Genomic DNA, 144,179 nt, shown 5'->3' on the forward strand with positions numbered 1-144,179 from the left:
AAAAACTGCAAAAGGTATAGAAGAAAATACATAGCATCAAACAAATTACTGATTACAACACTAAACTACAGAGATAAGTGCAGAGGCAATGTAAAGCACTAGAATTACAAATTGCAAGTTTACATCTATAAAGTCACACCTTCAAAATCATCAAAAGAGAAGAAAAATTCAAAGCCTATATGTGCAACGAGTGAGCCAACTTGAAAAGCTCACAACAACTAGTACTGACCAGAAGAATATACTCACTCACAAGGAGGAGTATAGCAGAAAATCAATCAGCCACATAAACCAGATTATGTAAGGCTATATTGACTCATGAAAAGAGAAAATAATGAAAAAATATTAGGGCCTATGCTTACGATGTGGGGACTGATCCATGAATCCAAACCACACCTGGTATACACCAGCAGAAATGTTTTGACACAACAAAATCAATAAGTTCATGAGCATACATCAATAACTTCAATTATATATAAAGAATAATTAGAGGAAGCATCTAGTCTCAATCAATAGTTGCGTACTTTCCTTGAGTACACACACACAGTCTCGATAACTATTGGTACCCAAAACAGAGTTAGGCATGAGCTTGCACACAACTCCATTTCCAGTGAGATACAATAATGCAGTGCTCAGAATAAATACAGGTAATCAGAGAAATTAATAAATCAGAATGATGACATAATTGAGTAGCATGAGGACTAAAATCAGTGTGTGAAATCATCTTGTTATACAGTCCATTCACAATTTATGGAGATAAAAAAATTCATCGAAATGTGTGACAGCTAACCTAACAGCACCTAATTTTATCAGATTCTGCTAATTATTTAGAACATAGTTCACAGAAAATACTCCTGAACTTTTTAAGTTTTAAAATTTCTGTGTTGAACATAACATATCATCAGTCGTAGAACATCAACATTCCACAGCATTACACCCAAGTCAAACAAAATTTAAAGTTACGTAATTTATTGGGAAGTTAATCCCCCTGCTTAAAAAAAAAACATATTTTTTTGTGGAATAACACTGTCTATAGGACTGACTTCTTTTTTAAGCAAATAGTTCCTTGAAATTTATATAAATACAAGAATTTTGGATATAGGGTAATTTGTTAGCTAACAATATACAAACTTCAGTCACAAGACTGATGTAGCTGACAGATGTTTGAGTACATTACCCATCATCTATGATCTCTTGAAAATAGACTGGACCAACAAGGGTGTGACCATACAGGACTGTGGGAGTGGATCCACACACATCTTTCAGTTTCCTCCCTAGATTTCTCATCTCACTGTAAAGGATGATCCAGCATCAGGAGATTTTACTTTATTATATCAGCTTTCAAACAGTAACCTTTCAAACAGTAACTTCATTTTCCCATTGCGGCCAAGCCACGGCCGTCAGTGTTAGCTTTCTGTAAATTCTTTTGTCCCACGATTTAGCAACAGCAAGTCAGCACCGAGGAAGGGCACCTTGGCCACATGCCTCCCTCACGTGCTGATGAGGTAATGCCACCCCAGGCATCACTTAGAGGGTGACACTCTGGAAAATTCATGCCACCAGCATGGTTTTCTCAATCCTGACCAATCAGGGCAGAGGAAGCCACATGGTGTGTTGAATATACCCGGCCGCCCGTTGCAGGGCCCACTCTCGTCTTCTCACTCTCTTGGATGTGCGACCTGTAGCAGTGAACATCTCCCACTTCTCCCGGTGCTGTGGCACTGGGGACTTAGTTTTTCACAGCCGGCATGCCACTCAGACTGGCCTGATTGGTAGACGCCAACTTTCGTTAGCTTCGCGAACTATGTTTCGCCAAACTCTACGCTCTAGCTCACGCTGATCTCCTTAGGCCTATGTGACCCCTTTTCAATGTGCTTTCAACAATAAATGGCCTTTATCTAAAAATTATCCTATTCATTCCATAACGCCCACCACCTGCCCATATGCCCATCATTTACAACACCCTCCAGTGGATAGGTAGCTTCCTGTCTAGCTTTCACATCAAATCCTGAAACTAAGTATGCACATCACACGGCATATGTTTTGCATATCTATATTTAAAAAATAAGTATTCAGGGTTTATGTCAGAATGGATTAAAAAGTGTTCACACATATGGTACATTAATAAACAGAGCTAAATACAATGAAGAAATGAACTAGTAAGGTAATATACATATATATACTAAAGATATCTCAAAGTAACATTAACTTGCAATTAGCAGATTTCTAATTATGTACATAAGCAAGACAAGTTGAACTGCACTGACACGGCATCCGACAGATTCCTACAAAATGAGGTATGTATCATAGTCCACAATGCACTGACATAAGAATTCAGTATTTAACATATACATGTGTTTGACTTGCACATATGAAATTTCAAGACACTATTCCTAGTATTTAAGGCAAACATGAATAAAATGAGTCTTCACTCAAATTACCAGAACACCCATGAATTTACCCAAAAGAGTTCCTGCAGAGTACACAAGAATAACAATAACATTAACACTAATAGCAATCTAAATTAAGAAATATATTACTAGATATTTAATGGCATTGTCACATTTCCAAATTTTAAAAGTCTCTACCCATTCAATCACATGGCATATATGTATCAAAATCTACTGCACACATCTATTACATAACAGAATTATATAGCTGAATGAATCTGCAAATATAGTGTGGTGTAGACTTAAACTCAGTCAATAGACAAGACAGAACTTTTAAAAATCACATCATCTTACATACTACATTCCTGACAAAGGACAAAGAAAAAAAATTAGACACTTATAGATCATGTCTACAGGTTTTCAGTTCAGTGATATTGTGTAATCCAAACAATGTCTTAGGTTTAGGACACACAAGTCTGCATGCATTAGGATGCAGATTTTCAAGCATTTCAAATGATAATACATGAATACTGAAGAATTTCATTATCTCAGATGTCAACACTTTAGATTTCTCTTTGACTTTCACCAACACAAGATGTCCTACTTCAAGCTTAGAAAATCTGCCTTTACCATCATGTCTCTGCTTTCTCCTATCCCCCTGCTTTTATCATCTCCCTGACACATTCTTTTCACTCTTGCAGTGATAGAATGTTCAAACAGTATTGAAAACACCACCATACAAAGATGCAGTACAATTTCTAGAATTAATTTCAAGTGCAATCTGGTGAAATCCAAAGGTCAAGTCTAAGTTACTCATGAATTTTACATAATCAAATTTGTGTAACACCTCGTCCGTGTTCTCAGAATGGTCATTTCCTCTGGTGAGAAACTTATTAAGATGTCTAGAGTCCAAAACAATTCTCACTCCACCATTTCTCCTACTTTCCACAACCAAAGGACTATTGAGGACTATTGTAAGTGTGGAGGATTACCAGATTGGTTGCACCAATAATCACACCCATTTAACAATAGTTCATTTATTAACCTTAACACATACAAGGATCACAAAGAACTGAACTGAACATGGCAGAACAACCAAAGATAATGCTTAGAGTCCAAAGATGAATGCATACCGATGTTGGTGTTCATTTCATTGGCGCAACATAAGTATTCCTACTTCTCTCAACTACTCCCCACAGTTCCATTTTCTGGATTTCTTTCTCCACATCTATCCTTTTTGAAAATGGTATACTATACCACTCACTTGACCTCTTAGCAATAAATAATCCTGAGTTAATAATGAGCATCAAAACAGATACAGGGATTAGTGAACACAGGGTTCTTGTAGCGAGATTGAATATTGTAACCCCCAAATCCTCCAAAAATAAATGAAAAATATACCTATTCAAAAAACAGATAAAAATTCACTTGACACCTTCCTGAGAGACAATCCCCAGTCCTTCCAAGTTAATGATATAACTGTAGACCAGATGTGGCCTGAATTCAGAGAAATAGTATCAGCAACAATTGAGAGATACCAAATAAATTAACAAATGATGGAGCTGATCCTCCTTGGTACACAAAATGGGTCAGAACACTGTTGCAGAAACAATGGAACAAACATGCCAAATTCAAACAGATGCAAAATCCCCAAGATTGGTGGTCTCTTACAGAAACTCAAAATTTAGTGTGGACTTCAATGCAAGATGCTTATAACAGTTTCCACAATGAAACTTTGCCTCAAAATCTGGCAGAGAATCCAAAGAGATTCTGGTCTTATGTGAAGTATGGTAGTGATACAAAACAATAAATGCTTCTCTGCACAATAGCAATAGAGATACTACTGAAGACAGTGCTGCCAAAGCAGAGTTAGTAAACACAGCCTTCCAAAATGCCTTCACAAAAGAAGGTAAAGTAAATATCCCAGAATTCAAATCAAGAACCGCTGCCAACATGAGTAATGTAGAAGTAAATATCCTCAAAGTAGTGAAGCAACGTAAATCAGTTAATAAAAGCAAGTCTTCTGGTCCAGACTGTATACCAATTAGGTTCCTTTCAGAGTATGCTGATGCAATAGCTCCATTCTCAACAATCATATACAATCATTCACACGACGAAAGATCTGTGCCCAAGTTGACTGGAAAGTTGCACAGGTCACACCAATATTCAAGAAAGGTAGTAGGAGTAATCCACTTAATTACAGGCCTATATCGTTTACGTAGGTATGCAGCAGGATTTTGGAACATATATTGTGTTCGAACATTATGAATTACCTCGAAGAAAACGGTCTATTGATACACAATCAGCATGGATTTAGAAAACATCGTTCTGGTGAAACACAACCAGCTCTTTATTCGCATGAAGTGTTGAGTGCTATTGACAAGGGATTACAGAACAATTCCATACTTCTGGAGTTCCAGAAGGCTTTTGACACTGTACCACACAAGTGGCTCTTAGTGAAATTGCGTGCTTATGGAATATTATCTCAGATATGTGACTGGACTTGTGCTTTCCTGTCAGAGAGATCACTGTTCGTAGTAATTGACAGAAAGTCATTGAGTAAAACAGAAGTGATTCCTGGTCTTCCCCAAGGTTGTGTTATAAGCCCTTTGCTGTTCCTTATCTATATAAACGATTTGGGAGACAATCTGAACAGCCATCTTAGGTTGTTTGCAGATGACGCTGTCGTTTATCAACTAATAAAGTCACCATAAGATCAAAACAAATTGCAAAATGATTTAGAATAGATGTCTGAATGGTCCAAAAATTGGCTGTTGACCCTAAATAACGAAAAGTGTGAGGTCATGCACATGAGTGCTAAAAGGAATCCGTTAAAATTTGGTTAACAATAAATCAGTCAAATATAAAGGCCATAAATTCACTAAATACTCAGGAATTATAATTATGAACAACTTAATTGAAAGGAGCACTTAGAAAATTTGCAGGGAAGGCTAACCAAAGACTGTGTTTTATTGGCAGTACACTTAGAAAATGTAACTGATCTACTAACAAGGGAACCTCCCCATCGCACCCCCCTCAGATTTAGTTATAAGTTGGCACAGTGGATAGGCCTTGAAAAACTGAACACAGATCAATCGAGAAAACAGGAAGAAGTTGTGTGGAACTATGAAAAAAATAAACAAAATATACAAACTGAGTAGTCCATGTGCAAGATAGGAACATCAAGGATGGTGTGAGCGCGGGAGTGCCATGGTCTCATGGTTAGCACAAGCAGCTGCGGAATGAGAGGTCCTTGGTTCAAATCTTCCCTCAAGTGGAAAGTTTATTTTTTTATTTTCGCAAAGTTATGATCTGGCCGTTCATTCATTGACGTCTCTGTTCACTGCAATAAGTTTAGTGTCTGTGTTTTGCGACCGCATCACAAAACCGTGCGATTTGTAGGCGAAAGGATGTGCCTCTCCAGTGGGAATCGAAAACATTTGATCGCAAGGTCATAGGTCAACCGATTCCTCCACAGGAAAACGCGTCTGATATATTCTATAAGACACTGGTGATGGCATGTGCGTCACATGACAGGAATATTTTGCCAACCCACCCAACTTGTACACTTGGCAAATGGGTAAAATGATTCTTCTACCTAGCCCGATTTAGGTTTTCTTGTGGATGTGATAATCACCCCCCAAAAAAGTGATGGAAAATATAAGAGTTTGTCACATAAACTGCAACAAATGAATGCAACAGTTTCACAGTCACACAGTTTTCCCTGTGCTCTGTCAAAACATATGTTTTTAACGTTTTCAAATTTTTGCGTGTGTAGACCGTCGTGTGTTTCGATGTTTGTTTAGGTGTAGTTTCCCCATACTACGGCGCAGTTACCTTGCATCGGATGGACGGACGGACAGATAATAATTATCTGAAAATAAAAAATTTAATTTATCACCCGAGGGAAGACTTGAACCTAGGACCTCTCGTTCCATAGCTGCTCACGCTGACCACGGGACCATGGCGCTCTTGAGCTATTACTATCCTTCAGGTTGCCTGTCTTGGGCATAATCCACTCTCTTTGTATATTTTGCTTGTTGTTTTCTTAGTTCCACACAACTTCTTCCTATTTTCTCGATTGATCTGTGTTCAGTTTATCAAGCCCTATCCATTGTGCCAACTTATAACTAAATCTGAGGGGCGTGCGATGGGGAGGTTACCTTGTAAGGAGACTGCCTATACTATGCTTGCTGTCCTCTTTCAGAATACTGCTATGCAGTGTGGGATCCTTACCAGATAGGCCTGTTGGAGTACATCAAAAAAGTTCAAAGAAGTGCAGCATGTTTTGTATTATCACGAAATATGGGAGAGAGTGTCACTGAAATGATACAGGATTTGGGCTGGACGTCATTAAAGGGAAGGTGGTTTTTGTTGTGATGGAATCTTTTCATGGAATTCCAATTGCCAACTTTCTCCTCTGATTGTGAAAATATTTTGTTGGCACTGTCCTACATAGGGAGAAATGATCGTCATGAGAAAACAAAGGGAAATCAGAGCTCGTATGGAAAGATATAGGTGTTCATTCCTTCCGCATGCTATACAAGATTGGAATAACAGAGAATTGTGAAGGTGGTGTTATGAACCCTCTGCCAGGCACTTGGATGTGATTTGCAGAGCATCCATGTAGGTGTAGATGTAGATGTAGATCTAACTAGTAAATAAAAACTAAATTAAGAGCAGCTATCTGATTCATGAAGCTGAAAATCTAAAATCAGGTCATTGTGGTTGGTTTGGACTAAATAAATTTGAAGATTGTTGTTGCAGAATTTTTTTACATAAAAATATTTTCCACTGACTTTCTCAAATTTTAGTATATCATACAGTATTTTGATTTTCCATGATGCTGAGTCGCAGATAGGCACAACAAAAACACTGTCACAAATAAAGCTTTTGACCTGTAAGGCCTTCACCAAAAATAGACAAAGCACACACACACACACACACACACACACACACACACACACACAACTGCAACTCTCACACACAACTGCAGTCTCATGCAACTGCAGCCACACTGCGAGCAGCAGCACCAGTGTATAATGGGAGCAGCAATTTGGTGGGGGTAAGGAGGAGGCTGGGGCGGGGAGGGATAGTAGGGTAGGGATGACGAACAGTGCAGTGCTGCTGGGGATCATGGAGGGACGAGGTGGAGAGAGGGTAGGGCAGCTATGTGCAGTTGGAAAGTTAGATAGAGGGCAGGGAGAGATGGCGATGAGGAGGGAGGGGGGTTGCAGGAAAGGAGAGAAGTAAAGAGATTGGGTGCATAGGTGGAATGAGGGCTTTGTAGTGCAGGAATGGGAACAGGGAGACTGGATGGGTGAGGACAAAGGTTAACAAAGTTTGAGGCCAGGAGGGTTACGGGAACGTAGGATATATTGCAGGGAAAGTTCCCACCTGAAAAATTCAGAAAAACTGGGGTTAGTGGGAAGGATCCATATGGCACAGGTTGTCGAGCATTCATTGAAATGAAGGACTTCATGTTTGACAGTGTGCTCATCAACTGGGTAGTCCACTTGTTTCTTGGCCACTGTTTGTTGGTGGCCTTTCATGCAGACAGACTACTTGTTGGTTGTCATGCCCACATAGAATGCAGAACAGTGGTTGCAACTTAGCTCGTAGATCAGATGACTGGTTACACAGTTAGCAGCCCTGTCTTTGATTGGATGGGCGATGTTTGTGACCGGACTGGAGTAGGTAATAGTGGGAGGATGTATGGGACAGGTCTCATATCTAGGTCTGCTACAGGGGAATGAGCCATGAGATAAGGGGTTGGGAGCAGGGGATGTGTAAGGATGGACAAGTATATTGTGTAGGTTTCATGGATGGTGGAATAGCACTGCAGGAGGGGTGGGAAGAATAGTGGACGGGACATTTCACATTTCAGGGCACAATGAGAGGTAGTCAAAACCCAGTTGGAGGATGTAGACCAACCCCTCCAGATGTGAGCTGCAGAAATATAAAAAAAACAATGAGGTTGGTGAGAAAAAGTTCATAATCTGTGCAAGAAAATGACCCATATTCTGAGCTAGCAGTACAGTCCCACAGTGGGACATTTGCCTACAATTAGAAATCGAATAAGCAGTTGACTGTGTTTTGATGCAGTTGTGCTGTTTAATGCTTTGAGTGTTTCATTACTGTAGGGTTACACAAGTGTGTGGCATCAGAGTGATTTAATGGAAGTTTATTTTATTATTCTTTAATGATACAGTGATTTAGTCTGTTTAATACAAGCTTATTTTATCATTGTGTAATTAAACTAAGATTAAACTATGAGTCTACTCATACATGTTTCCATTGTTGACACAAAAATAGCTGTTCTTTACATGTGTACGAAATATGTCACAAACCTGGTTGTGTTATAAAAAATGGTGTGGTCACTTAGGGTTAGTTGCCAGTTTCACTATGTTATTTTGAAAAATTTAATTTACTTATTTCTTTCAAAACATAAAAACCGTTTGTAAAAAATTAATATTACACTTTACTTACTAAGCCACTTGTACAAAAAATGGTTTCCACTCAAAACATTATTAGATGTTTTTGTGAGGTTTTTGGGGGTGGGGTTGTGACAAATTAAAACTTCACACCCAAATCTGTAGAATGATACAGAACCTACTTATTAATGTGAGCTATAAAAATTATCAATCAAACTGGAACACTAGTAAGTGAAACTTAGCTTGTGAAATGTGTTGCTGTATACTTCCCACAGCTAGAAATTTAATTCCTGTACATCACCAAAAGCAGAAGCCAGTGTTATATTGCGAATTCTTATGTATTGTACCAATAAAAGTGTTACACATAATCAGCACAGAAACCAGTAAATTTCTACTGTTTGCAGAACTGCTCAAAATTAGACAGCTGTATACCTTGTAATTTTATGTTTTGGCCATGGTCGAAGTGACTTGGAACGATCATTAGGAAAAGCTATTAGAGAGTCTTCAAGTCTACCATTGGTGTATTCAGTAGTTAGTATTACTTTCTGTTTATAGCAACGTTTTGAATGCTTTAAAGGCACCAATAACTCCAAGTTAGTATTTCCTTCATCTGAACTGCTTGCGTAGCTGTCATATAATTCTTCACATTCATTTTGAAGTGATTTTTGTAGCAGGGTCTCAACTACAATTTTTGCTTCTTCTTGGGGAAATCTTGATGTTCCTGGTGGAACCTTTTGCCACAGTACAGGTGTTACTAGAGCTGCTCGTGGCTTTTCGATTCCAGAAGAGAATGTAATCCTTTCATTTACAACTCCTATTTCATTTGTTATAATTGGTGTAATCCCTGAAATAAAAAAAATGCAAAAACATGTTACCAACATACTGAAAACAATACTTGTAACTGCAAGTAATTTTGAAATCATGTCAAAATTATTATATAATTGCTACAGTTTGAAGGAGATAGGCTGCATAAGGGAATCAACTGTGGGAACTCGGGTACAGATGGCTGTAGAATATGGAATACACAATCTGTACATTGAGTAACACAATTTTTACTGAAGATGATTACATGAGACATATGCACATGAACACAGCACAGTGCTGCTTACTAGAGAGAGAGAGAGAGAGAGAGAGAGAGAGAGAGTGAGTGAGATAGAGGGAGAGAGAGAGAGAGAGAGAGAGAGAGAGAGAGAGAGAGAGAGAGAGAGAGAGACAGAGACAGAGACAGAATCCAAAAAGTAATTCAAAGTAATTCTTGCTGGTCAGTAATGATGTTGTGGTAGATATCCATAAACAATAACAACAATTATTTCACAGATGGGAACCAAATATCAGTAGCCAGAGCCTTAAGTTGTTCATTATGTTCACTGGTAACATTTCTCTTGCCTGATGAAGCTACATCTGTAGAAAAACATGCCTCATGCTCTGTCACCAACTGATCAAAAAGTGTAATAACACTTTGTTTCCTAAACCATGAAAACAAGTTATCAGGCACCTACTGTCAATAAAGAGGAAGAAAGGCAATGTGAGGCAAAGATAGAACTGAAGCTGCATGTTGGATCACTTGGGCAAGATTCAGTATCAAGGATGCTTATAAAATCTGAACTGGATCCATCACTCAACTGCCTAACTCACACCCAGATATAACTGGAAACATCAGCTCACTAATACATAAAGGGTGTTTCAAAAAGAATATACATATTACAGAATATTATGTTGTGAAAACTATTGATCGCCATGCCACAGCTTGGTTATTTGAGGAACAAGTGCATTATCTAGTTTTATTCATTCTTGCTAGATGTCAGTTGTCTTCAGTTTGTCATGTTGCAAAATGACTACTCCACAACAGAAATCATTTTGTGTTCTCAAGTTTGTGAGGTGTAGTTCTATGATTATAATGCAGAGACTTTCTATATTGAGCTCCCAAACTGTCTCTTCAAATGGATGGAACAGTCACAGATGGTACTGACAGTTTGTAGAAATAGGATGTGTGTGTAAAGGAAAAAGTCCTGCCCACATTCACATTTCCAATGAAAATATCACACAAATTCATCCTGCTTTCCAGTGTAAACCTAGAAAATCAACCCGTTATGCCAGTCAGGAGTTAGAACTGCCTGTTTTGAGATATTGGTTGGTTATGAAGCCATACAAGCTATAACTGTTACAGGTTCTACTACATGAAAACAATACAAATGTGTGGCATTTTATGACAAGCTTCAGAATGCTAACTGACAATGGTAACAACTTCATACCACTCATCATCATGTTCAGTGATGAAGTGACTTTGCACCATAGTCAGTGTTCAAATTTGGGGCCTACGGAATGCAAAGGTGCATACTGAACATGTACAAGATTCAGCCAAAATCAGGTTGTTTTGTGGAATATCTCGCTCTTGTTTATAGCTCCTTCTTCTTTGATAGAAACAAGTTTAACCATCAGCAGTATTTTGCTATGTAACAAAACTGCTTCCTTCTGAGACTGAGTGAGGACAACTTTGTTTTTTAATGAGATGGGCATCTCTCACCAGAGTCACTAAGTGTGTGAATACATGAATGAAACTCTAACAGTCAGCTGGACTGGTCATGAAACAGCCAGAAATTTAGCACTTCTCAGCTGGCCTCCATGTTCACCAGGACTTGAAGCCCTATGGTTTCTTCCTGTGGAGTTTCATTAAGGAGGAGCATTTTACATTAGAGACTCTCCACATTCAGGAAGACCTCTGGGGTTTTATGAAGATCATTTAAAAGCATTAATTCACAATTATCCACATCACTGTACTCGAGGATGTGAAAATGTGATTATTCCACCACCATGCAATGGGGAAGGTTTAAAAATCAGTGTATGCGTATCACATTATCTAAACTAAAATTACAAAAATCATCTGATGGCCACATGTACATCTCCACTTGCTAATCATCAATTGGCTCATGAACAACACTGATCATTCTATCCTGTATCATTACTGGAGACTAGAAATGGTGTCTTTATGCTAACACAAGGAAAAGAATGGAATGGTTGAGCCCAAACAAAGCAGAAACTTCCTGTACAACTGTGTGCATCCTCAAAAAATAATGTTATGCATTTGGTGGAACAGCAATGGTGTGGTGTACTATGGATTGCTTCCCCAAGGTGTAACGATCATCACTGACATTTATTGCCAACAACTGAGACTTCTTGCATATGCAGTCCACAACCAAAGATCAGGAAGAATGCATGAAGTGATGTTTCTCCATAATAATGTCCACCCTCATTGAGCTAGACTGACAAACACCATACAGGAGTTGGGTTGGGAAGTCTTTCAGTTCCCACCTTATTCCCTGGATCTTGCACACTCAGAGTGTCACCATTTCTGCTCTTTATTGAACCACCTTCAAGGAACTTCGTTTCTGGATGAAAATGTGCCAGCCAATCATAGCTTGACAATCTATTTACCTAAAAACCATGATTTCTACAGTAGGAGAATTGAAAAATTACCCCAGCACTGGCAGACTGTTCTAAATAGTAAGGAAGAATATATTAATGATGAATAAAGTCTCTGTGAAGTGTATCTGTTGGGTTTATTAAACTTATGGGAAAATGCTATGAATCTATTCACCACCCAAATACAAAATATTTGGTCCAGAAACTTTCCAAAAATAAAATTTATTTAAGATGCAATGTGATGTTTGGGAAAGTGTACCATGTAGAGCATGACATAACACTTCACACAATATGTTCTAGAATTTTCTTTACAGTTCTCAAACTGTCATTCCCTGTGTTTCTCACCCTTCTGGATGACATGTAGTTTCTGGTCATACTGTATGTCTTGTACATTAGTTCTGGCAGCTCAGATGAGTTTTGTTAGTGTTCCCTTAGCTGACCTCATTTCAAGACCTTTATCAGATATGTTCTGGCAGTCTTTATTTTGAATTTTTTCATTGAAAGAGAAATTCCTTTATTGCAACTCTTGAAAACCAGGTCTGCATTTACAACAGTCACATCTACCACACTCGTAAAAAAGCACCAGTACTACTCTTTACCACAAACTGCAATTATAAGTTTCTCTAGTAGCCAATTGTGATTGACACCTCCCGTGAAATTCTCATATGTGTTCAATGTGTATTGTTTTGGAACACTTAGCTTTCTTTCTGGGATGAATACCAACATAAGACTTTGATGGTAAGGAGCACGATGTGAAAAATCAGTTGTTAGATAAACACACTTGTTATCATTCCATTTTGTGACCAAAATGTCCTTCACACAAGCAAATCCCTAACTCAAAACACACCTTCCTTTATTTCTCATTATATTATTTGGTGATACTGGACACTTCCTTGTTCTGTTTTCTCTTACAGTTCAGCTTGCATGGAATCCTAGTTCTTCAGTTGGATGAGAAGGTCATGACTAGTAAAGTTACTGTCAAAAACTATTACGTAATTGTTTGGCTCACAAATAATTGGCAACACTTTCAAAAATACTTTGAAACCCAGTGGTTGATCCTCACTGTCATCCTCCTGGTCCTTCCCACAATATAGTAGAAATGTGTAACAGTAGCCTTCAGTACAACTTAAGGCCCACAGTTATACTCAAAGGGTATGGGCTTGAGTCTGATAAACTGGTGTATAGGGTGATGTCCATAGTATCTCACAATCATTTAATCAAATGCTAGATTTTTCTGAACGACTTTTGTACCAGAGCCTCTTGTAATTAGCCTCTGATAGTGGATTTATTTTGAAAGATTTGACACTTTTATCTTGATTGACAATTTTATCTTGATTGACAATTTTATCGTCATTTAAATGTAATACAGATTTCAGTTCAAGACACCTTTTATGGCTCTTTGAATCTTTCACTACTTGAACATCAAGATCATCATCTTCAAACTAATAATCTCTTTCACTGCACAATTTATGATAGCCAGTAAAATCAAGAATCCAATAAACTCATAAATTTCATCAGGGTACAACTAAAGAATGTATTTTATTTTTACACTCCCTGGCTTACTTTCAGTTTCCTGTACAATAATGCTTGCAACTTCTTCTGAAAAGAGTTCTTCAAAAATATGTATGGGAGTGAGTTCATGCAACTTTTATTTTGATTCATCGGACTGACATGAAAATTTCTATCCTAAGTCAGGAAATGAAGATTTTGGAACCTGATCACCCCATTTTACTTCCTTTTTTATGAGCTTTTTTGGTGCAAATATTAGAAAAACCTTCATTGACTCCCTCTCATATAAAATTCCTGTAGCACCTGCAATGTTGCTTACATAGGCACTACCTAACACGTCATCCTTAGCATTTTCTTGAACTGTCTGCTCATCTGCACCTGTAGGTAGAGCTACCATATCTGCTTCTATTTATTCAGGTAATAGATATTCTACTGCCTCTTCAACAGTTTCAAAAATCTGGCAAGCCATGACAAAGAAATGTGAAAAGATGGAAAAACATATCAAAAAGCATGGAAGTGCCCGGTAACCTCAAATAGAGACTGCAGGTTTTCATGCGCAGGAACAAAAAATCTAATGAAATGTTTTGCCCTCCATTTGTGCCAAGCACTACTGCAGTACAATGTTACAAAGCAGCCAGAAAATGTAGGTAGTCTTAGATACAGACACACTAATAAAAACAGAAATAACCAGCAGGCTCTGCAAAAAAACTGTAGTAAAGAGATAACACCAGTACCCATTGTTGGAGAAAACGTCACTTTACTGCAATAGAAGTCCACTGCTGGTTTGAAGTAGCATACATTGTAACAATAACAGAAAAAACTTGACTTTTCTCAATCAAGAGTAGGCACTAATTGGTTAAGCTTTTTCAGTTTCTCCCATTTAAATTTATTATTTGGATATTCCTTTTAGCTAGGCTGATTCCTAGAGTAACATTATTTTGGCTATGGAGCAAGGTAATTAAAATTTACAGTTAATTAAATTTGCCATTATTGTCTGATATATTAGAAACACTGTTATCTAAATAGCCATAATTCCATATGATGGCGTACATCAGGCAAAAGCAAGCAGTATGAATTTTCCAGTAACACATTTCAAATTATCTAAAACTAATTATCTTCCAAAATAATTAAACTTGGGGTTCAGAACCAAATTATGTCAATAGTTCCAATTGTAGCCACTATTTTATGGCATCAGGGATAACAGCCTAAAACTACTAAAGTCCAATCTCCAAAACTGTAGGCAAGTTGTGTGTATTGCCACAGAAAAGTCTACCGAGAAACAAACTAAGGTGGGAACTCTGCAGGGATCTATGTTGGGACCATTTTTGTTTTTGATAATGATCAATGATCTACCCTCCTTTATAAGTTCCAATACAGTGCTATTTGCAGATGACACTACCTTCCTAAAGTATAACAATGATCTAAATGAGTTAAAATATTTATCTAAAAACAAAGATGATTTGACTTACCAAATGAAAGTGCTGGCAGGTCGACAGACACACAAACAACCACAAACATACACACAAAATTCAAGCTTTCGCAACAAACTGTTGCCTCATCAGGAAAGAGGGAAGGGAGGGAAAGACGAAAGGAAGTGGGTTTTAAGGGAGAGGGTAAGGAGTCATTCCAATCCCGGGAGCGGAAAGACTTGCCTTAGGGGTAAAAAAGGACGGGTATACACTCGCACACACACACACACACACACACATATCCATCCACACATATCCATCCACACATATCCCTCTATTATAACCATATCATTGAGTTAAAATATTTGTTGACAGTACACTTGCCCAAGCTTCATATTGTTTCAGGTCAAATGGATTTGTCCTGATTGAGAACAAAACACAAAAAATGGTATTTAGTCTGAAGGACAAAAGTCCTTTTAATGATCCCTGTTACACAAAGTTCTTGGTGTTATATTTAGATGACAAATTGTTCTGGGAGCAACACATAAAATACATTAGCATTAAATTATCCAGAATAATTTACTTATTAAGACATCTTATGAGATGTGTAAAAGCAGCTTACGTTAAAACATCTTATCATGCATTTTATAAAAGTATTACATCATATGGACATATTCTCTGAGGAAAAAATCGTTCAAATGGCTCTGAGCACTATGGGACCTAATTTCTGAGGTCATCAGTCCCCTAGAACTTAGAACTACTTAAACCTAACTAACCTAAGGACATCACACATGTCCATGCCCGAGGCAGGATTCGAACCTGCGATCGTAGCAGTCATACGGTTCCAGACTGTAGTGCCTAGAACCGCTCAGCCACTCCGGCCGGCTGTCTAGGGAAACTCAGCCCATGTTCAAAACATATTACTTCTGCAGAAGAAAGCAATCAGAGTCATTACATGTTCTCTGCATAAAGCACATTGTGAGCCATTATTCTCTGAATGTAAAATAATGACTGTCATAAATCTGTATATATGCTAAGTGTTAACGTTCACAAAAAAGAATATACACAATGTAAAATGTAGAAATAATATTCATGGTCACAACACAATAAAAAATACCTCCATACATATATCATACTATAGATTATCAAAGTCAATCAATAGGTATGAGCTAGGGGGCAATAAACTATTTACTTAGCTTCTACAGATGGAATCATAAGCTAACAACTCACATGGGCATACAGTTATATTTGCTAATGTAGGAAATTTGCAAGCAGGAAGCCCACAAGTAAGATCAATGTCAGGCGCACACTCAGTGCTGGCTCACGTGTCAAACATGCACATTTTGTATGTGAAAATAAATGCATTGACAGCCAGAAGGCTCATTAATATCAACATTAAAGGAATTTTGAGTGATCACAGTATGCCATTTTAAATGGATTGTTTTGTGATTAGAAAAATTGTGGAATGTTGTTGTCATCAAAACTACACATTGTTGCACGCAGTGATGCTCATTATGAACTGAATTAAATGACCTATCAAAGTGGGAGCCTTTTCAATAAATTAATACAGGACTGTGCTAAGTGCAAATTGAAAACATTGTTGTGTAAATGTGGACTATGTATTGTGCCACATTTGAATAATTAACTTTGACACTGGACTGCTGATTGGTAATTGTAGGTCCTGCTCCAGTTCAGTGTTCAAATAAATTTTTGTGATCAACAAACTGGTCACCTTGTTAATATTGCAAACTTCACAAGAAATATATGGAAGCTTGTTAATGCAGTGTAAATGGTGGTGCTGTGTACATTTTTAGAGGAAAAGACTTTGTGGTGATTGAGAACAGTGCTTCTGAGGAGAGACTATGAAAACCAAGTCATTGAAACTGCTGTGGAAAGTGTGGTTGTATTGTGACCCACCTAGCACTCTTCAACATATATTAATGACACATGTTGTAACAACGACGACTATGTACTATTGTACATATAAGTAATTCTTTTCATCGGATTTTATGATAAACTTGTGTAATTGATGTTCTGATTTCATTTCTTTTTGTTTCATGCCATTATGTTAAGAAAACTGTAAATAAGTTTCAATGTGAATATTAATGTTTATATCAAATGTCAAGAAATATTGTAATAGAATTGAAATGTAACAAATTTTGAAACTGTTGTAAGATGTTTAAAATTGTAACTGTGCATCTGGTCTATACATAGGCAATGTGTTAGGATATGTATAATGCAAAACCTCGGGTGAATACCTGGTCTGTCAGGGAGCGGTAAAAGGTGGATGGCAGGTGATCACGGGAAAATGTGTGGGGGCACTGTACGGCACAACGGGCACAGTAGTAGTTGGAATTTGGCACTGGTTTGAGCAACACCTTCTGGAGCAAGGAGGCTCTCCTGGGAGACATAGCTTCACTGAGCCTCGGGTATGCCATTCCAATGCCCACACAGCATGACGAAATTCCATAGCCACTAAATGGAAAAGTATTAAGACGCTAAGTAGAATTAAAGTGCCGATACATCAAGAGCCATAGCTGTGATTATATGTGTGCTCTGTGCCTCACCATGTTGCCACCTGCCAACCACCGCATCGATAATAGCAGGTTGAAACCTTTAGTACTGTATTCATATGGATCAGAGAGTGAACTGTGTTTGTTTTGTGCAATAACAACCTAAATTTTACCAGAACTTTTCCATCATTTAAATATCCTCACAACTAACCTAGACAGGGTCCTTTCCAAACGTTGTGCAATCCGAGTGTCCCAAAATGAAAATTGAAAATTGTGTTAATAATAATTATTTGCAGAACTAGTTATATTAGAATGGTGTTTAAAGAAATGTTGTGTTGATGAACCAGTAAATGAATAGTGAAAGTCTAACGAAGTCGAAAGATAACTTTAGTATTGATATAATAATGAAGTTTATTATTTTTAGACAGATTTAAAGGCATTTAAATGAGCAGTAAATAAAATGAAAAGAGTAGTAACTTATATACTGGAAATCTTGAATGAATAATAAATTCAGCAATCTTTTTTTTTTTTTTTTAATATAGCAATCATAACAGTTTCAGGGTCCCCCCCCTCTTCAATCATTTGAATACTGAAGTGTTCTAAATTGGTTTGACCAGCAAAAGTTAAAGTCAATATAAAAGTCAAAATTTATCAGTGTTTTATCTTTAACAAAATTGACATTTTGTGTGCGTGGCATGAAAGTACAATTTCTAGGGTAACCTATGCCCGACTTTAATCAGATTAATAGACAGTATAAAGTTTTTTAGTAAATGTTATAGTGTAGTGTTATGTATTCATGATTTTCCGTATCAGTACAGAACATGAAACTATCAGTTCAATAGAATTTCTGGTTCTAAAATTCTACTATATTATGCAGTGTTACAACTTGTTTTGCATTAATATATACCAACTTGTACAGGAAGAAACTCAGTTAATGCCTAATTAGGCTGGTGACCATATTATTGTCACATTGGTAATGTCTTCTGGTTTGCTTTTGGTCCATCCTGACGTGTGATTGCATTTCGAACTTACTTGACATATCATTGTTATTACAGAGTGGATGTAAGTCTGATTTGCCACCATTGAGGTACACGTGGTCGATATCTATGCAAAAATCCTTTCTTATAATGTGAATCCTGCTCACATATCATAGCACAGGCTTTAACGAGTACTGTATCAGGGATTACAATGTGACCTGAGGTTCTGCAATGTCCAAAAAAGACATCAATTCAAAAGAATAACTTCACCAAAAGACTGCCCAAGACTGTACTATTGACCATTAAAGCACAAATAATTGTACTGTACAACAATGACTGAAAATGGACTGTGCCATCAGCCAAACTTGTAATTAATTATTTAACTAAGACTGACTGATATAATTACTGAATGATAATATATGCTCACCAGCTTATGCATGAGCAAAAGTCATGGAACCATATACATTAGTAATTATTTAAAAATATTATTATAAGTAAAACACACACACACACACACACACACACACACACACACACACACACACACACACACACACTCAAACGCAAATGCAACTCGTACAAACATGCCTGCAGTCTCAGGCAACTGAGGCCACACTGCAAGCAGCAGCACCAGTGCATGATGGGAGTGGCAACTGGGTGGGGGTAAGGAGGAAGCTGGGGTCAGGAGGGGGGGAGGGATAGTAGGGTAAGGGTGGCACACAGTGAAGTGCTACAGGTTAGACGGAGGACAGGTGAGAGGTGGATGGCGTGGGGTGGACGAGGGGGAGGGGGGGGGGGCAGGGGGCAGAAAAGGAGACAAGTAAAAAGACTGGGTACATTTGTGGTATGAGGACTGTGTAGTGCTGGAATGGGAACAGGGAAGGGGATGGATAGTTGAGGATAATTACTAATGAAGGTTAAGGCCAGGAGTGTTATTGGAACATAGGATATACTGCAGGGAGAGTTCCAATCTGCACAGTTCAGAAAAGCTGTCATGTTTGAGAGTGTGCTCAGCAATAGGGTGGTCCACTTGTTTCTTGCTACAGTTCGTCGGTGGCCATTCATGCGGACAGACAGAGCTAGAAGCTGTTGAAGTGGAGGCACTGCTGGTGGTTAGTAGGTTTGATATGTTGGGTTGAGTAGGACCAGGTGAAGCAAGTGGGGGAGAACTTGTTCAGATTATAGAGGAATGTGGATAGTGTGTGTCATGAAGCAAGATGGGATTTTGCTTCCCCTTTGGCATCTGCCTCCTTAAATTTGTTTTTTACCACCAGATCTAATTTTGGGCTTAGTTTTATGTACATAATTGATTTTCTAATTTACTTTAACTATTCCTAGTTAGTATCTTTTGTTATAAGGTGAAACCAGTAATTGTTTCATAACCTAATTTCTATTGTTGACTTAAAACAAATATAAATTCTGTACTAATTACAAACATTTGGAAGGTAAAACATTGGCATTCTTTAAGTATTTATCAGGCTCTATTCGAAAACATGTTAGGAAAGCCAGTCCTTAATTAATTCCAAAGTAATTACCAATTTTATCAAAAGTATTGTCTGCATAACTATATCTATTAATTTCACGATTTAAACAAATATTATGGCTTAACCCTTGTAGCAGAAGAAATTGTTAGAAAGACAGAATTTTTCTATATATGCAGTTAATTGAATGATATAGTTTCAATTGTAGTTTCTGTAAATTAAACATTGAACAATGTATAGTTTCAATGTTTATTATTGTGATGATATACAGGGTGCAGCAGAACTGACTAAGTAGTTTTAAGGAGCAATAAAAAGTAAATATGGATTTATAGAGAAAAAATGTTTTTATTTTCTAAATTAGTACATATACCATTTTAAATTCATTTAGATTTGAAAACAATGTCCTCAAGATGGCGGCTGTTAGCAGCAATACATTGTTGTAGATGATCCCCGAAGTATGGCATTTACTTCATCAATAATCCACTCCTTTACCTCTGGTAGTGTGTGAGGGTGGCTTTTGAAAACCTTTTCCTTTAGATATGCCCAATGAAAGTAGTCACAAATGCTCAAATCTGGTGACCACGCAGGCCACCCGACATCACCCCTCAAAGAGACGAGGCATCACGGAAACATTTCTCTCAGAACATCAAGTGACATTCAAGCTGTGTGAGCAGTAGCTCCATCCTGTTGGAACCAGAAGTCCCCCAGTCCATGATCTTCAACAATCTCATCCAGTCTTGGTTGCAGAAAATTTTGCAACATTGAAAGATAACATGTGGGATTCACTGTCACCATCACTCCTTGCTCAAAAATGCAAGGGCCTACCACGCAAAATTGTGATATGCAACACCATACAATCACTTTAGTAGAATGTTGCAGTCTTTTATGAATAATTCAGGGGTTATTTTCAGAACAGTAGTGAAAGTTTTGCTTACCCAAACTCCCACTAAGATGAAAATGTGCCTCATCATCACTACTGAAGAAAGCTGCATTCAGAGGGATCTGAGCAAGCACAGATTTTGATGATTGGCATAGTCTGCTTGGCGTAATTCTTGAGAAATCATTATTTTGAAACAGTGGAACTTCAAATCACATTGCAGAATCCTTCTCAAACTGTGGCCTGAAATCCCCAATGCAACAGCATGTCTTCAATCAGAACATTGCAGCGATTGTTGAACTGCTGTTCTCACCTGCTGCACATTTTCTGGTGTTTTGATGGATCTGCATCAGCCATGAGTATCTATTATTCATGTGCTACCAGTTTCCTCCAACTGCTGACCCAGGACTGAATTGTGTTTACATTAGGAATGGCATTGTTGCATGGAATGTTAAACTGTCATTGAAAAGTTCATTGTGTAGCAATCACAGATCTGTTGTTTTCATAATAAGTGCAAATGTCAAAACCACGATGTGCACCAGTCCAGACCGTGTTGGCTACTGAAATGGGGTCAATGACTGAACAAAGGCAGACCATGTGCAACTGCCTACCCCCACCACAGCACCAATGCTAATCAACAGAATCTGCTTAGTCAGTTCTGCTGCACCCTGTATAAGAGCCTGGTTTTTGGTCCTGAGACAATCAGTCCAAGGCCAAGTTTCAGAAGAGGAAACCCCTATTGGTAGGGTCAACAACAATGCATCAACTTAAAACAATGACAGTGTCTGTTCAATACATACTGTATTATTGTGTAAGAACTGTTAACAGTGTCATTATGTTTTTACTCCTCATAGATGTTCAATGGTAAATTATTGCAGCAGTATGCTGAAGTTTGCCTGAAAACTATTAATGTGCACTGGGCATATTAACTGTGTATATTTGGTTGGGGGGGGGGGGGGGGGGGGAGGGTTGTGAACAGTGAAAGTAAAGAACTGTGAAATGCAACTGTGCACCTGTCAGCTACATTAGCATTAGGTACAGTAGTCAGTGTCAAAATTCCACCCCCCTCCTCCCCCCCCCCCTCCTCCCCCCCCCCCCCCCCCCCCCCCGTTTTTCAGCCAGTATCACAACACAGAAACAAAGAAATCAAGCAGGTGAACACGACATATGGTGCCCTTGTGGGTGAGGACTATTGTAATTGGTCACAATAAACTAGGATTCGTGAACTTTGAACTGTGAACTCAAGAGCGGTTGTACAATCAACAAAGGAGGTGCAACAGCCAATCCTCTCTTGGGTTTCATGGCCACAGTAGGACAGCAGCCAATCAGCAAGCAGGTTCTATGTAATATCCCACTGAGTACAGGAGAAAATTACAACTTGCAACACCCGTGCAGATGGCAAATCAAGATGACAGCCACAGCAGCAGCAGCTACAGCAAAAGACTGAATAAGAATAAGGTAATTTCATAGCAAAAGAAATTTTATACTAAGTGATGCATAATGAGTGGCCTTAACAAACAAGACAGAGTGCTGGAGGAGAATGGACAACAGGGAATTGATATGAAAACTCAAAACAAAGCTGTAGAGGTTAAGATTTTGACTGAACAGAAAGACCTAATTGGGACTGGTTCTGTACATGATAGTGGCTATAAATCAGACATTAATATAACTTTGAATGATGGGGATGAAAGTCCTATTGTAGATGAAATGAAGTGTATGGTGAAGTGAGCGAAATGAATGAAAACAGTACTGAAGTGGGTGAAATCGTTAAGGTTAAGGGGGAGGAATTTAGTATCAAAAGTCAGCAAGGGTAACAGTTTATGTCAGGTGGAAAATTGGAAGCAAGGTTAAGAAAAATTATCAGTAGCATGTGCATGAAAGTAAAAAGGAAAGTAAGGTAGTTAGCTCTAGTCTTTCAGAAATAAATAAGAAGGTTGACGCAGCGGGGAAAGATTTTGATGAAAAGATAAAGTAATACAGAATAATAATGAGAAATTAGTATTAATTAATAGTAAATGTGTAGAAGAGAGAAACAAGCTTTGTGATGATTATAGTAGGAGGGTGGAGATTCCTGAAAAACAGTGAAAAGGTGACGTCAAAGCAGCCAGGAAATATTGTGCTGAAAACAGGGTTAACTTGGGAACCAAATTGATCAGATTAAAAATGATTTAGAAACAGATGTAGGAACCAAGTGTGCTGTAGTGGTAGAGGTAAAAGTAAATAAATTGGTAAAAGTAAATAAAAATGAAAATTCAAAATTGGCTGAAATGGAGAAAAAGGTGGAAGAGTTACAAAATCTAAAGTATAGAGTATGTAGTGACCCAAACAGTCCTTCATTTCTTAGTTGTAAGAAATTTAATAATTTTGAACCATATGAGGAACTGCATCCACTGGATTTCATTAGGGACTTTAATGATTTGCCTGAAACATGGAATGACAAAACGAAAATGTCATTTGTAAGAGGTTTTTTGAAAGGGGATGCTTATGGATGGGCAGCTCAGATAACTGTAGCTGTACTTCAAGGCAAAGCTTCGAGAAAGGAGTTTTAGATGAATATTGGTCCAAAGAGAAACAGCAGAGAATTTTGAGTGACTTTTGGGGAAGGGAGATATTTGACTCTAGGAAGGGTACTGTCAAACGTTTCTGTCAGCTTTGGATAAACAAACTAAAATATTTGGACAAATAGCTACGTAGTGAATCAATAATTATGAGTTAAGAAACTAAGTTGCCTCAGAAAGTTAGAGAATTGCTTGTACTTGCCCCTAGGGGCAATATTAGTGATTTCTTGAATTATGTTGACAAAGTGCAGGGGGTGAAGCCACCAGTGGAAGATCATAGGAGGAATTTTGATGAGAATAATCAACCAGGGAGATAATTCCAGGTAAATAGGATGAGCAGGCCTAATTACAGTAGAAATTCAAGGAATGGAAATGGTATGAGAAATTCAAGTAACAGAAATGGAAGAGATGATTTTAATTATGGATCAAACCATTTAAACTAGATAATGCTCCAGTTTTGGCTCACACAAGAGCAGGTAGTGATGAAGAGCCCCTTGTATATAAATGTGCTGTAATCACAGGTAAGGGTAGTGTAAATGATAGTACCTAGTAAGATGAGTGTAATTTCTAATTTTAGTGAGATGTTGAATGATAGTGTGAGTAGCAATGTTTATCCCATAAAAGGAGAGGAGGAAATTACTGTAATGTGCATTGAACCAGAAGTAAGACCTACTAGCAAGTAGGGGATTCAACATTGTGTGTTGGATTCATCATGTGGTGATATTGCTTACCCCAACTGTCTCATTTTTGTGTTTCCTGAGACAGTCAAACTCTTCTCCTATAATATCTGCAGTTTATAAGTGAATCAGAAGCATTCTATCTTTGACTTTCATGAGATTTTGTACTACAGAACACTTTAGTATAGGAATATTTTAGAAAAGTTTCCTCCAGTGATTCTGTGTGTATGTATATATTATGTTATGTTAGTGATAAGTAATGAAGTGATAAGAGGTTGGAAGAAAGTAAATTGGTCCCATGGTTAAAGAATTTCTGTCAATGAGGTAAGGTAAGGTAAACAGAAAATGAAAGGTGTCAGCATTATGTTGAGGAGAAGGTGCAGATTACCTGAAAACTATACTTAACATCTGAAGTAATCAGCTCATTGGCGCAGCAGCAGAGGAATTTGCAGTAAAAACCATCTTTGATATTAAGATATTAATATTAATTGTGATATAATAGAAGTGTTCATGTTCAATGCAGTCAGTATATTGAGATAACTATCAACCCATAAAAGCGTGTCATGGAACAGCCTTTTCCAACTTTAAGGAATTACAACTTTAAACATAGTTGCCTGAAGTAATGTATGTGGAAAGAGTAAGCAAGATTTGTATGTACATCACATTTCAGGTTAGAATATTAAGCAATTTGATGGAATAGGGTGAAATAGTAGTTTTTCTAAGTGATAATTTTGTCTGATCAGTAATGAGAGTTCAGTTTACCTTAGCATAAGTTATTGTGGATTGTTTTTCAGTAGAATCAATTTTTCATCAGATAAGCAGAGCAGGTGTTTTCTTATTAGTTAATGAAGTAATAATGAAATAATAAAATAATGAATAAGATTAGGAACTTAATGGTTAGAGAGCCTGTATCTGCAGTAGCGATATTTTTTGAGAATGTACTCCACTAGCTAACAAGATGAGAAATGTAAGTAAAATAATGGAGCTGACAGACATGATTAATGTAAAAGATAACTGCACACAAACAGATGTGTTGTAACTGTATTGAGGGTCTAAATTTTGAACTAGCTATCATTGGGTACTGTGTATATTGTGCAATTCATGACACTACATCTGGGAATGAGAGCTTAACAGAAAGAATAACTTTTTAGTGAGGTAAGAGTCATACAATGCTCCATTATCATATCCATAGGTTATCTGAAAACTTCTGTGTTCTGAGGAATTATGAACTTAAAGCGGTAATACTAGAGTGAAGAAGGCTAATTTTGCTGATTAACTGATAACTGTGGTACTAGACTGATTATTCCTGACAGGTTAACTAAATGGTAACATTTTGCTATTTTGTGAGTATTTAATTTTCTGGTTGAATGAGAGTAGTGCTCAGAGTTGAGTAGAGAAGTGAGGGCAATGATTTGGTACAACTTCCATCCCCTTAATTTTGATTTAAGTAGCTACTAAGTTATGTTGTGATGGTGCATCTATTCTTCTTTCATAACATAATGATTAGTAAATCTATGCTACTGCACATCTTGAGTTTTTGCATTTCTGCAAGTGGGAAAGAAACAAAAGTCTTTCATGTTTAAGCAGTTTCAGACAGTTATCACTTACAGTAATGTTTTGTAGTGTAATGTGTACTTGATTTTCAAATTTTTACTAGTAGCCACCTTTGTACTATAGACAATTTTAGCGCTAATTATTGTGATGTTATGAGAATTGTGTAATGTATCTATTTATGAAATAATGACCATTAATTGCCATTAATGTTAAACATTTCTTTTCCTTTTCTTTATAAGTAAAAGTGAGTCTACCAAGGTTGGGTATTTTGCCTAATTTTAGCATGTACTGTAGCGGAGGAGAACCACCTCCAGTTGAACTGACAGCAGTGTATTTCCTTACTAACTGTCACTTGGACCTGTTGTAGGTGAGGACAACTTGTTGAGAAAATGTGAAAAAGCTCATTAAAAGCATGAAAGTGCTTGTAAAAAATACTAAACATTGATTAAGTGATATTTTCTGTCTAAAAAGTGAACTGTAATGCACAGTGTAATTTAACTTTTTCCAACCCATGAGGATTTATTTCTTTTAGTGATACAGGACTTTTATAAAGTGATATATATCTTAGAATGTAATCCTTGTTTACCCAAAAAGGACATCACTTATGCTGAAGATGTCAAAATTTTATTAAAAGTATAGCTCGTAGATATTTTGTGCAGTTGTACAAAACACTATATGTAAATATATGGGGATTTCCATATGGCCAGTTCATATAAGTATAAATTTAAAAAAACATATGTAATGCACTTTTTATAAGATTTCTTACGTAATTTTTTTTATGCATGAATTTTTAACCCTTTGTCTGGGGTCACTTGCACTCATTGAATTATCCAGTTAGCTATTTGCAAAATTTATCTGGTCAATCCAAAAAGGGGGTGATGTGACGAAGCAAGCTGAGATATTTTTATTTCATCTCTTGTTTTGCCATCTGCCTCCTTAAATTCGTTTTCTCACTTTTAACTAATTACCATTAACATACATTAGTATAATCTGTATTTTCATAAAAGAGAAAGGTTGGCCCTCAGTCTTAAATAATATAACACCAAATATAATTTTGTGCTTAGTTTTATGTATGTAATTGATTTCGTAATTTATTTCGACTGTTCCTGGTATGTATCTTTTGTTATAGGGTGAAATCAGTATTTGTTTCGTAACTTAAATTCTATTGTTGAGTTAAAACAAATATAAATTCTGTACTAATTATAAATATTTGGAAGATGAAGTACTAGTAGTCTTAAAGTATCTATCTGGTTCTATTTAAAAACATGTTCGCAAAGCCAGCCAGCTCTTAATCAATTCCAAAGTAAGTACCAGTTTTATCAAAAGTATTGTTTGTATAACTACAGCTGTTGGTTTCATAATTTAAACAAATAATACGACTTAACCCTTGCAGTGGAAGAAACTGTTAAAAAGATGGAATTTTTCTATATATGCAGTTAATTGAGTGAGTTAAGTTTCAATTGTAATTTCTGCAAATTAAACATCAAACAATGTGTAATTTCAGTGCCTTTTATTGTGATGATACATAAGGCCCAATTTTTGGTCCCGGGACTGTCAGTCCACAGCCAAGATTCAGACGAGTAGCCCGTATTGGTTAGAGCAGCAAAAAGGAATCAACTTAACTGTGAAATAAGTGTAACACAAATAGGCCATGTGTTAAAACAATAACAGTATACTGTATTATTCTGTAAGAACTGTGAACTGTGTTGTTATGTTTTTACTGCTCACAGATGTTCAATGGCAAACTATTGTAGTAGTATGCTGATGTAAGCCTGCAAACTATTAATCAAGCTTATTGAAAGTTAAACAATAGTGCACTGGCCATATTAACTGTGTATATTGGGGGTAGTGAACAGTGAAAGTAAAGAACTGTGAAACCCAACTGTGCACCTGTCAGCAATATTACTTACAGTAGTCAGTATTGAGATTACACTCCCCCATTTTTAATCCAGTATCACAATGCAGCACATTGACACCTAGGACCATCAAATGAAGAAATATAGCAGGCAAACATCACAGGTGTCCTCATCCTCAATCCAGATTGAAAAGACATCGTCAGTGAATCTGAACCAGGTGAAGGATTTATTATTCTGGGTGACTAGGAAGGATTCCTCTAGTTGGCATAGGATGGTGCTATGCACATGACCATAGCCATACCCCAGATTTATATGTAGGTAATACCTTCAAAGGTTAAGTAAGGATGAGGACATAGCCAGTCATGGTGATTAGTAAGGAGGTTGTCGGTTTGAAATCCATCGGGCATTGGGAAAGGTAGTGACGGGCAGGGCACCATGTGGTAAAGGGATAGGAACTGTGGAGAGCCAGTGGAGGAAATGGTTGGTATCTTTTGTATAGGAAGGTAGGTTCCAGGTAATATGTTGAAGGTGTTGGTTTACAAGAGCTGAGCTTCTCTCAGTGTGGGCACAGTAACCAGCCACAATGGGGTGTCCTGGGTGGTTGGATTTATGGACTTGCATATAGAAGGTAGGAGTGCAGGGAATGGTAGGAGTGAGCAGAGAGATGAACTCCGGGGTGAGGATCTACGAAGGGCCTATGGAATTTGAGATCATGCTGGATTTCTGGAAAGGGTTCACTGTGGCAAGGTTTGTAGCTGGAAGTATCTGACAGCTGGCAGAGTCCTTCTACCAGGTAACCCTTCTGGTTCAAAACATCTGTGGTCAAGCCTTTGTCCACAGGTGAGACTATGAGGTTGGGATCAGTTTTTAGATGGTGGACTGTGGCGTTTTCTGCAGATGTAAGGTTAGTTTGCATGTTGAGGGACTTGAGGAATGATGAAGAGGCAAGGTTTGAGGTTAAGAAATACTGGAAAGTTAACAGTGGGTGATATGGGGGATTGGGGGTGGATCACAGTTGTATGGAGGAGCAAACTAAGTTAGGTAGGGTTCAACATTGATCTTCAGTTGAGTCTGATTAGTAGGGTTGGTTTGGATGGAGGAGTGAACTGAGCTAGGTAGGGTTCAACATTCGTCTTTGGTTGAGTCCAATTGGTAGTGTAGGTGGTGAAAAAGCTACCTCTCATCGTGATGTGAATGAGAAATGTCCTGCTCATTATCCTTCCCACTTCTCCCACAGTGCTATTCCACCATCCACCAGACCTACACAATATGTTCATCCATCAGCACACAACACCTGCTCACAGCCCCTTACCTCATGGCTCATACCTCTGTAACAGACCTAGATGCGAGACCTGTCCATTACTTCCTCCCACCATCACCTACTCCAGTCCGGTCACAAACATCACCTGCCCAACCAAAGGCAGGGCTGCTAACTGTGTAACCAGTCATCTGATCTACAAGCTAAGATGCAACCATTGTTCTGCATTCTGTGTGCGAAACTGTGGCCAAGAAACAAGTGGACCACCCTGTTGCTGAGCATGCTGCCAAACATGACGTTCTTCATTTCAATAAATGCTTCACAGCCTTTGACACATAGGTCTTTACCAACTAACCCAGCTTTTCTGAATTTCGCAGGTGGGAACTTTCCCTGCAATATATCCTACATTCCCGTAACCCTCCTGGCCTCAAACTTTGTTAAGTCATTGTCCTCACCCGTTCAGCCCCTTCCCTGTTCCCATTCCAGCACTACACAACCCTCATTCCACCATCACACCATGTGCTTTTTTTTCCCCTCCTACCCGCTGTTCCCCACATCTTGTCTGCACTCCACCTAACCTGCAGCACTTCACCATTTCACTGTCTGCCACCCCTGCCCTACTATCCCCACCCCCCTTCCCAGCCTCCTCTTCACCCTTATCCAGTTGCTACTCGCAGTGTGGCCTCAGTTGCCTTAGACTACAGTCATATGTGTGTGTGTGTTGCATTTGCGTGAAGGTGTGTGTGCATATGTGTCATCTATTTTTGACAAAGGCCTTACTGGCCAAAAACTTTATTTGTGACAATCTTTTTCCTGTGCCTATCTGCAGCTCAGCATCTCCACTACATGGTGATTAGCAACTTTCTTTTTCATAATACTGTTAAATTCCATACTGGATTTTCCATTTTATGTAATTATTCAGACCTTCCAGTGATCTATTTACATCTCGGCGTGTCGGGTATCCTGCCTGATATCAGTGTCATTCTTGCATGATATTTCAACAATGTGACTAATTATCTTCATCATGTACAACCTGAGAAGAGTATGCCTGAATAGTGCTGATATCTGTCAGGATATCCAACACCTCAAGATGTCATATTTTCAGCTGAAAATGATACAATACAAAACCAGAGAACATGTGTTTAGGCAGTATCAGTTAAGTGCACACGTAGAAGCTACATTAAAAGTGCCATGCTAATGTCATAAATCACAGTTAACTATTGCTCTAATGTTAAATTTAAAATTATGGTAAACCAATACTGATTTGTTACCAGCAACAAATAATGTGATATAGATGCAGCAGTGTCATTCACAATAATGTGACTGTCATCAGATTTTGGGAACTAATATCTACATTTAATCAAAATTCTACACCAGATTTTGTGATCATTAAACTCAATATGATTTCACAAAACAGCAAAAATTAATTTAGACAATGCCAAAACTGCAAGAGCCGAGATGACATAACATATTTACTGTGCATATAAAATATACTTGCTTTTCTTTAATTGTAATAAATCACTTCACTTTGCATGTATTTTGGAGTCACTAATGACATCCACTGCATTCCTTTCCCAAATAACTGCATAATTCAGTTAATACAGTAGTATGAAATAATGATTTCAGTTACTTATTAGTGTTTCTCTTTTCGTGAAGTGGCCAAGTTTTAGTTGTAATGTAAATTGCTTTCAAGTTTTTTTACATCAAATAATACATCCGTTGAAAACATTTCACTTGGTCATAATGATGATAAGACCCAACTGTTGCTTGATGACTTGGAAAAAACCATTAACACAGTTTACCAGAAAGAATTATAATGTTTGAAAACACTGAATCTACGATACTGGAAAGCATATGACAATAATACATTGCTAAATGATACAGTCCTATTTTGTGATGAACTGCGGATGACATGATGCATGCAATTCATGGCATCAATAACGGGCAACAAGCTATTCCTTTAGCAGCGAGGAATTTCATGTTAACTTCGACCACACAGTACACTTGTTCCAATAATCAGTTTCACTAATTCTTCCTGATTAACCTTGCACTGTGACCCATATAAATTCCTGTTCATCAATTTACAATGCCTTGTCACACTTTGAATACACACTGAGAATGCAACTTAACTGTGCATGCTAGCACAGCCACTTTACGTCCGTTCTTGACAACTGTAAGCTTGCAACTCTTTTTAATCTCACTCTGTGAATGCTCACATCTCAACAATATTAGTGACATGCTCTTAGCAGTGTCTTTGGATTCTGCATAATGAAAGTCCCTGATATAGCCAGCAGACCCACCACACTCCCTTACAGTTTTGGTTTTAAACAGTTTCTCATAAACAAACTTTACACACTTTCAATTAATGATTATTGGCAATAAAACACATACATTTATAATCATAAAATAATACTGAGTCTGTGAAATTTAATGAAATTATAAATATGAGGTACTATGTTGCAGTAGTGGCAACGGCCTTGCCGCAGTGGATACACCAGTTCCCGTCAGATCACCGAAGTTAAGCGCTGTTGGGCGTGGCCAGCATTTGGATGGGTGACCATCCGGGCCGCCATGTGCTGTTGCTATTTTTCGGGGTGCACTCAGCCTCGTGATGCCAATTGAGGAGCTACTCGACCGAATAGTAGCGGCTCCGCTCACAGAAAACGATCTTAACGACCAGGAGAGCGGTGTGCTGGCCACATGCCCCTCCTATCTGCATGCTCTGCTGAGGATGATACGGTGGTCGGATGGACCCGATGGGCCACTTGTGGCCTGAAGACAGAGTGAGAGAGAGTGATGTTGCAGTAGTACAGTATGAGTGGACTGCAGAAAATACAGCTGTAAAAAGTAATAGCCAGTTGTCTACAAATTAATAAATAGAGAAGATTCAATGAAATAATTTTATTATTTGGTATTTAACAGAACTGTAACTTGACAAACCTAGAAATGGTATATTTCATTGCATGGACCAAAGTGTGGAAAAAAGACAATGAATGCTAATTTCAAGACAATTAGCTAAATAAAAAGTACTATTTTAGTAAAGTGAACATCCTCTTCAATAATACTTCCTTCAGAATAATGATGAGAGTGAGAAATAAAAGTAAGGACACAGAATATTGTTGGAATGATATGAGAAGACAAAATGTAAAGGGCTTATACAAGGTCACAGATTAGGTTTTATTGGTAAATTCAGGAACACCAAGCAGAAGAATGAGCAGTTAAAAAATAATAACAAGCAGCAAAAACCTGAAAATCCATATTTGGTTATTGAAGTTTCTAACATAGCAGAATGGGATAGTATTAAACAAAGAGTATATGGGAAATGGGAATACGGATAACTGTATATGCAACAAACTGTTCCCATTAATGTCTACACATACATATATTTCAGCACAAAGAAAGATACACGCGTACACTGTACAAGGTACAAAGTCTGACTGGAACATTAACATGGCAGCTGGTCAGAGCAGTTAGAGATCAAAGATCATGCTTTACTGATGTGACCTATCGATGCCACACAACCCCCCCCCCCCCCCCCCCCCCACAGTACAGAGTACGGCTTGTGAGGTGAGGCTAGAGGGGAAGTCGTGTGGGCATCAGCGTCGGTGTGACTAGTGTGAGGTGGCAGGTGCACAACTGGAAGCTCCATCTCAGTCAGGGAAGCGTGTGAAGGTGCAGTGATGAGCTGCAGTGCAGGTCCACATTGTAATCATACAGCCAGCGGGGGAAAATGATGTGTAGGCCGGCCCGGAAGTAGAGGTGTGTGGAGGGGTGCGGCGTGCGAGCGTCCCTGCCCCTAATGCAGATCGAGTCACCCAAGGGCATGAACGCATGAACTCTTGATGGATCACATTCTCGGGGGGAGGGACAGGCTATGCACTATCTTGACATCTAGTTCCTCACTGAGTGTCGAGTCTGCAGCGTCTGTAAGGAGCACGAGCACACAGTCATCGAAAGCAACAATCGACATGTTGTGGACGCAGTTAGGTGGTACATAGCAGCACAAGTTGAAGGTCAGTCTCCAGTAGATGAAACATCATCAAAATCTGCGCATGGGTTTGATGACGACATGCTTGCGAAACCCGCAAACTGCAGTGATGAATCATTAGGAGGAGAAGACCCTACCATGAGATGAGCTAACTCATTATCAGGCTCAGCAATGAAATATTAGTCTGGGTGGTCCAACTGGGACAGCAGAGGGGCGTCAGAGTCCATGAAAGCAGTCTTGAGCCTGTGTAGCGAAATGGTCTGTGGGTGATCTTTAACCACAATGTCGAACTTCGTCTCCCCCCTCTGGAGATCTTCCAAGGGGCTGAGGTATGGGGGTTGCAGGGGTTTTCTAACAAAATCGTCCCTGAGCATAACATGAGAGCATGTGTTGAGTGCGGCTGATACGTAAGTGTCAGGTGGGGAATGACTGACAGACAGGTGTAGCGGTGTATGTCTAAAGTGGGTGCGCATTCTACTAATAAAGTCTGGGGAGGTGGGGAAATCTTTGCGTGCTTGTGGCAGGATAAGTTCACCAGGTATAACTGGGTTCTCACTGAAAACAAATTCGGAGATGATTCCCTGTAAGTCAGGTGTAAAAGTTGAACAGGGACTGAGTAACACCTAAGGAAGCGCCTCAAACCAGAGGCAGTCATGGTGAGTGAGGGCTGTTTTAAGGGTACAGTGCCATCATTCCACCAACCTGTGGTAGGCTGTTGTACAAATTTTTTTAATACCGCAAAGGTTACATAGAATGGTGAGAAGTGCAGACTCCAGCTATAGACCCTGGTCAGTGGAGATGGTGGACAGGCAACCGAACCTTGCGATCCATGATGAGACGAATCCCATGGGGATGGTTTCTGCTGTCGTGTTGGGTAAAGGAACAGCTTCCACCCAATGAGCCATGTGGTCGATTGTGGAGAGGATATATCTGTGGCCCTCTGATGGTGGCAGAGGGCCGATAAGGTCGATATGTACGTGACAAAAACGTCCTTGCAGAATGTCAAACTTGCCAAGGGGGTGGGGGGAGGAGGGGGGGGAGGTGTTGTGGCCGATTTTGTTGCATTGGCAGGAAATGCAGCTGTATGCCCAGGTTTATCCAAACAAAATGCTCAGTGAGGAGGTATGTGGTGGTGCGAACATCAGGGTAGGCGACATTATGCAAGGCGTCGAAGGCTTGTCGGCACAACGTGAGAGGGGGCAACAGCAGCAGAATGCCAGTAGAAGAGTTGCACCACACTTCATCCAAAACGCCGGGGAACTTGGCTTTGGTAAACACAAGTGATGTCTGAGGATCCATAATGAGAGCTTGAGATTCCTCATCAGAGGCCTCGAGAGCAGCGAGGTCGGATGAATCGATGATGTGTGAGACAGTACTGACCTGCAAAAAGAAATCAGTGGGGATGTTTTCTGTGCCTTTGATGTAGCGTACATACATAGTAAATTGAGAAACCAGGTTGAAGTAGCGGAAACACCAAGGGGGTGGGTCCTCAGGAGGGTTCCAGAAGGCATCCACTAGTGGTTTGTGGTCAGTAAGGATTAAGAAGGAATGGCCCTTGATGTCAGGGGGATAGTGTTTGATAGCTTCATAGACCACCAGAAGTTCTCTATCAAAAGCGGAATATATCTTTTGTACTGTAGACAGTTTTTTAGAGAAGAAATGAAGGAGTGAAACTGTGTCGCCTTTGCATTGCTGTAATACTGCACTGACCGCAATGTCGCTGGCATCCATAGTGATGAACAACTCAGCAGATAGATCAGGGTGGGCGAGTACGATGGCGTGCGCTAACACTGTCTTTAGAGCCCTGAAGGCTTCTAGCATAGGTTCAGTCGAACAGACTGGCTTAAGGCCTGAAGTCTGTTTGCCGGACAGTGAGTCCGTCATTGGGGCCTGCACGGTGATGGCAGAAAGTAGATGTTGGCAGTAGCAATTTATAGTACCCAGGAAATGTCAGAGTTCTTTACACGTAGCCAGGGGTGACAATGATGCGATAGACTGCACGCGGGATTTGGGAGGCTGTACTCCGTCTGCGGAGTTGGTGTAACCCAGAAATGTCACAGAAGACTGGCACAATTGAAATTTATCTTTGTTGACTTTTACACCATTGGAGTTCAAGTTCTGGAAGACTTGGGATAAATGATCTTCGTGGTCCTCAGTCGACTTTTTGAAAATGAGGATGTCATACAGGTATGCAAAGCAGAACTCGAACTGGCGTAAGATTGAGTCAATGAAACATTGCCACGTTTGTGCCTCATTCTTTATACCAAATGGCATAAAGTTGTATTGGAACAAACTGAGTGGCGTGATGATAGCAGTCTTTGAAATGTCTTCCAGCACTATGGGAATCTGGTGATAAGCACGTTTACAGTCAGTCACACTGAAGATTGTGGTGCCCAATAACATATGGGTGAAATCGTTTATGTCCAGCACTGGGTAATTGTCCATGACGGTATGAGCATTTAAGCATCTGTAATCACCACACATTCGAAAAGAACTGTAGTGTTTGGTGATGTGAAGCAGTAAAGACCAATTGCTGTCTGATGGCTGTAGAATGCCTGCCTCCAGAAGTTTGTTAAATTGCTACCAGCCCGTGCGCAACTTAATTAGGTTGAGGCATCTAACCTTGTGCCTAATAGGAGGGCTGACAGTGGTAATTATCTTGTGTGTCATTCCGTTAGAGATGGAAGAAACTGAGAACTGCACACAAGGTGAATATGTTCTAAGACTCTACAATGAATTGATGTCAAGGATACTGAACAATAGTTTTGTGGATAATTTCCACTATCCTCTCATATACAGATGTGACCTGTATCTGTTTTCAAGCGCTGGGCATGATTTTTTTTTTTTTTTTTTTTTTTTTTTTTTTTTTTTTTTTTTTTTTTTTTTTTTTTTTTTTTTTTTGTCTGAGGGATCTACAGTAGATTATAGTTAGAAGAGGGCCTAACTCAGCCACATATGCAGTATAGAATCTGACAGAGATTCCATCAGCCCTGGAGCTTTGTTCAGTTTTAACAATGTCAGTTGTTTCCCAACACCACTGACACTGATACTGATTTCATTCATCTTTTGAGTGGTATGAGCATTAAATTGGGGAAATTCTCCTGGGTTTTCCTTGTTAAAGGAACATTTGAAAATGCATTTGAGCTTTTGCTTTGTTACCTTCAATTTCAGTTCCTGTCTCATTCACTTGGGATTGGGCACTAACTTTGGTGCCACTAGCAGCCTTTAAATATGACAAGAATTTCTTTCTCTTGAAAGCCAAATGTGTTTCATTCAGTATCTCTCTATCTGCAGCCCTACACTTTGTTTTACACCTGTTCTGCAGAAATCTATGTCTTTAGAAGTTTCTTTATAGTGGCTGTATACCATGCAGTTTCTGCATCATTATGAACTGTTCTACTGGGTATATACCTATCCAGTACATGGTTAACTATTATTTTAAACTTGAGCCATAGTTCCTCTAAATGCTCCTGCCCTGTCCTAAACATTTCAAGTTTCTCACTGAGATATAACACTATGACTTTTATCTACTTCAGTATCTTTGTTTGTTTTAGTTGTCTTTTGTACTTTAATAATCATTGTTGACACAACCGCATCATGGTCACTGATGCCAGATTTGATGTGGACATCCTCAAATAGGTAGGTTTATTTTTTCCATTAGATTCAATATATTTCCATCATGAGTGGGGTTACTAATTATCTGTTCTAGGAAATTTTGAGAGAAGGCATTTAGTAATGTTTCATGAGATGTCTTCCCATACCCACCACTAACAAAACTCTAATTTTCCCAATTAACTACTGGATTATTAAAGTCTGCACTGACAATTGCAAATATGATTGGGGAACCTACATAAAAGTGATCTGAGGTTTTCTCTGAAGTATTTGGTTACCTCAGGAGATAATTCTGGTGGGGATAGAAGGATCCAATTACCATTTTATATTAGTGAATTTGAGTTTCCTGTCTACTGCAACAAATACAACTAGCTCCCTTCTAATTACCCTATCCCCTTGATATACACTTAAATTTTCCATAGAAATCTCACTGCTATCATTATCAGGTTTAAAAGGTCAGTTTAACCCAAGAGACAGTCTAGTAGCGACTGTGTAATTCCTGTGCATAGGGGGCAGACTCACTGCAGACTCAAATTTGTAAAACGTTTCTTATCAGCGTTTATGTGAGTAAATCCATTTTAGGTACTTCAAGATGCAGAATGGTAAGCATATTAAGAACAAATGTTGCATCACTTATTGTTATTGCACTTTATAGCATCTGGCTCATGGCACAGTGTGTTGCTTATTGGCAATTGGTATGTACCACTTCAGCAGGGTCTAGTTGTATGCCTGTCCAAGCAGCTAGCTGTGGTGCATTGCTTCAGCTCCATAGGCAGCTGTTACGAATGATGTTCATGACTAGTATGCAAAAATATACCATTTTATTATGCAGCATCAACAACTACATTGATTCTTGGTATGTGCAGGAGGCATACTTGCAATTCCTGTTAAGATATTCAATCAATATTTAGTACTTTCAACACTGAAAATTGATAGTCTCAGTTGCTTCATAGGCCAAATGCACAAAATCACTTATGGACATTCAGAGTTGTAGTATGGAACTAATAAATAAAAAAATTATTTCACGCTGGCCTGATTGCAAAATTATGGATGGTAGTCTGGAATAAGTATTGCTTGGACTCTAATAAGATTTCCTCATAACTGTAATTTTATTCGCAATGCTGAGAAGGGTCAAATATTTCATGCATGGCTTGGATATTCGCTTATCTTCTTCATAGTAGGTGAATCACAAAGATACACACAGTAGCAGCTTGCTCATTATGTGGACGTCCATTAATAACATATATCTCAACAACAGATGAGAGGCTCCAAGCCAATTGCAGGATTGGCAGTCGGGTTTCTTAGTAGGGTGGACAAAATTATGTTTAGTTAAAAAGTAAATTGAATGTGGTATTAGTTCCTGGAAATTAAATGGTGAAATCAAATTATTTGTAGAACAACCCAAAATCTTTTCAAACAGCAATGGTTAATGGACACTATTATGCAAAACGATTATAAGAAATTCTCAAAAGAGCACTGAACATTCCAGGAAATGAGCCACGAATAATTTGTTCAGATAAACAGTGGTACAAGGTATTAATTTGATGCATGTGTATCAAATATTACTATAAATTTGTGATTGGCTCATCATTAAATTTTCACATTTTACTGTTTCCTTTCTGTTATTTTCAAAGTAGGACATTACAATGTAACTGTAATGGGATCAAAATCATTTTCTTCCTATTGAGTGATAATATTTGGAATGGACTTACAGTTTGTTTACTTCTACATCTACATCTAGATATATACCCAAGCGGTGTGTGGAGGAGGGCACAATTTGCACCAAAGTCATATCCCCCCCCTCTGTTCCATTTGTGAATGAATCGCGCAGGGGAAAAACGACTGTCTGAATGCCTCAGTACGAGCTCTAATTTCCCTTATCTTTGAATGGTGATCATTGCGCAATTTTAAAGTTGGTGATAATAGTATATGCTCTACATCCTCAGTGAAGATTGGATTTCGGAATTTAGTGAGCAGCCCCTTCCATTTAGCACACCGTCTATCTGCAAGTGTGTCCCACTTCGAACTTTTTATGAGATTTGTAACACTCTCACAATGGCTAAATGTACCAGTCATGAACCTTGCTGCTCTTCTTTAGACCTTCTCAATCTCTTGAATCAGACCCAACCCATTGTCCCATACAGATGAACAATACTCTAAGACTGGACAAACTAACATATCATAAGCTATTTCGTTTGTTGAAGGACTGCATCACTTCAGGATTCTACCAATGAACTGCGATCATAGTTGCATATGTGTGAGTTTAGGGTGTGGTCAAACAAGGACACATGCCATCCATTGTTCTGGGACTGACTATGTTCTGTGCAATATTTACACATTTCACGATGGCTGCCATGTGATGGAGAAGGGGATACCCATCCAATATAAATTTGTGTGCAGTGTGACACATCTGCACGGTGACCCTCAAGATATTTATTGGTATCCTCACCTTATAACTAGGTTTCTGTGTCCTAACAGAATACCATTATGGTGTTCTCTAGGTAATCCATGGGTACACAGCATGAATACATGTTTCTTGTAATATTACTCGTTATACTGTACAACATCTCTCAGCACTGAAGAAAATAAACTTATCATGGCTGACTCCATAGTTCCAAAACAGGTTCCTATTATTGCAAAGACATGGATTATTGAATGCGGAAAATTTGATCAAGAGTAATTCATTGCGAAATGACTTGTCCAAGGAGTGTAAAGTATTTGGCAATTATGTCACCTACTTCTGAACTGGTCTCCCAAATAATTTGAACAAATGCAATTACTTTACACAGTATTAGCTGTTTCAGTGATTGTGGTTCAATTAATTGTAAGTCTTTCTAGCTGACATTGCTATTAAGACGTGGCTCTCTGTTTATTCAATTAATGAAACACACCAATTCAACAATCTTAGCTTCTCGATGTTCTGGTGTTTCCAGTAGGTCACTGCTTAGAAGAGTAGTAGACTGACTTAAAATGAACAGCCAACTATGCAGTGATACAGTGTGAAGGCTGCTACATATCAGCAGAAACAAAATGTGAAAGCTCAGCACCCTGTCTTCCTGTATCAGTCTTATTCAACTAGCTCATTACAATAAATTCATTGTGTATCACTGAAAATTGCATTTCTACTGGAAAGTAATTCATATCCTTTGCACGTACACAAACACTTAAGTTAGGCTCATACAGAACAAAAGTGTTTGTGTGTAATTAATTACTGATAAGCATATGGGAGGCACTCCATAATATTTGAGCAATTAATCTGTTTTGCTTATATTCATCAAATCTGTCTAATATCTGTCTGTCACAAAACTGTATTGTGTTGAATTTAGTCATTTAGACCAAACAGAAAAAAAGACAAAAAATGTGTAAAAACCTACCTTCCTTAGTACAGACCTTTGCTACTTACAATCTAGGTCATTCATACCTTAACAGTTACTATCCATTTGATTCGATAGCTAATTTTCTCATAGGTCTAATAGCATCTTCACAGTTTTTCCTTGACTACTTGGCTCAAACTGCCAGAATATTAACAGATTCTACTGTTCAGTAGATCATCACTGTACTCATTTTCTCCTTTGAAACAATACAGTTCATTTTCCACTGCTCCAATTACTAATTGTTAAAGCTACAATATATTCCACAGTATAGTGCACTTACATGTGACAAAAGTGTTGCAAGTATCTCCTTTTATAATTTTGAAAAGCCTGGTACATTTCTATTGCAATTAAATCTGTCTGTTTGATACATGTTTATGTACACAATCAAAATAACAAAGAACACTGATACTCCAGACTTCATCATAACTTTTCATAAATTATTCCTCACATATTTATACTCTACTATAAATGTGACAGTGTATTTTCTTTTCTGCTTGCAGAACAAATTTAGTCCTATGACCTTATTTGGCATAGGGATGCCTATTTCTTAAGATGTAGTGAGGACATTTCTTTATTTTTTAGCAGCAACACCTTTGCTTGGAGCAGGGCTAGGTGATACAGCTGGTGGTTGGACAGCTGGGCGACAGTATGGCTCAAGCTGGTCAAAATGTACTATCACTGTATGATCAGACAACTGAATCTCTATGTTTACGGGTAATGTCACCCTAAAACGAGGGTAAGGGCCTTCACACTGAGAAGAGAACATCTTCATTCTTCCCTTGCTTACTACTGGATTTCGAAACAGCACAAGTTCACTGGTTTTATACTGCAGAAGTGTAGCCCCTTCATTACTTCATAGCAACTGTGTTTGAATATCTTTGGCATTATACTGCTTAACCTGTTTCCAAACTGATTAAAGATGGCAGACCAATCCTTTTGCTCCAGTCATATTCACTCCAGGTGGGAGTTCAATGAATCAAACAGGGAGTTCATAGGCCTTCCATAGACTGCCTTGTAGGGCATGTACCCAGTTGATTCCTGTATATTACCATCACTCACTGAAGCAATGTAAGAGGCATATTCATCCAGTCCATGCAAGTCTTTCTCATGTAATAAGACAGCATCTGAATAATTCTCTTATGGACGTGTTTGAGGCAGCCATTAGTCTGCAGATGAAAGGGTGTTGTGTACCAGCTCATGATACTTGACAGTTTACATACCTATGGAAATAGTGTGGACGTGAAGTTGGAACCTTGGTCAGTTAATACAGCATAAGGGCTTCAAAATGGAAGAACCAAATGATTGATGAAGGTGCAAGTGACTGTTTCAGTGGTCATATCTGTGAGTAGGACTACAATTCAGTACCGAGAAAAATGATCAAGAACAGGCAAGGTACCCTTATCATTTCATTATGTACTTTGTGGAAAGAGACCAACAATGTCTAAATGAGAGTTTGAAATGGTTTTGTAGCTTCTGTGAGGGTCTGTAAAAGGATTTTGTTTCTTGGAGGGGGCACTCTCTGTGCACAAGGTAAACAGTTTCTTTCCCTACGTCTGTTTGTCTGACTTTCCACCAAGAGTGAGATGCTATGATTGATTGATGATTCATTTGATTTGATTTATTTCGTGTTGCATAGGTCCAACTGTGTTGGGTTCACAAGGACATGGAACAAGTCAGTTTTTTACAAATACAATATGATAATCTTATAGCATATACAGACATTTGAGTACATAATTATATAAAAATTTATACAGTAAAATCTTTGAGCAGCAATACAGTAAAAAGAGAATACATATTTTCTTAGACTCATTAAAGCACTACAGAAAACAGATACAGAGCACACACAGATACAGAGCTCAAGTTAAATAACATTCTTACTGGCATTATGTCAACTTGTATTATATAATATTCAAAATTTTACAATTTATTTTAGGCTGTAAAAAGCTTTTTCTAACAGAAATATTTTCAGAGCTTTCTTAACCTTACTGTTGATATGAATCTTTGTCTTTATTTCATGAGGAAGACATTGAAGAGTTTTGTCCCAGTGTAGTAGACACCCTTTTGCACCAAGCTCAAATTTCTATGCTTGCTGTGTATGTCATTCTTCCTCCATGTGTTGGTTGAAATATCTCTATACTTTACAAACAAAACACATGAGAGAAAAAATGTATTGGCATGTAGTTGTGTACATTTTAAGTTTTCGAAAACTATTTCTACATGAGTCTCTTGGGTGCAATCCACATATAATTCTTAAAACTCGCTTCTGTGCAATGAACACTTTACTTGCTAATGGCTGGTTTCCCCAAAAAATAATGCCGTATTCAATGAGTGAGTTAGGTTCAACACACATAGTGACAACCTGTAAAGCATATGTAGCAGAACTAAGCCTCTTAATGAGATCTATACTATGTGAAGACCAGTTCATTTTCTTGTCAATGTGCACTACAAGAAATTTTGTTGTTTTCATTCTTCCTATTGGTTGATTACCACATGTCACACTTATCTCTCTCTCTCTTTCTCTGTTTTTGTACAGAACTGAATAAAGCTGGTCTTACTGGAATTTAATGAGAGACCATTCACCTTGAACCAATTAAGTACATCTGAGAGTATGTGATTAATGAGTTCCTCAAGATTACTGTCTGTTCTACTGCTCATAAAAATTGAGGTGTCATCAGCAAATAATGTAAATTTACATGGCAGGCTTGTACATGATGGTAGATCATTTATAAAAATCAGGAATAATAGTGGCCCAAGAACTGATCCCTGAGGCACTCCACATGTAATGGAATTCCATTCAGAACGTCATATACTGAACCTGAGCTATTCAAGACAACTTTTTGTTTTCTGTCTTGGAGGTACGACTGTAGCCAATTGCCTTCAACACCACTTATTCCTACTAATTTTGCTTTTTGCAAGAGAATCTGGTATCATCACAGTCAAACGCTTTGAATAAATCACAGAAGACACCAAGTGCTAGCATTTTTTCATTAAGGGTTCCTAGGACTTCATTTGCAAGTGCACAGACTGCGTCTACTGTTGAATGACCCTTTTGAAAGCCAAATTGGCTCTTGCTGAGAACTCTATTCTACATGAGATGATCAGTAATTCTTACATGTATTAGCTTTTCTAGAATTTTGGAGAAAGCTGTCAGCAAAGAGATAGGTCAATAGTTAGTTAGTTCAGCCTTATCGCCCTTTTTGTACAGTGGGATCCACAATGGCATACTTAAGTCTACTGGGAACAACACCTGTCTGAAGGGAAGCATTGAAAATATGATAGAAAATGTCCCTTATCCACACAAAAGAATATTTCAATAAGTTATTAGATATATTATCAACCCCTGCAGAGTTCTTACTTTTTAGAGACATGATGATTTTTTGAATTTCTTCTACAGTAACAGGATTAAGGTGCATTTCTGAAATTGTGTTTGAATATACTACTTGACAAAGAGTTATAGCTTCATCAACATAGGGCTTGCAACCAATCTGTTGAGTTACTGATAGGAAGTGTTTATTAAAAATCTCAGCCATGCTTTTGGGGTTATCTACTAGGGTACCTTCATATCTGATTTTATTTACATCTTCTTTGCTTGTTGTATCTCTTCCTGTTTCTTTCTTTTACAGTGCTCCAAATTGTTTTTATTTTATTATTAGAATTATCTATTTTCTTCTCATAAAAAAGGGCTTTTGATTTCTGTATTAGTTTCTTTAAAATTTTACAGTATAATTGATAGTGTTCCCATTTTTCTACATTCTTACATACTCTAATTGCAGCATAAGTTTCCCTTTTGGTTTTACATAACTGTTTTATACCTTTTGTAATCCAAGGCTTACTTACAGAATTGGAAGTACTGTTTCTGACCCATTTCTTGGGAAATATTTCTTCAAAATGAGCAATGAATTCATTTATAAAACAGTTAAATTTAGTATCAAAATTGTCATGGCTATGTACTAAAGACCAATCCATTTGCTGCAACCTATGGTTGAAAGTTTCTTTTGCCTCTTCATTCATTACTCTTATGAATTTCCATTGAGGAAATTGTGTTTTGAACAGGTTAACATCATAAAGAGTGAGAATTTGTCCATCGTGATCTGAAACTATCCTAGCATTTGTGACACATTCCTGATTGCAGCAGGTCCGCAAACAGTCATAACATTGCGCCATAATATCCTGTTGTAATTCCTTAGGAATTACTAGTCTGTTACCCAAGAGGGTCTTGCCATGTAGAATACAATCTTCAGTGACAAATATTGGGGGCGATGCATAATGGTTACAATCTGCATCTCTCCCTTGTGCTTCCTTTAGCCCCTCCATTGAAACATAATCTGTCTGAACAATCTGTCTTGTGACTTAACAAATCTGCATTCTGATGGAAGTGGCCAGGCTTGTGATGTACTGTGTAAGCGTACTCTGCTAGGTTCAATGCCCATCAAGTTAAGCGTTTACTGGGAGCCCTTAAACTTAACATCCATACAAGCACACCCTGGTCAGTCACTACAGTGAACTTACACCCATATAGGTAGCATTTAAAATAATTAACTCCAAACATAAGGCCTAAAAGGTCTTTCTCAGCAGTCCTATAACATGAACTTCATTTAAATACAGTGTTCCAACTATTAAAAGCAAATGGTGTCACAGTGAACATTGCTAAATCACAGCTCTGCCGCACTAGCGTCACTTTTCTGGGCCACGGGGTGTCTGCCGCCAGCATCCACCTCCTACCCAAACGGGTTGAGGCCATTAGTACGGTGCCTTTTCCTAAAGATTTTCAGGGCCTCTACCGCTTCCTTGGAATGGTAATTTACTACCACAAACACATCCCTCACGCCGCTGACATATAATCCACACTGATGGATGCTCTCACAGGAAAAAACACTTCAGGGTCCCGGGCGGTCACATGGACTCCAGATATGCGTTGCACATTTGATAATCTAAAGTCAGCCTTACAGACAGCTGTTACGCTTGCTCACCCCATTCCTGATGCTCCCATCTCACTTACTACAGATGCGAGTGATACAGCAGTGTGGGCAGTACTTCAGCAATCCGTGGGTTCTGTGGTACAGCCACTCAGATTTTTCTCCCACAAACTGTCGGTTTCCCAACGTAAATGGTCAACCTTCGACTGGGAACTGTTTGCTATTTACGCCTCTATCAAATATTTCCAGGACGATATCGAAGGTTGCCATCTCATGGTATTTACTGACCACGAGCCATTGGTATATGCTTTTCGTAACCCAGACAAGGACTCGTCGCCGAGATGTTTTCGTCATATGGATCTCATACATCAGTTTATGAATGACATACGTTACGTCAGAAGGGCAGACAATGTCGTCGCCGATTTTCTATCTCATGTGTCAATTTTATCTTCACAACTGGATCTCAGTGAACTCCCTAAATTGCAGACTTGCCGCATTGTGGTCCGATGTTAAAGCAGGACTCAAACTAGAGTTAAGGATGCTTCCTGGGTTTTCATCACCCATATGGTGTGACATTTCAACAGGACGCATACGTCCGGTGATTCCGGCACCTCTCCACCAGGACATTTTTAATAGTATTCACGACTTGGCACACCCTGGCATTAGCACCACCACATGTCTGGTAAGTGAACATTTCATTTGGCCTGGGGTGCTAAAAGAATGTCGCAGTTGGGTGCGAGCATGTGTGGCTTGTTCTATCACCACTGACCAGGGCCGCCAGTTCAAGTCCGCTCTCTTCTGACAGCTTTGTGAACTGTGTGGGGTGAAATGATTTAGGACTACAGCATACCACCCCCAAAGCAATGGGCTTGTCGAACGCTGGCACCGAACACTTAAAGCTCCCCTGATGTGCCATGGAGGTGAGTGGGCTGACACCTTACCATGGGTAATGTTAGGTGTTCGGGCCACATACAAAGAGAACCTTGGCGCATCACTGGCAGAAGTACTGTACAGAGAACCCCTCACACACCCAGCAGAGCTAGTCGAGCCTTTGCTCCCTCCAGATCAAATCTGCAACTCGACATTCATCGGGCATGTTAAGTAGTTAATCACTAACATTTGCGTGCCTCCACCTCAACCACATTTGCCCCCTCCCGTATCTCTGCATAAGGACTTGCGTCATGCACTCATGTCATGGTGCGTGATGACACTGTCCAACCGACACTCAGACCTCCATACTTGGGCCTGCACAGAGTCATATCACGGTGTACCAATACGTTTGAAGTGCTCATTAATGGCACACCTCAAATGGTATCTGAATGGTATCTGAATGGTATCTGTCTGCCACCTCAAACTGGCATGCTCTCTGGGAGAACTGCCCGATACCCCACCCAGTCAGCCCCAGCCCCCTGCTACACCCGCCTCACACGAGGCATCTACCGACAGTCCGCGGATGAGTGACGCCCATTCCCGCACTTGTGATGTTACCCACTCCCAGTCGTGTGATAGTGCTACAGGTGCATTTGACAGTGCTACAGGTGTGTGTGACATTCCCATACAGAGTGATGCATGTGATAACTCCCCCTCCTACAGGCAGTCCCCCGCCTCTCCCCTGTTAGTATTCAGTGACGTATCAGGGGCCAGCCTCGGAACAGGTGGTGTTGCCCTCGACGACTCGTGTGGAGATTCTGTCAACCCATATATGGGAGCGGTAGTGAATGTCAACACAGATTTTATTTGCAGCTCTAAAGTGATTTTTTTTATGCAGCCGGATAATGTGTGTATCTTCTACAAACGAGCCAGCTCCCAATGACAACTTAACCCACATTCACCTTCTCCAGTCTGTCCCCTTGCCTGTTGGTGCTGACACATCCATGGTAAAATTACTATGTACTGCAACAGGCATTCAGGTCTGCTACCCAGGCTCCTCACAACGCACAGTCCCCTCTCTGGATCCCTTGACTGCTGTACAAAGATTCACCCGGTCAGGCAGGACCATCCACCCCTCTCGCTGGCTCAAAGACTTCAATTACTAATGTAATGTATGGTTTTGGTTTAAACACCCTATCCCTCTCCCCTGGGTGTTTCCTTTGCACATATGCCCCAATATTTATGTTTTGTGCTCCACACTGTGGGGGAGGAGGGGGGGGGGGGGCTAATGTGGCGACTATTGACCAAGTCGCATGTAATATCTTTGTTTCACCAAGCTCTTTGCGGCAGTCTGTGGCTGTGTGCGAAAGTTTACACATGTGGAGAGAGACTAAGAATGTATCTAACTGTATATGTGTGCTTCCAAGTAATAAAATAGTGTTTATTACATATGGTATAGTGTGCACCATTGGATCCTGCAGTCCTACAACACTAAAACCCATACGCTATATCCCAAATTTTACATTTTCCGGCATTTTACACCATTTTTTTGAAATCCCTTAAAAAGTGTAAAAGTGTAGTTTCACTGTAATTGCTTTTGCAATACAAATAGGGATAGCGTATGCTGTGTGATGTGAAGAAGGTATTGGAAAACATCTTTAGTACATAAAACAATGTTTCAGGATTTGATGTGAATGCTAGACAGGAAGTTACCTACCCATTGGAGCATGTGATGAGAACTCCAGGGAGGGAACTGAAAGATGTGGGTGGATCTGCTCCCCACACTGCTGTATGGCTATACTCTGCTGGACCAGTCGATGTACAAAAGAGATCACAGGTGCTGGGTAATGTACTCAAGCATCTGCCAACTACATCAGTGTTGTGGCTGAGATTAGTAAATCGTTAGCCAAGACTGCCAACAACAGTGCTATTCTATATAAATGCATGTTTTTTCAAGTAGGGGTACTGACTTCCCAATACATTAAATTGTCACAGAAAAAGCTGAATAGGACAGTCACTGTAGTGTAGTAGTTGTGATACTAGACTTTTGCATGGAGGGTCGTGAGTTGAAAACTCACCTGAAGAGTAAAATTTTAATTTCTGTATTCGATACAAGTACATTCTAGAAGTAACCACAAACATCAAGAATCAATCTACTGGAATGTTCTGTAGCTGTATATATACCATAAGTGTTCTGTCCAGAGGCAGTTCACTCTGTGCTCTTGTATGTGCAAGTGCTGAATAAACCTTTGTTAAGTGAAGTTAGCGTTTGTCATTCACATAATTACACCTTCTTCTACATGACATTATTCTGGTGGAGGCACTGGGTATTGGAACTTGTGATAGTGCACATTATCGATGACACAGTGGCTCCCATCAGGCCACAACAGAACCACCGTTTACGTGGTGAGGAACACGAGTTTGAGCCATATTCTACAGATTGCAATCTATTGGAGACAGAAGAAGAAGAGGATGTTAGGATGACAGCAACTGTGTGCCACCACATGTGACATCCTTCTGGGTTCTCTGGTGATGATGGCCAAGATCCAAACAAGTGGCTGAAGGTATATGAGTGTATAGCCAAATTTAACAAACGTGATGACTCCGTGTGTTTGGCTAAAGTATTTTTCTACTTGGAGGGCATTGCCAAGCAATGGTATGAGAACAATGTGGAGAAGTTCACAAACTGTGAAGTATTCCAAGCAGAAATGCACAAGTATTTCGGCGACACATAACGACAGAAGTGCAAGGCTGAAGATAAATCAAAGTGTAGGAGCGTCCAGGAGAGACTACAGCATCCTACATTCAAGATGTCTTGGAACTGTGAAAAATAGTGGAAATTAGAATGAAGGAGGAAGATAAGGTTGCACATCTCATGAAGGGTGTTGCTGAGGACATGTATCAAGCCCTACTCTTGAAGGAGTTTTCCACAGCAGACGACTTCACAAAATGGTGCCAGTATATCGATACAATGCATAAAAAAAAATTACATGCAAGAAGTTTGAATGGCTTCCAAATGTCATATCGATGTCTGTGAACGAGGAAGAAACTGATTTCACAAGTGTACTTCATCAGATAGTGAGAGAGGAAGTTCAGAAGGCACTTGGATTGCATGGTGAGCAAACAACCGAGATGCTTCAAGAGGTCATAAGGGAGGAAGTGGAACAGACATTGAACCCAATCTCTTGTCCTTCATTTCTCTTTAAAACGGTAAAAAATTTGAGACCCAGATGAAGTTATGTTCCTACAATGCCGCATGAGGAACCTGTTTGGGCACCAAGGAAGACTGACGTCTGGAGGACCCAGGATAACCAACCAGTATGTTTCCACTGTGGATGACTGGGTCATGTGATGCACTATTGTCAAGGAAGGTGGTGGATACTTGATGACACCCATGCCAGAAGACAGCAGACTTATCTCAGCCAACGCCAACTCTGGGATGACGAAGATGAACAATATGTGGGTGCAGGACGACGTAGGTCACAATCGCCGCAAACTATCCGCTGGAGAGGATGCTCCCCAACACTCCAATCAAGGTCTCCATCACTGTTTAGAAGCTCCAGAAGATCACCTAGCTGCTGCAACCTGGAAAACTAAAGGGTGCGCCCTTCCTTGGAGGTGAGACCACCGAAGGGAAAAATCCTCTACCGTCGAGCACTACAAAAATGATAGGAAACTTCGTTGATATCCTCATGGGTGGCTGACCAACCCCAGCTCTTGTGGAATTTGGAGCATCATATTCAATCATTTTGGAGGAGTACTGTTGCCAGTTGCAGAAAATCATATTTGTCGACAACAAAACGTCTCTGCTGAAGGTGGCTAATGGGAAATATGTAAAACCTACAGGAAGATGTGTCATTCAAGTGGGTATAAGTGGCCGACTCATACCAATTCCACCAGCATGTTGGGGTTGACCTCCTCGGGTGATTTCCAACAACTGCCAGTGGCAATAGATGGATTATTGTTTGCATTAATTATCTGGCATGCTATTCTATTACAAAAGCAGTGAAAACAGCCAAATCATTTGAGGTAGTCAAATTCATCATAGAAGAGATTGTATTAAAACATGTTGCCCCATGTTTGTTAACTACAGATCAAGGGAAAGCTTTTCAAACGAATCTTGTGACAGAGATAAACTGTTGGCGCAACATTAGTCATCACATGACGACTGCCTACTATCTGTAAACTAACGGGCTTACTGAACGCCTTAATAAGTCCTTGGCCAATATGCTATCAATGTCTGTCATTGTTGAGCACAGTGACTGGGATGAGGTGCTACCTTTTGTGACGTTTGCCTACAACACTGCCAAACAAGACACCACAGGATTTACACCATTTTTCCTGGTGCATGGGCATGAGGCGACTACGATGATGGACACTGTTTTTCTGTTACATCCTGATGACGTGGATGATGACTAAATTGACCAGGTGTTAACCAGAGCTGAGGAAGCTTGGCATCTAGCTCAACTCCGCACGCTACAGGTTCAAGAAAATGATCGCCAAAGGTATGGCACGAGCCACTGCCCTGTTTTCTACCAGCATGCTGACCTCGTCTGAATCTTCACTCCTGTTCGGAAGGTTGGTCTCTCTGAGAAGCTCCTCAGGCGCTACTTTGGACCTTATAAGATTGTAAGACAGCTGTCTCAGGTTACTTATGAAGTTGAAGATTACAACCCGGACACAAGACAATGAAAGATCAGAGATATGGTCCACGTCCTTCAAATGAAGCCCTATAAGGATCCTGCAACCCAGGGTAAATTTGAAGCTACACTGACAGGCAACAAGTGGAAAGGTGATGAAGAGCATAGGAGCAAGGGAAGCTCTAAGAAGATCACCACCAGGGTGAACATCAGTCATCGGGATTCGGAGTATGCAAGACCGATGACTTGTTCCCGGACTAGGAGGATGTAATACCGAGATGCTGTTCTCTTAAGGAGGGAGCAATGTCACAGAAAAAGCTGAGTAGCACAGTCACTGCAGTGTAGTGGTAATGATACTAGACTGTTGCATGCAGGGTTGTGAGTTCAAAACTCACCTGACCTGAAAAGTTTTCATTTTAAACTGTAAAATTTTAATTTCTATATTCAATTCAAATACATTCTAGAAATATCCACAAATGTCAAGAATCATTGTACTGGAATGTGCTGTAACTGTATATATACCATATGTGTTCTGACTGGAGGCAGTTCGCTCTGCACTCTTGTGTGTGCAAGTGCTGAATAAACCTGCGTTAAGTGAAGTTAGTGTTCGTCATTCACCTAATTACACCTTCTTCTACATAACAATATAACTTTAAATCATCAGCTATAAATGAATCTTCTAGGCCTTTGTATATGAAGGTTGGTTTGTATGGACAGTTAACAAATAGTATGGAAGACATTTACTAGTATAGACAATAGAACGAGATGTATACGTGTCTGCTTTCATACACTGATTTCAGTCCTCAAGCTACTCAATTATGTCCTCATTCAAAGCTATTTATGTTTCTGTTTACCTGTATTTATCCTGAGTATTGCAATGTTGTATCTAATTGGAACTTGAGTTGTAGGCAAACTCATGCTTAACTCTTCAATTTTTTGGTCCTGTCCTCCTCAGTTGCGCGTAATACTACGGTATGTTGACGATTTTCACTTATGGACCGTCTGACAGCAACTGAATAAAACACAATTTTAGTGCCATACGCGTTTCGCCTTTATTTTCTGCAAGGCATCATCAGTGGCAGGTTGCGTAGACAGTTTCTACATATTACGCTCCTGTTGCATTTTTGGTCTTGTTCGTCTTCCTATGAGCGCCAATTTGCTGTTTTTTCTGCATTCCACAGCACTATGCACTGAACGCTTTTATTAATGCAATGTTTCTGTTGCATTAATAAAAGCGTTCAGTGCATAGTGCTGTGGAATGCAGAAAAAACAGCAAATTGGCGCTCATAGGAAGACGAACAAGACCAAAAATGCAACAGGAGCGTAATATGTAGAAACTGTCTACGCAACCTGCCACTGATGATGCCTTGCAGAAAATAAAGGCGAAACGCGTATGGCACTAAAATTGTGTTTTATTCAGTTGCTGTCAGACGGTCCATAAGTGAAAATCATCAACATACCGTAGTCATGCTTAACTCTGTTTTGGGTACCCCTGGTCACTGCGACTGTGTGTGTGTACTCAAGGAGAGTGTTCAACTATTCATTGAGGCTAGATGCTTCTTATAATTACTCTTTACACATGACTGATATGGTTATGAAATTTATTCACTTTGTTGTGTCGAAACATTCTTTGCTGATTTGTATCCGGTGTGGTTTGGATTCATGGCTCAGTCCCCACATCGTAAGCTTAGGCCCTAATATTTTTTCATTATGTTGTCCTTTCATTACTAAATATATCCTTCAATACTCTGGTTTATGTGGCCGATTGATTTTGTGTTGTATTCCTACTCATGATTGAGTATATTCTTCTGGTCTGTACCCATTGTTGTGAGTTTTTTGAGTCAGCTCACTCCTCATACACTTAGGCTCTAAATTTTTTTTTCTCTTTCAAAGATTTTGAAGTTGTGACTTTATGGATGTAAACTTATAATTTGTAATTCTAGTAATTTACTTTGTCTCTGTAATTATTTCTATTGTTTAGTGTTGCAATGTCATAGTTCTGACTTGTATAAATTGTTCCACAGATCTGAAAATCTGAATGACATGTCCTGATGTACAAATTGTGACTTGCATAGTAGATATTTTTCTTATGTTTTCTGTAATGTGTTATGAATCAATACTTCTATACATCTGTATTCTATCTTTTGGCATCATTTTCTACTCTGGTGGCAAAGCTTATAGTCTGTCACAAAATATTGTAAACACATTGTTTCCAAACTTTGTGAGGGGCATATTGTAAATGGACACCCTCCTCTAACATTACCTTTCTTCAGCAGATGTTATTGATACCAAAATTACTTTCTGCCTTTTAAATGGGTTAATATTATCTCAACTGTTTTTCTAAAAGGATTTCATATGATTTGTACATGATGTGGTATATTTCAGGCTATAATCCATAAAAAGAAATTATTTTCATTCTCACAATTTTTATGTACAAACACTGTGTGTACAGTTAAATTTACTCTTGTTTTAGAAACACTTAAAATTTCAAAATATCTGCCACACTTAAAAGTTCTATTAATAATTGTGCAATCTGGCAATATTTATTATGTTTATTTCTCGAATCATTGACAAAATAATGTTATAAATTGGTGAAAATTCATTTGTCAAGAAAACTGGTAAACTCTCTGGAATATTGTTAGTATCAAAGAATGGATAAGTCACTCATGCTTCTGATGTGATCGGACATGTTTCTATGTTTGGCAATAACAATGTAATTTTTTATTTTGAAGTGGAAATTGCAAAGACAGTGTGACATAGAAAAATGTGAAAGAATAAAAACTACAGATACAGAAATTACTTCTCAGGCAATTCTTTCAAGAGTTATCAAGTCAATTGGAACCATTAGAAACTATAAAGTCGAAAATTTCAGCTTCAAAAATCAGCCCCCGGACTGAGGAACTGGAGCCAACTACAAGAAAAGAAGGTAAGTTAAATGTTTATTGTAAATCTCACTCATCTTCAATCTTATTAAAAGAGTTAATTATGAAGTGAGTGACAATCAACAAATGATGTGAGGGAGGGGTAGATTACAGCATGCATTTCATAAAGTAGACAACACACTCCTTAATCTCTCTTTGTGTTCCTCAATTGTGTTTGAAAAAATTACTGTGTCTTCAAGATACATGAGACACATAGCGGGCCTCAAAGCCCTCAATAGTAGTAAGTCAGGGAACCTCTGAAAAGTGGCAGGCATGTTCCTTAGACCAAAAGGCATATGGAGAATCTCATATAATCTGGTAGGAACCACAAAGCCAGTTCTGCGTTGATCTCATGGTGCAATAGGAATTTGGTGGTACCCAGAGTGCATGTCAAGTGTGGTAAAATATGCGCAATTCCCTAATCAGTTTAATGTTTTGTCAATACAGGGAAGAGGGTAAGTTTCAGGGGTAGTGACTTTGTTTACAGCTCTCATAGAAACACAAAGATGATAGGATTTCTCTCCATCTAATAATTTTTGGACTGCAACTACAGGTGATGGTCATGTGCTTGCAGAGGGTTGAGTTATCTCTGCAGCAAGCTGCAGTTGAATAGTTTCTTCAACAAGATTGCAAGTGAAATGGTAACCTATAAGTTTTCTGAGCAATCCATCTAGTGTCTCCCGTGGTAATTTCGTGCTGTAGGAGATCATTTGCTGACAAATACTACCACTTCTCAAATAGCCACACATGTTTCTTCAGAACTGGGTACGAAAGATTCTGATATGACTTAGAGGCCTAACTGCATGAACCTTTCTCATTGGCAAATTCTTCCTCTTACTTTGCTTAAGCTGTTCTTCACATTGAACTTCTTTTTCTACACACTCTTCTCCACCTGCCAATATCGTTTCACAAGGAATCTCAATATCTCCTCAACTGAAACTGTCAATATAAACTGGTACTCCAAATTTCTTTCTTAAAACTTCTGGTTTACTTATGCTTCTCTTAACATGGATTTGCAACCAGTCAATGACATTGTTCTGGCTGAGCAGATCAACCAGAAAGTCAAATCTCAGTAGTATTCAAGTTTTCACATCAGTCCAGAGAATTTTTCACACACCATCACTAATCCTGACAGGGTGTGGTAGTTTTTATCACCCATATACTTGGTTCTATTAGAGCTTGTGGAGAGGCCTCGTATCACAGGTTCCTCATGACTGAGATGCACGCTTACTGCCAAAACAGTAGGTTGTCTCACCGAACTGAACAGTTCGCACCTTGTAATCTATAACCAACTGAAAATGGTGCAGGAATCATTCCCTAAAATGATATCAAAATCTCATTTGTCTCTCCTCACTATCCCCATGTCAAACCCATATTTTTCCCATCAGTTTTCACATCAACAAAACAAGTTCTAGCTGGTATTATCATCTTCTCAACTAAGCCACTTATATTATACTGTGGTGGCATGAGCATGTGTCTGCCTTGTTGGGACACAAATAAAACACTAATCTCAGATCTGATATCTACTAACTCAGGGACAGTCTTCCCTCTGAGCTTACTCTCTAGTACTAAATTCATCACCTCACTAATCCTTCCCTTCTTGACTGGATTCATAGTTCCAGCTGGGGGTAAGAGTGGGTGGCAGGGCCTGCCCCTTTCTCATTTCCCCATTGTGTGTTGTTCCACTGAGGTTTCCTAATTTTTCTTTTATCATTTTGCAGAGGGGCAAAAATTTTGTCTCCAGCGTTGTGGACAAACTTCATCAAGCTGATTCTATAACTCTAATTTGTCAAGTGCCATTTGATTAAGCTGCATTTCTAAGAGTGAGAGTTGACCCACTTCATCATAAGATGCAGCAGCTGCTCTGGCAAAGTACGCAAGGACATATCAGGCAGGATTACAATAATAGGCCCATGATTTCTGTAGACCAACAATGTTACAAAAGAGGGATTTCAATAGTAATCTATACTAGACTAAGCAGTGACAGGTTCCTGTCATGGATGCTCACAGCACAGGCAGTGAAGAAAAGTAAGGACACATAGCAGTGACTCTTACATTAACATCCCATGTCAAAGGGGGCAGCGGCCAAGGTGGTGGTGTCAATGGACCAGAGGCAGGGTGTCACTGGGGTCAAGATGATGAAGGCAGTGACAGCAGCACCTGCATACAACAGCATGGCGTAGTCCAGAAGAGTGTGACCATGCAGCAAAGGGGCTGTCTATGGCCTAGATCATTGACGGTATGTTCCACACTTGTTGACACACTGTAAGCGCACAATATGCACTTCCAAGCACAAACAAGACATTGAAATTTTCTATCATTGGTCAGGGTACATGGTAGCTATCAGTCTAATGGGCTCTGTCAGCTTGTACCCATCAAATTAAAGTAGTAACAATCCACAAAGGAAATGTGTGACCAGGACCTAATGGTGAGCTCATCCCATTTCAGCTAACACTACTTTGTACATGCTGCACTTGGTCAGGATGGGAAAATGAGTGGGAGGTTGGGTGTCCAGTGGTGTTAGTAGAATCCCTTCAAAAGAAAAGACTGTTTCCAGTCCAGTGGAGGTTTTATTTCTCCAAAATTTTACACCTAAGAGGTACACTAAATTCAAACTCCCTACAGCAACAGGAGGCTGTTGCAGTTACAATGAAAGGCATTGTGCCTTCAAAAGCAGGAACTAATGGACACATCTGATCATGAGCTGAGCTGGCAGGCAAGATAACATTCTTAATACCGACATAGTCTCGTCAACACATGTGGCACATCCCACTCGACCATCCCCAGTTCTCCTATTGGTATGCAGAGGGTGTATCAGTGCACATTCCTCCATCAGTGGCACTCAACATAGCGTCCATATTCAGCGGTACATCCGTGGGATGATGTTCACATGGTGCTAAGCAAAACATCCACTACTGTGTCAACCCAGGCACAGCCACTGTCCTACCAAACAGGCAGTACCATATGTCATAAGAAAGACAGTTAAAATGTAAAATACAGAATGATTCTCCTTTGAATAAAACTGCTTGCCACACACAGCACACAGGCATCACCACTACAGATGGTGAAGGAAAGTTATGTATCATGATGAATTTGTGAGGACTACAGGCATATCTTTGCTCATACTATCCCCTATAGATACCCTGTGCCCAGACTTCAATAGCAGTTTTCACGGTGGTCATTTCTTCAGCATTATCGATTATGATGAATCCTTCATGTGGGTTCCAGTGGCCTCTCAGGTGTAACATCAGATAGCTTTGACTATGTCATTTGGCCTTTTTCAACAAAACACAATGTGTTGTGGCTTTCAAAACACTGCTCAAAAGTGGTAGCATTTCATGGATGAGATACTGGTATTTCTCACCTGAAAGAGGAACACATCAATCAGCTGCAAGCATTACTCAAGACACTGGACAGTTATGGGCTGAAGATTAACTGAGACAAAAGTATGTATGTTGTACAAGAGGTTAAATTCCTCAGTTATATTGCTCAGAGTCTGGCACTTCTATCACTCCTGAGGAAGTAGCTTAATTTCATGTGTACAGCATTGTCTGTGACTTTTAAATGCCTCTGCTGCTTTCTTGGGATGCTGAATCACTATCACAGGCATTTTCCCAATTTAACTGAGACAAGGGCCAATGAATGGTTTCCTTAAGGGCAAGAACATGTCGGGGAGTAAAAATGTCCAGTGGAATCTTGATGCCACTCAAGCATATGGGGCTCTCAAAATGGCTTTTGCAAGTAATATCCTGTTAAGCCCTCCTGATCCCCAGTGCATTCATTGTCTTAATAGTGTACAAAAGTCAGACAGCAGTGGGGGCAGTGTTGCAGTAAATGATTTTGTCAATGTAGCACACTTTGACATATTTCTTGAAGAGCCTTTCAGAGCAAAAGAGAAACTGCAGTGCCTTTTGTTTGGGAGCTACTGTTCATTTATGTGGTGGTTAAGCATTTTTTGGCATGGTTGGAGGCCAGCTGTTTAAAATTTCTGTGGATTACAAACCACTGGCTTCTATTTTCAGATGCATGACTGAGCTCAGATCTTCCCAGCAAGTGTGACAAGCTAGTTTTATCACACTGTTTTCTACTGATATAAAGCACACTGCAGGGCAGCTGAATAAAGCAGCCAACTGTTTATGTCACAAATGTGCAGTTATCTCTGCTGTTGATTGGGCAGCAGTGGCTACCAAGCAGGAGGTTGAGTCCCTTCTTTCACACTGCCACATAGAACCTGATTCAACTGGATTGCATCTGCAATGCATGCCACTATAGGGCTCTGTGCTATAGCTCTGGTGCAGCACAGTAGATAACAGGATCCATCTGTCCATCCCAGCGATGTGGTGTCAAGGTGTTTTCAGATGTATTCCACAGTTTATTGCTCCCAGAGAGCATCTGCAATGTTGTATCAGAGAAAGTTGTGTGGCAGGGAGTGCAGAGATATTGTCATTCGTGGGCTCAGAGCTCCATTCTGTGTCAAAAGTATAAAGTCTCGCAACACATATCTTCCCTTGTGGAAGCTTTCCCCTTGATTATCTTCATGTTAATACTGTCATGGTTCACTACTCCTGTCTGAGAGCTTTCATTTTTATGGTTTCAATGGTAGACAGATTTACTAGATATTGTGAAGCAGTTCCTGTCCCTGACATTTTGGCTATTTCAGTCATATGTATTATTGTTTCAGTGTCAATTTCCTAATTTTGTATCCCTCAGGTGACAACACCAGACACAAATGGGCAGTTTGATTTTGAACATTTGCATTTGTGCAGTCTTAAACATGTCAGGACTATGAGCTAGCACCGCACACTCAAAGCTGCTTTATCCTGCTATGCAGAGTCACGGATGAGCACATTTCGGATAGTGCTGTCTGGGTTGAGAACTGTTGTTATGAAAGACATAGGATCGTCCCTTACCCAGCTGATGTATGGTGAAGCTTCAAAAATACTGGACAAGTTCTTCTCAGCCTCCTCCCAGTTTATTGGCTGGGGAGTATACCAATTTTTTGCAAATGTTCCAAATGCAGACACAGTCTCCAACCTGTGCAGTACAATACCTGGCCCTTCTTCTATCACAAATATCTCTTTACATGATCACACTTACTCCTCAGTATGCTGGCCCATTTCAAGTAATTGACAGGAATGACAAAACATTTGTTATCAATGGAACTGGAAGACAGATCATCTTAATCCCACTTATACTGACAACGACCAACCTAGCCCACCACGTGAGCCAAGGTGAGGATCTGTACATGAAAACTGGGGTCATTAGGATTTACGCTTACAGGCACCTCCTCCCTTACAGTCACATGTTTTACAGAGGTGATCTGGCAGAGTAGTGATGTGCAGGTTTCAATGAGCTTGCAGTGCACCAGCTTGTTTGCAATTGATGAAGATGGTGAACTTCCACGACAATGACCAACGTAAAGGTAACATTTGGCAGATGTGGTGGAGCTACAGCTCTCCAAAATGGGAGGGGGTTGATATGGTGCACATATTGAGTTTTTAATCTGTTCTAGGTTTCATGATGCTGTGAGGTGTGGAAATATATAATGAAGTGTTTGTATTAACAAGCTTATGCACTGAAGGCTGTGATATTGTTATCCCCTAAGAGGTAACTGTCATATAAATTTAAACTTAAGGGATTTAGTAATAAAATGTAAATAAGAACTTAATACACTGTAAAACATAAAATATATCTAATGCTGTAATCTGGACTATAAATGCAATAAACTTTAGAATACTCTATGTAATTTTCATTTTAGAATCAAAATTTTAATACCTATATGTAATCATACATCATTATCAATTGAAATATATCAAACACCTGAATAAATAAATAAATTTCCCAGTTGTCTGCTTAATTGTGAAAAGCAAAGAAAAAGGTACATAGCTTTGTGCTACAATCTTACTTGTAATGATGATGATGACGAGGTCCCATACTCTGAGGAGTGTAGGGAACGATGCTGGAGCCCCGCACCACTGACTAGGCAAGGTCCTAGTGGAGGTGGTTTGCCATTGCCTTCCACCAACCATAATGGGGATGAATGATGATGATGAAGATGACACAAGAACACTCAGTCATCTCGAGGCAGGGAAAATCCCTAACCCCACCGGTAATCGGACCCAGGACCCCGTGCATGGGAAGGGAGAACGCTACCTCAAGACCAAGAGCTGCGGACTAAATGTGTAACATGCTTCGTAAATTATCTGAGGCAATGTATAGATTACTGACTTTAAATGCTTACTGTTGGCCATTATGAACAATGTGTCCAACTCTTATATTAACCAAGAGACATGGAAAACTCACAGAAAATACTTTGGTGAGTGCAACATTAAATATGTCAAAACCATCAATAAATTAACAACAGCCAAGTAATGGACATTCAATGTGTCTGATGTATCTCTTCTGTGTTCATGTTCTCTGGAGTGTTTCTTAAGTTTGGTTCTCTGTCTTTCTATATGAAAATAAAGTATTTGATATTAAAAGCATGTCCAAGCATACATTGCTGACACCAAAGTGGTGGCCCCAGAGTGTGAATGAGTTTGTTTATATTCTCAATGGTGTACTTCTATGCTTTTGTGCTGTGGCTAATCTGTTGCACACTGCAAAGACAGAGCAGCAGAGTTTCCCATTATCCAGCTCTACTCCTCAACTTACTGCTGCTGCAGTTCTCAACTGTATTTCTGATGGTGGCAATGGCTCAAGATTGTGTAACATAAATATTCTGACTTTATGGAAAACAAGGCCCTAATTGTGGTTGGCTCAGGTGTAGGCCTCTTTCCAACTTTATAGCATTGTGTCCTCAACACTGATGGATATGCTGTAGTTATATCCCAGCAGGAGCTGAAATTCATTGAAAAGTTGGACGATATTTTACCACAACATTCTTTTGTTGTTCCTGAAGATACTGTTTTACATCATTTCTTGGTACTACTGGAATTGAACCTGAGTGTAATTATGGGCAGTGGTTTCTGGGCTAGTAGTTCTCTGTAACAAGAGCTGCATTTGCTTCAGGCTTTGGTGGGAGTGGAACTTTTATCAGAGCAATCACTGACACTTTTTTTGCCTGTGATGATTGCCACAAGATGTGCATGCAGTACTATCTGGTTTTCCTGAACTTTCATTTATGATTTAGCACAGAAGTGGAAGCTGTAGCAACAACTAGTGCTTATAACAATAATTTATATGCTGCTTTAGACAAGGTTATGGAGGGGCAACTCTACATTGCACATCCCAGTGAGAGTGGCCTGGACTCATGTTCTGCATGCTTCTGAGCATGACAGAACCACCTACAAAAAGAATTTTCAATAAAATTACTAGTCTTAATGCTAAGATGGACAATAGCTGCAGGAAGACAGTAAGAAAGCAATACAAACATTCTCCTTGCCAAAATGAATAGTTCTGGTATCACAGATGTTTTGCATAAAGTGCAAGACATTGTATAATGCCTTGCAATTTCCCAAACACCACCAACTGACGCATATAGGTGTGCAAGCCCATGTAAAAGTTATACAATACATACCTTGTTTCAAACATGCTATGCTTTCAGTGGTGAGTGGTTCAGCAAAACTTTTCACCGCTGACAAGACATCAGGATAATATTTTGGTTGATTCAGGATCTGAGATGAGTATGATTATAAGGAATGTTGATGACATGTCTCATTTTTATGGTTTTCCGATATTAATGGCAGTGAGTAATGCCCACATTCAGACATTTGGGAGGAAGACACTGACATCAGATATGCAAAAAGATTTTTCTCCAACAAGGTCTTTCTGGGTGACAGACATTTGAGGCCTATACTAGGTGCCAATTTTTTGTCTTATTTCTCCTTAGCACCCACTTCTTAACAGTTAATTGATAACTATTACATATGCAGCATAGCTCATGACTGAGTCAGAGCATGTTATGTGCAATATCTCCATCACTGTATACACAAAGGTGTCTGTGATTTCTATGCCTTCCATGAAATGGAATAATGTCACTCTGTGGAATGCACTAGCATGTGTCATAAAGAAGTGTTTGGCATCTGTTTCCCTTGACTCGATACAGCTAGTTGCATTAGCTGTGGAATGTGAGGTTTTGGAACGAAAGTTTGAGCAAATTGAGATTTTGTACCACCTTGGAGAAATGCAATGGAGTTCTCAGACAATGTATTGTTGCTACAGAGTGGGTGCTTCAAAATGTATGGAGAGAGATGCATTGCCAGTAGATAACTGCTACGCCTCAGCCAGCAGACCTCTCTCTTCCTCCTCCTCCCTCTTCCAAGGCCATGCAGTGAAGGGACAATGTGAACACTCTATGACTCATTGCATTTGCATCACACCTAATCAGTCTGTTGCAAGTTAGCCAAGAAGGTTGCCCCAGACAAGTTGAAGTGTGCTAAACCCATGTTTGATTATGTTAGTGGATAGGACAATTTCACACTCACACAGTGCATAGGTTGCACCATTGGAAATGGTTAAGAAAAACAATGGATCCTGGCATTTATGTGGGGATTATAGGGGGCTGAATGCAAACACAACCCTTGAAAGATATCCTGTTCTGAATGTCTTAGACTTTACATGTAACCTGAATGGTGCTACTGTTTTCATTGTGTTAGACTGTGCCAAAGCACTTGCACAAGAACCCATGACTGAGATGGACAAGCACAAGACTTCTATTACAGCTCCATTCAGCTTATTTTAGCACAGCATGATGCCTTTTGGATTTTGAAATGCTGCCCAGATATGGCAGCAGTTCATGGATGAGTGCTGCACTGTGTGGACTGTGTATTTCACTATGTTGACATTGTTGTGGTGTTCTCAAGGAATGTGGAAGTGCATGTCTCCCATTTTCAAGAGGTAAAACAATGGTTAGGTTACTATGGGCATGTGGTTGACAAGGACAAATGCATGTTCAGTGAAGGCAAGGTGCATGTTTTAGGGTATGCAGTTTCCCAAAGTTGGACATTTCCTAACCTCAAAAAGGTCTAAGATATTTTTAAAATGCCTCTGCTTTTTGTGATAAATGACCTTTGTAGATAGGTAGGCACGATAAATTATTACGGCTGACATTTACATCATCTGGCAAAGAATAATGGTCCAATCAATGATTCGTTGAATGGAAAAAACACACTGGAAAGCTGGAGGTCCCCTGGAACACTGATGCTAAAGAGGTTTTGAGGCTATTAAGACTGTTTTGGAGTCAGTTACACTTTTATCACACCCTCTTCCTGGACCTCTAGCGGCATTATTTGTGGACATGAGTCAGTCAGCAATAGGATTTGTATAGCAGCAATGGGTGATGGCAATGTGGCATCCATTATCATTTTTTTCCAAGAATGTCTCTCCACTAAAGACGAGATGGAGTGCTTTTGAAAGAGAATTGCCAGATATTTACCAGTGTCTGGGCAGGAGTTTAAGATTTTTACAGATCATAAACTTTAACTTTGATTTTTCAAAGAACGTCTGAGCTAAATTCACCCCGCCAATACAGTATATATTGATCAACTTTCCAGTGATCTAAACTACATTGCTGGCTTATAAAATGATGTTGCTGGCTGCTTGTCACATAGCTGCTTGTCCATTGTGACAATTGAACTGGGAGGCAGTGGCCACAGAACAGGAATCAGTTCTACTCTTCTGAAGTGTCACACAGACCCTGCTTCTACTGTGTTTTGACAACATCAGGTGCGACTTCATGGATCTCCAATTTTTGTCTGGTGTGACATGGCAAATAGTGAGATGCAGCTGTTCATACCAGTCTGTCAATGACAATGATGCTTAATGACCTCCATGAATTGGTGCATTCTGGAATCAAGCATTCACCAAACTAGTTTCAGGTAAAGTTGTGTAGCTGGGAAACAAACAGGATTGTTAATGCTGGATCAATTATTGTTTGCAATGCCAAAAGTGCAAAATCAGTTGCCATACATCATCCACCATGGATGAGTTTCCCTCTCTATCCCATAGATTTGCACTTATGCATGTAGACGGAGGGGTCACTTCTTCCGCTGATAGTTTCTTCTTTGTCATGACTGTGATCAACAGATTTACACAGTCGCCAGAAGCAGTTCCAGTTCAAGACATTTCTGTGATTTCAGTTGCTCTGAAAGTCACATCTGCTTAGTTTTCAAGATTTGGTAATCCCAAAGTCATAATATCTGACAGAGGCAAACAATTTGACAGCCAGCTGTTCTACATTATTATGGCTCTCTAGATGTAAGTATGTGCATACTACCAAGCTATTATCCATGCAGTAATTCATGGTGGAATGTGTGCACTGTACAATGAATATTGCTTTTTCATGTCAGGCTGGGTTGTGAATAGCTGCTTCACCTTTTGTTTTCTTGGGATTAAGGACAATGGTGAAGGAGGCCCTCAATTGTCACAGGGCTCAATTTGTTTGTGGACAAGGATTAAAAGTACCTGTATAGTTTTTCTCATCTGATTCTGCTCTATGTGTTGGGGTAGAATATTATAGACAGCTTTCATAAAACTTTCAAGCCCAAATGTGATTGCCCAAACTGACCCCTCAGGTATGGCATGGAATTTGACAATTTTTCTAATCAAAAGAACTGTTAACCAGTCATTTTCTTTGGGTAAGGGATGATACTGTCAAACTACCTCTCTGGTCACTGTACAATGGTCCATTTTTTGTTACTATCAGAAATGATAGGACATTTGTTGTTGGCAGAAATGGAAAGAGTAACACTGTTTCAGAAGACTGAAACCAGCATTCACCGATGATGGTGTTCCCCCACCACGGACACATCAGACTGTGTTGTTCCTGAATAGCCTTTACCAGATCTCCTTCCCCTTCTTTCATTCTCCCTGCAACACAAATGCACTCTGGTAAACATGTGAAGTGGTTTTTTCATTGGCTAGTGATGCCACTGCATTCTCTTTTAGTGGGAATTGAGTTTTATTCTAGTTAGCTCCCTGAAAAATGGGAGGGCGGGGGAGGCTGATGTGGCAAGTGCAACTTGTGATATATCTCTGGTGTGTGTTCATATTCTTTGTAGCCTGTACTAGGGCATTTTGCTTAAGTTGTGGTTCTCTGTCTTACTGTATGAAAATAAAGTGTTTTATATTAAACGTGTGTCCAAGCATATATCACCAACCCAAAAATATCGGTGGTGAGCTTTTTTGCATTAATTAGAACAAATAGACCTTTGCTGTCAAGAAGTATTTAGGAAAACATAATGAGAGGGTTTGAAAAAGCTGGTGATTGTAAACTGTCAAAACTGTCAACTTGTGTACTGTCACCTCCCAGATGAAACAACTGTGCAATGATAATGTAAATAACAGTTAATAATTCCATATTTTTCAGTGATATATTTGTTTTATTTACCTCACTGTCTTCGTTTGCATTGTAAAAACTCATTTCAAGCATGAGATAGTGAAGTTCACCTTTACCATAAAGTCAAAGTTGTGGTTATGAATATGAAGCTGGTATCTGTACAGATATCATTGGTGATCTTGCACATCTAGAATAACGAAATTATTATGAAATCTAGATCTTTAGCTGATTACAGGCACTGATAAATATCAGCGGGGACAGTTGAAAAATCTGTGCCCCAACTGGGACTCAAACCCAGGACCTCCTGCTTACATGGCAGACACTCTATCCGACTGAGCCACTGAGGTCACAGACAATAGTGCGGCTGCAGGGACTTATCTCTGGCACACTCCCCATGAGACCCACACTTTATGACTTACTGTTCGCACACTACATTTGTAGTGCCCCTGCCCACTATACTTATAACTCGTGGCAGTCAATCTGTAACACCATAATCGATTGTGAGTAGTTTATACAGTGTAATTTATTATGTGAAGTATAAAGTGTTTACTCTTTACTACTTAATGTCTTTGCATTACTGTAAGGATATGGAGTTTAGCAAAATATGTATTGTAGAATTACTGTAATATAAAAACTGGTTCATACTTAGGAATTTTGTATTGTATAATATAAAAGATATATTGATTCCCCTCCACTATGGAAGTGGTTTGGCATGCAAAGAAAAGGTGAGAGTGGCAGTCAGGCTGAGTGGGAAGTGAGAGAGCACAATAGGCAGCCAGTGGCCAGCAGTTGTGGAGTCAACACTGCAGGTGCCGAGTGAGGCGTTCGGTATCTTCATCTATGATGGAACGACCTCAGATGTGGTTACTGCTAAAAAAGGGTGGTCTCACATTGGGAATGGCTCTAAAATTAATATTTACATTGCCAAGAAGAAATGAAATAGAGCAATAATCCGCCAGGGGAGAGACCAGGTAGCCGCCACGGCTATTGCGCCACTGATCCAACAAATTCAGGAGGTTAGTAACTGTATATGAGTATGAACCATTGTGTTTTTGTGTTTAATTTTGCAATAATAATGCTAGTGTTGCAAAAACTGGTATTTGAACCATGAAATTTCCCCTTCAATCAACCAAGCAGGGTCCTTTCCTCAAAGTATTTAAGTCCGAGTATCCTATTTGTGAAACACTAATATTAATCTATTTTATTTTATGCTGAATTTATGAAAAGCTCCAATTTACTTTGAATAGCTTCTAATTTATAAGTGTCATTGTTTAATGTGTAGTGAAAACTACTCGCTTCACAAGTAATATAAGGAGTACATAATATTTATCACATGAAAATTTTTTAATTTTCTATGATATATTTCAACAGGAAAGTGCCATATGGTTAGTACTAATGAATTTAAATGTGATTGGTTAAAATAAATTGCTTCACAAGTGATGAAAGAGACAGAAAAATTTGAAACCTTTTGAATATTTGCTTTAATTTGAACTTTCTTACCAACCTAGATAAAAATATTGCTAGTGTATATTGTTTTCAAGCTTTGAGGGCTAAATGAACTTAAGTGAGGTTGTAGTTCAACATTTATTATAATGCAAGGATTTTCTGTGAAGTGTGCTTATTTGTGGATAAAGGAGTGTTCAGTTTGTAGTAGTCCACTATAATATTTAATAAAAGAATAAGTCAAACTGAGAGAAGGTTTCTGTTAATGAACCTGAAACACTGACAAAGTGGAATGCATATTAAATGTGAATTTCATTGCATTTGTGATATTATAAGTGTGTTAACCTAAATTGAACCATGGTCAGATGCTATTTAGTCTCATTTTAGCCTTTGAGAACATTTTTTGTACTGAACTGTTGTAACTGGTCTGTGATGTCCTGGAGGCTGGAAATGGGTTGGAGTTAACAACCAACCTGGTCACACTCATCTACTATCAGGGACAGATCAGGGGATCCAGCTGGCCATGGGAATGCCTCAACATCATGAAGATAGCTTGCAGACACATGTTCCATGTGTGGACAGGCATTGTCCTATTGAAAAATGGCACCATATACTGACACGTAATAGGTAACACATGAAGATGCAGGATGTGTGTGAAGTACAATTGTGCCATGAGAGTTCCTTCCATGACCACCAACCTTGACCTGAAGTCATCCCCAAAGGCTATCCTCATGACATCTAGAGCAACATTGCTGTGCTTCTCCAAAACTTTGGAAGTACATGACCTCTGCCCAGGTCACTGCCATACTTGTCAACAAAGGTAAACTGTGGTGATGCAGATCCTCGATTCACTGCTAAACACAATGAAGCACTATTCATCTGCAGTTCATGCTTCTTGGTTTCAACCCTACCACAAACACAGCCATTTCTGTTGAAGTGTTACCAGCATCCTCCACATGGGACAGATTATCCTAGTTTGGCTGCTGCTGATCTCAAGCCAATGATGTGGAATAACACAGAGCATTGTAGGGAGTCTGTTACCTGTCCTCAGGTGGCACACACAAGTACGAAGGCATTATCATGTGCTTGATGCACAATACAGTCATCTTCCCTTATGGTCAGATGCAATTGACAAGAACTTTGAGAACAAGTATGCCTGTCCTCACATTCCCATGCAGTCCAACATCAGGCAACCATTACATCTGAGTGCCACTAAACTCTGGATATTGGATAATTTGACCATATGACCAAATGGGGTCTCTCAATAAGGCCTATTTCAGAATTTGTCAGTTACTTATACCAACATCTCAGACCGGTACACAGAATCTCTGTATTGTTAAAAGTGTTCACTCTGCATCTAACACTGTTCACAACAGTTCCAAAATAAATAAACAGGAAGGACACTAATGCACTTTGGTGGCAACTCTATCTGCAACAAATAATAGCAATTCTAATCATTTACATGTTTCTCAATGGTGTGATCATTTAGAAAGTTACATAGAAATCTGACCGTGTCTACTGGGTGATTCACTTTCTTTGTCAAGTAGTGTAGTGTATTTGCAAATCTTTTAGGATTGGCATTACAAGAGCTTAAATCATGTAGAAAGTGACTGCAGTAACTGAATACCTACCCATAGTGAAGACTGTTTTTGGTATAGTAGTTACAGCTGGACAATCATATGTAATAGGCAGACACACAGATCCCACTTTGGCCAAGCATGGGTTGCCAATTGGTGGCCATGTTTTTGCCAACAGTGTAAACCATAATTTTTGCTGGGTGTGTCCTATATAAAGAAAAGAAGAAACACATATGTATGTAGGTTACAATTAGAATTCACAGGTAAAAATTAACAGAACATCTCCATACATATTTAAATTATATATCTCCCTTGAAATTATAATAATAAACAAAATATCCATTACCTATCAATATTAAGATAGATTTAATTGACATTTATCATGGGTGTAAACCTATTTATGCATTCTGATATTCACCACATTTTGCAAACCAGTGGAGCTATCAGGTTCTAGAATAAGATGGGACAGCAAAAAGTAAGTTGCACATTATTACAGCAGGCCAAGGAACTTTTTGTTGCAACAAGTGAAGACCAGACTTCACAACCCATGAAATGAGCCACCTTTGAAATCTTGCTGCCACATGCTAGAATATTGCTAGTACAGCATGCTGCAATACCGCAGTCTGCCGCACCAGTGGGCATTTTTGTCCTCATGATGTGACACAGAGCTGTGCTTCTGTAGTTACCTACAACATTGGAGGTGGGCTTCTGTCATTATATATCTGGCAACAGAAAATACAAATGCTCATCACTCAGCCTTTAGCACTACTTGCATCTACATTACAGTTGGTGCTGGGACTTCAGACTGCAGCCGGTACCAAGACAGTCCAATAGAATCAGGTCTCTAGCAGCCAACTGAAGACCTCTACTAGAGTGTCTTTGTCTGGAACTCTGGGAGAGTCTGAGGACCTTGGATTCACCACAGGGTGTCTCTGTACCTGACATGCTGTTCCAGGTCACCAGCATGTAGGCTTTCTGACTTCTGGGGATGCCTTCCTTGTATTAGCATGGTCATCTGCTGACTACAGCACTTTTGCTGAGACAGAACCCTTTACTTAGCAATACGTGCACTGCCACAGTGCTGAAATTGCTGTTGGTAGTTATGCTGAGGTAGCAAACCACTTTTTGGATAACCCCCCCCCCCACACACACACACACACACACACACTGAGACTCTGAAAATAACTTTTGTACAGACGTTTTGTAGCATAAGCAGTGTTAATACTGAATGAGCTGCCTTATTCTTTGCTTGTTGTGGTACTAGAAGAACATAATCCACAGTTCCCATACAAACCATTCTGGGGCAGAGTCAACCATCCTGATTGACAGTTGTGTCCATATTGTCAATATAATTACATTTTTTATCAAAAGAAACCTAGTAACAATGAGAAACCTCATAAGGCAGCAATAAGCAGCATCATTTCAACATGACTTCACTTACAATGTCTAATCACTTGGTTGAAGTGTTGAGTGGAAGGTTCGAGTGGTGAAAGTGGACTCAGTCAGTGATGTCATGTTTTGGGACACAGTGCTCTATGTGACCACTCATCTACAGTGATTTGTTTCAAATGTTGGAAGCCAGGAGGTTATGCAGGTGAATATAGAGAATGCTCATGGCTGGCATTCAAACACAATGATTATAACTGCCTTTAATAAGAAGAATAACAGTGATATTTGTATTATGCCTTTCTCCATCATATTTTTCCTTTTGTTGTGGATACAGGCTTCGCAGTCAGTAAACTGGAGGTAGAGAGAGTTATTATTATGGAGGCAATAAAACCATGCTGAATCAGATGGCACAAATGCAGGAAGACAGTATGGACTTGCATAAGCAGTTGGATGCACTGAGCATTGGTAGATCTTCATCTACCATGTGAGTATCTGTCTTAGATGCTCATACCAAAACACTAGTTTCTTCTTGTATGGGTAAAAAAGGATATATTAGCATTAATAAACAACTTATTGACAGCCACAAAGCTGGGACATTGGTTGGAAGAGCAAATATTGTATATGGCCAAGCTACAATTGGTGTGAGTTGCCAAAATATATGTGATGTATCATGAGGAGTCAAAGAGTGCTCAGACATTTGAAATTCTTGGGACAGGTTTTGTACAGTGATATAGGAGGAAGAATAGTTGCTGATCTTACCAGAAGCGATACAACAAGGTGTTGTAAAACTGGGAGAGTCCATCGAGAATTCTGTGGACAGGCTTAGAAAACATGATCTCAATATGGAAAGCAATGATGCAAGTAAGATCCTACTGAAAGAGATAGAACAATGAACATTGGACAAATTATTGCTGTAGGGGTTGCCACCCAGTATATCAAGAATAGTACTGCCAGTGTTTTCTACCTAGATCCATGGGAATGGCAACAGTGTTGGAAGAAACAGACACGATGACATAGGTCCAGTGTAAAAGGAGAGTTTTTCTGCAGAAGTCAAGTGTTACTGTTGTGGATGGTCAGATCACATATGGTAAGAGTGCCTTCAGCCACACTGTAGGATATGTTGGCAAGTATGACATCGGCAATGAGATTGTAACACGATTGGAGGGGCATGACAGAGGGACACTGTGACATGACAGACAGAAAAGACATCCTAGGTGGTTTGTCTGATTATTTAAGTGTGGCCACTCATCTGTGGTCCACACTGACATTTGACAGGTGGACTGGGGCAGTATGGAGCCTGAGCCAAGGACCAGCACAAGGACTAGCCAGCGCATGTGGATACATGGAATATAAACCACTAAACTTATAGTAGAGCATGATACATGGAATTCAAGAGCTTTGCAAGACAATTCTTTTGATATACAGACTGACTGTGGAAATGGTGCACTTAGTTAGTTATTACACAAAGAAGGAATCTAGAATGAATTTTTACACTGCCTTTAACAACATTCATACTGCCTAATCCAAAGCAAATATTTACCTACCATATGAAACTGCTCATCGGGATGAACTGAGTGAGCTATTCACATATTACTGAATTAACTGAAAAGAGGCATCTGAATCAACTGATTATCATTAGCATATCTAATTCCACAACAGAGCAACACAAATACCACTGCAACATGTGTTGGATAACATAAGCACATATCATAAACAACATTTACATTACAAATTTTTCTATGTTAAATTGCTGGTTTTCATTAATTAATTATATTTTTCTTAGTTTCAACAATTCTTCAAATCCTATTAGAGACATCTAAATTTGAATAGCACCAGTGGAAAGAGCTGCTCATTTCCTACAAGATTGATGTGCCACTTTTATTTTTACTGTAAAGCACACAGCTAATGAAAACTAAATCTTGTTCTCTTTATGTGAACTGTGCAATGACTCATTAAGACTGTGACCGAACTATTCAACCAAATATTTATTATCATATGTAATTGTAATTTGGAAGTCCATTGCACAACTTTTTGTACTTCTAGTTTCAAGATACCATGAAGAATCAGAAGTTGTATTTCAGACTAGTGAAATTTCCTATAAACTGTTAGCCAGAATCCACAGAAAACATGGTTATAAAAGGGGATAGTCATCCTGGCATTTGGTCAGTTATCTGTATAGACTAGAAGAGGCAGGGTCTATCTCTCTCTCTCTCTCTCTCTCTCTCTCTCTCTCTCTCTCTCTCTCTCTCTCTCTCTTAGTGGACCTGATGTGGACTCTGAATTATTCTGCTGTGAGTTGGAACTCTCTTAGGTTAGTACTGACATAGAATATTTCATGTCTCTGGATACTTAGCATTATTCCTCATGAGTAGGGTGGATTTATGTTTTCAAGCAAATAGCCAGTCTAGACTTAGAATTACTTAGTCCTCAGTGAGGGTAGTGAGGACTTACAATGTTATGCTACTGTGTAAACCTGCACTTGGAATAATATTGGAGTTCTCCAGATTTAATCAAATTTATAGTAATTTTCAAACCACTATATGTGAACTTAAGTCACATTACATTCTACGCAGTGATAGCAGTTAGCTTTTCAACACCCCATTATTTAATACTTGGATTTATTGAATAAATTGTAAATATTTCAGAAACTTTAATTCCATTGTTGGGTAGCAACATACATTTTGATGAGAGAATATACAAGATTACAGATCAATACTACACTGAAGCACCAAAGAAATTGGTATAGGCATGCGTATTCAAATATAGAGATTTGTAAACAGGCAGTATACGCTCTGTGGGCAGAAAAACCTACATAACACAACAAGTGTCTGGTGCAGTTATTAGATTGGTTACTGTTGCTACAATGGCAGGTTATCAAGATTTAAGTGAGTTTGAACGTGATGTTATAATTGATGCTAAAACAGTGGGACACAGCATCTCCGAGGCAGTGATGAAGTGGGGATTTTCCCATACAACCATTTTACAAGTGTACCATGAATATCAGGTATGTGGCAAATCTTCAGATCTCCAACATCACTGTGGCTGAAAAAAGATCCTGCAAGAGCAGCAACAAAACAACTGAAGAGAATCATTCAACGTGACAGAATAGCGACCCTTCTGCAAACTGCTGCAGATTTCAATGCTGGGCCATCAACAATTGTCAGCATGCAAACCATTCAATGAAACAGGTGACACATATGTAAGCATCCTGTCTGATCATTGAATCCATTCATCTCCATTGTGCATTCCAATGGACTTGGGCAATTCCAGAAGGACAATGCGATACATCACACATCCAGAATTTCTACAGAGTGGCTCCAGGAGTGGCTGAGTTTAAACACTTCCGCTGACCACTACAACTCCCCAGACATTAACATTATTGAACATATCTGGGATGCCTTGCAACATGTTATTCAGAAGAGATCTCGACCTCCTCATATTGTTATGGATTTATGGAGAGCCCTACATGATATTAGGCAGGTGTACCAGTTTCTTTGGCTCTTCAGTGTATATAATCCTTGAAACTCAAATATTATAGAAAATTGCATGCAGCCCATTGCCAGTGAAACACTGTGCAGCCACATTAATCTGACCACTGCCTATGTCTGAATACAAAATCCAATAACTCTTATAGGCAGCAGGTGGCAGCACTAGTGATGGAGGGTATATAAGACATGATAGGAGAATGAGGAAAACAGTGCAGCAATTGTCATAATGTGGAAACAATGTGTTTACTTGATGTCCAGAGGAGCATGATTTTGGCTTTTGGGACAAGGGTGGAAGCATTACCGAAATGGTTTTGACTGTAAACTGTTCACATGCCATCATCATTAAACTATTGTGTGCATGGCAAAATGGTGCTATCCAAAACCAGCACCAAGGGAACTGTGGTGCATCACAGTCCATAGATGACAAGAGAGAACAATGGGTGTGGGGATGTGTACAGGCAAACTGACATGCAACTGTTGAGAAACTGAACATGCAGATGAAAAAGGGGCCACCACAGCAGACACGTGGTTTATGCACCCATGCTGACTGCTGTTCATCTGTGATGAAGGCTGGAATTTGCATGCTAATACCACAACTGTAAACTGAGTCTGTAAACTGTCCATTGAGTGCTGACACTTAGCCCTTACAGATTAATCATGTTTTATACTCCACCAGACAGACAATCACTGCTGTAAACAGCATAAAATGTCTGGAAGTAGACATCCTGCAAGATTCACTGAAAAAGTCCATCCCAGGTGAGTGGGCATTATAAGCTGGGGAATATTTTGTGTCAATCCCTGGCTGATTTCATTATTCTTGATGGCACAATGGATCAACACAGGTAGGTGTCCAACCTTTCAGTCCATGTCCAACCTAACATGCAGTTTCTTCTTCGTCAGCACAGGGACTTCTAAAAGTACAACAATGTAATGTGTCATATAGCTCACAGTGTAGGTGCATGGTTCAAAGAGGACCAGGATGAGTTTACCATACCCCTCAAGGCACCAAACTCCCCAGATTTAAAACCAATCATGAATTCTGTTGGACCATTTCGATAGGGCAATTTGTACCATGGATCATCAACTGAGAGATGCAGCACGACTGATCATGATCAGTATGACTTCACATACTGTGACAATACCTTCCAGAACCTCTCATGGACTCTTTTCCTTCACATCTTGCAGTGGTCCAGGCTGCAAAATCTGGTTATTTAGGCTTTTAACAGGCGATCATGTTAGTGTGACTGGACAGTGTATGAATAAAATTTAAAATTTTATCAGTTCACAGTCTGCATTATTTTGAACAAAACACTCGAGCTTTCAATGGATATTTCGGCCATTATCATCATCAGGAGTAAAAAACCATTAACTACCAGAGCTGTCAGTTTTTCTGCTAGTATAGGCAGGTTTGCAGCATCTGGCACCAATCACAGAGGGCCAAAATTATGCACGTGCAGAGGGCAAGTTGCACAGTTCACAGCAGCTCCAGACTTCCATGGAACTGGTGACATCATGTGGCATGAGAAGCTGGTGTCACATCTGAAACTGCCACTCCTGCCTCCCTACAAACAGCAAGCATTACCTTTGCTTTCTTTTGATATCCGAAGCCCACCCCTATGCCCTACTAAGTGTGTACCACTGGTCCCTGTCAAGGTTGTTGCAATTTATTCTAAACTCAGCCATCTCCTTTGTAACAGAATCCCAATACACTGATGCCTGAGTGAGGAGTCGCACCTTTTAGAATCATATTTTGTGCCCTTTCTCAGTGTTCATCTAGGGCTGAATTGTCAAGCTCCCTTTTTTCAATATGTTGCTTGTGCTAAGTATAACACTCCACAGCTGTGAATTGGCTGACCCATATAGATGCAGTCACATTTGCAAGGGTACTATACACACTGGACACACAAAGGTATGTCATCTTTAACAGGGTGCAGCATTCTCATATCTTGGGAGTGGACCTGAACACTGGCCTCACTCCATGTCTCCAAAGCACGCGTTCTAACTTTCTACTCATTGCCCCATAGTATTGTAGGAAAGCAGCCAGTTTGGCCTCTTCTGCCAATTTGCAAGATGGCATCCATCAGTGGCACCTGAACGTTTTCAGTGTCTTCCTTGCTGTAACCATTCTCTCTGACGCATGCTTTTTAAATGATGCAATTCACATTCTATCTTTTCTGTGTGTACTGACTTGTTCAGGTCTGCTTTCTTGTATATGTGAAAACTATTGGTGTTAAAGTATCAATCAGTGAGCATTCCTTTCCTGTACATTGAATAACCAAGCTCACATCCTACCTTCCACACAATTAAACATCCAAAAATGGAAGCTTGCCAGCCCTCTCCATTTCAATATTTAATTTAATGTTGGGATGGACAGCTGTGACATGGTCATCAAACTGTTACAGCTCATTTTCACCATGAAGCCATATCAAGAAGATGTCATTAATGTGCCATACAAACCAAGATGGACTTAATATTTGCAGAATTCAGAGCCTGCTCTTCATAGTGCACCAAGATGAAATTCGTAATAGCTGGAGACAGTGGTAATCCCATCACTATGCCATCTGTCATCTCACAATACTTGACATGATACAGGAAGTATGGTTCCTCATCAAAACTGTTAGGCCAAAAGATCTAGTGAGTCTTGTACTGGCACTCTTGTAAAAAGTGATGCAACATCCAGACTAACCATTACATCGTTTCAGCCTGTTTTCATTTTCTGGAGTGCCTCAACAAATGTCTGTGAGTTTACAACATGATGTTGGCAGCATTCCAGTTTTGGTGCTAATAATTTGGTCAGACATTTCTCCAATTTGTAGGTGTGTGAAATGATTGCAGTAACAATGGGCTTAAGAGGGAAATTTTTCTTATAGATATTCAGCAATTCATAAAGCCTAGTAGGTCTGGTGGCAAGAGGCTTTAATTTCTTCACCATTTCATCTGGTTAACCAGTCCTTTAATAATTTCCCTGTCCTTCTCATGAAGGTCTGTGTCAGACTGCAACTAAGCTTCTTCAGGTACATGTCATCTTCCAATAAATGTAGCACCTTCAGGTGATAGTCTTCAGACTTCAGAACCATGATGACATTTCCTTCGTCAGCTGGCAGGGAAACAAAGTACTCATTCTCACGTAACTAGCATGAGCCACATTGCTCTTCCTGGCTAATATTAGATTTCTGTGGCTTAGCTTTCGCGAGTATATAGCTGGTGGTTAGCATGATGTACAAAGCTTCATCTTGTGAGTGATGCTGAATGCACTTCACTATTCTTCTAACAGTACTAAATATTCCCAGACATTGCAGTACTGGAGAAGAACTAAGGCCATTATTCAGCATTGTCATAGAGCCATTGTCCAGATTTTGGTTGGAGAGGTTAACAACTCTTCTATGGGTTTTAATCAGTTCCTCCATCAGTAAGTGGTCAATTTTGTTACATTGCTTTTATGGAAGAACTGACATGAAGAATGACAAGTCCAGTAGAGCAGTTGATAATCTCTTCAACCAAGAACTGGATGACATCTCTATGGCAGCTCTGAGTAATGGTATTAATTTTTCTCCAGTCCTGTGATGTCTGCCAATATCAGATACTGTTATTGAAATAGATTCCATTCAGCATCTCTCACAGGATGCACCTGAGTAAATCTCGTTAACTGCCAGCTATATATTGGCAAGAGCTAAGCCACTGAAATCCAGATTCAGGCAGGAGGAGCAATGTGGCTTATGCTAGTTATGTGAGAATCAGGATTTGGATGCCTTGCCAGCTGACAAAGGAAGTGGCACCATCGTTCTGAACACCAAAGACTACCACCTGAAGGTGCTACATTTATTAGAAGATGACATGTACCTGAAGCTTAGTTGCAGTCTGACACAGGCTTCAAAAGAAAGACAGGGAAGTTATTGAAGGACTCTGGTTTACCTGATGAAAATGTGAAGAAATTAAAGCTTCTTGTCACCAGGCTTTGCGGATTACCGAATACCAATAAGAAAAGTTCCTCTTAAGCTCATTGTTAGTGCAATCATTTCATGCACCTACAGATTGGAGAAACTTCTGGTAGACTGGAGAAACATCTGGCACAATTATTAATACTCAAAGTGGGAGCTGCTAACATCATGTTGTAAGCTCAAAAGACATTTCTTGAGACATTCCAGAAAATGAAAACAGGCTGAAATGATATAATCATTAGTCTGGATGTTATACCGCATTTTATGAGAGTGCTGGTACAAGACACACTGGATCTTTTGGCCTATCTGTTTTGACCAGGAACCATCTAATTGTTCTATCATGTTGTAATGACAATGTACTTCTTGTACCATAGAAAACATTATGAGATGAAAGCAGTGAGGGAATTATCACTGTCTCCAGCAATTATGAATTTCTTCATGGTGCACTATGAAGAGCAGACTCTGAACTCTATAATATTAAGTCTATCTTTCTTCCTATGGTGACCTTTGGAGAAAGGAGAACCACTTGCATGAATATCAAGAGCTCAGATGGAAACCCAGTTCTAAGCAAAGAAGGGAAAGCTGAAAGGTGGAAGGAGTATATAGAGGGTCTGTACAAGAGAGATGTTCTGGAGGACAATATTATGCAAATGGAAGAGGATGTAGATGAAGATGAAATGGGAGATATGATACTGTGTGAAGATTTTGACAGAGCACTGAAAGACCTGAGTCGAAACAAGGCACCGGGAATAGATAACATTCCATTAGAACTACTGACGGCCTTGGGAGAGCCATTCCTGACAAAGCTGTACAATCTGGTGAGCAAGATGTATGAGACAGGTGAAATACCCTCAGACTTCAAGAAGAATATAATAATTCCAATCCCAAAGAAAGCAGGTGTTGACAAATGTGAAAATTACCAAACTATCAGTTTAGTAAGTCACAGCTGCAAAATACTAACGTGAATTCCTTACAGACAAATGGAAAAACTGGTAGAAGATGACCTCGGGGAAGATCAGTTTGGATTCTGTAGGAATATTGGAACATGTGAGGCAAAACTAACTCTACGACTTTATCTTAAAAAGAAAGATTAAGGAAAGGCAAACCTACATTTCTAGCATTTGTAGACTTAGAGAAAGCTTTTGACAATGTTGATTGGAATACTCTCTTTCAAATTCTAAAGGTGGCAGGGGTAAAATACAGGGATTGAAAGGCTATTTACAATTTGTAGAGAAACCAGATGGCAGTTATAAGAGCCAAGGGGTATGAAAGGGAAGCAGTCGTTGGGAAGGGAGTGAGACAGGGTTGTAGCCTCTTCCCAATGTTATTCAATCTGTATATTGAGCAAGCAGTAAAGGAAACAAGAAAAATTCGGAGTAGGTATTAAAATCCATGGAGAAGAAATAAAAACTTTGAGGTTCGTCGATGACATTGTAATTCTGTCAGAGACAGCAAAGGACTTGGAAGAGCAGTTGAATGGAATGGACAGTGTCGAAAGGAGGATATAAGATGAACATCAACAAAAGCAAAATAAGGATAATGGAATGTAGTCTAATTAAGTCGGGTGACACTGAGGGAATTAGATTAGGAAATGAGACACTTAAAGTAGTAAAGGAGTTTTGCTTTTTGGGGAGCAAAATAACTGATGCTGGTCGAAGTAGAGAGGATATAAAATGTAGACTGGCAATGGCAAGGAAAGTGTTTCTGAAGAAGAGAAACTTGTTAACATTAAGTATAGATTTAAGTGTGAGGAAGTCGTTTCTGAAAGTATTTGTATGGAGTGTAGCCATGTACGGAAGTGAAACATGGAAGATAAATAGTCTGGACAAGAAGAGAATAGAAGCTTTCAAAATGTGGTGCTACAGAAGAATGCTGAAGATTAGGTGGGTAGATCACATAACTAATGAGGAGGTATTGAACAGAATTGGGGAGAAGAGGAGTTTGTGGCACAACTTGACAAGAAGAAGGGACCAGTTGGTAGGACATGTTCTGAGGCATCAAGGGATCACAAATTTAGCATTGGAGGGCAGCGTGGAGGATAAAAATCATAGAGGGAGACCAAGAGATGAATACACTAAGCAGATTCAGAAGGATGTAGGTTGCAGTAGGTACTGGGAGATGAAGAAGTTTGCAGAGGATAGAGTAGCATGGAGAGCTGCATCAAACCAGTCTCAGGACTGAAGACCACAACAACAACAAATTTCCTATGTTACAATGATGACATCTTCTTGATATGGCTTCATGGTAAAAATGTACTGGAACAGTATGATGATCACATCAATGGTGCCCATCCCAACATTAAATTGATTATTGAATTAGACACTGAGGCAGGTTTCCATTCTTGAATGTTTTAGTTGAGTGGAAGGCAGGAGGCCAACTTGGTTATTCAGTGTACAGCAAAGCACACTGATTGATATTTGAATGCCAGTAGTTCTTTAGATAAGAAAGTGTTTCTGCAATGTCAGTACACAGAGTGAAGAGTATTTCTGGTGACAAACATCTAGATACTAAATTGCAGCACTTGAGACAAATGTTCAGATAGAATGGTCACATCAAGGGAGACATTCCATACATTTTCAGGTGAGTTAGCGGAAGAGTCCAAATTGGCTGCTTTCCTGCTACACTGTGAGGAAATGAGTGGGAAATTAGGATGTGTGCTGCAGGGGCATGGAGTTATGAGAGAAAACATAGCTCTTTGTGAGCCTGGCGTGTATAGTGTCCTTTGTGAATGTGGCAGCATCTATATAGGTCAAACAATTGGCACAGCTGTGGAGCATTGTACTGAGTACAAGTGACAAGAAATGAAAGAGGAAGCCATCTGGTAGAATTTTGCACAGAGCATAATTTAAGCATTGTAAAAACTTGGTTTCAGAATCATGAAAGAAAGTTGTATACACAGAAGAGACCTGCAGATGCAAGAAGGTTTCAGATTCAATAAATAATGGTAATACAGAGATACCTGAACCAGGTTTTACATTGTAAGATGTTTTCAGGGGCAGATATGGACTCTGACCACAAAGAAAGGTAGGAAATTAAGGAGATAGGACCTGGATAAGTTGAAAGAACCAAAGATTGCTGAAGAGTTTCAGAGGGAACGTTAGGCAACGGTTGACGAAAGCAGGGGAATGGGATACAGTGGAAGGTGAATCATTAGCTTTAAGAGATCAAACAGTGAAGGCAGCGTAACATCAAATATGTAGAAAGGCAAGGTCTAGTAGAAAGCCTTGGATAACACAAGAGATACTAAATTTAACTGATGAAAGGAGAAAATATGAAGATGCAGCAAATGAAGCTGATAAAAGGGAATACAAGTATCTAAAAAATGAGGTTAACAGGATGTGCAAAATGGCTGAACAGCAGTGCTTACAGAGTAAACGTAAGAGTTTAGAAGCATATTTTCCTAGGGTAAAGATAGATACCACTTACAGGAAAGTCAGAGATCTTTGGAAAAAAGAGAAGCAGCTGTATGAATATCAAGAGCTCAGATGGAAACCAAGCCCAAAGTACAGAAGGGAAAGCTAAAAGCTGGAAGCAGTATATAGAGGGTCTTTACTAGGGAGATGAACTTGTAGGCAATACAGGTGGCAGTGTAGTGGGAGGGGGGGTGAGGGGGGGGGGGGTGATGAGATCACTTATGGGAAAATTAATGAAGTAGTTCATGTTACAGATGCAACATTTTGATTGAAGTCAGCTGATAGGTATCCAAGCTTAAAGGATGTCTCCATAAAAAGGGAACCACCTTCAAAGAAGGTCATGTATTAAAGTAATGAAGGAATTAGCAGATTTCACCATTTTGCGTTATAGAAATGGATGAGGATGAGGTGAAGCTGAGATGGAAGATATGATACAATAAGAAGAATTTGACAGAGCACTCAAAACATCAGTCCCCAGGAGTAGATGACATTCTGTCAAAACTAATGATAGCCTTGGGAGAGACAGCCATGACAAACTCTTCCATCCTGTGTTTGAGATGAATGAGGCAGTTAAAATATCATCAGACTTCAAGAAGAATTCCAAGGAAAGCAGATGCTGAAAGATGTGAAAGTTATCACACTATCAATTTAATAAGTCATGGTTGCAAAAGACTAATACAAATTCTTTACAAAAGCATGGAAAAACTGGGAAAAACTGGCCTTGGGGATCAGAGAAATATAGGAACATGTGAGGCAATACTGACCCTATGACTTACCTTAGAAGATAGATTAAGGAAATGTAAATCTATGTTTATAGCATTTGTAGGCTTAGATAAAGTCTTTAAAACTTGAATGGGATACTTTCTTTGAAATTCTGAAGATACTAGGGGTAAAATACAGAGAGAAAAATGCTGCTTAGAACATCTATTGAAACCAGATGGCAGTTATAAGAGTTGAGGGGCATGAAATGGAAGCAGTGTTTGAGAAGGGTTTGAGACAAAGTTATGGACTACCCCCAATGTTATTTGATCTGTACGTTGAACAAGCAGTAAAGGAAACCAAAGAAAATTTGAAGTAGGTATTCATATCCAGGAAGAATAAATTAAAAATTAAGGTTTGCCAATGACATTGTAATTCCATAAGAGACAGAAAAGAACTTGGAAGAGCAGTTAAACGGAATAAACAGTGTCTTGAAAGGAGGACATAAGATGAACATCAATGGGCGGAACGTGGTCACCATACTTTATTTCATTTTAGAAGACTTTATTTTACTGCAATTGCCTGTTTTTTACATTGTTATCCTCTGTAAAATTTGTGTTAAAAATACTATTCATCTACATGCGTTCCTTTTATATGGTTTAAGACATTTGAGTTTTTATTTCCTAAAACATGTCTCTGAATTGTAGATGTGTCAAACTGCTTTAGGTTATATCAGCCCATTACTCGGAAAATCATTCAGTATTCAAGAAATCATTAATTCAGTGAAGGCACTTAAGGACAAGAAAAGCACGACCATACCACTTCCACCACCAAACACAGCAACTGAAAATTTCCAACAAGAAAATGAAACTGAATCACTGACAACAGGTCCAGCACTAGAATCTCCACTTTCCTCAAAAACAGCTGAGATAAATGATTCAACTAGGACAGAAGTTTCCAAAGGAGCTTCAGCAGAAGCAGCTACATACTATGCAACTGCATCATTAACAAGAAAAAAAAAATGCCTGATGTGCCAGCAGCCAATGACCTTTCATCAGTATTGGCCCCTCCTCAGTCTTCAACAGTGAAAGACTTTTCACCAGCTTCACCATCATCAGCAGTAACAGAAGCAAACAGAAGAAGCACAAGAACCAGGAAACTTACAACTCTGGAGGATTTTTGGTAGCCGGCCTCAGTTACAAGACTAACATAAGGCAGATACCTTCAGATACACCAACTTCCAAGTCTAAGTGGCAACAGACTCACCTCCACTGTCATCAACAGAAGAATAACCATGCCACCAGCTCATCTGAAGGATTTTTCAGCATCAGGTCTAAAGGGAAAGGCGCCACCAAGATAACTGAAAACAAATGCCTAACAGTGTTTCACCAAAACATTCAAGCCATAAAGAACAAAGTGCAAAAGCTAGAAGTAGAATTGGAAAATTTTGTGTATCACTGAACACGTGCAAAGGGAAGGAAATTGAACACATTGCATTAGCCTCATTTGACCTTGCATGTTACTATAGCAGAATCTCAATGAATGGTGGAAGTTCATGTATCTATATAAAAAAAAGGTATGTCATTTAAAGTTAGATATGATCTTTTAGATCTAGGTGAGGACAAACATTTTTAACTTGCCGCTGTTGAAATAATAGGACCTGGCATAGCAAAAAAATTAGTCATATTTTGTGTGTACTGCTCTCCCAGTGGAGACATTGATATATTCTTCTCAAAACTGGATCAAAGCTTAGACAAGGTTTCTGGACCAAAAGCAAATGTAATTATCTGTGGTGACTTAAACATTAATATGATGAAGCCTGATAAGGCTAGCAACACATACATGAATATTCTAAGCTGTTATGGAATATCCTCCCTTGTTAATTGTCCACCTAGAATAACGAAAGAATCTTCCTCATCTATAGACCATGTAGCTACAGATATTATAGTAAAAAATGTCATATTGTTATCCAAAACCTGGGTCTATCAGACCACCTCTGCCAGATCTTAAAAACTAACATTCATGTAGAAACTCCTCCTAAACTGTGTACATACAAAATAATGTTCTCCAAATCAGCCCTGTATCAGTTTAAATCCCAGCTAGAATATGAAGATTGGAGGGAAGTCTATGCAGAAAGCAATGCAAATCAGAAATTTATCAAGTTCATGTCAATTTTTAAACTCAGATTTGAAGAGATGTTTCCCAAAACTCTTTATCAAATTAAAACTACAAAGAGAAATCAATGGGTGACTACAGGTATCAAAAAATCCTCAGAAACACTTAGATATCTCAACTCCATAAAAAATAATCAATCTAACCCAGAAGTTCTGCAATCCTACAAAAAGTACAGGAAAATTTACAGAAAGTTGTTGCTAGCCGCAAAAAAACTTTCAAACAACAAAATATTACTTGAAGCTGAAAACAAGAGCAAAGCAGCCTGGAACATCGTCAAACAGGAAACATCTAACTCTGCTAAAAAGGACCTCAATTCACATATTAAAAACAAAGATGTACCAGTAGGTAACCCTAAAAAATTAGCTGATTTCGTAAACTCATATTTCAGTAGTATTGCAAAAAATTACAGCAGAAATTTCCAGATACGTATGATTTACCTACTCAGAACCAGCCAACAAACTCAATGGTGCTCTTGCCAACTTCACAAAGGGAAGTGGCACTAGTAGTACACCAACTAAAAAATAAAACTTCAGTAGGACTTGATGAAATCCCAGTCTGTCTAATTAAAGAATGTATAGACTCCATAAAGGGCCCATTAACAGACATATTTAATGAATCTTTCGAATCTGGATACTTTCCGGAGTACCTAAAACAAGTAAAAGTTATACCTATCCATAAAAACGGAGATGTGGAAAATGTAGAGAACTACAGGCCGATTTCTATACTGTCTATCATTTCTAAAATAATAGAAATACTAGTCAAAAAGAGACTGCTAAATTACCTGACTAAATATAACCTTCTTTCCAATGACCAATTTGGTCTTAGGCCCGGAAAAGGCACACAATCTGCGATAGCACAGTTCACTAAAGTAATTTTAAAAGCACTGGACAAAGGTGAAAATGTAAGTGGTATCTTTTTAGACTTGTTCAAGGCCTTTGATACAGTTGACCACAAACTCTTACTTCATAAATTAGGGCAAATAGGAATAAGAGGTGTGACAAAGAAGTGGTTAAAATCATACTTGGAAAACAGAGTTCAACGAGTTGAGATATCACAAGTTTCAAGCAACTCCCTTATAAAACACCTGTCTGACCCAGAAAATGTGAATATAGGCATCCCACAGGGAAGTGTATTAGGTCCAATATTTTTTCTTATATACGTTAACAACTTCCCACAAAGTATCAGACATGGAGACAAAATACTTTTTGCTGATGACAGCAACATAGTAATAACAGGTGAAAATCCAACACAACTGTCAGAAAGAGCAAACGAGGCTCTTAATGATGTCCACAACTGGTCATTAAAAAATAAAGTAACCCTAAATGTAAAGAAAACTAACTATATTAACTTCCAATGGAACAAAAAACACAATGCCACTAGAATAAAAGTTAATAATAATGAATTATAATGTGTAACAAGTACCAAATTCATAGGGATGAATGTAGACAGCCAATTGAAATGAACAAACCAGGTCAACATTTTGGCAAAGAAGTTATCCACAGCATGCTATGCTCTTAGAATCCTTGCACCGATATGCAATAATACCTGTCTTAAAATAACATATTACGGATATCTACACTCAGTCCTCAGCTATGGGATCATGTTTTGGGGAACAATTGCCAGTAACATACAAACTGTGTTCAAAGTACAAAAAAGAGCCATAAGGATAATAACAAACAGCAACAACAGGGCCCACTGTCTAGAATTATTTAGACTGTTTCTTGTGAGTATATCTTTCAGAACATAATGTTCATTAAGAAAAATCTCAACGTGTACAACACAAACAGCCTAATACATGACCATGAAACAAGAGCTCCATCTAGATAGAAAGAACAAGGCAAAGACGCAAAAAGTATATTTTATAATGGGATAAAACTGTATAACAAATTACCACAAGAAATTAAAGAAATAAATGAGCCCCTCACTTTCAGAGAAAAGCTTAAAACCTTTTTAGTAAGGAAAAGTTGTTATACTGTAAAATAATATTTAACATAGATGTGGATTATTAGCAACATATGACATTATCACCAAAATATTATGTAATTATAAATGTGTGTATGACTAGTTATAAAAACTACACAAAATATGAGAAACCTGTTTCATTGTAAATGTAAATGTGTGCTCATGTGTTGTAAACTGACGACATCCATACAATATTTATTGTTCCACGGATGAATAAATAAATAAATTAAAACAAAAGCAAAACAAGGACAAAGGAGTGTAGTTGAATTAAATCAGATAATGCTGAGGGGATTTTTGCTATTTTTGAATCAAAATAACTGATGATTGAAGTAATGTGGATATAAAATGACAATGGCAAGAAAAGCTTTTCTGAAGAAGAGGAATTTGTTACCATTGAGTATAAATTTAAATGTCAGGAAATCCTTCCTGAAAGTATTTTTATGAAGTGTAGCCATGTATGGAAGTGAAACATGAATGATAAACAGTTTAGACAAGAACAGAACAGAAGCTTTTGAAATGTGGTGCTACAGAAGAATGCTGAACATCAGATGGGTAGATCACATAACTAATGAAGAGGACTGAATAGAATCAGGGAAAAGAGAAATTTGTGGTACAACCTAACTAAAAGAAGGTATCGGTTGGTAGGACACACCTGGAAAACTAAGTACCAGTACAGGGAAAAAACATACACAAACAGACAATCAGATAAAAGGCGCCATTCTCCGAGTGAAACTGTCACCCGTGAAAAAACAGTTATGGACCAGTATACAACAAAAAATAAGCTCAAAGAAAGTCACAACAACTCACCCCCTAGGTTAAATGCAGCAACAAGCAGTCAGCAATGGAGAGATGGGTGAAAATGACAAAATATTGTGTAATTCCAAAAATAAAACTAAAGCAACCTGGCAAATTACATGGGAAGAAATGGGCACCGGGCCAGTTAATCACAGTAATATAGAGCTGATTGTGAATAAAAATAAACTAATTGACCCCAGACATCTGTCTAGTGCTTTCAACAATTATTTCTCTAATATAGCACAGCAGTTAATAAATATACTTCTTGACAAACAGCCAGCCAGTAACTCAGATCACAAAATTCATCCAAACACATGATTCGTGTATCCAGCAACTCCTGAGGAACTGTCAAGAATCCTAAAAAAATTACCTAATAAATATTTATCGTGGAACCACTAACAGACATAGTAAATTCACCTTTTGAGAGGGTGTGTTTCCAAATAAACTACAAACTGCGACAGTAACACCTTTGCATAAGAAGAGTTCAAAAATGGATATTGCTAATTATATGCCACTTTCAGTATTGTCGGGCTTCAGTAAAATTATGGAAAAAATGTCCCTTAAGTTTTCATAAATGAAGAGAGGCTGTTAAGTGACTCCCAGCATGGGTTCAGAGATGGAAAGTCAACTCAGGCAGCAAATTTTGCCTTCTTAAATGAAGTAGTAAAAGCAGTAGATGACAAGCAACATGTATCTGCAATATTCCTGATTCTAAGTAAAGCCTTCAGTATTGTTGATCATGCCATTCTCTTGCATAAATTAAGTGATTATGGGATTAGAGGCCAGTCTGAAAGGTGGCTCCAGTCCTACCTCAGTAATCATCAGCAGATTACAGAAATAACACAAAATGACAGTGAAACACAAAAAACTCTTAATTTTTACAGTGATGAGGAGAAAATGAAGTGTGGAGACCCACAAGGATCAGTTCTGGGACCTGTCCTATTTCTGCTGTATATACATGATTTGCCTAGTTAAATACATGATGGAACCACTGTACTCTTTGCAGATGGCAATAATATTGTAATTTAATCACAGAATGAGGAAAATCTGTAGTAGGCTGCAATATCGGTTATGCATATGTTAATACACTGGTTCAACACCAACAGGCTCATCACAATTTCTGAAAAAACTGTGGCAGTTAACTTCCACACCACACAAAACCTCCATCCTGCAAACCCTGTTCTCACTACCAAAGGAAAAAATGTGTCAAAAGTTAGTCGTACAAAATTTCTAGACATTAATGTTCAGGCAGATCTGAACTGGGACATGCATCTACACAATTTAAATATGAGACTGGGTTCACTAGCATATGCTGTTAGGATCCTCACTTAGAATACAAGCTGCTCATCAGTGCTGACAATGTACCATTGTAGTGTACAATCGCTAATTATGTACAGAATGATATTTTGGGGAATTCCACAAATTCTGCAAAAAGATTTAAAATACAGAAAAAGATTATCAGGGTGATTAAAAAACAGCTAAATGAGAGGATTCCTGTAGACCCATTTCTAAAACTCTCGGAATATTTATGCTGTCTTTCTTGTATATATATGAAATACTAATTTTCATGAAAGGGAGCATCTTACAAAAGGAAAATCTCTTTAGACACAGGTATAACATAAACACACAAGAAACGTGGAAGAAGATGGGCCTACACATGAACACAATAAACACAGACTAATGCAAAAGAGGAGTGTATCATACTGGAGGGATGTTATATAACCATTTGCCTTCTTACCTAAAAAGCATACCAACATAATATTCATTTAGAATAAAGTTAAAACAGTTCTTGCTTGACCACTGCTTCTATTCTTTGTCTGAATTTATGGAACATCATAGTAAGTAAACCTCATTTACCAAATTTTACTAATTGTGAATTCATAATATGGTTTACATTGTGCTTATCACGTCATCTCACTTAATAACTGCTATTATCACATGCAGAAGCAACACAGTACACCAACCTATATAATTATGCATTCTGATTATGTAAAAAATGTAGTCCAAATGACTACTGTATTGTAAATTAATTTACCACTGTCCTGTATCACCTGTACAAACAATGTACTAAAATGATCAGCTGGACAAATAAACAATTAAATACATTCTGAGGCATCAAGAGATTACCAATATAGTACTGGAGGGAAGCATTGGAGTTATGGGTAGGGCTGTGGAGGGGGAGGGGAGGGGGGCAGTGGATAATAATCGTAGGTATAGACTTAAGAGATTAATATGGTAAGCAGATTTAGAGGGATGTAGGTTGCAGTAGTTATTCGGAGATGAAGAGCCTTGCACAGGATAGCAGGGAGAGATGCATCAAACCAGTCTGTGGACTAAAGACCACAACAACAACAGTAGTATCCTGATCAGAAGCTGACAAGCAATAAATACAACTTTTTTGTTTGCTACAAATTTTACTATTATATGTTTTTATACACATTTCATTATTACACATATTAAAATACATTGTCTATATATGTCGAAACATTTATAAAAGAGACACATAAAAATTTGAAGGAAATTGGTCAAGTACTACGTGAGGTCTTTGCTGAGAATGTTCCACATTTATATATTATATATACAGGGTGAATTATCTAAGACTTGCACTGCAGGTACTGTGGAAATGGAAAGTTTTATTGATGTGCTGTTTTAAAAGAATGGATTATAGTCGGGGGTTCATCCTGTTAGCCAGTGGACAGCCTACTGTAATACCTAAAAAGTGTATTCTCTGTACAAATGAACACATTTCAAATGTAACAATCCCTACTGAGATTAACAAAGTAGAAGTACTGTAAGTGAGAATGTCATTAGTGTTTGTTGCAGGATTCTCATGCAAGTCATTTACAAGATATATTTTGTAAAGTTTCCACACCAACACTTGTTTGTACAATGGAACCTGTGTAGTTGCTATGTATGACCGTGTTATGTTTTCTTACAATGTACTTATGTGCTCCTTGAATGCACTGTGACTTGCTAGTCAGATAGTGTGTGATGGCCCAAGCAGGGGTCATGAGTGGGCGATGGGATTTACCAATGCAAAAAAACACGACATGCTCATGGTGTATGGAGTGTGAATGAAGAATGCAGTTCATTCTAGTACAGTGTATGCGGCAAAATACCCCAACATACATCAACCACCTCGGCAATTTTTTATCAACCTCTTCAACTGGTTACATAAAAGTTGTAGTCCAACATCTATACTACATAACAGAAGTCAGGCAAGTGTCCTGCACATTCTCCAAGAAAGTAGGTTCCATCCCCATCACATCTTGTAGCTGTTTCATCTGCTTTTTATTTCTTCATTTGTTGTCCTCGGTGTGGACATACTGCATCACTACACTTGCTGAAAATTGGTGTTTGTGATTTGGACACTGACTACAGTAAATAACGTAACTCACTGATGCGCAGTTGTGTTTTTCAATACTTTAAGTTGTCTTTTCACAACCCCTACATAGTTATATGTGTATGCCCAATGCACTATTGTTTAAACTTTCAATAAGCCTCATTAATAGTTTGCAGGTGAACCTCCACATACTGCTACAATAGTTTTCTGTTGAACATCTATGAGCAGTGAAAACATAACCACACGGTTCACAGTCCTTCAAATAAATTGAACAGTCACTGTCATTGCTTTAACACATGACATATTCGTGTAACACTCATTTCACTGTTAAGTTGATACATTGTTGTTGTTCTAAGAAACGCAGTTCCTCGTCTGAAACTCAGCTGCAGTCTGACTGTCTTGTGAACAACGTTCAGGCCCTTATATATCATCACAATAATAGGTGCTAAAACTATACATTGTTTAAAGTTTAATTTACAGAAATTACAATTAAAACTTAACTCATTAAATCAATTGACTACATTGAAAGATTGGTTCTTTTTAACAGTTTCTCCTACTACAATAGTTAGGCCAAATTATTTGTTAAATCATGAAATTAACGTATATAGTTACACAAACAATACTTTTGATAAAACTGTTAATTACTTTGGAGTTAACTAAGGGCTGGCTTTGCTAACAAATTTTCAAATAGAGCCAAATAGATACTTCAAGAGCACAATTAGTTGTCCCTCCAAATGTTTATATTTAATACAGAATTTATATTTGTTCATACATCAACAATAGAATTTAAGTTATGAAACAATTACTGATTTTTACCCTGTAACAAAAGATACTAGCTAGTAATAGTTAAAATAAACTAGATAATCAATTACATATGTAAACCTAAGCAAAAAATTAGATCTGGTGTTATATTCTTTAAAACTGAGGACCAATCTTTCTCTTTTATGAAAATGCAGATTAAATTCAAGTAATCTAGTTAAACAAAAAAAATGAATTTAAGGAGGCAGATGGCAAAACAAGGGGGGAATTAAAACTATTCCAGCTTGTTTCATAACAATCTCTCTCCATCAAGAGCTAGTCAGAAATTATTATTATAATTGTGTTAAATTCTGTATGTAGCCATAAGACAGGATACTCCAAATGTATTCCATATCTTGTTTAGTGATGAAGCCACATTTATCAATCATGACCAGTTACACCACCAAAACATGTACTATTGGTCTGTTGACAATCCCTATTGTTATCATCAGATGGAATTTCAGCATCCATGCAGTGTAAATGTGTGGTGCAGAATAGTGAACCATCATCTCATAGGTCCACTTTCCATAGACAGAACACTGAATGGGTACAAGTGTCACAGCATCCTAACAGACTATCTTCCACAGATTCCAGAAGACTTACCTCTGCAGACTAGGAGGAACCTGTGATACCAACATGATGACTGAACAGCATGAAGTACCACAGCATATCTTTCTGATTTTTTTCCAAATCATTTTATTCAACACAGAGGACCTATACCTTGGCTGCCCATTCCCTGGATTTGAAACCTGTAGAATTTTTTCTGAGACGAACGCTGAAAGACAATGTCTACAATGACATATCAACTACATCTGAGGATATCCAACAATGTCTCATTGCAGCCTGCTCAGGCATTTCTGCTGAAATGTGCTGTGCTACAGTCATCTCATACCAGATCTGTTGCATCTGTTGCTGCTACCAGTGGTCATTTTGAACACAACCTGTGATGGTCCATTGTCTCATTACCGCTCAGAATCCACATAACTAGTGTATGTACTTGGGTTGGTCTTTAGTGTGTGCTACCACAGTTACTGTACACATGTCTGTGTGAGAATTTTCAAAAATACAATAATTCATAAATGACTTGCACTAGAATCAGGTAACAAACACCATTGACATTCTAATTTACCCTACTTTTAGCCTGTTAATGTCAACAGGTATAATTCCATTTCAAATACACTTCCTAAGAGTTATTTCAATTTCTTTATTGACTAAAAATATAAACCCCTGACTACCAATCCTTTCTGTGAAAACCACCCATCAACAGCATCTTTCACTTTCGAAATATTTGCAGTACAAGTTTTAGGTGATTCACTCTGTATCTTACTACATCAAAAAATATACAGCATGCAGTTCTTGTTGAGGTCTTCAGTCCACAGACTGGTCTGATGCAGCTCCCCATGCTACTCTATCCTGTGCAAGCTTCTTCATCTCCAACTGACTACTGCACCCTACATCCTCATAAATCTGCTTAGTGTATTTATCTGTCGGTCACCCTCTATGATTTTACCAACCTGGTGATCCCTTGATACTTCAGAACATGTCCTACCACCCAATCCCTTCATCTAATCAAGTTGTGCCACAAATTCCTCTCCTCCCCAATTCTGTTCAGTACCTCCTCATTAGTTACATGATCTACACATCTGATCTTCAGCATTCTTCTGTAGCACACGTTTTTAAAGCTTCTATTCTCTTCTTGTCTACACTATTTATCATCCACAGATGGCTACACTCCATACAAATACTTTAGAAAAGACTTCATGCCACTTAAATCTATACTCGACGTTTATAAATTTCTCTTCTACAAAAACACTTTTCTTACCATTGCCAGGTTACATTTTATATCCTATCCACTTTGACCATCATCAGTTATTTTGCTCCCCAAATAGCAAAACTCATCCACTACTTTAAGTGTCTCATTTCCTAATCTCATTCCCTCAGCATCATCCGATTTAATTAGACTACAGCCCATTATCCTCATTTTGCTTTTGTTGATATTCTTCTTATGTCCTCCTCCGAAGACACTGACCATTCCGTTCAATTTCTCTTCCAGGTCCTTTACTGTCTCTGACACAATTACAATGTCATTGGCAAACCTCAAAGTTTTTGTTCTTCTCCATGGATTTTAATACCTACTCCAGTTTTTCTTTTGTTTCCTTTACTGCTTGCTCAATATATAAAGTGAATAACATAGGAGATAGGCTACAACCCTGTCACACTCCCTTCCCAACCACTGCTTCCCTTTCATGCCCCTTAAGTTTTATAACTGCCATCTGGTTTCTGTACAAATTGTAAATAGCCTTTTGTTCCCTGTATTTTACCCCTGCCACCTTCAGAATTTGAAAGAGAATATTCCAGTCAACATTGTCAAAGGTTTCTCCGATTTGCTAGAAACGTAGGTTTGCCTTTTCTTAATCTATCTTCTAAGATGAGTCATAGGGTCAGTATTGCCTCACATGTTTGAACATTTCTACAGAATCCAAGCTACTCTCCCCCAAGGTCGGTTTCTACCAGTTTTTCCAATCGTCCATAAAGAATTCGGTAATTTTCACATCTGTCAACACCTGCTTTCTTTGGGATTGGAATTATTATATTCTTCTTGAAGTCTGAGGGTATTTCGCCCGTCTCATTCATCTTGCTCACCAGATGGTAGAGTTTTGTCAGGAATGGCTCTCCCAAGGCCGTCAGTAGTTCTAATGGAATGTTGTCTACTGCCGGGGCCTTGTTTCGACTCAGGTCTTTCAGTGCTCTGTCAAACTCTTCACGCAGTATAGTATCTCCCATTTCATCTTTATCTACATCCTCTTCCATTTCCATAATATTGTCCTCAAGTACATTGGCCTTGTATAGATCCTCTATATACTTCTTCCACCTTTCTGCTTTCCCTTCTTTGCTTAGAACTGGGTTTCCATCTGAGCTCTTGATATTCATGCAAGTGGTTCTCTATTCTCCAAAGGTCTCTTTAATTTTCCTGTAGGCAGTATCTACCTTACCCCTAGTGAGATAAGCCTCTACATCCTTACATTTGTCCTCTAGCCATACCTACTTAGCCATTTTATTTTGCACTTCCTGTCAATCTCATTTTTGAGACGTTTGTATTCTTTTCTGCCTGCTTCATTTGCTGCATTTTTGTATTTTTTCCTTTCATCAATTAAATTCAATATTTCTTCTGTTACCCAAGGATTTCTACTAGCCCTCGTCTTTTTACCTAGTTTATCCTCTGCTGCCTTCACTACTTCATCCCTCAAAGCTACCCATTCTTCTTCTACTGTATTTCTTTCCCCCATTCCTGTCAATTGTTCCCTCATGCTCTCCCTGAGACTCTGTACAACCTCTGGTTTACTCAGTATATCCAGGTCCCATCTCCTTAAATTCCCACCTTTTTGCAGTTTCTTCAGTTTTAATCTACAGTTCATAACCAATAGATTCTAGTCAGAGTCCACATCTGCCCCTGGAAATGTCTTACAATTTAAAATCTGGTTCCTAAATCTCTGTCTTACCATTATATAATCTATCTGATACCTTCTAGTATCTCCAGGTTTCTTCCATGTATACAACCTTCTTTTATGATTCTTGAACCAAGTGTTAGCTATGATTAAGTTATGATCTGTGCAAAATTCTACCAGACGGCTTCCTCTTTCATTTCTCTCCCCCAATCCATATTCACCCACTATGTTTCCTTCTCTCCCTTTTCCTACTCTCGAATTCCATTCACCCATGACTATTAAATTTTTGTCTCCCTTCACTGCCTGAATAATTTCTTTTATCTCATCATACATTTCATCAATTTCTTCATCATCTGCAGAGCTAGTTGGCATATAAACTTGTACTACTGTAGTAGGCATGGGCTTCGTGTCTATCTTGGCCACAATAATGCATTCACTATGTTGTTGGTAGTAGCTTACCCGCACTCCTATTTTTTTATTCATTATTAAACCTACTCCTGCATTACCCCTATTTGATTTTGCGTTTATAACCCTGTAGTCACCTGACCAGAAGTCTTGTTCCTCCTTCCACCGAACTTCACTAATTTCCGCTATATCTAGCTTTAACCTATCCATTTCCCTTTTTAAAATTTCTAACCTACCTGCACGATTAAGGGATCTGACATTCCAAGCTCCGATCCATAGAATGCCAGTTTTCTTTCTCCTGATAATGATGTCCTCTTGAGTACTCCCCGTCTGGAGATCCGAAATTGGGACTATTTTACCTCCGGAATATTTTACCCAAGAGGACGCCATTATCATTTAACCGCATGTTCATAATACTCAAAATAATATTAACATAGACCTACCATACACAAGGCTGACATTAACACAAAAGAGCCATAAAAACCTTAGCTTGAAATTTTATAACAAACTCTCAAAGGCTGTGAGCGAACTACCGATGAGTAACTTTAAGCAAGCAATAGAAGTGTGGTTCAAATGTATGACATATTACTCACTTGATGAGTTTCTAAACGGTGACACAAAAGAGATATGCTACATGAAACAAAAACCTGCCATATGAATTATACCTATATGTTTGTGACAGTAATGTACCAACAAAGACGTTTTACATGGATACATAAGATGTAGTATAAGTATATCTTGATACTATTGTATATTTAACTGTTATGATATATTATTATTATTATATTCCTTTCTCAGATGTTATGTCTGGTTAAAAATGGAAAGTAACACGGACCTTGATCAAGCGTGACGTCCTTTTCACTGTGTGGTATATGTTACATTGCATTTAGGAACTTTTGGGTAATTGAACGTGTATCAATATTTACAGATTTCTGTAGCTGTATATATACGTTTGGATGCAGTTGTATTGTGTTGATGTACTGTTGGATACTGTGTGGTACGACTCCTGTAGTTGATAGTATAATTGGTTCAATGTCAACTTTATCCTGATGCCACATGCTCTTGACTTCCTCAGCCAGTTGGATGTATTTTTCAATTTTTTCTCCTGTTTTCTTCTGTATATTTGTTGTATTGGGTATGGATATTTCTATTAGTTGTGTTAATTTCTTCTTTTTATTGGTGAGTATGATGTCAGGTTTGTTATGTGGTGTTGTTTCATATGTTATAAAGGTTCTGTTCCAGTATAATTTGTATTCATCATTCTCCAGTACATTTTGTGGTGCATACTTGTTTGTGGGAGCGTGTTGTTTTATTAGTTTATGATGTATGGCAAGTTGTTGATGTATTATTTTTGCTACATTTTTGTGTCTTCTGGGGTATTCTGTATTTGCTAGTATTGTACATCTGCTTGTGATGTGATCTACTGTTTCTATTTGTTGTTTGCAAAGTCTGCATTTATCTGTTGTGGTATTGGGATCTTTAATAATATGCTTGCTGTAATATCTGGTGTTTATTGTTTGATCCTGTATTGCAATCATGAATCCTTCCATCTCACTGTCTATATTGCCTTTTCTTAGCCATGTGTTGGATGCGTCTTGATCGGTGTGTGGCTGTGTTAGATGACACGGGTGCTTGCCATGTAGTGTTTTCTTTTTCCAATTTACTTTCTTTGTATCTGTTGATGTTATGTGATCTAAAGGGTTGTAGAAGTGGTTATGAAATTGCAGTGGTGTAGCCGATGTATTTATATGAGTGATCGCTTTGTGTAGTTTGCTAATTTCTGCTCATTCTATAAAGAATTTTCTTAAATTGTCTACCTGTCCATAACGTAGTTTTTTTATGTCAATAAGTCCCCTTCCTCCTTCCTTTCTGCTTAATGTGAATCTTTCTGTTGCTGAATGTATGTGATTTACTCTATATTTGTGGCATTGTGGTCGTGTAAGTGTATTGAGTGCTTCTAGGTCTGTGTTACTCCATTTCACTACTCCAAATGAGTAAGTCAGTATTGGTATAGCGTAAGTATTTATAACTTTTGTCTTATTTCTTGCTGTCAATTCTGTTTTCAGTATTTTTGTTAGTCTTTGTCTATATTTTTATTTTATTTCTTCTTTAATATTTGTACAGGGTTATTACAAATGATTGAAGCGATTTCACAGCTCTACAATAACTTTATTATTTGAGATATTTTCACAATGCTTTGCACACAGTACAAAAACTCAAAAAGTTTTTTAGGCATTCACAAATGTTCGATATGTGCCCCTTTAGTGATTTGGCAGACATCAAGCCGATAATCAAGTTCCTCCCACACTCGGCGCAGCATGTCCCCATCAATGAGTTCGAAAGCATCGTTGATGCGAGCTCGCAGTTCTGGCACGTTTCTTGGTAGAGGAGGTTTAAACACTGAATCTTTCACATAACCCCACAGAAAGAAATTGCATGGGGTTAAGTCGGGAGAGCATGGAGGCCATGACATGAATTGCTGATCATGATCTCCACCATGACCGATCCATCGGTTTTCCAATCTCCTGTTTAAGAAATGCCGAACATCATGATGGAAGTGCGGTGGAGTACCATCCTGTTGAAAGATGAAGTCAGCGCTGTTGGTCTCCAGTTGTGGCATGAGCCAATTTTCCAGCATGTCCAGATACACGTGTCCTGTAACGTTTTTTTCGCAGAAGAAAAAGGGGCCGTAAAATTTAAACCGTGAGATTGCACAAAACACGTTACCTTTTGGTGAATTGCGAATTTGCTGCACGAATGCGTGAGGATTCTTTACCGCCCAGATTCACACATTGTGTCTGTTCACTTCACCATTAAGAAAAAATGTTGCTTCATCACTGAAAACAAGTTTCGCACTGAACGCATCCTCTTCCATGAGCTGTTGCAACCGCGCCGAAAATTCAAAGCATTTAACTTTGTCATCGGGTGTCAGGGATTGTAGCAATTGTAAATGGTAAGGCTTCTGCTTTAGCCATTTCTGTAAGATTTCCCAAACCGTCAGCTATGATACGTTTAGCTCCCTGCTTGCCTTATTCGTCGACTTCCGTGGGCTACGCGTGAAACTTGCCCGCATGCGTTCAACCGTTTCTTCGCTCACTGCAGGCCGACCCATTGATTTCCCCTTACAGAGGCATCCAGAAGCTTTAAACTGCACATACCATCGCCGAATGGAGTTATCAGTTGGTGGATCTTTGTTGAACTTCGTCCTGCAGTGTCGTTGCACTGTTATGACTGACTGATGTGAGTGCATTTCAAGCACGAGATACGCTTTCTCGGCTCCTGTCGCCATTTTGTCTCACTGCACTCTCGAGCGCTCTGGCGGCAGAAACCTGATGTGCGGCTTCAGCTGAACAAAACTTTATGAGTTTTTCTAAGTATCTGTAGTGTGTTGTGACCATATGTCAATGAATGGAGCTACAGTGAATTTATGAAATCGCTTCAATCATTTGTAATAGCCCTGTATTATCTATTCCTATTTTTTGTCTGTATCCTAGATATTTATAGGCATCTGTTTTTTCCATCGCTTCTATGCAGTCGCTGTGGTTATCCAATATGTAATCTTATTGTTTAGTGTGTTTTCCCTTGACTATGCTATTTTTCTTAGATTTGTCTGTTCCAAAAGCCATATTTATATCATTGCTGAATACTTCTGTTATCTTTAGTAATTGGTTGAGTTGTTGATTTGTTGCTGCCAGTAGTTTTAGATCATCCATGTATAGCAAATGTGTGATTTTGTGTTTGTATGTTCCAGTAATAGTATCTCCATTATTTCTATTATTTAGCATGTTGGATAGTGGGTTCAGAGCAAGGCAGAACCAGAAAGGACTTAATGAGTCTCCTTGGTATATTCCAAGCTTAATCTGTATTGGCTGTGATGTGATATTATTTGAATTTGTTTGGATATTAAGTGTGGTTTTCCAATTTTTCATTACTATGTTTAGGAACTGTGTCAATTTAGGATCTACTTTGTATATTTCCAATATTTCTTGTAACCATGAGTGGGGTACACTATCAAAAGGTTTTTGGTAATCAATGTATGCGTAGTGTAGAGACCTTTGTTTAGTTTTAGCTTGGTATGTCACCTCTGCATCTATTATCAGTTGCTCTTTACATCCTCGTGCTCCTTTGCAGCAGCCTTTTTGTTCTTCATTTATAATTTTGTTCTGTGTTGTAGGTGTCATTAATTTCTGTGTAATGACTGAAGTTAATATTTTGTATATTGTTGGTAGGCATGTTATGGGGCGATATTTTGCTGGGTTTGCTGAGTCTGGTTGATCTTTAGGTTTCAGATAAGTTATTCCTTGTGTATCAGGGACTGTGTATGGGTCTGCAATGTAACTGTTAAATAATTTATCTAAAAACAAAGATAACGTGACTTACCAAACTAAAGTGCTGGCAGGTCGATAGACACACAAACAAACACAAACATAAACACAAAATTCAAGCTTTTGCAACCAACGGTTGCTTCATCAGGAAAGAGGAAAGGAGAGGGAAAGATGAAAGGATGTGGGTTTTAAGGGAGAGGGTAAGGAGTCATTCCAATCCCGGGAGCAGAAAGACTTACCTTAGGGGGAAAAAAGGACAGGTATACACTCGCACACACACACACACACATATCCTTCCGCACATACACAGACAAAAGCAAATGTCTGCTTTTGTCTGTGTATGTGCGGATGGATATGTATGTGCGTGCGAGTGTATACCTGTCCTTTTTTCCCCCTAAGGTAAGTCTTTCCGCTCCCGGGATTGGAATGACTCCTTACCCTCTCCCTTAAAACCCACATCCTTTCATCTTTCCCTCTCCTTCCCTCTTTCCTGACGAAGCAACCATTGGTTGTGAAAGCTTGAATTTTGTGTGTATGTTTGTGTTTGTTTGTGTGTCTATCGACCTGCCAGCACTTTCGTTTGGTAAGTCACATCATCTTTGTTTTTAGATATGTTTTTCCCATGTGGAATGTTTCCCTCTATTATATTCATATTGTTAAATAATTTATTTAGATGTGAATGTGTTGAGGTGAACTTCTTTAACCAGAAATTTGCTATTTTATCTTTTCCAGGGGCTTTCCAATTGTGTGTAGAATTAATTGCTCAGGTGACTTCATGTTCAAAATTATCACTTCATGCATTTGTGGTATCATCTTGTATGTGTCTGTTTCTGCTTGTATCCACCATGCATGCCTGTTATGTTGTACCAGGTTTGACCATATGTTGCTCCAGAAGTGTTCCATGTCTTTTATGTTTGGTGGATTGCCTATTTTAATGTGTGTGTTATCTAATGTCTGGTAAAATTTCTTTTGGTTTGTCTTGAATGTTTGGTTTTGTTTCCTTCTATTTTCACTTTTTTTGTATCTCCTAAGTTGTTTGGCCAATGCTTGCAATTTCTGCTTCTTTTCATCTAATTGCTCTATTGCTTTTTGTTGTGAGATTTTACCTAACCTTTTTCGTTTTTTGTCTGATATTTCATTTCTTATAAATTGTGTTAGCTGTCTGATGTCTTTTCTCAGTTTTTCTATTCTGATTTCTAGCCTGTGTTGCCATGCTGGTTTTGTGGGTTTCTTCTGTGTGTTGGTTGGTTCTGATCTCTGCCTAGTGTAGTGAGTGCTCCTATACAAACCAGTAGTTGTAACTCTTTCGTAGTTGTATTTTCATTTATTTTGTTGTGTATGATTGTGTGGATAGTTGTTATTGTTGTTTCAACTTGTGGGTTATTTGGTGGTCTATGCAAGAATGGTCTAATATCTGTATTTGTGTCTTTGTATTCTATATATGTCAGCTGAAATTTTTCTTCTATATCTAACATGTGTGTCACTTTGTGTTCTATTTGTGCTTGTTCTGGTGGCTGTCTTAAGATTTCGTTTTCCTCTGATTGTTTAATTGAAGCATGTTGTTCTTTGTTTGTTTGTTCTGGGATGTTTGAGTCCATTACTGTATTTTCCTCTTCTTCTGATTGCACATTATTTTGTTCCAGTATTTGTTGTACTTGTTGTTTGATGTTTTCTAATTCTGACTGGGGTATCCTGTTATTTTTTATTATTACACAGATCTGATCAGCTAGTCGTTGTTCTGTTAAAAATTTTAATTCTGGGTATCTGGTAATAAATGTTGTGTATACTTGTGATCCATATCCAGTTGTGTTGGTTCCTAAGTTTGTTGCTTGGTAATAACAGAACATGAGGTGTCGGTTAACTTAATCTGACCACCTCATCCTCTGTCTTTGTTTTCCTTCTAGAGTGGTTGCAGGAAGCATATCCCGCAAAACACCTCTATTTGGATTTAAATCATTTTCCGTGTGGCTAGTAGTGTCATTACCATTGTGGACGGGCATAGGGTTCAAGCGTCGTCCCCGACCATGACAGCGCTTGTCTGAGGCTTCATTAGTTCTGCCCTGAACCAACTAATCACTCTAAAAGGGGGTTAGCCCTATAATTATTATTATTATTATTATTATTATTGTGAATGAATAATTGTTGTATTATCAATATTACTTTAGCATGTGTATCTGCTGGCCCTGCACAGGCACAATTATGTAGAATAATAATTATTGTAATTTTAAAAAAAAGTATTGAACACACTGACGATGCCAATTGTATGGAAAACATACTGAAAGGCAAATAAAGATTCTATTCTATTCTATGTACAGAGCACCTTAAGGAAACTTTAACTTCTTCATAAAAAGTCTGGAAGCTCTGTTGCCCATAAGACAGTAAAAAGCAATGAAATATTGGTTGATTGTGATTTTAATGTAGATTTGTGAAAACTACTGGCAGTGAATAATTGGTGCAATCAGTAACACTGTCATTCAATTTAATTCCGACTATGAACTTTGCAAGTAGGGTGTGTAAATTCTCTGAGATTGCTATTGATAATATCTTTGAAGACAAATCCAGGGAAAAAAAGTCGTACCACAAAACCTATAGTAAATCAGCTATCTGATCATGATATGTAGGATCTTATGTTAAATGTTGAAATTTGTCAGGATATGAAATCTATTAAATCTAAGTACAGGAGGGTAATAAACCAGTCAAAAAATTCAGAATTTTAGGAGATTGCTCAGACACATGAACTGGATAGATGTTTAAAATATTTCTGACTCAAATGGAAAATACAAAGCATCATTAATAAAGTTAAATAAAGTTACTTTGAAAACTGTTTTCTCCTAAAGGTAACTGAAATCAAAACAGAAGCCAAAAATAAACCATGGAATAACCAAGGAATAACCAAGGAATAAGTATATCATGTGGGGCTAAAAGGAGACTAACGACTATCTAGAAACAGTTCTGAGGTTAGCACTGTAATGCTTTACAAAAAACACTGCAAAAATCTAAGCAACTTTATTATGAGAAAAAGATAATTACCAGGTGCACAAGTATGAAACATGTATTTTTTTGTCTAAAAACACATGTTGAATTCAGAATAATGATAAAATAGTGCTTTATTCAATGTATGCCCCATTATTTATTTTACATTTCTCCCATCTTTTGGGCAATTTTTGAATACCACACCAGTAAAAATTTTCTCTTTTACTCACCTTGGTCAAAAATGGAGTTCAGTTTTCAGAAATACACATTTACAACAAATTGCCAACATCCATTAAAAACTTGGTTTTAGATAAAGCACAGTTTAAACAGTGTTTGAAAGACTTTTTGGCAGGCAACTCCTTCTGCTCTATAAATGAATATCTTAACAGGGAATGTTAGACCAGCTTAAGTAAAATGTCTGTCAGATTTCAGTTTTGACAGCACTTGGTCAGAACATTTAAGATCAGATGTTTTGTGTAAGACACATTTATTAAAAGTCCATAACTATGCTTCATTCTGGCAGTGTATTAATTCTGTAAATATTAGCAGTTCCAGATTACTGTAATTTATACAGATATTTTGACAATATCCTGACAAATGTTCAGGGAATATGTTTCATGATTTCTTTATTATTATTTAATTGGATAGATAAAAAATCTAACCACCAAACGGCAGTGGAACACATACATAAAAGACTGTTGTGATTGGCAAGCTTTTGGAGCCAGTGGCTCCTTCTTCAGGCAGAAGGATTGAAGAGGAAAGAAGAAGGTTGAAGGGTAAGGACTGTAAAGGTCTAGGAAAAGGGGTAGCTTTTGGGAAAGCCACCCAGAACCGCAGTGGAGGGAAGATTTACTGTATGGGATGACAAGGAAAGACTTATTGTCAGACAATCAGTCTTTCCTTCGTATCCCATATGGTAAGTCTCCCCTGACATGCGGTTCTGGGTGACTGGGTGAATTTTATCAATAATTGATTGTTTTCATTGTTATATGATTTTTTTATGTTATATTTTCTGACATGTGTCACACCCATGAGAATCATCTCATTTTTGGGTCTATGGAATGAAAATTGAATCTATCTGCTCAGGAAAGAAGATTTTACATCAACTGTGCCAAATTAAAATGCTTGCTAGCAGTAACACTAAAAATTGCTCAGTTTGTGTCATATATCAAATAAGAAATATGTACTTATTGTCAGTACCTTCTTATTGATTAAAATCACAAACAAGTAGTCTTACTTTATAGTAATCAATTTAACCATTATCTTTGTGCTTAGTTCTGTAAGCTCAACATCTGTAACAGGCTTACCATCTGGTGGAAAGGTTCCAAAATGAATGCAGCGTTTCTCTCCAATGAAGCCACTTATTCCTACATTGCTTTCCTCCAATGCTCATGATCCATTGATTTAATACCCTCTGTATAGTTCTTAGGCTCATCTACTTCAGGTGGCATCAGTTTACTAATATAATTTGCTTTCTTAATTTGCTGCCTATTTCTCAATTTTCTCTCAATAGAAAGTGTTTCTATGGGTTCTTTAAACGTACTTGTGACATCTTCATGACAAATCTTCAATTTCTCATCACTCATTTCACTTGAGAGTAATGCCATTGTCTTTCCAAGTTTTTCTGGGCCAGAGAACTACGTGAACAGGTTGAGCAGTCATAGAATAACATATCCCAGGATGTCTGCAGCTTGTGGTCTTGCGGTAGCGTACTCGCTTCCCGCGCACGGGGTCCCGGGTTTGATTCCCGGCAAGGTCAGGGATTTTCTCTGCCTCAAGAAGACTGGGTGTTGTGTGTCTTTCATCATCATTTCATCCTCATTCACTCACAAGTCGCTGTAGTGGCATTAAAGAACTTGTGGAACGGCGGCCAAACCGCCCCACGAGGTGTCTCCTGGCCACCAATGCCATACACTCGTTATTATTATTATTATATCCCAGGACAGTTTCACCATCTCTATGATCACCTTGATGCCAGAGTCATCACCTGCACTGCCACCCATGGAGACTACACTTGTTCTATTGATCAGTTTTATTTTATTTTATTTTATTTATTTATTTATTTATTTATTTATTTATTTTAATGTAATCATCACATGTAAGTCGAAAAGGACGCTTTTTTCCCTCAGCAGTGTATACTGTTGCATTATTATCGAAATGTCATTTCAGAAATATTTGCCCAGATTAATATCATATCAGCATTCATATCATGCAATCCACAATTGCGTGTGCTTATGAAATTATAAACTCATTTTCCCTTATTTTTTCTCCATGATTTTGGATTTTTCAGTTCACATTTTCTGTATTTTGAATATAAATTTTTGAACTCTTACACATATCTATTAGAATCCCCATGCCATAGTTACCCAAAAACAGTTTTGGAGTGATTACACATTACAAACTAAATATAAGAACAAAACTTGCCTGCTTTTTACATAGGCAGATCCCCATTCCTCCTAATTTTTTTGTTCATGGTAGATTATTTTTCAATACAAAAATGGAATTAATAAATTTTCTTGTATCTTTTTTATGAAAATAACCCGCATTTAGAGTTTCCTGCATAACATTCTTGACAGTGACATCTTGGGTTGTCGGGTGTTCTGCCGGATATCAGCGTCATACTTGCACGATATTTCAGTCACGTAGCTCATGGCCTTCACCAGTTGTGACATGAGACTGCTCCTCGAGTAGCCCTGGTCCAGTATTTATGCCTATGGCCTTCCCCCTCCACCAACGGCTGCAGCCATTGGTGGAGGGGGGCCATAGGCATAAATACTGGACCAGGTCCACTCGAGGAGCAGTCTCAGGTCACACCTGATGAAGGCCACGAGCTACGTGACTGAAATATCGTGCAAGTACGACGCTGATATCCGGCAGAACACCCGATAACACAAGATGTCATTAGATCACCGGGAAAGCCTGAAGAGTTACATTCTTGACAGTATTTTACAATCAGTCTCAGAATACCCTGTTCATATAGGAAAAGAGAGAATATCAAACAAGACAAAATAACATGACTTTATTAGTATATCATATATCAGTATGCAAAGATTAAGATACCTGTAGCAGTAGGTTTGACTGTGAGTAAAACTTCCACTGATCTTGTAGGCTTCAAGAAAACATGTGATGGGGTAACATAAATATTAGTAGCCTTTCTAAAAGAAACATGTATTGGTAATTCCTCTGTATTTGTTAGGCACACTTCACGTTCTGCAGTGCTTCCAATAGGTATTGATTCTATTATCACTTCTGTAGGTCTCAATTTCACTGTAGGTACCAGAGCCTTGCCATAAAGGTACACTCTGATTTTTTGCTCTGATTCCATATACTGGACATCTAAATCACTCACTGTAGGAGCAACAGCTATAGTAGCTAGAAAAATGGAAACAAATATGTTAATATTATTTCTAATACCTGGGCCTATAGACCAGAGTTACCACTGATAAAGTGCTAGAAGTGTAAATTGTGTCTTTCACAATACAGACTGAGTTTAATAAACCATGGCTATAATAAACACAAAAATGGCAATGCGTCCTTACTCATTATATATTATCAGCAAAAAATGATTATATTTACATTATGTGCATTCAAGTAGTTAGTGTAAACTTTCATTACTGCATACATCTACATAACAGTCAGTATCAGGACAGAGAGATTCACATAATAAAGTAATGCCACTGCAATAACACAAGATTGAAATTACAAGAAGATGCATAAATGTGATTATTTACTTAATCTATATATATATTAAAAAATGGATGTATGTACATACCTACTACCTGGAAATATAATGTAACTGGATATATGAAAAGAATCTACTCACCAAGTGATGGTAAGAGAACACACACACACACACACACACACACACACACACACACACACACACACACACACATTTTACTTGGCAAGCTTTTGGAGCAAGAGTCTCCTTCTTCTGGCAGAAGGGTTGAAGGGAAGGAAAATGGGTGAAGGAAAAGGACTGGAGAGTGTTAGGAAAAGGGATATAGTTTGGAAAAGTCATGCAAAAATCAGGGTGATGGAAGACTTACTGAAGGGGATGAGAAGAAAAGACTGATTCTGGGGACTATGTGAAAAGAAATACTGTGGGGGTAAGAACCACCAACATTCTATAGAGATGAGGCTAATGGACAGCAAAGGGTGGTGGAGGAAGAGATGGTGAGACAGAGAGGGAGAAAGAGAAGATGGGCACAGATAGGGGGGAGGAGAAGATGGACACAGAGAGGGGGAGGAGAAATGGACAGAGAGAAGGTGAGGAGGAGGTGAACAGAGATATATGAGGTGTGGAGGTGGAGAGATATGGGGTTGAGGCGATAAGACAAAGGAAGTTAAGAGGAAGAGATGCACAGAAGTTGGGTGGAGGAGGAGTTTGAGAGATGGAAGGGCAGGAGCAGATGGAAAGAGAGGGAGGAGGATATTGACAGATGAGGAGATAGACAGAGAGAAGGGGTAGGAAGAGATGGAGAGGTGGAGGGGGGGGAGGGGAATTTAGAGAGAGAGAGAGAGAGAGAGAGAGAGAGGACCAGAAGGAGATGGACAAGATGGACAGAGGATGTGGACAGAAAGAGGGGGAAGGAGGAGATGGACTAAAAGATTTGAATAAATATGTACACAGGCAATGCCAGGTAATCAGCTAATTGTGAGATAACATCAAACAATGGCAAGTCTTGGCTGGAATAACAATGGTATGATACAGGATAGTCTTTTACTCACCACAGAGAGGGAGACTGAGCACGAGAAGGCACATTGAAAATAGTGTTGGCTATTATAAACTGCTAGGTGCAGCTCACCATCCTGTCCTCATCACATCACAGCACCTTCCCAGAGGCAGCACTACACGATCTTCCCCCATTGCTACCCTGCTATTCCTCAACCTCCCCATCCTACACCACTTCTGTATCACCACTACCCACCCCAGGTCAGATTGCTGCTCACCCTCACTCAGACCTCAGTGCCCAGACACAACAGTGGCTCCATGTTTGTGAGCTGCGCCTCAATGAATGTGTGTGTGTGTGTGTGTGTGTGTGTGTGTGTGTGTGTGTGTGTGTGTTTCTTCATGTGAAAAAGAGAACTCTGTCAAGTACCGTATGATGCTAAATAGTCTACTTTCAATGTGCCTGTGTGTTGCTGAATGATTCCTCTACGTGAGGGGCGGGAGGGTGAGAGAGGAAGGGGGTCAGCAATTATTGTTCTTTGATATTTCAGTTATCAGTTAACCTATTTATGTTTTGAAAAGTAATATAATCCAGAATGAGATTTTCACTCTGCAGCAGAGTGTGCGCTGATATGAAACTTCCTGGCAGATTACCACATTGAAACCTCCAGCTCCTGAGACTTATTCAGCTTATATCTTACAGAAGCAAGACAGATTCCGTAGGTTGGTAAGGGTTCTGGTGGCAGGACTGTTCAACATGAAACTGTGCCAGCAATGTGAAAGGTTGTACACCAACATTGTTGACTGTTTCATATAGAAGAAGAAGGCCTGGATGAACCCCTTACAGCCCCACTGTCTGAGGCAGCTGAAGTGACAAAAGGCAATAGTTCATACATAATATTTTGCAGCATTATGCATCTTCACTGATCAGTGAAGGTATTTCTTCACACATAAATAGTTCACTACACAACTTAGCCTTCTTTTGTATTCCTATTTTATCACTAAATGCCCTCTTGCTTTTCCAGATGGAGGACCTACTCAACTGATGACCCGATCCTGGGCAGTTATTTCATGACACATGTACACATAGACTTCATTCTATTCGGTCTCATGTAGTTAATATGTTATAATTTGTTAATGTTTTAATCAAACATTTCTATTCTCACTTCATTCAAAACGATAGGCATAACACTCCAAAAACAGAGTGCTAATGAGAGGTGGAAGAGGAATCATTTGGCTGTAGGCTGAAAAACAGGTTTTGCATAATTTTTGCCTTTCTCCCTCCTTGCCTCATGAGAAAATCAGGTTATACAGACATCTCTTGTAGGAAATGTACTTTAACATGTTGTAGGGCTTTTTGTTGATAACAAGTACATTTTGAGTTGTAGGGGTGGGAGTGAGTGGTTTTGATACTTCTGCAGAAAGGCCATAAAATTGCCACTTTTTTGCAAGCTCTAGCACTGATACTGCTCATCAGAATTTCAAATCTGCCAGGAAGTTTAAAGTAATATAATGATTGATACAAGAAGCCAGATATCATAACAAAGAGGTTGGAAATGTCAACCCTAGGTATCAGTGTTCCACTGTAAACTGTATTAGGATGTTAGCAGCACTGCAGCCAAAAGGCACAACATGTCAGCAGAGATAAACTTGTTTGTGAAAAATGTATATTGCAGTGAGTGTGATCTAAACAAATTCAAACTTAGAAATCATGTCCCATACTTCTAACACTTAAATTAATAAATTTATTTTGATAATGTTCTAAACATATTATGAGAAGTGTCCAAAAGAAAAAGTACAAAACAACACTGTGGATATAACTGAAGTCTTTATTCAAGAGTAATCAGCAGAAGCATGTGCATATCTATCCCACCATTTTACAAGTCAAAGGATTCACTGTTCCCAGAATTCCTGTGGCCGTGACAGAAGCCAGTTCTCCCAGCCCAGTCAAATACTGGTTTTCCTGTAGCAAAATTGTGGAGGTTTTTTCTCAAGAGTTCTATACATTGTGGATCTGTAAACTTCCCCAGTGTAGTAATCGATGATATTCATGTCCAGTCTCTAGCTGGAATATGATGTCATCTTGACACAATTTTCTGGGCGGTCTATCTGGCCGCCATCTTCAAGTGAGTAAAGCATCATAAGACCTGATTGTATGAACTTGTTCCGGTGAGTTAGTGGGATGGCTTATTCACCTGAAGATGGTGGCCAGGTGGACTGCCAAAATATTGTGTCAAGATGATGTTATGTTCTGGATGGAGACCCAACATTAATTTCATAAGTTCTATATATTTATTGGAGTCCTGAGCCCGAATTTCATGTTTGCTGCCTTGAGGTCAGCTTTACAATAAAAACCACCAAAAAACACTCCCATTTTTTGCACTTTTTCAGTTTTCCACCTACATCTCAAAAAATTTAAGTACAATACTGTACAGAATTAAAGTAGACCAAATGTCATACAAAATGAATTACTCAGATCTGAAATTCTGATGAGCAGTATCAGTGCTAGAGCTTGCAAAAAAGTGGCAATTTTATGGCCTTTCTGCAGAAGTATCAAAACCAACATAGTTTTCACTCCAGGGATAATTGCAAGGAGGCCACTTCATGTTAACACAACACTTTCAGCCAGTCTTACCACAAACAATCCCCCTTTATTCTTATGACAATATAGTCAAAGTAAATATTTGTTCAACTGATTTCATGGATTTTAAAATAGTGGAAGCAAAAATATAAATGCAACTATCTGCATGTAGCCTACATATATGTATTCACATGACAGATCTGATACAAAACAGATGTTATGATCCTACTACATGTAATTACTTCACAATATTACACATTATACTTCCTTCTAAATGTTAATAGAGTTTACTGGACTAATAAACAACGAAAACAAGTGGACCTACCTGTCTTGAATGAAGAAGAACAGAAGGTGAATGTAGAGTTGCAAAATTCTGCTTCTTGTTCCTGTGGTTGCCACAGTTCAATGCCTTCACTATTAGAGCGTGCTTGTCTCTACTAATTTCATTGTTTTTATTACAAATTGATATTTCAATATCACACAATATTTTTTAAAACATTTTTTATGAATAAAAGACTATATGCCATACCCATGATAAGGAACTGCCTCTGTACTCCTGAACCTTCACAGAAAGTGGCTGATTTATTAATTGGCTTTCTTATGAAGAAAGAGACTTCTACTCTCATCTTGAAATCATTTGCCTATGGTATTTACAGCAGTAATTATAATGTAATGTGTGAAAATACTGAGAGATTAAAATTTCTCTGTTATTCATCACTTGATTGGAATACACCAACATTTCATGCCCAATTTATCAAGCCAAAATTTAATATTTCTCTGTTATTCATCACTTGATTGGAAGATATTTAATATTGTGTGACTGTCTTATTTGTGAAGATTAAGACTAACCTGATGAAAAATAATCTATAAAACTTACATGGTTTAGCTATATTTCCAGGAATTTTACATACATCCACCTCACAGGAAGTAGCTGTTAATTCCTTCTGCCATTCAACAGGACTTGCAGAGACCCTCCCTGAAATTATTTGTGAGGAGAATTAGGTTTTGGTCATACAGAACAGAAAAAGTACAGTTTCTGTCCACAAGTGTAATATATACCTTTGCAATCACTAAACTGGATTCTTTCAATGCTTAGATACACTAGATGGTCACTACATTGGTCATCTGTATGGGTAACAAGAATCGGCTTGAAACTGTAAAACAATAAGTAATTTGTCATAAGAAATTAATTACTCATTTATATTTTGTCATTTTACTAAAGAATAGTGTGGCTGCTAACCTGAATGTAAAAATTCTTCCTTCAAGAGGCTTCATTCGACCTTCCATCGGTTCAATATCAAACATTTTATAGCTGTGGATCCTCTCTCTTGCATGCTTGATCTCCTGAAAATCACAAATTAAGTACAGACAAAGATACGCAAACACGTTATTTTATTACAAATTCAAAATTATTCAATGGAGTACAGAGTGTTGGTAAGCTGATATGATTGCAACTTGGGTTGGAAGTTAATTTTATTATCTGTTAAATTTCTTACATCCAAGATTAAATAACAGAAAGTGCAGGATGGGATAACAACAACATTATGAAAAAGACAGATTGCTACTTATCATATAGTCATATAGAGGAGACAATGAGTCATAGAAGGGCATGATGAAAGGACTCCACTACATTTAAGCTTTCACCCAAAAAGGCTTTCTTCAAAGTAGAAAATAGACAAGCGCAACTCATACACAAATGACCACAGTCTCTGGCCACTGTGGCCAGTCTGTGGAGAACAACTGCGACTGATGGTAGCAACATATGGGCATGGGTGGTGGGAGTAAGAGGCAGCTTTGGGGGAGAGGGATGCTGGGAAGTGGTTGGGACAGCATAGGGCTGTCAGCTGCAGCCAGAAGGTTTGGGGGAAGGGAAGGAATCAGAAAATGAGAGAAGTAGAGAAAGAGAAAAAGACTAGTTGGTGTGTTGGTGGAATAGAAGGCTGTGTGGTGCTGGAGTGTGACCTGGGAAGTGGTAGCTGGTGAAGGACAGGGACTAGGGAATGCTGAAACCAAGGAGCTTACGGGAACATGGGGTATACTACGGGGGATATTTCCCATCTGTGCAATGCAGAAAAGCTGGTGTTGGCATGAAGCTAATGCACACTTTGAAGTAGCCATAGAACTGAAGCACACTGTACAGGGCAGCATGACGGGCCAGCTGTCTCTTGGCCACAGTTTGTCAGTGACCATTCATTCAAACACACAGCTTGTTGGTCATCCTACCCACACAGAAAACAGCATAGTGGTTGCAGTTTATTCTGTAGATCACTTAACTGCTTTTACAGATAGCCTAGCCTTTGATGAGACACAATATCTGTGACCACAATGAAGTAGGTGTTGTGGGGATGTATGAAATAGGTCTTGCATCTAGATCTATTGCAGAGGTGTGAGCCATGAGATAAGGGTTGGGAACAGGGGTGGAGTTGGGAGGACAACGATCTTACGTATGGTTTGGTGGGTGGTGGAGTGCTACTGTTGGGCAGATGGGAAACATAGTGGGTAGGATGTTCCTCATTTCAGGGTCCGATGAGAGGTAATCAAACTGGGGTGAAGAATGTGATTCAGTGCTACTGAGTCACAAAGGAAGTGCTCCTCTGTGGCCAGACAGAGGGTAAGTGAGACATGGGATGAGACTGAAGAGACAAGGCACAGGAGATCTGTTTCTGCGCAAAGTTGGGAGGGTCTCTGAAGGCCTCAGTGAGACACTTCATATTTTTTGAGAGGGACTGCGCAACGCTACAGAGATGATGAGCACTGGTGGGTAGGCTGTATAGAAGGAATTGCTTGGTATGGAGAGGTTGGCAGCTGTCAACAGGGAGATTTCATCTCAAATCATGCAGGTCAAGAGTGAATGTGTTACATCACTATTTCAAAGTTAGTTGAAAAAAAAATATGTTGAAGTTCTACATCATACCTCTCCAGAACTACAATATTTTGATTTTATGATGATTTGTTAAAATGTTACAGATCTCTCTAAATGAAAGTATTTGAGAAAGGTTGTAACAAAAGGGAAAAATGAAAAGTTTTAATAACAAAATTGAAAGTGATAGAGATCTGAATTTATTTCCAATAAAGACTTTGTTTCCCATGCTATGAGACATGATTAATACACACACACTTCTGAGCCTCTTTTTTTGGAAAAATAAACTATGAAAATTTGTAAGTTTTTGTGAATTTCAAAATGATATTTTGAAAATACGATCAGTCACAGGATGTTAAGTGTCTTGAGAAATGATAAACTGGAAGGAATGTTAACTGTCAGCTATGACTTTAATGCATGAAATTATTAAACTGTCAAAATATTTGTCCATAAAAATGAAAGAATCCGAAACTTTTTGGTTATTTAGAAATTATTTTTTCCAAAACCCCCATCCTCAATGTTCTAACAAGTTCAAGGCACATTATTTCATCACTGTACTTAGAGAATGTACAATCAGAGTGTGGAATGTACAAAATGTGAGAAATTTTTTCGGTAGACCTAAATGGATGTGCAACTACAGATTGTAGATGAATGGTTGACAACATATGGAAGTTTGGGTCTGGCCATGAGTCATGCATGGATAGCCAAATGATAAGGTAAGGTGACCACTTACAATAAGCGGGAAATCTGCGTTCAAGTCCCAGTCCAGCACAAATTTTCATTTTCGCCATTCCATTCTACAGCTGATGGTAATCATTATTCGCAATTGCGAATTCATCTGAAGTGTTTCATAATGGCTGTGGTCACTGTAGTGCATCATCATCGGAATAACAAAGGCACTACAGTATTGTAGATATCTTTAAATGTGTGAGTCCACTTGGTGCTACACCATGGTTGGAAAAAATACAGTTTGCATCAGGTCATATGAATTTAGGAGATTTTCCCATGTCCTTTTTCTTGCACAGTCATGTACCAAATTAATATTGAAGTCACCACATTCAATTAATTTTTGGTACTTTCCATAAAGTGAACCAAGAACCCTCTGTAGCTTGAGCAGAAATGCTCTAAAATCAGAATTAGGGGACATATAAAAAACAACCATAAGGAGTTTAGCTTCATTAAATTCAACTGCCCCTGCACAACATTTGAATACCTGTTCACTGCAGTGCTTTGATAGATCTATGGACTCAAATGGAACACTGTTTTTTTCCCACTCCCCCGTTCTGCAAAGAATTCCTTGAAAAACAGCCAGCTAGTGTGTATCCTGGTAAAGAAAGCATCTGAATTTCCACATTATTGAAGTGGTGCTCTGATATACCAATAATGACAGAATGAACATCTACAAGCAGTTCACTAACTTTATCTCTGATACCTCATATTTCGATTAAATCTGCTAATTCCTTCACTACTTTGATACCTGCCCTTCTTTGAAGGTGGTTCCTTTGTTAGAGAGACTGCCTTTAAGCAGGGAAACCTGTCAGTTGGCTTCAGTCTAAAAATGGTGCAGCTATAACACCAAATACCACAGGAATCCCACCCCCCCTCCCACCACCACCACCACCACCACCACTACCCACTGTACTGTCACCTGTATTGCCTGCAAGATCACCTTCCTTGTATAGACCTTCTGTATACTCCTTCCACCTTTCAGCTTTCCTCTTTTAGCTTAGGACTGGTTTTCTATCTGCACTCTTGATATTTTTCAACTGCTTCTCTTTCTCTAGAGGCCTCTAATTTATCTCCTGTGTTATCCAAGGATGTCTACTAGGGATTGTCTTTTTACTTATTAGATCCTTGCTGCCTTCACTATTTTATCTCTTAAAGCTACACATTTGTCTTCTACTGTATTCCTTTCTCCTGTTCAGGTCAATCATTCCCCAATGCACTCTCTGAAACTTGTGACAAACTCTGGTTCTTTCAACTTATCCCGGTACCATCCCCTTAATTTCATACTTTCTTGCAATTTCTTTAGTTCTAATCTACAGTTCATAACCAATTAATTGTGGTCTGAGGCCATGACTGCCCCTGAAAATGTCTCAGAATTTAAAATTTGTTTCCAAAATCCCTGCTTTACAATTATATAATCAATCTGATGATTAAATTATGCTCTGTACAAAATTATACCAAAAGCTTCCGCTTTCATTCTTTTCACTTAGCCCATATTCATCTACAATTTTTCCTTCCCTTCCTTTTCCTTCCCTTCCTTTTCCTTCCCTTCCTTCTCCAGTCCCCCACCACAATTAAATTTTCATCTCCCATAGCTATCTGAATAATTTCTTTTATCTCATCATACATTTCTTCAATGTCCTCATCATCTGTAGAGTTAGTTTACATATAAACTACTACTACTGTGTTAGGTGTGGGCTTCTTGTCTATATTGGCTACAATAATGTATTCACTATGCTGCTAATAGTAGCTTACCCATAGTCCTATTTTCTTATTCATTATTAAACCTACTCCTGCATTACCCATATTTAATTTTGCATTTGTAACCCTTAATTCAGCTGACCAGAAGTTCTGTTCCTGCAGCCACCAAACTTCACTGATTCCTACTACATCTAACTTCAACATATCCAGTTTCCTTTTTAAATTTTCCTATCTATCTGCCCAATTAAGTGGTCTAAAATTTCATGCTCTAATATTTAGAACACCAGTTTTGTTTTTCCTGATGACAACATTCTCCTGAGTAGTCCCCAACAGGATATCTGAATGAAGGCTATTTTACCTCCGAAATATTTTACCCAAGATGATGTCATCATCATTTTACCATAAAGTAAAGCTGCATGTCCTCGGGAAAAATTATGGCAGTAGTTTCCCCTTGCTTCAGCCATTCGCAGTACCAGCACAGCAAGGCTGCTTTGGTTGTGTTGCAAGGCCATGTCAGTCAATCATCCAGACTGCTGCTCCTGTCCCTCTTCTGGAACTATGCACCTATGGTACTGCTACCTGTATCATTGAGGCATGCAAGCCATCCCACCAATGACAAGGTCCATGGTTCAAGAGGCAGGGGGTTGACAATTACTGGTAACGGTAACATAATCTGTTCATATGGAACCATGTTCTTCACAGATATATTACTAATACACTGTACATGTATATCATATGGAGGTGAAATTTTCAGCAAAGATGTAGTTGTTTATTTTGAAGCTGATATATTTCATTGTAAGGTCCCCATTCTTCACTGTTCAAAAAACATTTTACTTTTCCCGCAAAATTTATCTTCAAAATTTATTTGTATTTTAACTTTTTATGTTGTAGAAAGTTCCAATTTTAAATGATGGTTATTTCCAAACTTCAGTGTAATTCTTTTGAATTCCTGATTTTTCTCATTCTAAAAACGCCTAGTTTCATTACAATAGCTTGTTAGTTTGTTTAGTATTCAAATTAGGATGTTTCACTTATTTGATGCTCTCTGACAGGCTTTGAGATCTCCATACACCTTAAAATTATGGTAAATTATGCAGAAATCTTAATTAATGGTTTAAACACATAGTAAGGTATGTCAACTTGTGTGTAAAATCTAAGCCAACAAAAGTATAATGACAAAGGTTAGAAAGTAACAAGCACAGAGGCACAATCTGTATTGAACTATGAACTTGATCATAAACTTTAATGACAATTATCTTGTAAGTTAATGAGTTTCACAGAAATATAAATATGTTACTGAGAAGTTGGAATGCAATTCTTTCTGATGCATGATGTCACTATGCCCATAAACACATATTAGTTCAGAAAAAACTGCAAAGTCATACTTTACTGAAAAGATCAGTGATTCATACGTTTTAACTGGATGCACCAATGGAACCAGCACATTGTAAATAATGATTTGAATAAAGAATGCAAGTGAGAAAAAACTTCTTTCAGGTTTTGAAATATTTGAGCACCTAACATATACATTGGCCTCAGTTGCCTGAGACTGCAGTCATGCGTGTGCGAGTTGCATTTGCAAGTGTGTGTGTGTGTGTGTGTGTGTGTGTGTGTGTGTGTGTGTGTGTGTCTGTCATCAATTTTTGATGAAGGCCTATGAGCCTTTTTGTTGTATCTATCTGCGACTCAGCATCTCTGCTATATGGTGAGTAGCAACTTTGCTTTTCTTAATGTTGTTATATTCCATCCTGTATTTTCCATTGTTTGATTAACATATATTATTATATTCCATCCTGGATTTTCCATTGTTTGATTAACATATATTATTACTTAGAAAATTTATGCAAACTAAAAAATAAGTAAAGAAAAAATTAATTATTTGATGGGGTAAAACAAGGCCAAATCGGAGATTTCAGTTTACTCTGTTTCAGGTGGTATATAATGTTACATCTTTCATGTGCATATGTGTGAGCACACGTGGGTGTGTGCTCACACTTCACACACACACACACACACACACACACACACACACACACACCTTCTATACTATTTTTATAAAATCTGGCTTAAAACAGTAAAATTCAGCTGCATTCATTCATTCATCATGTTTTGCAGATCTCATCAAGAAGGGGAACATTCACCAATGTAGAATGAAAAAGTGTACATTAGCAAAAGACAAGGAAATTGTAGAAACTACATACATATATTGTATTAACAAAAATTATCAATGCACTGCTGAATCCTATGCATATTAATGTCCTGCAAAAATAATATAATAAACTAGAACTAATGTTGATAATTTGAAAAAGGCTGCTGTCTTCTTAGTTTACTATAGAGCTGATGTTCATCTGCTATTAGTTGCCTAATATTTACTTTGTCATATGCCATTTTTCAAACAAAATATGTACCTGGGTATGAGTCCCATTTACAGTACATTATGCAGTTCTGCAACAAACAGTGCCACCTGATGTAGCTCACAGGAACTTTCAATCCCTGAATCTAGGTAATCAGATTACTTGTAGAAATGATAGCTAATAAGATACATTTTCAGTTTTCTTTTGAACTGAAAGGGGTGCTGAATTTCTTTTACCATACTACAAAGTTATTTTCAATTCACTTAAATATAATCGACAATACATTTTAAAGCATAGCTCCATGGTTATAGAAATCAGAATTAGATAGCACATATTGGCCATATTTTGTAGTAACTGGCTTCAAGTATCACATCTGTTCAGACTGCCAAAGGAAATATGGTTTTATTCTTTTCTTTACTGCGTTCATGTAAGGGAGATGCATGTCAAGGAACGTTTTATAATTAATTCATCATGATTCTCATTTACAATTTATAACTTATCAAAAAACACACCCACCATAAAATCTGATGTCATTTGACACAACTTTCCCTTTCTTTAGTTGTAAAAATGTTCTAGCTACCATAGGACATTGAGTGTAAACCAAGAAGTGTGACTGTAGTGGTGAGGAAATATAGCTGCAATGTAGAAACCACATCTGGAAGACATATGTGGCAACTACTGACAGTGAACCAAACAGCTTCAATGAAGTATGTAATGATCTTTGACTTTTAGTTTGCTTTGGAATATTTCTGTGTATAAGCATGTTAGTTTGTAGGTTGTTTCAGAGACAAATAAATAATTGAGTTACGTCTACTAGTTGCATCTCTGTGTCTATCTCTGCTGAGTTCAGTAGTTGGGCCTCACACTGGTAGCCCTGAGACTTTTTTGTTCTTCAATTATCAGTTTTGTGTGTTATTCAGTGTTCTTTAATGGACACAATGGATCATCTACCACAGGGTGCAATGGACCCTGTGTTTCCTGCATACATACTAGGCTACAACTGTGAAGCACAGGTGCCATCAACAATGCAAGAGACAGTTGCAAGTGAACTTGTACATTCATATTGTACCATGCCACACACTGCCAACCTAACATTTATCAGACCACAATGGTGGGAAATGCACACGCCAGTGCTGGCACACACACCAAGGTGCATCAATCTCTGAGTTTGACAGCTGCACCATACTGTGGTTTACTCTCTCCAAAGCCAGATATCACCTCGCGATATTGCACTGCCATGCCACTTGCACCTCACACTCAATAGATGACAGACAGTTATTCTCCATGTCACAGTTATGTTAGACCATCTCATTAATTTTTTGTGCATCTATCACCTCACTATTTTATGATGACAGTCATCTCATCCACATCAGTTAACTTTGCACCTGCGCTTACCATGTTGTGCATCACCTGTGACCACGGCTTCACTCTCACCATTGCAATGTTGGGCAATACAGCACATATGGATCTCCCACTCCATATGACGTTCTCAATCCACATCTCACTCCTGCTGTGGTGTATACATCACTGCATCCTTCTACATCACTGCATCATTCTACATCACTGCCCACATCTGTTGGCTCAGCCTATACCTGTGCAGCATGTTCCTGTGCACAGGTTCCCCAAACTACCTTAGTTACAGAAGAGCAGTCTCAAAACTTGGTTGGTGGTGTTGGACAATCTACTTGAAACACATGGCATTCTCAGTGATGATATCCAATTCATATGCCTCGTCAGCCATCTCCACAATTCTTTTGGCCTTTCTGGCCCCACCTCTTCACTAAATAGTGACCCACTCTTGCTCTACAGTGACTGCTCACCTTACTTACCACTGGTCAAGCTTATGATCAAGCACTCCAAGATTTATGCCACTCACTTGGAACATTGAGCTGAAACTGCTGACTGATGTCATGCACTCACAACACACACTGCCACTTCACCAGCTCACTGCCAATGCACGTTACAGAGACGCCCACTGGGCCAGTCATTAACATGTTAATTTCCCAGTGCATCATCTGATTGTACCCCCATCCCACATGACAACAGTGTATCATTTGATTGCACCCCCGTTCCAGATGACAACAATTGTGTTCCTTCTTTGCATATGCAAGATGTACAATGAGGCACGATACAAACATGATAACTATAACTAAAGGCTGACTACCTCTCACCAAAAAAACTATGCCATATGTACACAGCTGTTAATGATCCTTCAAATGCAGGCATCATATGCCCCTCGAACAGTCACTGGTTATCTTCCATTCACCTTGTGTCTAGTAGAGCTGGTTCATTCTGGTTGTGTGATGACTATTAGAACCTTAACTATCACACCATTATTTACAATTATCCTTACCCCATTTCCAGGACTTCACCCAGCTGCTTAATGGGACATGAGTGTTTAGTCTTCTTGACTGCAGATCCCTATGTCAAAGAAGTCACTGCTAAAACAGTAATCACGACTTCATTCAGACTATTCACATTCTACTTTATGCCTTTTGGCCTTAAAAATGTGGTTCACACATGGTAAAGATTCATTGACTCTATCCTGTTCAATCTCCCATATTGATATGCCTTCATTGATGATATCCTGATCTTTTCCACACCTGTCAAGGAACACGAACATCACCTGGCCCAGGTTCAGGCTGTGCTAAGTGACAATAGGATAGAAATTAACCACAACAAATCATAACTTGGCCATGTATCCATAGCCTTTCTCAGTCTCACCATCTCTGCTCATAGCATTGATGTCATCCATGACTTCCCATGAACTGTGACTTATTGCAATTTGTAACTTTTTCTTTGTATGGTGAATTTCTACTACAGACATTTGCCCCATACTGCCTCCATCCAGTCTGCACTCATAGATGCTTTGGCTGGGAAAAATAGCTCTGGTAAACAAATGATACAGTGGTCAGATGAAATGACTGAAGTGTTCAGTGCACTCAAGACTGTCACACTCTTACAGCATGTCCCAGATGCATGAATTTCTATCATAACTGAGGCAAGTGACTCATTTATTAGTGCTGTTTTTCAGTAATATATCAGCAGTACAACCTAACCAGTACACTTCTTCCCAAGAAAACTCACAGCTTCACAATGCAGGTGGTCAGCATTTGACTGTGAGTTATTCTCAGCTTATGAAGTGGTAAGACACTTCTGTGGCAACATCAAAGGGCTTGCAATTACAATTTTTACATAAGCCACTTGCTGACACTATTCACAACCCACCACAGGACCTTACTCCAAGGAGATTCTGCCACATGGACCTGACAAGCCAATATACCACTGATTGTGGTACATCTGGGGGACAGATAACGTGATTGTGGACAAGGCTAAAACCCGTTGATCTCTCTAATTTCTTCTGAGAGAAAACAGTTTATTCACAATGACATGTCTAGTGACATCTGACATCAGGTTTTAGCAACATGAGTGAGCATTCTGACACAGGGTGGACATGTACTTTTACCTTTACACTTGTGCCTGTGCACCACAGATAGAACAGCATTTGCAGAGGGCATGGATTTTGATAGAGGATGCTCCTGTGATGGCTGCCAATGTGCCATGTGTTACCGCACCAATTTTTGCTATAAAGCCGATGCCAGGAACTTGCAGTCTCCAGTGGTTTACACTCACCTGAAAATGGCTGGACGACTGTGAGCTGAAATATTGTGGCAAGAGGTCAACATGATCCGGCTGCAATCTCGAAACCTCATCAAATATTCAGTAAGCCTGGAAAACTTCAAGAATCACAATGTGATTGTGGATTACCTTTTTAGAGTGAATTCCATCAATTTTCCTTTATATTTGGGTGAGCTGGCATAGCAACAGGCAGATGACATTGAACTACAGGACCCTAACTTAGTGCTGACCATGGTGTCTCAGCACGTTCCCAGCTCTCCACTCTGTATATTATGTGATATGTCTTTGGGCAATCTCCACCCACTTGTCCTAGCCCCTCTCCAATGGACATTTTTCTTGGCAGCCAGGCCTATAGAATACAGCACATCACATCGTTGAGCAGTTTGTTTGCCTGGTGTGAAAAATTACTGTCATATATGAACAAGAACTTGCATTCTGTGTCAATGAAGCAAGGTCAGACATCACTAACAATCATCACTGGGTTAATTTGACATAGTGAGCTAACTTCTTTCACCTATGTGGTACAGGTAAGCTGTTTCAGCCACTGATCAGGTAACCAGATGGGTCTAGGCGATACTTCTTTCAGACATCGCATGGATAATCTGGTCATGCAGGCTTTTGTCTTCATGCAGATTGCATGCTTAGGGTGTCTCTCATCTATTATCACTGATCAGGGATGACAGTTTGATTCCTTGCCTTCTTTATATTGTGTACCTTGTGTGGTGTTGACAAGTTCCATACAACTGCATGTTCCACAGAGCAACAGGCTTTTAGAATTTTGTCACCACACCCTCCAAGCTGCTCTAATGTGCTACGAGAGTTTCTGGTAGGAGGGCCTTCCATGGGTCTTACTCAGCATTCGCTCTGCCCACAAAGATGACTTCTCTTACAGTAAGCCCATAGTGTTACGAGCTGAGTCCATGCAAGACTCCAACCTCCCACCCTGGGATAAGATTCCTGCCTTACTCAAGCCTGGTGGGTGTTTATACATGACAAACTAGTTCCCTGCCAATTATCCATGGTACGCAATCTCACAGTTTGGGCAACACTTCAGCTGCCCAACTCAGTCTTGCATAGTATACTCAGCCACACTTGTAACACTATCAACCTCTTACTCAATGGGAAATACCAAAGTTTCCATCGCCTGACCCTGGATGATGGGCCTCCCTCAACTAGCACCACTGATGTATGATGATGTGCCTGCCTCATATAGCAATGAAGACAGGCACAACAAAAAAACTACTGTCTGCAAATCCAGAGCGGAGACGCTTTGTTTGGGATTGCAAACATACTGCGAAGTGAAGCGCAAAACATGAATATATAATTCAGTTACATCAACTTTCTGTGACGACCTCTGCCAAATTTAGTAGCTGAACCCCACACACATATAGCAATACCTTGCACACTTTGCAAGTGACTACTTGAAAACTGACTTTCAGGATTGTGTATTTATCCCCCGGAGAAAGTGAAGATAAAAACAGAGTAGTGACAGATCATGCAGAGCTATAGCAGTAATCATTTTTATGATATTACTCCTGCAAATTCAATGAGAAGGAACTTTATTGCTGACCCAGTTTTCCAGTTGGCTGAAGGAGCAGGGGGACAGAAATGTACATGGTGTACAGTAGCGTGTTTATGGTCCGGGAGTCATTTTTTTCAGACAGACTGAAATTGTGAAAGGAGCAGAACTGCTTGTTTGTTGTCTTGAGTCCCCAGTGGGTGTTTGCACTGGTAGCTTAGAGAGATGCATAGAACCAGTGCAAAACTGTTTTTTAATAACTTACCTTGTGCAAATTGTGTATGAACTAAAAATACTGTATAATAGAGAACAATCAAATGAGGCAGTGCAGTTACAAAGATGCCAATGTCATACTTGAAAAGGAACACAGTAAGTTGGCTGAGGCACTACTTGGCAAACTAGACTCACACTTGGGAGCATGTCTCTTCAGAGCCCCATCCAGCCATCATGATTCAGGTTGTCTGCGATTTCCCCACATAATGTAAGGCAAGTGTTGGGATGGTTGCTTTGAAAGGTAATGGCCAATTTCCTTTGCCACTCTTCTGTAATCCATCTCTAACGACAAATCGACAGGGTGTTGGACACTAATTTACCTTCCTTCCTTCCTTGTATTTGGGAGGATGGAGTTTGCTTTGTCCAGCCATTCTGATGTAGGTTTCCTGTGATCTTCCTAAATCATTTGAGCCAAATGTCTGGATGATTCTTTTAGAAAGGCCATCGATGACCACTTCTACATCTACATCTATACTTTACTTGTCCAACCCTCATAGAAACATCCTTATATATTCTATATGTTTATATATTTGAGCTGTTTATTTTCATTGAATTGTGATGATAAATCCTATATCATTATCAGATTATCCATGAATAAATAAATAAATGAAATGTAGTAGAACAAAAAAGACCTTTGCCACACAATTGCTGATGATTTTCAGATAGTAAATAAATAAGATATTTATGAATAAGTAATGCTTGTTTTTATGAGCCATGAAAATCATATTTAGGTGGAGCTATATTTAAATTCCTATCCAGTTATCCAGTATTAGGTTTTCTGTGGTTTTCCAAACCTGCTTACGATGGATACCAGAATTATTCTCCTGATAAGGTCATATCCTTACCCCATCTAAACATCTGTTCTGTGTGAAATGACCATTTCACTACCAGGGCATTAAACTTTCTCTCTTTCTAATATATCTTGCTTGGCCCAGATATCGTGGCAGAAAATATGTCTTAAGGCTCTTGAAAGTTCTGTTAAAAATAAGCTAAGGATGTAGTTTAATTATATACCAGAGATTTCTGCAATAAACAAAAATGGTAAAAAACATGGCTCTTGAAGCAAACTGATTGATGATGCATAGATGCACATCAGTTGTCAGTACAGAGACTTTATTACATTTGAAGTCAACACCACCACCCCCCAACTCTCTCTCTCTCTCTCTCTCTCTCTCTCTCTCTCTCTCTCTCGCTCTCTGTCTCTCTCTCCCATTTTCTTATTTAAGCATGCAAACTCCCACTCACAAGAAGTTAAATAATGAAATGCTCCAATCAGTGACACATACCTTCTTTCTTGAATTTCAGCTTTCATGTTTTTACTACTAAGGCTCACCTTGACCTATGAGTTTAAAGTTAAATCAATAAACTAAGTCTCATGAAAAATGCAAAAATTCACTAACTATCATTTTATCACCAATTGCAGCTAATACTGCAAACATGTTGTCATTTGCACTAATGTTCTGTACAACAAGAGTACGATTGTACTGTGTTCCATAGTATAATGGAGGAAAACACAGTAATGTACACTCTCCTGAAGCACATGGATGATGAACCTTGAGATATGGTTTTATAACATGTACTTTGACATATATCAGTACTATATCTTGACTTTTTACCCTGCAACATGCATGTATTGCGAATGTAAAAAAATTAAAGGTTCAAAATGAAGACAAACATGTGACAGAGGAGCAGTATATAATTATTAATTTATTTTACAAGCTTAGTTAAACTGCATCCCTCATAGCACCAAAAAATACTGTATTAACAAATCACCATGATGACATGAGCCAAAGTGCATGTAGTGTGGCATAGTGGTAAGCATAGCTTGCTGGCATGCTGCACTGTCATTTGATGGCTGCAGCTTAAGTCCCTGTTAACCGAGTCCATTCTTTCTGATGCAGTCAGCTGGTGGCAGAGACTACTGCTGAGGATTGATACACCTCTTCTTTAACATTTTCTGTTTGCTTCTGATGTATCAGGTCAACATCCATGACTGCTATCTCTTGATTACTTGGTCCAACAGTTTTGGTTCCATAAAATCCTTTCTCTCTTCTCACTACCTGGTACATGAGAGAGGCAATGTCAAGGTGGACTTCCTGAACTGCCATAGGGACCACATTTGGGAGTCAGTCATATGTGTTTCATCTGACTATTTTCCTGTTGAATTTCCTTAATGTATTGGCACCACTTGATGAATTTCTCAGTTTTTATGACATCCATTACCAGAAGAGCTTGGTACATGCTATCTGGAACTCCATTCATCAAGTGTGAGATTTTATCAGCTTCTATCATATTTGGATTCACAATGAGGCCTTGGTCAAAACATTCTGTATGTTCTTCAGCTAAGCAAACGTGATGCCGATTGTCATCAAACATGCCAAATGCACTATGTCATCCCACATGTTGTATTTGGCGACTCAGCTGAATTCTTTCAGCCATCTCATTATGCCCTGACCAGCTTCTCCAGAGATCACTGATGGATGACTGACATACAGGTGTCTTACTGCTGGTTAGGAATCCTGAACATGCAGACAATGGAGACAATGTACTGCTTACATTCTTGTTCCTGTTCATGAAGGTGATGGCTTTTACATTGCCTAATTGGAGCCATAGTCATTTACATGTTTCAAACTATGTGGCATCTCCACCAAACAATGCCACACTGTAACCACACTCAGGTTCAAATTACAGCAATGAATTACAGCACTTAGTACTGAAACCACCTCTGGTACGAACATCAACATACAGCTAGATCAGAACTGAACTCCTGGAAGGAGAGTGCGACTATTTGCACAAACACCAAATATCATTGAATGCTGTATTTACATGAACACCTGAATGTTCCAGAATATACAAACATTACAAACATAAGATATTTCAAGAACCTTCCACAAACAGTATATATTAAATAACAAATAACTGATGGAAGCTGAGTTTTAACTAGTGAGACACAGCATGACAGCCAGCAACACTGATCACTACACTGCACGCACCACAGATCACCACAATAAATCTGAGGCATTGAGTCTTCTACAGGATCATAAATGGAAATGAGAATGTTGCTAAGTTTTGAGATGAATCCTTGTTAAGAGCTATAATGGAATATAAATATCTCATCAGTCCAAAACGTTTTGGGCCTGGCTTAATAAAAAACTGAGAAAAGTCAAGAAGGTAAACTTACTGCTTCAGGTGTTCTACACAGTCCCCCTTCCATATGAGAACAATGGACAGAATGTTCATGCAGCTGTGTGGAATTGTCAGAAAAGTACTTCTGTGGGATGTTGTTCAATTCACACATCACACTACCTTGAAAGTTGGTTATAATGTCAAAGCTTTGACCCTTCATGTGAATTTTCACAGTTTGTTATTTTGTGGTAGGCTTGTATAGATGCACTATGTTCCATTACAGTGGATGATTTTTTCCACAAAAGAATTGCCTATATTTTGCAATTCAATCAAGTCATGACAGACATCCATACATCATCATTTTTTTTTCAAGAGTCAGGGTGAGCAGGATAAACTTTGAACACATTTCTCTTCTTCAAAACACTCTGGAGAATATCTTGAACATGACTTGGAGATGTTACTCCACTGGAATTTGTAACACCACAATGATGACATACTATCACCACAAGTCCACTGCTTAACACTGTCTGCTCACGACTGACTGGTCAAATGCACATCTGTTGTTTATAATTGTAGTTTATTTATTTAATAGTTTATAATGTACACCTATGGAGTAAGTCCAAGTACATATTTGCTTTGTCAGTTTTGCAGTAAAATACATTACTTTTACTGATTCTAACTATAGTTTTGCTAAGAAAACTAATAAATTATAGCCACAACATTTCTGAAAATTTTCATCATAGTTACAAAATTTTAGATATTGTAAACTTAACAGATTTTATGAGGCTTACATAATCTCTGTACCTAAATTACAGAACACTTAATTGCAATAATTCTATGCTATGGGGCCATCATTTTGTATATACGGTATAATACAGTCACACAGCACATACATATTCTAGATCCCATTTTGTTTACATTTATAAAACAAAATTTAACGGCAATAATACTGTAGAAAAAAAACATCTTCAGATAAAACAATGCTGTTAAGAAGTTAACACATTTTACTTTTTCTCTATAACTGCGTATATTTTTCTTTTAGTGTACTATGCCTGTTTGCTTCAGTTATTTTCATTTGAAAGAAATTCTCTTATTGAATATAAGGGGGTTTCTAATAGCAGTTGTTTGATTGGCTGTTTAAACTTATCCTTTGCTTTGGCATTAGTGACGTGTGGTGGTAAAGAGTTGTACAACTTTACTGCCAAGTAACCACTGCTTCTCTAATATTGAGTTGTGTTATGCTGTGGAATTCTTAATTTCTTACTGTTTCTGGTGTTGTGGTGGTGTACATCTTCATTTTTGTTGAATTTATCTTTATGATCCCAAGCAAGGAGCAGAATTTTATATATATACAAGCTGTCGAAGGTTAGAATCTTATATTTTTTGAAAAGAGGCTTGCAATTATCTCTTGTTCTTTTGTTTCCTATTATTCTAATCTCTCTCTTTTGTAATTTGAATATTTTAATTGCCTCAGTCGAGTGGCCTCAGGTTTCTGTACCACAGCTCATTATAGAATTGAAGTATGAAAATTACACCATGTGCACATCATCTTCAGTTATTAGTGGCTTAATTTGTCTCAGAGCAAAAACAGCACTGCTAAGTTTATTGCTTATATTAGAAATGTCATCTTTCCATCCTAAACAATTGTCCATGGTGATCCCTAAAAATTTAGCACGTTCAACTACTCTTACATCTAGATCTTGCAAATTTGTTAGTTCATTGTTTTTCTTTTGTTGTTCCTAAATAGGATTGTATTAGTTTTCTCATAATTGAGAATTAACCTATTCACTTCAAGCCAGTGGGTGATCATTTCAAATGTTTGATTACTTTTACTTATGGCCTCCTGTAAGCTTGGTCTCACCGTTATGCTTGCTGTGTCATTTGCAAAGAGTATCAAATCCCTGTCTATGTTACAAGGTAAATCATCTACATATATAAGGAAAAGGAGGGGGTCCTAGAATACTACCCTGTGGCACCCCATGTTTTATGGTTCAAATGGCTCTAAGCACTATTGGACTTAACATCTGAGGTCATCAGTTCCCTAGACTTAGAACTACTTAAACCTAACTAACCTAAGGACATCACACACATTCATGCCCAAGGCAGAATTCAAATCTGCAACCATAGCAGCAGCGCGGTTCCGGACTGAAGCACCTAGAACCGCTTGGCCATAACAGCTGGCTCCATGTTTTATATCTTGTAGTTCTGATAGCTGTTTCCCTTGATTGTGTGACACTTCCACTGCTTGTTTTCTGTTCTGCAGAAATGACTTTATGATATCAATAGCAGTTCCTCTAATTCCATAGTGGGAGAGCAATGGCGGACCGGAAGTGAATTATTCTGCAACACGCGTCTAGTAATACTAGGACGTGTGTTGCATTTGGTTCAGTACCTAACCGTGATTATGGGACATGTGTAGTAACTACAGACAAGCCATTTTCATTGTATACAAGAAACAGGAGGAAGATAAACGCTAATGAGAAACTAAATACAAGGTCTAAGATTAGTGGTGTTCTGTCAAAATATGTTGTTGTTCAAGGAGATGTTACTTTGTATTATCACTCTTAATAAAGATCCTTATCCTTAAAATTTCTTATCAGCTGCTGAAGCATTTTTCTCTTCTAAGGGTTGCAGGGGTTACGACCCCTGGGGAGGTGGGTGGGTTATTTTCATGGCTGTATGCGTTCACCGTATGCCGCTGTGTAAGACGGGTGACCTTGAGCGGGACTTAGCCGCAGAGCGAGGCTGCCGCACAACACGCGTCCTAGTATTACTAGGTGCATACATTTGAAATGATCACCCACTGGCTTGAAGTGAATAGGTTAATTCTCAATTATGAGAAAACTAATACAATCCTATTTAGGAACAACAAAAGAAAAACAAGTGAACTAACAAATTTGCAAGAGCTAGATGTAAGAGTAGTTATTAATATGTGGTGATTGACAAGATCAAAAGCTTTAGATAAGTCACAAAAGACACCAACTAGGATTTGGCCTTGATCTAGGTCTGCAGAGATTATATTAATAAGTTCAAATGCAGCTGACACTGTATATTTTTCCTTCTGGAACCCAAACTGTCAACCATTTATGAGAGAGTTTTTATCAAAAAATGCCATTAACTTAACAATTATTATTCTTTCTAGGATATTTGACAAAATGGGAAGGAGGTTAACTGGTCTGTAATTATCTGGGCACATGTGATCACCTCTTTTGAATAGTGATAGTACTCTGGCAATCTTCATTCTATCTTGGAAGATTCCTTTTTTGAGACATGAGTTGACTAAGTGATAGAGAGGTTTAGCAATTTCTCTAGTAGTTGGCTTCAAAATTTTATTTGACAGGCCATTAATGTCTGTGGATGCTTTATTTTTTAGTTTCTCTGTTATTTTCCTTATCTCCTGTTCAGTTGCTGGATACAGGTAACATTAGTTAGTGGGTGACTTTTGTTTATTCTGGCAGAGAATCACTATTGTTATCCTGTGTAAGTTGTTGGCAGATGCTGGTAAAATATTGGTTGAAAGTTTTGCTAATGATTATTGGATCTTCTGTTACAACATTACTGATTTTTAGGCTTAAGCTTTTAGTGTTATTTCCTGACGACTTTCCTGTTTCTCTGTTTTATTATCTTTCAAGTGCTTCTGACTTTGTTGGGAGTGAGATGTTTGTATTTTCCCACCTCTGCATTGCAAATGTTTTGACTTTTGAGTGAAATGCCATGTCGATGTGCTGTTGTTTTCACGTCAATTCTACCAACAGTGAGAGTTGTTTAGTTCTCGGGGTGTTGTAAAATTCCTGGATTCGTCTCATCGCTGTGCAGCCTATGAAAAGGATTGCGGAAGACTCCCAAATAAATTCCAAAGTACAGTGCAGTTTTAACACCAATATATTTCCAGGACTCTGGTGTCCGAGCCCGGTGAACTGTACCGGTTACATCACATGTACCCAAAGTTGACATCAAAGGACACAGAGTTCACAACAATCAACAAACGAGTGAGCCTACAATACATTTGCTCGCAACCCTAGCCAAAAAACGAGTGCCCCAAGGTGCCTGCGTGACCTCTATTTATACTTTTGTTAACAATTACCTACAATGAAAATTACAATTTTATGTAAAATCACAATTGAAAGTTAAACCAAATATGAGATACACATTGCTAAAAATTTACAATCTCAGTGCTGAACAAGGTGAACCTATTTTCAACTTAGTTACAAGTTAATATAACATTTTCTGACTAATTATGATACAGGTAACAATTACATTTCTAAATTTGTTTATAACAAATCAACTAGTGCTTGAATTTTGGTGCTAACATATATCGGAGATTCAATTAACATGCTTTACTTATATGTTCTATTAAATTTGCTGTAGTAATTTTATGATGATAGGTTTACTGGTACATCCTGACCATGTGCTACATTTCTTTTGATTAGTTACAGTATTAATTTCACATTTATATTGTGATTTCACATTAGAACAATGTTAATCAGCAAAGCATCATTTTCGAATTATATGTATACTGAAATAATGGTTATTTTTGTATGTAATTTGGAAACAGGTCACTTTACAATTGGGCAATTAGGACTGGTGTTTATCTTTAATACTCTCCGAGGGGTTCTGATCGGTAGCAATGAGATACAGTCATATTTCAGGAGCTTGTGTAATAACATTTCCATTATACAGTTTTTTTGCAGCTATTACAGTTTTATTGTAAATCTTTTTATAGGTTCTATAATATTCAACAAAATGAATAGGCCTATCTGGAATTTTCCAAATTGCATGAAGAAGTTTCAACTTTTTACAGGATACTAATAGACCTTTTGTTACTCATGGCAGATTTCCTCACTTTTTCTTTATTGGTTTAGTTTTGGTTGGCAAACACGCTTCAATGATTTTTAAATAGATATCTAGGAAACTGTTATATTTATCATTAACACTATTAGATAAGTACATTTCTGGCCGCTTTTCATTTTGCAGTTTTATCTTTAGGTCTGTTATGTTAGTACTTCTCATATCTCTGTAAGGGATAAAGCTGAGTGAGTCTAATTTCCCTACTTATTTTATTATTACTATCTGTGAGTTGTGATCTGGTAAATTCATGTCTTCTTAGTTTTGAATTGTATTATGTAAACCATACATTATAAGTAATCTCTCTAGTTCCGTTTTATATTTTGATTCAGATAGGGAGTCAATATTCAAGTCTCCACATATAATTAACTTATTCTTCCAACATTGTGATAGCAGCCTATCAAGGTTTTTTATGAACACACTGAATTCGCTACTGGGAACTCTGTATAAAGGCATTATTACATAGGTTACATTTTGCTGTTCAATTCTTACACCACTACACTCAAAATGTTTTTTCAGTTGCATACCTTTCCAATGGAATTGCAATTACAGGGCAGGAGATGCAATCTCTAACAAATATGCAGTTACCAGCATTTTTTAAATTCTTTCTGAAAAAGTATGATACTAACTTATAATTGTCTAAGTGTATACAAGTTATGTCAATGTTTATTAGCCAATGTTCAGTTACACAGAGAACAGTAGGATTTATACCACTGCTTTCTATAGCTACTTGTAAGTTTAAGAGTTTGTCTTTGATAGATTGAATGTTTTGATGTGTAATTATTAATGTATTGACTGAGGTATTTACTCCTCCCGTACTTAACTTTTTGTCCTTTTTATAGCACCCATCAGAAAAAAATCACTTAAGTGACCTCGAGTTACTGGATTCCTCTTCTGTAGCTGAACGATTGTTGTCTCTTTTTATGCTGAGCACATCACTTCTGGTGAGGCTGTAATCTTCCCTCTCAGCACTGGAATTGCTGTCTTATTCCTCTTCTGTTGCTCATCATTAGATGGTGATTTTGCTGTCTTCTTTTTCTCCTACAGAGGATTATTTGATGTTTTTGATGTCAGATTCACTTCTTCAGTGGCAGCCATAGATACAGGTTCACAGGTAGATGCCGTGTTTCTTGACTTCCACAAGGCGTTCGATACAGTTCCCCACAGCCCTTTAATGAACAAAGTAAGAGCATATGGACTATCATACCAATTGTGTGATTGAATTGAAGAGTTCCTAGATAACCGAACGCAGCATGTCATTCTCAATGGAGAGAAGTCTTCCGAAGTAAGAGTGATTTCAGGTGCGCCGCAGGGGAGTGTCATTGGACCGTTGCTATTAACAATATACATAAATGATCTTGTGGATGACATCGGAAGTTCACTGAGGCTTTCTGCAGATGATGCTGTGGTGTATCAAGAGGTTGCAACAATGGAAAATTGTACTGAAATGCAGGAGGATCTGCAGCGAATTGACACATGGTGCAGGGAATGGCAATTGAATCTCAATGTAGACAAGTGTAATGTGCTGCAAATACATAGAAAGATTCTTTACACAACAAACTGTTCAACTTTTCTGTTTTTGACAAGAGCATCACACTATTCTTTTTCATAGGCACCATCTTGAACTCAAGTTGCCATCTAGTTATTGCACTGATATTGCTTGTAGCTGGGAATAAAATCAGTCTCAGAACTTTTTGGATGGATGATGTGCACTTGTGCAGGCATATCATCTTGGCTGACTACAATCTGCTGGCACTGTGGCTCCGTTGGAGAGAGGGGTTGTGCTTGGTGGAGAGGATGATGGGAAAAAGGAGATAGTGAGTCAGAGTGAACATTAGGGATCGGGAAAGGAAAGGCACTGATGACTTCATTCTAGCTACACATGGGGGTGGTGGTGCACACTGATGTGGAAAAGTGTGTTGGGAGGGAAAGACAGTACAGAAGAAGAGTGAGACTGTTGGAAGAAGGGTGTGAGTGAAGTTAGGGTCACGGAACAGGACTGGAGGAGGGGTGTGGCATAGGAGCTATCAGAGGTTGATGCCAGGAGAACTATGAGAGCAAAAGATGTTTTGCAAAGATAATTCCCATCTGCATAATGCATGGAAACTGGTGTTTAATAGGAAGGGGGATAGGGATTGGGGTGAGATTACAGATCCCTTTTCTTTGTATAGCAACTATTGAAACCAAATATTTTTTGCAGCAAGTTCCAACACTTTTGACCTCAGTATAGCAGTCTTGATTCATTTGGGTAGGCAGCTGGAAGATTTTCATGTTCACGTAAAATGTTGAGTAGAATTTACCTCAGAGCTAATATAGCATAATGACTGTTTTCAAAGTTTCAAAGTGTACAGTTTTAAAGGCTGCTGCTCTAATAATCAAAGGCAGAAGTGGGAAACATGAAGACAGAAGTGGGAAAAACAGCACTAGACAACATAAAATTGCAACAGAAATTTGGGACATGGTCTGCTCTCACTAGGACCAGTTTCTTTCCAGACCATGGAATTACTGTCAAGGAAAGTCCTAAAGGAAGTATTTTGGCAACCCTGAGCTTAGCGTTGCAAAATTATTCACATCTTTCAGAGATCACTTTCTCAATGAAACAAATATGGTACTTCATTGTCATAAGTTGTTTAGGGAGAGGAGTTCATATTTATTTCCAAAGTCAAGAAATGATATCTGTGATTTCTGCTGGGAGTATGAAGTTTTATTGAGTGTCAATGCAAATTATCTTTGTAAAGACGCATATGAAGAACACAAAATAAAGGTTGCAGAGTACAATAAACTAAAGGACAAGTATCTGAGGTCGGCCAACTTGACAACACAGATGCCTTAGTGCTGAAGTTTGACTACGCACAGAACCTGTCTATTCCTAAACAAAGCTTTACTGCAAAATTCTATAAGACACTTACTTTACTTTACTTTTCCATGTCCAGATCAAATTTTATTTTTCCAGTAGTTAGCCACCGCTACGGCTTTGTCGTTGGCTTGTAGCAGGTCACTAAAACTGCAGGGCTTGGGCAGTAGTCAGCACATGAGCAGATGTGCCTCGTCTTGTACCTCTCCGCATCCGCAAAGAACGTCGTCATCATTAGTCAGCAGTCCCCACTTGCACAGATTAGTTTTGCATCTGGGTACACCAGCCCTCAGCCTATTTAGTGTTCTCCACACTGTATAAGGAAGTTTGTTTCCAGGTGCCATGTGCTCTTTTGGTATTATTTGCAGTGTGGTTTGTTCATTCTCCCATTTACAGACGCTATTATCTTCCTGTGAACCGTCAAGGATCTTGGTTCTTGCAATAAAGATATTTCTAGACTTAAGCCTCCGAGCCTGAGTGATGTGCCCATTCAGTGGGTGTCGAGAATCTGTTTCTTTCGTTGTTCTCTCAGCATCTGCTGCCACCTGCCTTCTGATCTTGGATGGGGCAATTCCAGCAAGTAGGTACAAATTACCCGTTGGTGTGGGTCTGAGACAGCTTGTAACAATTTGCATTGTCTCATTTACACTTACATCAACCTGTTTAGTATGTGCAGATGCTTCCCATACTGGTGCTGCATAGTCTGCTGCAGAAACACACAGAGCAAATGATGATGTTCTCAGTACTGATGGTTGAGCTCCCCATTCATAGTTTGTCAGCCTGCGGATGATGTTATTCCTCAAGCAGACTTTAGCCTTGGTGTTTTGGCAATGCTGCTTGAAGGAAAGTGTTCTGTCAAGTACAACCCCAAGGTATTTAGGCATTGGGCAGTGCTTTAGCTTCTTACCTCGACATGTAACATCGAGCTCAACTCCAGCATCTCTATCGCGCAGATGGAAAGCATATACTTGGGTGGCTCTATGTTCACTGTCACAATGACCAACCAAGTATGTTTTATTGGTTTCTCGAAGGTTCAGCAGAAACACATTCAAATTCTGCTTGTTCCTTTTTATAAGACTTTGTAAGTAGGAAACTCCAGGAACCAAACAATATTGAAACTATTGTACAGGGTGATTCAAAAAGAATACCACAACTTTAAAAATGTGTATTTAATGAAAGAAACATAATATAACCTTCTGTTATACATCATTACAAAGAGTATTTAAAAAGGTTTTTTTTTCACTCAAAAACAAGTTCAGAGATGTTCAATATGGCCCCCTCCAGACACTCAAGCAATATCAACCCGATACTCCAACTCATTCCACACTCTCTGTAGCATATCAGGCGTAGCAGTTTGGATAGCTGCTGTTATTTCTCGTTTCAAATCATCAATGGTGGCTGGGAGAGGTGGCCAAAACACCATATCCTTAATATACCCCCATAAGAAAAAATTGCAGGGGGTAAGATCAGGGCTTCTTGGAGGCCAGTGATGAAGTGCTCTGTCACGGGCTGCCTGGCGGCCGATCCATCGCCTCGGTTAGTTGACGTTCAGGTAGTTACGGACAGATAAGTGCCAATGTGGTGGCGCTCCATCCTGCTGAAATATGAATTGTTGTGCTTCTTGTTCGAGCAGAGGGAACAGCCAATTCTCTAACATCTCCAGATACTGTAGTCCAGTTACAGTAGCACCTTCGAAGAAAAAGGGACCAAAAACTTTATTGGCTGAAATGGCACAGAAAACGTTCACCTTAGGCGAGTCACGTTCATACTGAGTTGTTTCCCGCAGATTCTCAGTGCCCCATATACAGACATTGTGACGGTTGACTTTCCCGTTAGTGTGGAAAGTTGCTTCATCACTAAACACAATCTTTGAAATGAAAGATTCATCTGTTTCCATTTGAGCAAGGATAAAATCACAGAAATCGATTCTTTTAATCTTATCAGCTGCAGACAGTGCTTGAACCAATTTCAGACGATAAGGTTTCATAACTAACCTTTTTCGTAGGACTCTCCATACAGTTGATTGTGGAATTTGCAGCTCTCTGCTAGCTCTGCGAGTCGATTTTCCTGGGCTGCGAACAAATGCTTGCTGGATGCGTGCTACATTTTCATCACTCGTTCTCGGCCGTCCAGAACTTTTCCCTTTGCACAAACACCCATTCTCTGTAAACTGTATATACCAACGTTTAATACACCACCTATCAGGAGGTTTAACACCATACTTCGTTCAAAATGCACGCTGAACAATTGTCGTCGGTTCACTTCTGCCGTACTCAATAACACAAAAAGCTTTCTGTTGAGCGGTCGCCATCTTAGCATCAACTGACGCTGATGCCTAGTCAACAGCACCTCAAGCGAACAAATGTACAACTAAATGAAACTTTATAGCTCCCTTAATTCGCCGACAGATAGTGCTTAGCTCTGCCTTTTGTCGTTGCAGAGTTTTAAATTCCTAAAGTTGTGGTATTCTTTTTGAATCACCCTGTATTTCTAATGGATTCATGCAGATGGCAAAATAAAAATATGAGCATGGTATGATTTTGTATTTGGCTATCAGAATGAAACAACATAACCATACACTGTGAGACTCATTCAGTCAATGCAACCATAACATCAGTCTATATGAAAAAATGCTAAGGAATATTGAAAACATTGAGAATGTGCACCAATATATTTCTGTGCTTAAGAGCTACAGAAAGAATACAGCACCTTTCGACGTGGTGAAAGGAGTGGACATCATTGAGGATTGGGCAACAGCTTTACCACCATACTACATCACAAAAACCAAAGGAAAGACACAATTAGGAATACAAAATTATGTCATTTTGTATTAAAATGGAAACCCATTTTCTGTCTCATTTACTTATGCAGGAACATTCAGTCTTTACCAAATAAATGCAGTAGACGGACAAGGAGGTGGGGATGTCGTCTCATCCTGTGAACAAGGATGCAATGAAGAAAGGTATCTTCACACAACTCAAGTTCCTTCAAGAAGACAGTTATGCATCTGCAACAGACAATGACTGCTCAGGATACAAAACAAAAGCATGATTGGTAGTAACCAAGCATAGACTGTTGCAGATCATTATTGATTATGCTGTTGGGTCTTATGTATTTCTGTGGTGGAATAAATGCATTTTTTCACTTTGTGGCTTATTCTATTTATACTAGGTTTTTTTAAAGAGGATTATTATGTGTTATGTTCATCGGTATATATAATGCCTTCAGGAACACCTTACAATGTACTGTTGCTTTGAAAACTAATTATGTTTGTCAAATAAAATATATTTTTTGCTTTAAAGTCTGAGTATGCTACTTTTAGTTTAACAACTGTTTAGTAGTCAAGTACGGAAAATGTCATTTTCTTGTTCATGTTATAGAGTGACCTATGGAAAAAACTTAAGTGTGGTTCTGTATTCTCAATTCAAATCAGTCTGTAAGTCATACATTGTACACTATCATGTAATTTATTCTGAAACTGTGATATGTTGTTTCTGTTTGACTGAAATTTTGTCCATGTACAAGGGATCAAAATGAATGAGAACATGACATCAAATATTTGATACTCTGTATCTCTATTTCCACATATTGCAATTAAGTCATCGTTCCAGAGAACACATCAACTCCAGTCAACTTTGATGATTTCTTAATACTAGAAGCAGATAATTTTAGGTTTCCTTTGTGGATCATCTATAGTTTCCAAAAGGAGTGTTCCAAGTGTAAGTGCTGGTACATTTGATAATGAGACAAAATATTTGCACAAAGTGAAGAAAAATGTTAACAAGCTTATTGGGCTTGTCACAAACGAATATAAGAATTGTGAACATGTCACTGAAGTAAATGAAACTCCAATGACTAAGACTAATGTAAGTAATGTTGGGATGAAAGATTTGTATGTTGGAAAGAAAAGGGTTACTAAAGTTTGGAAACCTGGGATTAGATTAGGAAAGGTAGATATAGATATGTTCAAATTGTTAGAAGTTGACAATGAGATAAGCAGTATGCAGGAAGTATTTATCAAAGCAAACATACAGAAAGCAATTTTCAGTGTCTATGCTATGTTTAAGGCGATCATGTTTATGAGATGTGGCATGTCCCAAGATTTTGGTGGGTGGAGTGGTGTATTTACAACTGATCTGAATAATAATATTTCAAACAGGACTGCAAAAGTAGATAGAGGAGCAGTGGGTCAATGTAATTGTGAATTCATGTACACACAGAGGGCTCACTAACTTTAGTGAAAACACTATATGGTGAATATTGGCTTTCACAGAATGGGAGATCTCATTCTTCCTTTATTGAATCACTCTCTTCTCCTGTTGTCTTACTCATATATTGCAATAGGAAGAGTCTCATTGACTTCTACAATGTTCAGTTCTAAGGTACAATAACTGAAATTTGTATCCCAATATACAACAATAGCACAAGTGGTGTATAGCAGAAATGTTTCATGCTATGTCTATTAAAAATTTATAAAGAAAATGTCTTATCTATGTTTGGGTTTAGTAATGTTATTAACTTTATGTGGATAATAGCAAAATCTTCTTCAGCTTAATATGGTATTAAGAGTTCTATGAGGTTCAAGTAAATAAAGCTGAAATGAAAGGTTGTCTCCAGTAGTATTTGTGGTGGAAAAGATGTGTATTTATACTGCCCATCAAGCTAAAGTAAATAATTTTGAGATGAAGTAATGTTACCTACAGTAATGCTAACAAAATGTAAAAGTTTGACATATAAAGCCTTTTCAACATGATGAGAGCAAAATAGGTATTTTAAAGCAAAATAAGTGTTCACCTAGGGCACTGAAATATGGTAAACAAGCATGCATCTGTTATGCAGTACAGAGCAAAATTTTGTTAAGTAATTGTACTGGTTTGTTGTTTAATGTCTAATGAGATAATAATGGAGATATGTAATAACGAAGTGAAGTACTGATAATGGAATACCATATCAACATAGTATCAGAAATAAGGAAACCCTGAAATATAGTAGAAACGAAAATAAATAACAAGGCAATGAAGTGAGTATTGTATAAAGCAATGGGTATTAGAGACACTGTCTTTGCAGTAGTTAATTTTGCAAATTTACTTCTGCATCCAACAGATCCATAAAGAAATAATTTGAGGGGAATGTTCGGGTTATTTACACCAAACAACCCCCATTTAGCAGTAGTTCGTTTATTCACCCAAACACAAGCAAGGCTCACAAAGAACTGAACATGGCGGAAGAGGCCAAAGATAATCTTAGCTTAGTTCAAAGATGGATGCATCAATGTTGGTGTCGATTTCATCAGCTCCACATAGCAACCCCCAAGCAGTATGGAGTACTCTCGAGAGGCTGGAGGGTCGGGGGGTGACTATGGCATAGACAGGAGTGGTCCGCGGGAGCCGGACCACTGTCAGCTCAACAGCGTTGTCGGGGAGCTGTGTGGGTAGATGTCATGAAGGAAGGTTCGGCCACCGAACCTGGAAGTCATTGAAACGAGCCAGGCGTCATACTGGGCATGCTGGTCGTGCGGTGACAAGTAGGCCGGCGGTTTGCGGGTGGAACGGAGCGACGACGATGATGTATCCGGTGGGCATGGCGAACACACGAAGCATGTCCAGGTCGACGTCGGGTGGGAGGGAAACACATTTCACCAGGTGGCAGGGAATGGCAGAGGTTGTGTCATGAACACTGGATGAGGAGAAACACATGACGAACAGTGTATAATGGCGTAGTATTATAGAGATGTTGTGGATTATGTCCGGGGTGACAGGCACAAACAACTCAAGCGAGGGCACGTTCAAGATGGGGGGGGGGGGGGGGGGGGGGCGTGAGAAACCTCAACAGGGCGAGGCAGGCAATGGTGGAGAGGTCGAAGGGACTGGCGAAGGGCCCGGTGGCAAGGGGGTGATCGTAGGTAAGCTCAACATGGGGAGCATGTGGTCACTCGATGGAGTGCGTGAGACCGGAGTAGGGAGCAAGGTCAGAGGAGAGTTTGATGAATGGAACCGAAAGTCCGATGACGAGGGAGTGGTCAGAGTGTCGTGAGCCACAACAGTGAGTGGCGTGGTCGTGGCCTGAAGGGGGGGCAGAAGAAAACTCGACGTGAGAAGGTTTAAGTCTGTAACAGCTGGATCTTTCATCTGGATATCATAGGTGTTGGCTGAACGCCGGAGAACTCGGTACGGGCCGGTATATGGAAGTTGGAGGGGAGCACGGACAGTGTCATCTCAGAGCATGATGTACTTCCAATTGTCCAGAGATTTAGGGACATGAACATTAAGGCGGGAATGGCTGGTGGGCGGAGGGATATGGAGGTTGATGAAGTGGCGTGTGACGCAGTCCACAAAGGAAGGTAAGTCAGACTGAGGGAGAGAAGAGGAAGGGCTCACGAGTTCGCCAGGGAGAACAATGTTCTGGCTGTATACGAACTCGGCTATTGTGCCCTTGAGATCTTCCTTATAGATCGTGTGAATGCCAAGTAGCACAAGGGGAAGGACCTCCATCTATAGAGAGTCGTGGTATCGAAGAGCCGCCTTGAAAGCGTGGTGCCAGCGCTCAACTAGCACGTTATTTTGCAGGTGATATGCTGTGGTATGGATGTACCAGATGCCGCAAATGTTACAAATCTCATTGAACAGGGCCGACTCAAATTGTTTGCCCTGTCTTGATGATAGCTGGACATCCGAAACGCGATACCCATGACTCGACGAAAGCTCGAGCAACAGTTTCTGCCGTAATATTGGGGAGGAAGACAGCCTCAGCCCAGCGAGTTGTTCGGATGATAGACGAGAGAACATAATGAAAGCCATTAGAGGGGGGAAGAGTGCTGACAATGTCAATATGAATATGCTGGAAACGACCAAGAGAGATCGAAAAGGCACTGAAGGGGTGGTTGGAGGGGGGGGGGGGGGGGGGGATGAAGTGTGCTTGTGTACTTTGCAGCATTGACATGTGACGCAGCAGCGTCGTGCCCATTGCTGGCAGTCCTTGTTGACATTTCTCCACACAAAGCACTCCGCTACGAGGCAGGTGGACGCACGAACACCGGGGTGGGATAAATTATGCAATGCGTTGAAGACAGCTCGACAGAGCGTGGTTGGGATGAGGGGGTGTAACGTGCCTGTACTGTTGTCACACTAGATCTCACCAGAAATGCCAGGGAAGGTGGTGCGGAAGAAGTGTAGTGAAGAGGTAGACTTTGAAATCAGGTTTTGTGTTTCCTCGTCGGCGGGTTGGAGGTTAGGCAGTTCAGAGAGGTCTAACAGCAAATGGATGGTGTCAACTCATGAAAGGAAATCAACAACTATATTGTCAGCACCCTTTATGTGTTTGACATCGGTGGTGAGCTCAGATATGAAGACCATGTATCTGAAGCGGCGAGGAGGTGGGTCAGCTGGCGGGTTTGTAATGGCCGCAACCAGGGGTTTGTGGTCCCTTTAAATATAGAAAGGGGGTCCCTCAACGTCAGTCTTAAAATGCTTGATTGCTTCATAGACCGCGGGCAACTCCCTGTCAAATGCGGAATATTTCCGTTGTGCATTGGTGAGCTTGTGCGAGAATAGCTGCAGATGTGAATTTTCGCCGTCAATTGTCTGGCTAAGGACAGCGTTGATGGCAGTATCACTCATGTCTGTGGTGATGAAAATCTGCAAATTGGGATTAGGATGCACAATGGTGCAGGCCTCAGCAAGAAGATTTTTTAGGGCAGTGAAAGAATCAGTCATAGCAGGGGTCCACGGAACGGCCCGAGATCCAGATGTGTTGGTGCCTGCCAAGGCGTCTGTCAGTGGAGCCCAAGGTAGATGTCGGTGATAATAATATATCACAAGAGGGAGATTGAGTTAATAATTAAATCACTAAAGGCCAAGAACTCTCATGGATATGACGGGGTATCTAGCAGAATACTGAAGTATTGTTCTATGTATGTTAGTCCAGTACTTAGCCATATCCGTAACTTTTCCTTTAGGAGTGGTCAGTTTCCTGACCGATTAAAGTGCTCAGTAGTGAAACCACTTTATAAAAAGGGAGACAAAGATAATGTTGACAATTATGGACCTATTTCTATGCCATTGGTGTTTACTAAAGTTATTGAGAAGGTTGTATATACAAGGTTACTGGAGCATTTAAATTCACATAATTTGCTGTCAAATGTACAGTTCGGTTTTAGAAATGGTTTAACAACTGAAAATGCTATACTCTCTTTTCTCTGTGAGGTTTTGGATGGATTAAATAAAAGATTGCGAACGCTAGGTGTTTTCTTTGATTTAACAAAGGCTTTTGACTGTGCTGACCACAAGATATTACTGCAGAAGTTGGACCATTATGGAGTAAGGGGAGTAGCTTATAATTGGTTCACCTCTTACTTCAAGAACAGAAAGCAGAAGGTAATTCTCTGCAATATTGAGAGTGTTAGTGATGTTCAGTCCCAATGGGGCACTGTTAAGTGGGGCGTTCCCCAAGGGTCAGTGCTCGGGCCACAGCTGTTTCTTATTTATATAAATGATATGCCTTCTAGTATTACAGGTGATTGAAAAATATTTCTGTTTGCTAATGACACCAGCTTGGTAGTGAAGGATATTGTGTGTAATATTGAAACATTGTCAAATAAGGTAGTTCATGAAATAAGTTCGTGGCTTGTGGAAAATAATTTGATGCTAAATCACAGTAAGACTCAGTTTTTACAGTTTCTAACTAGCAATTCAACAAGAACTGATAGTTTGATCAGACAGAATGGGCATATTATAAGTGAGACAGAACAGTTCAAGTTCCTAGGCGTTTGGATAGATAGTAAGCTGTTGTGAAAGCCCATGTCCAGGATCTTGTTCAGAAACTAAATGCTGCTTTATTTACCATTAGAACACTAACTGAAATGAGTGACAGTTCAACAATAAAAGTAGTCTATTTCACATATTTTCATACGCTTATATCATATGGTATTATTTTTTGGGGTAATTTTTCTGATTCAAAAAGTGTATTTTTGGCTCAAAAACGGGCTGTTCGAGCTATATGTGGTGTAAGTTCGAGAACCTCTTGTCAACCCCTATTCAATAGTCTGGGAATTCTGACATTTCCCTTACAGTATATATTTTTTTAATGTCGTTTGTTGTTAGCAATATTAGCTTAATCCCAAGAGTTAGCAGCTTTCACTCAGTTAATACTAGACAGAAATCAAATCTGCATGTGGAATGCACTTCCTCGACTCTTGTGCAGAAAGGAGTGCACTATTCTGCTGCATCCATTTTCAATAAGCTACCACAAGAACTCAAAAATCTTAGCAGTAGCCCAAACACTTTCAAGTCTAAACTGAAGAGTTTCCTCATGGCTCACTTCTTCTATTCTGTCAAGGAGCTCCTGGAAGAGCTGAAAAATTAAGCAAATTCCAGTGTTTCATTGTTGATTTTCTTTATTTAAACTTACGAATTGTTGCCTGAATACATTTCTTGTATTTCATTTTCTCTGTTTCTACTAACATGTTATAATTTCATGTATTGACTCATTCCATGACCATGGAGACTTCTCCTTAATTTGGTCCCACGGAACAATAAATAAATAAATAAATAAAAATAAATAATTAACTGTCCCCAGAAAGCGCTGGAGTTCTTTGAATGACGAAGGTCTGGGTAGGTTTAGTAGTGTTTGTACTTTCTCAGGGGGCAGTGAAATGCCGTCGGCAGAGACCCGAAAACCTAGAAAAGTGACAGTGGGTTGATGTAGCTGCAATTTGTCCTGGTTGGTCTCGATGCCTGCTGCCATGAGAGTGTTCATAACAGTTTGCACCTGTCAAATGTTGTACTTGACAGAGGAGCTGAACACAAGAATGTCATCAAGACATGCAAAGCAGAATTTTAGGTCAAATAGCACTCTGTTGATGAAGCGTTGCCAGGTCTGGGTTGCGTTTTTCAGAGCGAAGGGCATGAATCGAAACTGAAATAACCCGATTGAGGTTGTGATTGCTGTCTTCTCGATGTCTAAAGGTGCCGTTTGCAATCAATGACATAGCACGTGGTTGCACCTGCGAGGGAACTGGTTAAGTCAGCAATGTTGGGTATGGGGTAGATGTCCATAATTGTTCGTGTGTTTAGTCGATGGTAGTCTCCGCACATGCACCAGGACCCGTCCTTCTTGGGTGTCAATGTACAGGTGTAGGCCAGCTACTGGCAGAGGGTTCAATGATGCCGGGGCTTAGTAGTTCAGAAATCTGATTTTTAAGGTCAGAGAGGCGCTTCAGACAAAGTCAACGTGGTTTACTGGAGATCGGGGCACTTGGCGTGAGGCGTAGCTTGTGAACCGTGCTGTTGGTGATGACGGAAATGTTGTCGGCGATGCAGCAGGTGGTTTGTTTACAATGTGTGGCAGGCAGGACAGGCGAGCTGTGGTCGTGGCATTCGGAGTCACTCGGCTGATCCGACGGGAGCCAAGGCGGCAAAGTGTCCCAGGAGTCAATGCGACAAGATGGCCGCCAGCCCAAAGCAGTGGCACTGTGGTCGGGTAAGCTCGGTAGAGCTCGTGAGCAATTTGTGAGTCCACTGTTTGAGGGCACGGCCTTTGGCAGCATGGTCACGGGTGCAACGCTTGGCACAAGTGCGCTGTTTGTATTGCCAGTGGCGGTCGCAGGGAGGTGCCCATGAGCCGAAGTTGCATAGTTTGAGGTGCTGTCCGTGAGGGGTGGGGTAGGAGCCGTCAATTCAGGAACACATGATGCTCATCACATATGCGCACTTGTGTCCGGCCGAGTGTCAAACGCTGCCATGTTAGGAGGGTGTAGCCCTGCGGAACTGCCAGTACATGTTATGGCTGTCTTGATAGCACAGTTGCAAGGGGTAGCGGGAGGTAAACACATGGAGGCTCGATTGCTGGGACTGCAAGCAAATTCGGCGCACTTACTGACCTTGATTTGTCCTTGCTGCAGTGTCTGTAATTCCTTTGCTGCATCGGAGAGCTCCAGTTGAGTTTCGTGGAGCCAGAGGGAGAGCTCAAAGTTTTCCTTGTGTAGGCGAGAGATGTTTTAAGCTCGACAAGGCACTTGTGCATTGTTTCTCGTAACGTTGTCGACAGAGATGAACATGTCGGATGAGATGAGCTCGGACCAATGTGTCACGGGGAGCTTTGCTCAACAGAGCACAGGGTGAGTGAGCCTTGGACAGGTGATGAAACATGGTGTTTCACACTAGGTCTGGTGAAAGTTGGTGGTGTCGCAAGAAGTCAATGACTAGTATAGGTTCGTCAATTTTGCACACTAAAAAAGTCCACTCGAGTTTACAGTTTGTGGAGAGTGAGGTGACGTGAGAAGTTGAACCCGAACATTGTAATTTAGTTGAATTCACGGCCTGCAGTGAAGTATGACGAGGGCAGATGTTCGACGATGCTAAGGACGTAGGCTGTAGCGAAACTTCGGAGCCTATGTCCACTAGGATTAAGTATCCTGACGAAATGTCTTTAATATAAAGTCGTCTGTAATTATCCGATTGTTCCCAGACAGAATGGAACACTGGGAGGTGCCAGTCATGTTGTGCGCAGGAGGCAGCACCCAGATCTACCTGCGATTGGCGTTTGGGAAGTAGCAGGGTGGTCTGCAGTTCCGTGCCGCCTCACCAAACCTTGTGTGGAAGTAACAGTATGGGTAGTGCGGTTGCATTTCCTGCGGAAAGTTTGTTGCCAGTGGCAGTGGCCTAGGTTTTGTGGCCGCAGCAGGCTTGGTTGCAGGAGGGGGCGTGACTGTGGGCAGAGCTGGTGATGTCCCAGCTGCCTGTTTACTGCTTCCGGGAGCAAGTGGAACAGTCGGTACAGTATGGCCCCAGCTGCGTCCAGTCACAGGACAATGAGCCCGAACCTGAGACTTGTCAGTTAGGCAGTGGCTGGCGAAATAGAGCAGTGATGCATTGTGTAGCTTGTCAGCAATTGTCGTTCTTTGCTCAACTGGTTCGAGAGACCTGTGAGCCAGAGCAAGTGGATGTGAGGAGATAGTTTATCTGGCCAGATGGCGAGGAGAGCTGTGTCAGAGAATAGATCCGCGCTGACCAGGGCACGTAGCCATCTCCAGAGCTGGGAAGGTTTGTCGTTGCCTGGTTGCTCGACGTGGAGCACTTGCCTTATTGCTGCCTCAGTTGAGCATGCAAGCTGACGTACAACTGTGTACTGGCTAAATGAGTGTGGGGTGTCGACCAGGCCAGCAATCAAGTCCTCCTGGTCGTGCAGGTGGGTGATGAGGCAAAGAAATCTGGTTGACTCGTCAAGTTTGTAATGGTCGAACACTTCGTCCACAATTTTGAACCAGGTTTTAGCTCTGTTGCGATTAAACGGCGGCAGTGTTAGTAAGCACTGTATTATGTTCCGAAGAACAGGTTGAGTTGAGTTTGTCAGGGC

The 144,179-nt window shown here is 39.0% G+C and overlaps 1 protein-coding gene, 1 non-coding gene and 1 pseudogene across 2 annotated transcripts; 1 reads left to right on the forward strand and 2 right to left on the reverse strand.

The window, feature by feature from the left end:
- Window positions 1–8,960: 8,960 nt before the first annotated feature.
- On the reverse strand, window positions 8,961–109,111 carry LOC126481711 (uncharacterized). Its single transcript, XM_050105661.1, has 5 exons — window positions 108,991–109,111; window positions 108,809–108,907; window positions 103,739–104,050; window positions 67,584–67,736; window positions 8,961–9,665 (listed from the first exon to the last, which is right to left on the reverse strand). Exons 1-5 carry the CDS (start codon window positions 109,109–109,111, stop codon window positions 9,238–9,240), a joined length of 1,113 nt encoding a protein of 370 aa, XP_049961618.1. The 3' UTR covers window positions 8,961–9,237.
- Window positions 31,378–31,495, forward strand: LOC126482570 (5S ribosomal RNA; annotated as a pseudogene).
- Window positions 64,783–64,856, reverse strand: Trnat-ugu (transfer RNA threonine (anticodon UGU)). Its single transcript has one exon. It is a non-coding gene; the product is annotated as a tRNA-Thr (tRNA).
- Window positions 109,112–144,179: the final 35,068 nt, after the last annotated feature.

Source organism: Schistocerca serialis, chromosome 5 (assembly GCF_023864345.2).
Source record: "Schistocerca serialis cubense isolate TAMUIC-IGC-003099 chromosome 5, iqSchSeri2.2, whole genome shotgun sequence".
Taxonomy (NCBI): domain Eukaryota; kingdom Metazoa; phylum Arthropoda; class Insecta; order Orthoptera; family Acrididae; genus Schistocerca; species Schistocerca serialis.

What these genes read in the sequence shown, in the direction of transcription:
- LOC126481711 (XM_050105661.1), bottom strand. Translation starts at nt 109,111, where the DNA reads ATGACAAATTACTTATTGTTTTACAGTTTCAAGCCGATTCTTGTTACC. An exon ending in CCAGTTTAGTGATTGCAAAG is followed by an intron (nt 108,908 to 108,990) that starts GTATATATTACA and finishes AAATAATTTCAG; the next exon opens with GGAGGGTCTCTGCAAGTCCT. An exon ending in TGGAAATATAGCTAAACCAT is followed by an intron (nt 104,051 to 108,808) that starts GTAAGTTTTATA and finishes CCATTTTTCTAG; the next exon opens with CTACTATAGCTGTTGCTCCT.